Source organism: Coffea arabica, chromosome 2e, assembly GCF_036785885.1.
Source record: "Coffea arabica cultivar ET-39 chromosome 2e, Coffea Arabica ET-39 HiFi, whole genome shotgun sequence".
Lineage (NCBI taxonomy): Eukaryota > Viridiplantae > Streptophyta > Magnoliopsida > Gentianales > Rubiaceae > Coffea > Coffea arabica.
In genome coordinates, this window is record NC_092313.1 from 67021249 (window position 1) to 67165427 (window position 144179).

The window sequence follows — 144179 nt, forward strand, 5'->3', positions numbered from 1 at the left end:
AGAAACTTGTTTCAATTCTGAAATTGTAATTGGTTTCCCCAAATTTGTTGTCCCTGTTCTACATTAAAGGGTACTTCTTTTTTTTTTTTGTCAGCAATGATACATTTGTATAACCTACTCTATCCTAATCTAGAAGGGAGGGGGAGCATAAGGAGGCTGTGGTAAGAGGCTAGTGGGTATATATAGACCCAACTAGACCAAGGGAGTACTCTGACACAACGTTTAAATTTTTTTCGCTACTCAAGGAGGAACTTAAGTCCCTCCCTGGTAGCCACCGAGCCATTGGCCCAGTGGTTTACATTAAAGGGTACTTTTTTTTTTTTTTTTTTCTGACGGAGTGGGTGTCCGGGTCAAGTCCTTAAAGGCGGCCCGACTAATCCCACTTCGGCCCGGCCCAGCGCCCCAACCAGACCTAGCACGTTAGATGCACAGAGAAACTGATGTTGCTGCGGAGATTCGACCCCAGGACATGAGAACCCGAGAGAAGAGGCGCCAACCACCAGCCCATTCACGTGGGGGCCATTAAAGGGTACTTGACTGTGTCTTTATTTTATACCAAGTACAATTGCATGAATTAATGTACAAAAGAAACTGTAGAAGAGAAGAAAACAATATAAGACAGTGAAATGTATGAAAACATGAAAAGTGATTGTACTGAATTCATAGTTTCATATGGTCATGTACTTTCCGATTGAGTAAGAAAATGTCAGAAAAAAAAATGTACTTTCCGATTGAGTTGTGGACCATAGACACACGTGTTTCTCACTTAGCTTGGGACCATAAACAAAAAAAAAAAAAAAACAAAATGTTACTACTATTAGTTAAAATAAAATAGGTCTTAGATACAAGAGTTATCTTCGCATCTTTTATCAGGTCAAAAGAGCCAAAAGTTAATGCACAATTGTAGCAAAGCCAACAATTGTGACAGCAGCTTCTCTTTTCCCTTTGACGTAGATGACCCAGCAACAACATGTATGTGAACGAACATCTTTAATGTTGAAGGAATTTGAACCTTATCTTTAGTTATAGGAAGTGGGTTGTTGCTATATTTCACTTCAGACCTTAACAATCAAAAATAAAAAAAAAAAGGTTAAAACTACAGCATTTCAGCAACACATATTCAACTAGGCATACACTAGTCATGTTAGTTAGTGCTTGTTCACCTTGCTGTCTCTGCTACAAAAACTAGGAACAAACATTGAACTTCAGAATAAAAGAAAATGTAAAAACGAATTGTAAATGCAAATTCCAATTTTGTATTTCTACCCTTTTCCCCGGAGACTTAGTAGCAGGCCTCTTGGTCTTCCTTCTCACCTGTAACTTAAAAGGAAAGCAATAGTTACCTTCATATTTATTTAACCAATTAATATAGATAAATATAGCCAGTAATAAAACAAACTTACTGGTAGTTTGGATGCCTTATCAATGCTAGTCTTGTCAGATACATGTGGGGTAGGTAAAATCTCCAAATCTTCAGTTAATCCCCATCTTTGTTGAACAAATCAGTGTCCTTTTGGACCACATTTATAGGCTAAGAATCAACCACTCCATTATTAAAAAAAAAAAAAAATTCGATCACTGCCCCGCGTGAATGATCCAGCGGTAGCTCCTCCAACCGGTGACCCCTAAGGTCCCAGGTTCGTGTCTCTGCTCTACTGGATTCCTCCGCGCACATATCGTGCTTGGGCCGAGCTGGAGCGCTGGGCCCGGGCCGCAGGGATTAGTCGGGCCCCGTAAGAAATGACCCGGACACCCCTGTGTCGTCAAAAAAAAAAAAAAAAATCAACCACGATATATATATATATGATGATATATATATGGTTAAAACTTAGATTGATTATCATTTAAACCATTTTGTTTGATGTTTAAATTTTAAATTTTTGTAAATTTTATATGTTTAGGAGGATGATAGAGTGTCATAGGCTTTTTTTTAAGTGTTAATAAGCTTTTTTGCCTTAAGTGAATTTAGAATTTGACTCTTAACATCACTCCCAAAATTCAAAATAGGGGCAAATGCATAAAAATACAGCATCAAAATCTAGTCCCGCCATAAACGGGTTTCCAACTGTTTAAAATTTGGGGATAATTTCAGAACTCTCTCTTGAGATTTCTGACTATTTCATTGGATTCCCTTCTAAGTTATGAAAATTACACTAACCTTCCTTGAGGTTAATTATCTTGTAACAATTAGACCCAATCAATAATTCATAAAGTGATATTAGGAGAGAGAAAATAATATAATTTCATCATTGCCCCTAATCTACTATATTATTTAATTAATTTAATACCAACCCACATATTAAAGAAAAACACTAAAATTTGTTGTTTATCATTAGGGATCAAATCACATATAACATCAAAAATATATATCATTTTATTTTTTTTCACTTAATACAAGATCCAAATTATTCTTTTCAATTACATACCCATTGTTAAATATGATTAACAACAAATGATCAAAAAATTTGCAACCAAAATATCATAGAGAAAAAACTTTAGCATCATAAATACTCTTATCAGCATATTAAGGTTAGCTGCTGAAATTTTTATGGTATTAAATTTCGTTCTTTGTAATATTTTGATTACGAATTTTTTTAAATTATTTGTTTGTAATCATGCTTGATAATGGGTTCGAAATTGAAAAGAGTAATTTGAATATTATATTAAGTGAAATATATAGAATGATATACTATTTTTAATGCCATATGAGATTTAATTTCTAACGATAAATAGCAAATTTTAGTATTTTTTTAATGTTTTGGTTGAATAGCCTCCGTTTGGATTAACTATTTTTCGGGATGGTTTTTGAAAAAATTTACGGTAACTGTGTATATGAAAAACTTTTACTATAAATATGTTTTTTGAAATATTTGATATACTGTATGAATAAGATGTTTTTTGAATTATTTTTATTTGTGTATTACTGTAGCATTGTATTTGAAAAACTTGTTTTTTGAAAAATGGCCAATCCAAACGAATAACAATGAATTTAGTAGATGAAAAGTAATGATATACTATTTTTAATAATATATGTGATTTAATCTCTAATGATAAATAATAAATTCTAGTATTTTCTTTAATTTTTAGGCTTGTATTAAATAATTTAGTAGATGAGGGGGCAACGTAAAATCATATTATCTCCTCTCTCCTTATATAACTTTTTAATTGTTTGTTGGATCTAGATGTTACAAGATAATAAAACTAAAAAGAGGTTAGTGTAATTTTCAAAATTTAGAGGGAGACCAGTGAAATTATCCCTAAAATTTGAGTTTGATCATATCATTGCCGAAGTACATAATACGGACAAAGTGTCACGGCACCTGAGTGCAATCCCTCTGTGAAAGGGTCTCCAAAGGTCCCAACGAGTCCCACGTGTGAATATAAATGAACGAGTTCGGAGTATATAATCAATCTTCTCTTCCTTCTCCTCCGACTTCGTTCCTCCGCTTTATACGTCCCCTTTTTCACCTTTCTTTGCTTCAGCGTGCGCATAACTACCAAAAAAACCTACGCATTCAACCTATCCATACATTATTGCCTGGTAGTAGATACTACTATAAAAGTAAGAAAGAGAAAGGTGTCACGGTATTCTTGGACTATTCTGCTCCTTTCCAGAAATTTCAACGTCTTCCCACTTCTTCCCGAGTTAGGTTCACCTTTTTGCTCGCTTTTAAGCTGAATACTCGTTGGATAATCTTGATTACCCTTCCCTTTACTGTTGGTCCAGAATCCAAGAAAAATTGCGTTTTTCTTCCATTTGTGTTTCTCATGGAGAGTCCAGAGACGTGAAAAATTGCGTGTAACCATCTGATTAAATCAGCATTTCGTTTGATTTTCCCGGGATTTTACTGAGGAGACGAATATAACAGAGAAAATGGGTCTGATGGAATTAACTACAACGTCTGATCGCGCGTCAATTGTGTCCATAAATCTGTTTGTGGCATTGCTTTGTGGCTGTATTGTAATTGGCCATTTGCTTGAGGACAACCGATGGATGAATGAATCTATTACAGCCCTGATTATTGTAAGAAATTTACTCTGATTAGTCCTTCTATCTATTGATTGGTTTAGTGGCTTGTGAAGTTTAATGTTGTACTAGCAAAAGTACGATTCTGATGTCATATCTGATAATGGATGTTGATATATGTTGATCATGGATGATGGATTAAGAGTTATGTAACTTACTCGTGTTCAATGTTTGCGTTGTCTTTTTGAGATAAGACTGTTAAATATACTACATTTTGGTTGGCAGGGTTTGTGTACTGGAGTTGTTATTTTGCTGTTAAGTAAGGGAAGAAGCTCGCATCTGCTTGTGTTTAGCGAAGATCTTTTCTTTATATATCTGCTTCCGCCTATCATATTTAATGCTGGGTAGGTCCAAGTCTTTCATTTTGTTCCTATCAGTGATTATTTTTCGTTAATTTCTGTTCACTTGTTGGCATTTAATATATTTACTCATGTGTATACTCATGAAGTTATTCTTCTCTTGATGGTGGAGCTTAATGAGTATACACGTGAGTAAAATATGTTCACTTGTTAGCATTTAATATATTTACTCATGAGTGTACACATGTGTATACTTGTTCACCTGTCCATTGATCTTTTATCTATCTAATCTAATCTAATCTAACTGTAAAATAAATAAGAGCCTCCTTTTGGTGTTTATGGTTTGGTCATTTTATGTTATGCCAAACGTGCCGCTTATAGTTAGTGTTCAAACTGTTCAGTTTGCCGCCTTTTCTCCAGCATGATCTTAAGTACAATAACATCCTTAGATGAAAAAAGGCAATAACTATAGACTTCTGAAATAAGCGCATGCATAAGGTGTACCAAAAACGCTATTATGACATAAATCTATTGTTAAATAAGGCAATCATTCAAGTAACTAGAGGATGAAATTTCAATCCTTGTACAACAGTTTTGAAGAAATGCAGACATTTGCTGTGAAGAGCTAAGATATCAGGACCACCAGCTATTTTGGTTGTATAGAAATTTAGAATATTAGTCCAAATTTCTAAAGTTGATAATGGCTCAATTAAAAGGATAAATAAAGCTAACTATAATTCATGATGAAAACCAATTGTTACCATATATAAAGAGGTGTTTGTTTTGTGATGAATTGAAGTGCATAAAAATCTGTTCTTTGACATTGAGAAGGCTGTGATAATGTGGGCATTTTTACATAACCTGTGATCATGCGGGCATTTTACATACTTATTCTTTTTTGTTGCTGTTAGATCTCTTTGTCAAACTTAGCATGGAGGGACTTTTTCTAATAACATAATGCTTTTGGCACTGACTAGGTGTGCTTTAGTCAGAGAGAATATAAATTATTGCAATTTTTCTTTTCTTTTCCCCTTTCTTTTGAAGAAATAACTACAGTTGAAAGTTGAAAAACATGTGGGTTTCACAAGTACTTTTGGAAGGGCAGCATGACTAACATACAGTTACACTAATGGAGTTACACAAAAGTGGGTGTTTGGTGGCCTACAAGAGAGGAAGATTTGATTTTTGTGGAGCTTATGCTGGCGAAGCGTAACTTTTGGGATAAAATGGTCTAATAATGTATATACATGTTCTCATTGAACAAGTTAGTAGCAAACTTGTCAATTACGGGGGGACAGACCTTCCATCATGGCAATGAGTAAATTGCAGTCTCTTCTGCAGTGGGTAAAATGGTACTTTAAGGTCTGGCTCTTTGATAGTGGAGATAGGTTGCCAAAATTCATGGCTTGAGCACTTTGTGACATAGTATTTCAATTGCACAAGAATCTTTTTCTGGATATATGCATTTTTAGTATACATTTCCTTTCATCTTTATTATCTATCAGGAACCATGAACGAAGTTTTATGCAGCTGCACAACAGTCTTCATTATAGTGGAATCTTTACTGACAAAAGACACGAAGATTGACAGGCAAACAACTTTCATCTCTAGAGAACTAGAGAAACAGTTGAGCAGTTGGAGACTAATTTTACGAAAAAAAGTACTCGGTAAAAAGAGGAAAAAAATGTTAGAAGAATTATACCTCGTATGGGTGGATGATATAGAGTGGAATATGCATGTGGACAATAAAAACTAGGACTGCTGTTTACAGTGACTGATGCTCCAACATTAACCTTGACTCTTGATGCTCTAACATTACCCTCTAGGAGCATTAGATATAAAGCATATTGTACAACTGATCTCCTGCATGTGATTATGGGCATTTAGCTTGATCCTTAGCCATGGCTCATGTATTTAAAGGTATGAACTAAGAATGAATGTAACACACACAAGAAATAAGTGAAAATCCAAGTGATCAATATGAAGACATGGAAAGGAAAGGAATGGCAAATATGAGAAAGTATAGAAGCAAGAAAAGTAAGGAAGCTTAACATTTCTAAATAATATGTATATTTCTCTATCACATTTATAGTGGTAAGAATTGAACAGAGGGTTATAAAAACTGATACTACCTATTTCAACGTAGTTAGGTGCATCACATTTGTTTCTGTTACTGGGATAAGAACCCTATTGGTTAACAGTTCAAGCATTGAACAGTAGGGATATGTATCAATGAGTGAAATGAAACCGGTAGGGTCATTGACAGTTGCCTTGTAGTGCTGCTGCAGTTAGCGGCGGTATCTAGTTAGCTTCTACCTAGAATAGAAATCTGAAAAGCGCCAACTGTAGATATTAAATATATTGCTATTAAAGAAGTTGGAAACCGCCATTTACTTACATAATTGCCGAGTGCTAATTTCTTACTCGTTAAAGAAATTCTTTCTTATATCGAGCTTAAAATGTCATGCTCTAAGGATCTTGTTATTCCTCTAATCTTGCATCACTATTTGTCCAGTTAGTCATAGGGATCCTGCACAGTTTGTTCTGTATTTGAAAATCAGGGTTTGTAGTTGCTGTTCTGTTTAGCACACGAAAATGGCATTCAACTCTCTCTCTCTCTCTCTCTACAGACACACACATATTTGATTTCCATGTGGTCCTTGGATTTTGATCATTTAGCTGCTGCATCGATCCATGTATGTCTTCATAAGGAGTGGATAGATGAAATTAAAGATTTCTTACATTTAGTATCAAAGTCCACCTTTGCCGCACAACACGGGGTTTATTAAATTGTTGTGGTTTACTGACACGTAGTATGTCATGATCTAGCACAATCCTACTTTATTGCACGGGTAGGAAAGTTATTCTCTTTGAGATCATTTTGGGCTCACGCTTATAGCAATTACTTTGCTTTATCTTTTGTTTGATTGGTGTTTTAATGACGTGAAATGTAGTCTTTGCATTTTGCAGAAATTTCTTTTGTTGTGGCTTTTAAGAATTATTTGTGTTAACCCTTTTACTATGACAGGTTTCAGGTGAAAAAGAAGCAATTTTTTCGTAATTTCATCACTATTATGCTTTTTGGAGCTGTGGGTACCCTAGTTTCATGGGCAATAATATCATTAGGTATGTGCGATGCGTTGACATACATTGTATTTATTCCCTAAATGCTCCACTACTGTGAATTTTATATATGACTCAGTAAGATAGAGTTTTTTGGGGCTGGCAACTTTCCTCAGTAGTTGCCAAAAAAAAAAAAAATCCTCAGAACTTTGAAGAAAAAGGAAACTAATGTATTCCAAAAGATGTATTTTCAGTAGCCATTCTCTTTTTCTGTTACTTGTTTTGCTATGCATGCATTTCAGTTAGTTAAGTTTTGTATACTTTACTGTTTTGGAGACTTTACTTGTGATGAGCAAATTACTCGGGTAACCACGAAACTTTTCAAATAGTCGAGTTTTGGCCGCTCAACTATGAATAGTGTGTTTTTACCCACTGAACTATCAAAAGTGTAAATTTTGACCCATTCCTTCTTATTTCACCATTAACATTGCCAAATCTAACTATAATTAATATGCCTCCTGAATCGTGTGGACCTCTAAATCTAATAGAGTTAATGGCGGAATTAGACAGAATGGCCCAAATAATTCAGTGGGTAAAAACATACTATTAATAACTGAGTGACCATATCTTGACTATTCAAAAAGTTCAATGACCACCCTGGTAATTTGCTCTACTTATAATACTTGGTAGAACTTTTGTGTAAGTTTGATATCTCAATGATTCTCACCTAACTTTCTTGTTCCAACAATACTGATTCCTCTTCATCCCTATTTCGCTGCCTTTTGTTTAAGACCTTTGTTTGTATGCATGGGAACCGAAATGTCTCAGATAATGCTTTTCCAAAATTTTGTGGTGCAAAAAATTTGTATAGATGTAACCCTACTGCTTTAGATTATGGCAAATGGCAGAGAGAGCAAAAGATGTTTAATGCAAAAACTGAATAGATATGGTTTCATGGTTAACCACTTTTGGGATACACAACTATTTAAGTTTCTTTGATTTGATACTGGTTCATATTCATGATTCCCTTGCATTTGACCTAGGTGCCACTCAAATCTTTAGTAGAATGGATTTTGGCGATTTTGATATTGGGGATTATCTAGGTATCAACTTGTACTTCAGTCCAACTTCTCTCTCTCTCTCTCTCTCTCTCCTCCCTCGTCCTTGGCCTCTGACATTCTCTTTTGCTGTCTGTTCATCATTTTAGCCATTGGTGCAATATTTGCCGCAACAGATTCTGTATGCACTTTGCAGGTAAAAGAAAACAGTGAAGGTAGTCAATACTTCCCTTTTGTCACACATAGTATGCTCTGAAACTATAACTGTTGATGTTGCAGGTGCTACATCAGGATGAGACACCCCTGCTTTACAGTCTGGTTTTTGGAGAAGGTGTTGTGAATGATGCTACATCAGTGGTGCTTTTCAATGCCATTCAGGGCTTTGATATGTCAAAAATTGATCCTAAAATCGCCCTGCATTTTATTGGAAATTTTCTTTATCTATTCTTTACTAGTACCGTCCTGGGGGTAATCGTAAGTCAGTCTCAATATCAATCTCTCTCTGTTTCTCTCTTTCTTCTCTTTTGTGTGTGTCAAAGTACAGATGGGTTATTCAAGAAAACAGTTCCTTTACTTTCTTTTCTGCAGGCTGGATTGCTTTGTGCTTACATCATCAAGAAACTGTATTTTGGCAGGTATAGGACAAAAAAGTCTTTTGCTGCTGCTGTACTGTTCTCTATAGATATTTGTTTTCTGGTTGTCTTTGACTTGTAAGCTGTAACTGCTGAAAGAGAGGCTTCTGATGCTATCAATACTATCTTCTCTTGTGGGTGCCTGACAGTAAAAATTCCACCAACGTCCACTATGTCTCTATTAAAACTGGACACTGATCTTTTCTCGGCACTCCAGCAAATTTTTTGAAAGAACATGATTGGAAATTGTAAACTGTTTTTCCCCCCTTTTCAGCTCCATAATTTGACTGCATACAGGATATCACATCACTATGCAGATTCAGTAGAGGCTTTTTTTTTTTCCCAAGGGTCTGTGTTGCAATTGTCAATTTCTTAAAAATTATGAAGCTGGAAAATCAGGACCTTTTTAAATCAGCACCCCAAGCCCAAGTGCGTGTGGATTTTGTTTTAGTTTAGATGGATCCATCATGAAAAATATTAGTTAAGTACATGTTTCAAAATAAAATTGGAAAGCTTAATTCTGTGTTTGATGCAGTTCATAGAAGTCTTTTTTGGTTGTGTTATTTGTCTCTGTTGCTTGTTTGTCCATTTATTTGGTAGATATCTAATTTGGTATGTGAAGACTTGGAATACTTCATAGCAAAGGTGCTTGATGTCAGTGAATATACCATGCATGAAATTTACCAGGGATGCAAATAGTCATAGGTTTGACTGGATATATTAGCATCTATTTTTTCAAGAGTTGGGGATTATATTTGGTTGTTGATTTTCCTTGGTTTCTGTTTCTGCAAGTTATTATCTATGCCAGACTAAAATGAATGCTATCATTCAGGCATTCAACTGATCGTGAGGTGGCTCTAATGATGCTTATGGCTTATCTATCCTATATGCTGGCAGAAGTAAGATACTATTTGACTTTTCGTGCTGAGGAGCCTTGATTTCGTTGCTTTCAGATTCTTTTTGTTTAAGCATTTGTTGTTGCTGCTCATTTAACTTAACATAGATCTCCTTTATCTACTATTCAGTTATTAGATTTGAGTGGCATTCTTACGGTGTTCTTTTGTGGGATAGTTATGTCCCACTACACCTGGCACAATGTGACTGAGAGTTCAAGAATTACTACCAAGTATGCTCTCCTGGAATGTCTTTTGCTTTTCTTTACAATTGAATTTGCAGATAACTTCATATCATTAGAATAAGCTATCAACCAATATTTTAAACTCTCTATACATTGAACTGACAGGCATACCTTTGCAACTTTGTCATTTGTTGCCGAGATTTTCATCTTTCTTTATGTCGGTATGGATGCATTGGACATTGAAAAGTGGCGTTTTATCAGTGATAGGTATGCCTTTATTAGATATTTAGCAGTGAGGCCTATCCTTCTTTCGCTATCTTGAAATAGAATCTAGTTCTCAAATGCAGAGAAATATTTTCTAGTACTCTTCATTTTCTAATTTGCTCCTAGTTTCTTGCATATGAAATTGTTACGTAATAACTTGCTAATGATGATTTCTTCTCCTTTGCAGTCCTGGAACCTCAGTTGCCGTGAGTTCAATTTTGCTAGGCCTGGTTTTACTTGGTAGGGCAGCTTTTGTGTTTCCCCTATCCTTTTTATCTAACTTGGCCAAGAAATCTACAAGTGATAAGATTTCCTTCAAACAGCAAGTAAGCATTTCCTGAAACTTGATGTTAGGCATTCTACTAGTTATTTGATCGTGGAGTTGACAAGTTCTGGTGCTTTAGGTCATTATATGTTGGGCTGGCTTGATCAGAGGTGCTGTGTCTATGGCACTTGCATATAATAAGGTAAGTATGTGGATATATTGGGCTGGCTTGATGCATGTTATGCGCCAGCAGAATTATATCTATTGTGTGTGAGTAGATGTGAATTGGAAATTGAAGAAGAGACATCTGCACCCATTTGTCACTCGTCTTTTTGTGGATCTGAGTGGGTGTTTTTCTTAGTTCCTTTATTGTCCTTGAACTGAAAAATTTCTGCATCTGTGTAGTTCACTAGCTTGGGACATACTAACTTGCGAGGAAATGCAATAATGATCACTAGCACCATTACTCTTGTTCTTTTTAGCACAGTGGTAAATAACCCGTCTCCCTGCCTTCATGTATTCTCATTTCTCCATTGCGTTACCTCATCTGTCTCATCAGTTACCCACTGACCAGAAATTTAAAATCTATTTATTTGTTTTGACTTAGGTATTCGGCTTATTGACAAAGCCGCTTATAAGGTTGTTGCTGCCACCTTTGAAACATGCCACCAGTGCTGCATCTTCTGACCCTAATTCTCCCAATTCACTCGGTGTTCCGCTAATCAGCCATTCACAGGACTCTGATAGTTTTTTAAGCGGGCATGACATCCCACGGCCATCTAGTATACGCATGCTTTTGACAACACCAACCCACACCGTGCATCGTCTCTGGCGTAAGTTTGATGACAGATTTATGCGTCCTGTGTTTGGTGGGCGGGGGTTTGTTCCTGTTGTTCCTGGTTCCCCTACAGAAGGTAATCTAAGTTAAATGTCTGCACTGAATGAATTAAAAGCAAAAGATAGAGACTCACGGGAGATGTGCTCTCAACAAGGGTTGGACTTGCTGACCGAGTATTTTGCTGTAATTTCTATGTAAATTACCTTGCCAAGCTAACATCAAGTTTTGTATAGATCAAAAACTACCATGTATACATACTTGTGTCCATATATGCATAGGTAGATGGTTGAATAAGAGTTGTCATATTGGCAGTTGCCCAGCATTCAACCAAGAAAATCCTGCTAGATTGCGGGGATGTGAACTGTCATAAATTAGAAGACAAGTGGAGAAACTTTCCTCTTTCTTTTGACTTGAAAAGAGCAGTTTAACTTTCGTGTTCTTAACTGTTACATTCCCTCCAAAGAAAAAGAGTTTCGTACCGTATCATGCTGTATTCCAAAATAGTTGCAGTTTTACAACTTCAAGCAATGGATGAGACAATTGAACCGGTAACTTTTTTTCTCATATCTGTTCTACATTTAGCGGTGCCTCCACACAGAAACTCCTACATATTTATAAGTGCAGGAGAGAGAGAGAGAGAGAGAGATTGGCGGGGGGGGGGGGGGGGATGTAGCTCGTCCGAGGTGGAAGATTTGTCGTTATAACATCTTAATTGTTTGGATAGTGTTCATTTGCATGGTTTTTTTATTTACTTGCATTATCAACACTTTTTTTCAATCATTTTTTTATCTCAAATACGTCACATCAAAAAAGTATTACAGTATTTTTTTTTTTAAAAAATATTATCCCAAATAATCTCAGTTACTGAGAGTTGCTGCAATTATGCCTAGATTTTGTGCTCAAATCTGTTAGAACCATTTGGAAGGCTATTCAATGGAGTTCTCCATTAGGCAAATGGATTTCAGGCTTGCAGCTGCACATATGCGCACAAAAGTAGCGTCTCAAGTGTTCCATAGTACCGTACGTGTCATGAGGACTTCCTTCTTGAGCGAAATGTGGAAAAATCTTTAGAAATTAGAAGTAGCAGCTGGGGAAAAATCGATTCAAACGAGTCTTGAATATCAGTTACATAAATAAATAGATTAAAAAGTCGTATAGGACATTCTCTGTCTTGCTTGCTTGAAAAATGAACAGTATGGATAATCTTGTTTTGAAATGATTATATCCTCGTACTAATCAATTTATCCCATCAAATTCAGACACTATACCACATGCAGTTAACAGAATTGTGAGAAGGAAACTAGGCATCCCCTGCTCATACTGCTACTGTAGGATACATTTCTCCAGCAGTTAGTATGATGGGTAAAAATGATGATTGCTATATTTTGCTATTCCTTTAACTTATAAAAGCTTTGCAGATTACTAAACTACTTGGATCGTAACTCATAAGAGATCAACCAAACTCACAATAAAAGTTAAAAAATGCAAAGCTTTTTTTTAATTAACTCAACGGTTCTATATTATCAATCTCCAGTTTCTAAGAAAGGAAAACGATCTGAAACGCAAGACCCAAACAATGAACCATCTCTTAAACTATATACAACATTTTGCACACGCAAAAGACAGGTTTCTGAAAATTTATTTATTCAAAGAGATATACATATACTAGTTGGCTGTGGCTATATTGTTAGGTGGCTAACATAACGTAGAAAAAGCTCCCTTGCCCCGTGCGGATGTCTTCTGCGAGGATAGTACCTTTGTGCTAGAAGTTTGTAAAGCACATACATGGTTGCTTCTCTGGTTCTCCTTTATTGACAACGTACAAGATACCCCAAAACAACACTGACAAGCGATACCATACAGACGAACAGGAAAGGAAACCCCACCTGAACTCTTCTAACACCTTTCTTAGTACTCAACAATGCCTGTAAATAGCAAGAAAGAGTTTCTTGGTTAAGTGAGTGGGGATAGACATGATGTTTGGTTTGATTAAAATGCATAAAAGAACGCAGACTTCTGAGGAAAACAAAACAACGTATAACAATTAGGTTTGCAGGAAATCTCCAAGTGATAATGATGGACAATGTAAGTTCAAGCAGCTCTTTTTTTAATTTTTTTTTTAAGTTCAAGTAGCTTAACTAATGCAAACATCAAATTCAGCAAAATGAACATTAGCAAAACTTTGTGGGCTGACGACAAACATCATATGCCTCTATTATGGTTATAGTAAATGAAAATACTGAAATTTGTTAAATTACCAATTCTTGACGTAGACTTTCACTCTCCCGAGCAGTTAATCTCCTCTCCTCTGTAAGCTTTGATATGGTTACTTGAGCCTGCAAAGGACAACAACAAGCATTTGGTTATGCCAACATTCATACTAACAGAAACCACAAATGCAAGGATATCTAACCTCTTCCAATTTTAGCTCTAGCTCACTTATTTTGAACCTCAAATTCTCAACATCCTTAGCCAATTCCAGCTCCTCCACGCCTTTCACTCGTTCAAGATCTCTTGCCTCCACTGTTACTGGTGGCTCGATATTTTCTGATTTTTGCTCCATCATGTTCTCAATCACCTGATCATCATTGAGTATGAGTTACTATATATAAAACTTTTCTTTTGACAAAGTAAGCTTTACTTTGTATCAGACGACTTCATTATTAGGTGACACACAACAGAGCCCTCATCATCATTCCTTTCAAAGCAAACAAAGGAGATAACAGTTTACTAAGAAAGATGAACATTGTTTGTGGACTGACGGGCCATTGACTTACTTAAAAAAAAAAAAACTCATGAACAAAAATTTCTAGCAAACAGAAGTGACTCTTACTTTGAGCTGGGTGCCAACGTTTTCATCACCCTGAAGAACCTGATCTTTCGATGGTGATGTCTCAAAAACAGGAACCTGGTCATGCACTCCATTGATTGGTAATAGTACTGGTGAATGAGGTGGACTGGCAAGGACCACTCTCAGCTTGCTCTCTTCGACATATTTGCCATTCTCTTTGGCAAACTGTGAATAGAAAAGTCTGAATGATAGTAGCAAAACAAAACAAGCAACTTTTAACATAGAACTTTAAACGCTCACCAAGCTGGATGTGATATCATCCTCAGTTGTCCCCTCAGCAACAACTGTACCTTGAACCAAGAACTTGTCCTTGCATGTCATATCAGGAAGAGCAACCTTTTGTGCTTGCATAGTGACTGCATTGAGCCGACATATATAAATATGAAGTGAAAGTCCCGAAAGACAAAATCCATCAAGAGATAATTCTATTTACAATTCATCAAACCTTCAATATATAATCTCCTGAAAACACAGTATGTGTTGTTGTTTTTCCAAAAGAACATTATTAGAAGTAAAATTTTTAAAATGGTGCACCTAAGCTGAGATAGGATGAGTAGCATTCCATAAATGCATGAATAAGTAGCTACATAAGTAATAATACCCCAGCAGCAATCCACTGTAGACTTACCAAAAGATAACTAAGAATGACGAACAGCAACCATTAAGCTGATGCTAAAAGGAACAGCGGTCAAACTTAAACTTCAGTCCATGTCAAAGTGAAGGAAATATGCTTGGGATGGGAAAAGGACTATAATTGACTAGAGTTTCGAATTCTTGGTAGTTATTTTAGTTACTAGTTATTTTAGTTACAATCGTAAAAAAGATGCTCCAAGCTGACTGCTTTTCAGGGTTATTTCTTCCACACCAACCTATTTCTCTATTCATGAGACCTCATAAAAGACACTGGTAACTAACATAAAGCCCAATAAGTTACGGATGCAACAGAACATGTCCATCTTCCAGGATATTAATCAGCTGCAACATACATTATGTAAGGTGAAGCCAATTATGACTATGTTTCATAAGATAATTGGATTTCAACAAACTTTACAATGAAAAATCCATATTAACAACATCTGAGGTACTTAGATATGCAAAACTGTGTTATTTTGTATTATAAGAATATTTAATGAGAATCATTGTTCTTTCTGTCAGAGACAAAACAAATGAAACGGAGTTGGTGCAGTACAATCCATCTGAAGTCAAATTAGCAAGATATTAATTTGAAGTCAAGTCAAATGAGAAAATAAAAATTAGAAGCATTAAGAACTAATCAGAATTAGACACAAAGTTACATATTACAAAAAAAAAGTTGAAAGTTATTGACATGCACCATCTAAGTAATATAGAAGCAAAGCATACGGACAAGATTCCATTTTTAGGAAACTTTAAGTGCAAATGCATTCCTTCACATCAACAACATAACACTTATTGTACTCATGATCTTCATATGACAGACATGGTTAGCAAGACTGTGTCGTTCCAATTTTTCCCGAAGCCAGTGTTCAATACTACCATGGAAGTATCGCATTCTTAACCAAAAAGCTTATAAGAAAATGAAATTTTAGAGCAGTAGCCCAATAACATTATGTGCGATCCATTAATTATAACAATCCACATTCAACTCACAATACAATCTTGAGCATCTAACAGGGCATCAAAAAGTAGCAAGGATTTCAGGAGATTTATCATGTAGTTTTTCAATTAGGCTCCACTAATAAAGGGTATAGTAATCAACAAGGTAAGAGGTACGAAATACCTAAGAAATCGCATGCTGACTTCGGCTCAATAACCCCTGTGTTTGGTCGCACGCAATATTTCTTCGGACTAGTAGTCTTGACCTGAAAAAAAAAAAAAACTCAAAATCAATATCAGCTAAAACGCAAGTTTAAACTCATTAGATTCACAAAGATTCCCACAATCACTATTTCCGCCAAAAAAAAGCAATAATTCCTCTTTCATGTACCTTAAAAGCAACATAATGGTTCGACTTATTGAACAACCGAACAGAGCACGAACTCTGCTTCTTCAGTTCAACTACAAACAGAAACACACCCAAAAAAAAAAACCCCCGTCAACTAACTACTTGTAAATATCACAAAGATGATCAAAAATAGCACAAAGCTGCTACTACTACTACGACTACTGAATTTCGCATTTACTCAGATAAATGCAATAGTGGTAATACAGAGAAAGGAAATGCAGAATATTTTTTACAGCAAAGGAAAAGAAAAGCTGCTAATTAGTAGAAAATATTAGTAATTACCAATGAACTTGAGTTCTCTAGGATGAATATCCAATAGTTCATTACTCATTTCCATTCAAAATTTTGAAAATTAGCGCAACAATATACTCGGATCTCCTCCACCTGCCCAAAAAAAAAAACTCAACAAGTTAAAAAAATTTAATTACCTCAAAATTACCATAAAAAACAAAAAACAATCAAAATACAGAAACTTTTTCTAAACAAGTTCGGTACTCTAAAAAAAAAAAAAGAAATTTTCAACGAAACTAAAGAATCAAAACTTATAGACTTCTGATCAAGTTCAATCAACAACTACGTCGAAATTACTGCCACAGAAACGCTTCAACGGTGAAGGGAAACGACGTCGTCGGAGTCGTCTTGCGTGCTTACCGATGAGGAGAAGAACAAAGAAGAACGGAGACAGTGATGGAGAAAGAATTTTGAGAATTTCAATGCCTTTTTGTTTTGTTCTCACAATGGCGGTGAAATTATTCAATTAATACCGCTATGGACACTGTTTAAAATGTGTACTAAAAAAAAAAGAAATTAAAATTATATAATGTTCGTATTAAATTGTCAACTGCTTTCTTCTTTTGAATTGAAGAATGAAGGGGTGAATTGTACTCTACGCCCTTGGAGTTTAGAGTAAGTCACGTTTTTGGACCTCCTAACTTTCTCTAATGCCCTTGTAGTTTAGAGTAAGTCACCCTTTTGCACCTTCAACTTTTTTTTTTTTGTAGGCACTCAAGGGTTTCGAGTTTTTTGCGAAAGGAAAGTATGAGAGTCGAAAAGAAAATTGTAAAAAATAAAAAATATTTAAAGACAAAAAAAATGGATAGAAAAGGACACGTGTAGGGCACTTTTTTCTTTTTTTTTTATTTGAGATCTATTTTGGAGATGATTGTCATGTTTATATAGTACGTTGATTTAATAGTACCTAATTTAATTTATCTAAAGAATGACAATTTTCTTTACTTAAGTACCCAAAAGGAAAGAAAACCTCTACGATTTCATCTGTAATTCGCAATATTGTTAGACATATGGCACTAAATTTCCTAGACTTTTCTTTTTTTAGCTTCTTGTAATTCTACTTTCGGCAAGTCAATCGACATTGATAATTATGAAATACGTACGGTAAAGAAACGAAAAAAATAAAGTTTTGATGGTATATTTGCAGTTGAAAATGAAATACTAAGCAACTTTTTGACAGGCACAACTGATATGTTGAAATCATATGTCTATTTTTCAAATCAAGTGCAATTTTCCTTCTCTATTGCAGCCATATGACTGAGTTGACTACTTTGTATTTTGGTTATCACCTAGTCTAGCTTATTGTTTGCTATTTTAATCGGTCTTTGTTGAAATTCAGAAACTGCAAACTCCGTTGGGACTATAGTGAAGTGTAGTGTAGGCCAAGTTTGTTTAGTCTGTCTTGGCCGGTGACTCAGGCTGAGTGCTGGTTCTGGTGACTATGGCTAAGGCAGCAGTTGTGTAAAATGGTTGGAGAAATGACTTGGAATCTACTGGTTTTGTTGGTCAGAGGAATGGTTTGAAATCTAGAAAGAATTGTTTCACATTAAACTGCAAAACTTAGAGTCAAATCAAAGTTTGAAGAAGCCCAAAAAAGTAAAAAAAGAAAAAGAAAAAGAAAAAGAAAACTCCCCATCACTCTTTAGAAAATACTTTAAAGTGAAAGAAAGAATTTAACTTTATACATCCAAAGAATGATTAGAAGCCTCTTTTGGGCAGGGCTCAAATGAAAAGGTAGTGATGAACTTATGTAGTAGTAGTACATTTGTCTTTGGTGATTATTGATGCTATGCAGTACTGGCTACCGCTGCCCCAGATTGGAATAGGGTATTATTTGAAATATTATTTGGAATAATTACTGTAACACTTTTTGTGATGTGACATATGTGAGATAAAAATGTGGTTGGGAGGTGGGTTGAAAAATGTGTTGATGATGCAAGCGAAATATTATTTGGTATAAAATCACTATCCAAACAAACCCAAAGTATTTGCAAAAGTTTTGCCCCAATTCCATTCTTTACAATTGGCATGATGTTTTTCCCATAATGCAAAGTTCAAAATAATACTGTACCCCCTCCGTCCAATTAAAAGTGTCATACTTTCTATTTTGAAATGTATCAAAATGTCTGCCATGTTAAAAATGACAAAACACTTTTTAGTGTTTCCTTTCAATACAGTCACTCTTTTTAATCATATGCTTGTTATCATTCAAATTCAAAATTTGAATTTGTAAGGGTACAATTGAAAAAAAAATACAAACATCACAATCAAACCACTATTTTTTTAAAAAATTGGATTTCCAAAACATGATAAAATAATTGGGACGGAGGAGATACTTAAGAAGAATGCAAGTATTGTGCTGGTGGAGCAGGATCAAATGAACCAACAATTATTGACCATGCGCTTACGTAGAGTTGCAAGATTTCAAGGCATCCCTTTTGGGACAATCTGGACATTATTGTTTCATGGTATTGTAACGAGTTGAAGCCGGCCATGATTCCATGAATCTAGTTGACGGTTGACTCGTTCAAGAACCTGCGTCTAATGATGTTACAACATTGTTTAGTCCACAAAGTAACCTCAGATCAGGCAATCATGTGGATTTGGGCAAGTATATTGTCGGCAAGGTTGAGAGGTATGGTTTAACAGCCCATATGCTGCTTTCCACCAGAACCTAAGCAATCTTTCCACATGTAAAAATTTTGCCCCCTTTAGAAAAGGGATTCTACATTGTTCCTGAAAAAAAAAATGTATCTATTTTCATTTTGGTTTACGTAGGAAAAATGGCAAAAAATGGACCATCAATGTAGTCAACTCCTTGGGGGCATGAATATGGGTGTTTTTAATTGTTATAAAATATAGTCTGAAAGCAAGCAATTCGACCTGAAAAGGGTAATTCCAACGCCAAAGTACATTTATTAGCCTAAAATCTGTATATTTATTAGCCTAAGGTCCTGTTTGATAATCAATTCAGCATCTAAATTTAATGGATTCAGATCTTAACATATTCAGACCGTTTGATAACCAAAAATTGAACATCTGAATTAATTGAGTGTCACTGAATTTCTTAAGTCAAAATTAAGTGATAAACTATTTACTTATCACTGAATGTAATATGCGCTTAAATATATTAGATTTAATACTTAACAATTCAATAATTTAATGGATTCAAATTTCAAACTTTAGTTTTATCAAATGCACCCTAAATCTTTCTTGCACAAGCATTTAGTTTATGGAGCTACTTGAGTAACTATTTGTACGAGAATATTCAACTAATGATTCTTATTGATAGCTTGATATATATGAGATAAAATATTTGATTTTGGAGAAGTACGTATTTTCATGTATGATTTAGTGATTTAAAAAAGTAGATTTTTGTAATTATATTTGAACCGTGGTATCTCGCGAAAAAAATTAAATATTCTTGTCTAACAATAAACACAATTAATGAACATAATACAATTCAAATAGAGTTCACCATTTTCGTCTGTCTTTTCTTCTTTTTTTTTTTAAGGGCATAAGTCTATTCAAGCAAGCAATATGTGAGACAGTTGGCCTTCATGAAAATGAAATATCCGTAGGAGTTAGTTGAGAATTTTAAAAGACCCATGAAATTCATAAATGACTAGGCCACCACTTGTTCAAACTTGCAAACACAAGCGAGCACAAAATTTATTAACCCAAAAACGACCTTAGACTACTCACTCAATCCTTGATGCCCACGACTGCAAATGATTTGCAGAATATGTGGCTGTGAAGCATAAAATTGGATTCCATACAAGAAACTAACACACACTTGTTCGGAAAAGCGAAGGGTTGGGTGGTTCGTGGGAGAAAGTATAATTAAGAGGTTTTGAGTTCAATCCCTTCCATTTACATAACACTAGTTCAACTTATTCGAATATTTTTGTTAGTCTAGGCCAAAAACAATCACATAAATATTAATAACTTCTTCAATTGAATCCAATAAGAAAATAAAAAAAAAATCATCTTTCCTTATTATTACTACATGTATCCTATACAAATATAGAAAGCACTTTGCAGCTGACTGTTGGTGATGGGAGATTTTCATCTGTCATATGGAGCGGTAAATTTGGATGCAAATGATGAAGCGCAGAGTACAATATTGTTATGCTTGCTTCCGTAGCTGTTGGCTTTAATACCCTTTCAAGTAGGAGTAAATTGGGCCAGGAAGCGTATGATGGAAATGATTTAGCTATATTTAGTACAAACACTGGTTTGTTTATTCGTTGTGTCTTTTTTATTATTATTATTATTATTATTATTATTTTGTATTCAACTGGTACATTAGATACTAAGGAGTTTTCTCCTGGAATTTTTCTCATTAGCTGTTATATGAATTTAAAATTTTCATTATGAAGTATATGGTACTTGTAAATGTTGAAAATCTGATTTTTCTTCTAACTCAGCTTGGAATATCTGCTTTTCATAGGTAGAGGTGGTTGAATTGTGAGGAAAAGTTATCTGTATACTGGAATTTTGACTTGAAAGTAAGATTTAAATTTTCACTCACAATTGTTATATGTGAATTGTTGATTCTCATTTTGGTATTGGTGGTTGAATCTGTATACTTTGCTTACCGAAAAAGAAAAAATCCATGAGAAACAGCGTCAAGCTTGTCAAGCTTATAATAAGCGTAAAATGGCCAAAAAAAAAACCACTAGATCTGTTTTTCAAACCATCATGAAGAAGAATGGCAAATATGTACTCTCATATTAGAGGTTTAGTTTAGAAAAACAGTTGATATTGATAAAATACCAGCATCATATAATAGCACTCTACTGTTTATAAAAGTATGGTGTCTTTTTCTCATAACTTTTTGTTTTTCTTCGTGAGCTTACTCATTTCACCACACAGGTTACCACTCCCATGCTTAGCGCAGGCTTACCCCCTAGTGATGTAATATATTACCACTTGAAGTATGTTAGCATAGGAGACTAAACCTTCAAATTTTCAAGGTCAACAATCATAAATATAGAAGCAATAAGTAAGAGGTACGTTAGGGTTGAGGCACGTAATAATGCTCTCTTCAAAACCATTCGCATTCCTATTAGGGGTATAAATGAATCGAGTTTAATCGAGTAGTTCATGAGTTTGCTCGGTCAAAACTCGAACTTGAACTCGTATTGACCGAATTCGAACTCGAGTTCAAGTAGTTCGAACTACTTGACGAATCAAACTCGAGCTTAATATGTGAAACTCGAAAGCTTGTCGAGTTCGATCGACTTTCACACAACACACACACACATATATATATATATATTAATTTTTTTATTTATTAGTATGAAATGTCTATTTTGTCCCTTGTTTAAAATTATATAAAATATAAATTTATATTTTTAAAGCTTGATTAGGTTTGATTAAGATTGATTGAATTCGAAATAAGTTCGATTAGACTTGATAAGCACGAGCTCAAGTAGTACAAAATAAAATTGAGCTCCAAATTGAGCTTGACTTTCAAGAGCTCGAGTCTATTCAACTCGATTACACTCCTAATCGCTATAATATTTTTAATTCCGATGCAGGAGGTCCTAGCGTATTACTTCCAGGATACAACAACCAATTCAAAGTCATTGCTTCTGTTTGATCTTCACAATGAAGAGAAGCAGAAGGTTCTTCCAACACCTTATTTTGACCAGAATAACTATTTCCTTCTAACACTAGAATTTAGTAATAGTGGAGAATGTGCTATACATATCCTATGAAAAATAGAGTTTAAAAGACAAGTGTAAGAATGTATGTCTAACATACTTGTTGAATCTCTATTTATAGGTAGAAGAAGGTTAGAGATACAAAGTTAGAATATATGTCTAGATCATTAGTGAATATAAGTTACAAATATAATGGTCAGCTTAATTTTTGTAACGGTGATATTAATATAAATATATAACTATTATAACCTTTACATCTCCAAATATATCGTAAAATGGTTTTTGTAAAATTTAAATGATTCTAATGATATGTAACTCCTCCTTTTTTTTTTCAAAGATATGTAATTCCCAAAATATAACTCCCAAAAACAAATTTCATGGAAGTTGTAACTGTCAACTACTCAACTCTATTTATTTTATTAAAATATACCAAGAATTTCTTCTAGAGTTTAGATGACCCTCAAAGTCAGTTGAGTGAACTTATCACATGACTAAGTATGACGATCTTAATTTCCACAATTACTTTAGAGCTGGTGCAGATTTGAGGATTCTCATTTTGATCCCCCTTTTTTTTTTCTTAAGTGTGACCCTTCAAACAGGAAATACTAGGAAAAAAAATCACTTCTATAATTCTAAGTCCAGGTATATGTGGCATTGCACTAAAAAAAAGGCACAAACACCAACTTGGCCAGAATGCTATTTTAACTGAAATCATTCCCATATTGAGCAACAAGGTCACATTAGTAGCAAGTTATGTTACTCGGACTTGGCTACTAAATTTTGCAGACACGGCTTCTCTAATGTAAAATGAAGGGTCGGACACAGAGATGGAAGGACAAAATAAAGAGTCCGAGTAATATTCGAGGTAACAAGAAGCGTCGGTGAAGCAATTCCATAGAAAGAGTAGCATTTGGAATGACGAGTTTGTTTGGATAGAGTATTATTTGAAATAATTACTGTAGCACTTTTTTGTGATGTGATGTATGTGAGATAAAAAGGTAATTGGGAATATAAAAAGGTGAGTTAGGAAATGCGTTTATGATGCAAGCGAAATATTATTTGAAATATTTGTGATATCCAAAGTTGTTACTCCGAAGACTGGATCTTTGGAGTAACAAAGTATTTCAATTAACTGGTTTGGATATGTATTACTTGAATATGTATACTTCGTTTGTTAAACAAAAATTAAAATAAAATCTTGGTCCTAACTTACTAGTTTTGAAATTGGATTTTTTGTAACGGGTGCTCATTAGGCACTCGTTAACATACTCATAATTCACCTAACCTACCATTATATATACATATTAATAAATATTACCCTCCCCTATTTAATTTTATCTATCCTTTTTTGTATTTATTTATATTCCTTAATTAATCTTATGTTTCAAAAGATATGACATCTGAAATATAGACACATCCTTTGAAGTTTACTAAACATGATAGTTAGTTATGTACATATCAATAAAAGAGGAAGACCTGGTCAAGCCTTGTCTTATATAAGGAGTAAAATAATCTAAGCAATGCCTTCATTATTACCTAATTTAAGGGATGAGAAGATAATTCTTGGGAGGGGGGGGGTGTAAAATTAATTTTAAATCTGAATGGGGTTTCATAAGTGCATAACAAGTAATACCACTGTTCTAGTAGTAATGCCATAGAACCTTTTCAATATTAAAAAACACACAATTTTAGGACCAGTTTGAATCATGTTGTCGTAGACTGTTTACTGATTAAAACAATCACCATTAATTTCTAGTCATGTAAGCAGTAAAAGGTGGTAGAATTTATTGAGGACTACCATAATAAAACCATAATTGAAATTTTGTAATTTGTAGCAATGGCCAAGCCACATATAATTGAGGTCGACCAACTTTGGTAAAATTTCGGGAAATTGGGAAAGTATTTAAACTAAAATCATACTTGCGAACAACCCCCCCCCCCCCCCCCCCGGCCCAAACCCCCGCAAACCAAAAAAACAAAAAAGTGATTTTCCTTTCACTAAACAAATATGTTTTACTATAACGTTAGACCTACGTACTCAAGAGACTTTAAATGGGAAAAAAAAAAGATTTTATACTTCTTTTTTTTTGGTTGGTGAAAGTTTGGAGGATTTGGCTCTAGTCACCACCACTAATCAGGGCAAGCCTCCGGAACTACAAGTCGTTTATAGAGGTACTTACATATTGTACACCAAAGATTTTGTACTGATTTCCTTTTACAAGAATGTTGGAGGTACTCAAGTGATATAAGAATGACATTTTTTTGTAAAAAAAATTGCATGTTCTTATACTGAAATAGATAAATTACCTGGTTGCTAAAATTAATTTGCTATATAATACTATATTTTATGCTACTTCAAACTAGATTTGCAAAATCTGTTTGGTTACCCACATCAATTGAGCTAGTTCAAACTAGATCAGATGCCTCACAAGTTCTAGTTCAAGCCAGTTTAGCCCTGAGGTGTAAATAAGTAGATGTGTAGTATAAATAAATTTAAGCATAGTGTAAACGAGTAGGATTGTGGTATAAAAGTGCAATAGATTTTCTGTCCTAGTTTTTATTATATTGCTATTTCTCCTTCATAAACATTATATTTTAATTCTTTTTTGTTTCCTTAAGATCTAATAACTATTAATTGAGTAATACATAAATACAATAGTTTCAAAAAAAATAATATAAAATAAAAAATACAGCAAAAAATTCATAAAAAATCTCATTTTTTATGCATTTTGATTTTTTGAGTTGTTAAACTTTGTATATTCCTCGATTCATAGTTATTGAATTTTAAGAAAATAAAAAAGAACTAAAATATGACATTTGTAAGAGAAAAATAGTAATATAATAAAAAATAAAACAGAGAATGACATAGAAAATGAGACAAAAGATCCGTTGCGATATACAAGAATTGAAAAAAATATCATTTTACCCTCAATTGGATTGAACCAGAACTCGTGAGGCTCATGATCCATTTCAAACTTTAGTTACGCGTCTAACGTTTGATGGTACGAATTCATATGCATGCCCAAAAGAATAAAAGAACTAGGCTTCCTTCTATAAAGATGAGTGGAGCGCCATGCCCCGCGGTGATATCTTTGCTCGGAGTTTCAAGAACAAATTCGACAAGTTAGAAAGATTGATCAGTGTGATTGAAGTCAGCAAGAAATGTTAAGGATTAGTAGCGGAAGGCCAAGAGCCATGAAAGAAAGCAACTCTTATCATGATCTCATTCACCCTTGTGAACCGTATACATAGAGAAAAAGATCCTCGACCTGATACTTCTTCAAGAAAAAAACATTAACAAAAGCAGTGTTCGAGATCATTCAATGGAGGGATACAATCAGTATTATAGTACATAGTTGGAGAATACAGGCATCCCTTCAAAGGAGAAGCTATAGAGTTAATCAGGATCGATCTAACATGGAATGATAGAATATAAGCATAAACTATGAGTGTCATCAAGCAGCCTGGATGTATATATAAACAGTATGGACCAATAGAATCAACATAGCAGTATTTTCCTTCCAATCCAAAAACACCTATAGTTCAACCCATGCGTTCCTTCACATGGTGGCAGAGCAAGAAATCTCTGAATCATCGGATCTCACCAGCTTGCTAATTAGGTAAATTAACTCTTACCTGGTATGCGCCTTTGTGAGCTTTGAGGAGCCAAAAGATTGGAGTTTACAGTCTGCGATACTGCCATTAAAGAAGGAGATCTTGTTAAGTGCACCACATCATCCACCTTCATAAAGCAGCTAATTAACTCGATTCTTGAAAAGGTTTATATTTTTCTCTCAGAATATATGATGCGTTTTACTTTAATCCTAAACAAATAATGCTTTAACAACTAGCAAAGCCCCGTACTAACGTTATTATAAGTGGTGCACTAGTGGCTAGATTGCAACCACCTGCTGCTGTTTTAATTTCTTCTGCAAAAATGTGCTGTTTTGTGCTTTACTTCACGATTTATGACACATCCCAAAAGCGTCTTTTTTCCACTTTCCAGTTTCTAGCCCATTAGTCCTTGCACAGGCCACGGGAAGCACATATCTTGTGCCTCCCCATGAGGACAGGACAGCCATTTACAAGTGCTAACGGACCCCTTTTTCCACTAACAAATGTACTTAGTTTCAATCCATCAAATAAACACACTAAATTTTTTTTAATGAATCCATCCAACAAACAAACATTAGAAAATAAAATAAAACAAGACTGTACCAACACCCTCTTTGCATGTGCACCTCACACCAAAAAATATGTTCCCTTTGCTGTTTGTTCCCTCCTCTCACCAACTATAACGTCTAAATCTTTCTTTCACACATTAGCCACAACAATCTCTCACAAGGGTTACGTGCCCCTTTCGATTTTTCTTATACTTAAGCACCAATTGCTTTACCGCCTAATCCATCTTCCAATTAGATCATAGCCCTCTTCATTAACTTTGGCCATCAAACAAAAATTCTTATCCCTTTCCCCATGAATGATCAATCAAAAAGTGATCAGGGCATGTTGGACAGTGGAAGGCGGAAGGGTTCGAGCGAAAAGCGTGCTAGCAGTCTCATTGAGGCCACAGAAGACGCGGTTTTGAATGTAGGGGTGTCCCCTCCCCCTAGTGCTCCATGTGGTGCATGCAAGTTTTTGAGGAGGAAATGCATTAGTGGATGCATTTTTGCTCCCCATTTTGGCTCTGATCAAGGTGCAGCAAGATTTGCAGCGGTGCATAAAGTGTTTGGAGCAAGTAATGTATCAAAACTCTTGTTGCATCTTCCGGAAAATCGAAGAAATGATGCTGTTGTTACCATATCATATGAGGCTCAAGCAAGACTTTCTGATCCTGTTTATGGTTGCGTCTCAACAATTCTTGCGTTACAGCAACAGGTTTTTGTTTGCTTCAGCACATATACATGCTCTGGGATGAGCCTATTGGTTTCCAAATTAATTTTTCTTCAAGTTATAATTTTGCTAAGAATTATTTAATTGTTTTCTATTTCGGGCTACTTTTTTTTTTTTCAGGGATAAAACCCAAGAAAATTAAAGAAATGGACAAATGTAGCATTCATGGTAACTCCCCTGTAGGAATATTCTCTTAGATGGATCACTTTAACCGACCAATAATTTCTTATTCATATTCCAAGACTTTTTTGTTCTTTAATTATATCCTTAGACTCATTTGAGTTTATCTTATCCATGTGGGCGAATGCTGTCGCTACTCATCATATCTTTCAAGAAAAAAGTACATTTTCTTCCATTTCTTTTTGGTAGCCAATTAATTTGAGATGTAAAAGATTATGATTGAAAGTGGAATGCTGAAAATAACCATTGGAAAGTTTCCTACGGCAGTTTTCTAAGTCTTTTTTCCTTTCTTCTTTAGGTTAACTCTTTTCAAATATTATCCTTTGTCCCATTAATGTTTCCTCTTTCCCTTTGATCAGCATAGGTAAAATGGAAAAAAAAAATTCTAACATAATAACTGAAATAAATCCATTACATATGTTAGTATTCACACAATGTCATCTCTTACCACAAAAAAGAAAAAAACACACACACACTCACACAGTGTCATCAATTTTTTCACTATTGTCTTTTCCTTTTTTTTTTTTATATATATATATATTTTAATGTTGATAGTATATGTTTGCCATCCATATGCAGGTAGCATCTCTTCAAGCAGAGTTGGCAGTGGTGCAAACACAGCTGATGAACAGCAGATTGGCAATGGCAAATGCCCTTCGAGATTCACAAGCAATACAGCAGCAGCAAATTGTAGCCTTACAACCAGCTTACTCCAACACATCTGCAGCTTCAAATACTCTGATGAATATAAACAGCTTCAACTCTAACTTTGATCTTGTTGGTGAAGCTGAAGCTGCCCCCTCCAACAGTTTTGATCCCGTTCATCTCTCCCAAGTCCCTCAAGAAGTAGAAGAAGAAGATGAGGAAGAGAGTCAGAACCACCTTGATTTCACCAGTCAGATATTCCACCAAGATAATAAAACCTTTTTTTAACCCAAACAAAAAAAAAAAGTGGTTAATACCTTTGCAAAGAATAATAGTATGTATGAGAATTATGTTCTTCTTCCATGTTTGCTTGAGCACCGATCAAGACACCTATAACCCTTTTTTTGGGCAACCTTTTTTTTTTTTTTTTTGGTTTTTTGTATAGATGAATGTTCATTCAAATTTTATAATAAGATAGATAGAAAACTCAATACTCAACGGTAAGTAAATTGGAAGGAGGAATCAGTTCATGAAGTCATCAAGATAGTATTGCCATTTGATATGATTGGTAGTCCTTTCAAACCAAATATTTTGATCAACTGATCCTTAGAAATCATTTAGCTAACTTAAGTGTTTTCATAAAAATTAAATTGATTATTGCGGAAATTGAGAGATACCAATACAGAAGTCACAAAGTAATTCAAAAAAAGTTGTAGTGTACAGAATTTTATGTGTATATTATTTTCCTTTGACAACTCTATGGACGTTGTTTGTTTGAAGAGACCAATTCTTGAATATACATCCTGGAAAATTAAAAGAACTAAAAATACTTGGAAGCTCTAAAACTTTTCCAAATTGTGTTTAAATTGAGAAAGAAAGTTCGAATAACACGAATCGAATGATTATCCAAGTATTCCATTTCCTCAAAGGAATATTTGGTTTACTTGTATTTCACATTTCTCAATAACGTGTTACAACTCAAGTTTGGCTCATTAATTTGTGATGTAAACCTCTGCATGTAAATGAATTTTAGGAAGAACCAAATATGGAAATTTAGGAGTGGAATTTCATTTATATTAAGTCCGTTAATGTACTTAGATCCTGTCTGATTTGATTTTATTCGAATTTCTTTTAAAGAAACATGAAAGAATGGAAGCTGCAATGCCAATAAGCCACTTCAATAAGTTAGTTTTCAATTAGTATGTCTAATTACATTAGTTTAGCACAAATAAGTTGCATACACAAATTTTTTGTCAGTCATAGAGCTCGAAGTCATCCATGCACCATGGTAGATAAAGTGTTAATACATGTCACCTTTAACTGATCACAAGCAAATTATACACAAAGGAATCACAAATATGTCATCCACTCAATATACATAATGATTAATTATGCGAGACAGTGCGATGAGGGGTAAAAGCAATAAATCATGTAAGTGAACAACTATTAATGTTGAGTCTCTTTACCTAGCTAGTGTAAAGTTACTATGACAATGGTTAAATTTATCTCAATTTGGGCGTGAAACAAGTTATAGAGTTTGTGGACAATTTGCATTTGTTGTTAGTTTCCAATGTGTCATATGGATTAGGTGTTTTTTTTTGGGGTGTTTTGAAAAATTTCATTGTAGCATTGTACTTCAAAAGCTTTCTACTGTTCCATATGCATTAAGTGTTTTTTGGAATGTATTATGAGATATTGTTAAAATTTAAAATTTTATTGAGATATTTTTAAAAATCTGCACACCACCACCGGCTACAGCAACTACCGTTCCTGAGGAGGCAAAAGAAAGGGAAGGGGAGGAGAGAAAGGAAAAGGATGGAGGGGAAGGAAGAGAAAGCAGGAGAGAGGAGGGACAAGGGCGGTGGCGTCAGCAGATGAGAGAGGAAGGGATAGGCGGCGGCAGTAGTCGGCAGTGCTTTTTGTTGGGTGGAGGAAGAGGAAGTGGTAGGAATTATTTATTTATTTATTCATTGTATTTTTGCATATTTGGAGATTTTATGAGATGTTTTTGAAGTTGTTACTATAGATTTCAAAAACAAAAATTTGTATTTCAAATACTGAGTAATATTTATTTATTTATTTATTTTTGGGTTGGCATTGAAGGCATTTATTTATTTATTTCAAAAGACTGTGCCGTACCCTCCTGATAAGGTTGGAACTTATCACAGCGCTCCCCTGATGCTTCAGGACAATGTTCTGCAGATGGCATTTCTAGCTCTATAGTTTGTAACTGGTAGTGGCAGCTATTGTGTATTGGTGTCTTTTTTTTTTCAGTTCTGGATTATCTAGTAGCCTGATTGACTTAGCTTTGTATTAATTTAGGGAGTCCCCCCAACTTTGTAAGCTCCAGTGTTGATCCTAATAAAAATCGATACTTGGGATAATATAAAAAAAAAAAAAAAAAAAAGGCCTTCATTCCTAGACAAGTCCAAGGCCCCGTTTGGGATCATGATACTTCTAATAAAGAAGTACTTTTACGTACTAAAATTACTAAAAATATGTTTAAAATATTCGGTAAAAAATCATCCTAGGAGTAGAGTTTTTAATGTTAAAAACACTTTTGTTAAAAGCTCAAATTTGATGCTTTTAGAGTAACTTTTGCGATTTAAAAAATAAAACATCAAATTTAATCATTTTATCCTGTATTATAAACCAAATAAAGAGATAGAACACTTATAAAAAATTTTAAATTACACATTATCCAATACAAGAAGTAGCATTCCCAGTCCCAGCAGTTCGGCACTTTTGCAAGTCCAAATTAGTTAAAAGGAAACTACAATTTCAATTTCAAAGCATACTGCCTCATAGTAGTGCTTTGACTTTATTCCTTTCCAATTTCAATTAGAAAAGAGATGGTTCATACTATTTACACATATACACTAACTAGATCACCTTGTGATGTACAATTCGGTGCCAATCACTCCCAATCAGCATCAAAGAAACCAGCATCTTTCATCTCGGAATAGTAGACGTTTTCTAGGTTCAAATCATCCTCCTAATCAAACAAAATTGATGATCTACTGAGCATAAAAATAAAGAAAAATAAAATTTCAAGACAGAAAATGATTACCTGAAAAAAGTCTGCAAGAAATGTTACATAGAGTAGCGGAAGATACAAGGCATGATAGCAAACAGTGGTGATCTCATTCAGCCTGCAAATGCATTAGAAGATGACCTTCAGGTATTCCTAAAGAAAGAGGCTTTGAAGCTTAAACTTATTTGACAACATCAACTTATGAATGCGTACCAGAGGCCAAAGGCAGCCCCATTTGCTGCAAGTGCACATGCAAACAACGCCAAGCCATTCAAGAAGAACATGATGGTTATATAGTTGTAGAATGCGGGTCTTGCTGCAAAGAGAAGCAATCAATCAATCAACCAAATCAAAATATCACACCAATAACTTAAACAGCAGTATACGCAAGAATAGCTGTACTTACCAGGCAACCTCTCCCTCCATCTAGACCGATAGACACAGAATATGAACCCATACACTCCAGTAAGCAGTAGCCTGTGAACAACCCATAAGCCCCATTTCACCCTATGGGACTCCTCATTGTTATCAATAAACAGTGGAATTCCAAACCCAAATGTGTAAAGGCCCTAGGAAAAGCAGAAGAGATCAGTCTCTGACTGTACAGTAAAATAAAAAGGAGATGTTGATAAATTAATCAAAAGCACATGGAAGTTACATCATAGGCAGACACATGAGACAGACAATAAGATGCTCAAAAAATCAGAGGCTTAAATGATGTCAATTACTCAAGTGCTCAAATTAATAGCAGTTAAGACATGTAATAAAATGATGTACCACACTTTTAAAAGGATTCAAGGTGAAAGAAAACAACAGACTCATTTTGGTAGGAGATACAGTTTTTGATGTTCGAGTAACTTAAAAAAGGTGAAAGAAACTTTAGCCCAACAAAACTCCAAAGTTTCAATTAATCCACACATTGAAAAGAAGAGTGCGATACATACCAAAAGGACACCAAGAAGAATATACTATAACAGCGTACATAAGTACACCAAAAAAGAATTATCAATCTCCTTTTCAAGTTATTGGAAAACATAAATGAAATATCTTACACCAATTAAAAAAAATTACCAAAATGCATTCAGATCGAAAATTCACTGTCAATTGAGTTACTCATAATTAACATCCTTTCGACTTTGGCAACAAAAAAGTTTCCTGGATAAGGAAGAATACAGTGTAAAACCAAAGGTAAAATATTACTGAAATGCATTCAAGAAGAAAGTTCAGGGCCAACTGAGTGATTTATGTATCAGTAAATTGTCGGTACCCTTTCAACTTTGGCAACAAAAACCTTCCTTGGATAAGGAAGAATACATCATAATACCAATATATAGAAAGTGTTCCCATTTCTCTAGTTAATTGCACTTCTATGTGTCCTTGAAGAAAAGGAGCTGTAGCTTGTTAGCCTTTTACTTTTTGACAGCAATATTAAGCAACATCGAGAATATCTTCCATAAAGCCATTTCCCTATCTTTATCTAATATTCCTGCAAAACAAGCACAACCAAGAGATAATGAATTTAACATAGCATGAGTGTATGACTTGATTTAGTACCTTGAGAAATATGTCTACACCAACAATGATGCCTGAGATACCAAATGTCCGCGTTAAAGCTTCCTGTCCACTAGCATAATTTCCTTGAAGTAAAAAGGCCATTAAGCTTACTTCAAGAAAAAGCATCCCTGATGTTGTAAACAAAGATAAGATGCTCCAAGCTACTTCTTTTCCTGATGTACACTCCCATGCCTGAAGCATGGAAATTTTCAGCAAAGTCATACACTATAAAATAATCCCACACGGCATAGCATAGTTAAAAAAAAAAAATTATAACAGAAGAAAACTTTAAAAATATACTTAGCAAGTTGTCATTTGATTGTTGACCTCATTATGAAAGTGGAAATAGAAAGCTCACTCTCAAATCATTAACCTAATCAACATCTGGAAAGGAAGCCATCAGAATGACTGAAACTGAGAACATGATGAGTTTTTGGCTTCTTCAGGTCCATGTGAAGCTTAATTTGCCATAGCAGCCATAATACCTTGGGTGCTGCTTTCTAACATGAAAGTTTGTTACATGTATAACCCTCGACTTGTTAATTTTCCAGGGGCCGGGGTGCAGAGGGACATCTAGGCACAAGTTTTCACCAACATGCAGTACAATATAATATCCGATATGAATCCAAGAATTTGAGCCACGTTTCCAAACTTAAATGCGAGGAAACTGTTAAGAAAAGAGTTTGCCAAGGCCTCAAATGATACAAGCAGATACAGCTGATAGAGTTATAAACCAACAAAAGTACAGAATATTCTTAGTTAGATATCAACAGCAGCAAGTCAATTCTTGTGAAACTTGTAACCCAAATTTTCCAGCTAAACGTTTATACATAAGCTTCCATTGCAAAAGAACTTCAAAGGTTAACAAGAAATGAACTATTAAACAAACTCCAACTATTTAAGCATGAAGTACAACATTTCAAAGCAGCCCCACATATTTCCACTTTCATTTCCAAACACCTCGTAAAACCCAGGAACCTAATCTTGAACAAGAATTCCCAAATTGACAAAAAGAACTAAAATAAACAGAAAATTGTAATTTGTATCGAGAAACCATCAATAACAACGTGAAATAAGAATCCCAAAATTCACAAAAACAGTGAAATGAGCAGACCCAAAAACAAAATAGACACCTGAACAAGAAATGTCAAATTGACAAAACCCACAAAAATTAACACAATAGAAAGAAATTACAATGCCGAAACCATAAAAAAACAAGAACTTGAACAAGAAATCCCAAATTGGAAACAACAACTAGAATAATCAGAAGGGATCAAAATAGCAAACCTGAAGAGAACACCAGAGCAAATTGAGCAATGTAACAACCCAGAGAAAGATATAGTACGCGATGATAATATGAGATCGGCCATTAAAGAGTTTTGAAACACTTTTCTTAGCCTGAAAAGCTAAATAGAGTAAGAACAAAGCAGTTGGGATTATCAGAAAAAGACTGTGCCATATTCCATGGCATTCCCATAGCCATCCCTCATATTTGCCGCCTCCTATAGCCTCCGCCGCCGCTGCTGACGATGATTCTTTTGAGGATGACGGAAAGGTAACCTCTGTTGCCTCTGCTACTACTTGAAGGGCTTCTTTTAGACCCCTCATTCTTCCATCAAAAATTCAAGATCAATTCAGGCAGTTAATTCTCAGAGAAAATGCTTTACTAGAGAAGTATTGATTACTAGATTATGCAGCTGGGCGTCATGGAATTTCAGAAGATTAGCTTTCCCATAGGGGTTTCTAATTTGGAATTTTGGTCTCGGGGGATTGGGGTTGTTTTGGTTGACTTTCTTGGGAATTGGGTCATGTGCATCACCAGTCCAACCGCTGTTTGGATTGTGATATTTTGGAGAAAATTTGTATGTTTTTCATGAATTTTTTTTATATAATTTTTTATATTTTTATTTTAAAGTGTTATACTAATTTTTTCCTCAAAATTTTCCAAAAAAACATGCAACCAAATGGGCTTTTTTCCATTTTTTGGGAGATGGACCAAAAAAAGAGGGTCTTTGGAAAAAGGGACAATTTCAGAGGTTTCTGACAATAATATATTATTTAGCACCGTTGAGATTTAATAATTTAACATAACTCCCTTATTAGTTTTAGTGAAATATTTTTTTTATACAATTTCTTATTTTTTTATTTCATATATATCATATGTTAAAGAAGTGCTACACTAATTTTTTTCCTAAATTTTTCTAAAAAAGCAATCCAAACGGCTTTTTTTCCCCACTTTTGGGTGATAGAGGAAAGAAAGTGTCTTAGAAAAAAAAAACAATTTCAAGGTTTCTACAATATTACTTAGGACATTTGAGATCTAAGAATGTGACATAGTTCCCTTATTAGTATTAGTGGAGTATAGAGGTGGCAAAATGGGCTGGATGGGCGGGATTTGTTTGGATTCGAAATGGAACTGAATCATATGGATTTGGACCTAACATTACCCATATGTGTTTTGGGAATAACTTGGGCGGGATCACTTTGGGATGGGTTTAGATTGATCCCGCTCAATACCCAAATCTATTTTCTATATTTTTTTCCTTTAATTCTTTTTTATTTTTTATATAACTTTAATATTTTTATTTATTAAATTTATTTTGATCTTATCGTGAATTTATATTTTCCTGAATTCACTTATACTCTAGAACGATCAACAGTTACTTTAAAAATACATAACATTTTGGTAAGAATGAACATATCTTCTCACTGGATTAAACCAAAAATTGGATTAACAAATAAAGGAAAAGATAGATATATAGTCATATTCCAACCTTACCCATAATGTTGTCTGACACAATGACTAGAAACAGGATTTTTTAACACCAAATTCATTCTTACTGACATTCTTAAAATTTTCAAAATTTGATACAAAAGAAATTCACATTAAATGCTGAATAAAGCTAGAACAGAAACGCAGAAGCTGATTAAAAATTGATAACATGGTTGCATATAGAAATCTATGTAGATAGTTCAACAATTAGCATAAAATCAACATAAAGGGTACCAACAGTTGTTAGTAAAGCATTGATTCTTGTAGACACCAAAATTTTACCAATTCATTTTATTTTTATTGTTATCTTTATTTTTTTTAAGTTGTTTAAATGATATCATTTTCATTTAATTGGTTTTCTTTTGTAGAAAAGTGAAGAAAGGAAAAGAAAGAAAATGGAAGTGAAAAAAAATCAGATTTTCGCAAAAAAAAAAAAAAAAATCAGAGATGAATTTTTTTGGGAAGATATTTGGGCCTAATGAGTACCCAAGTATTTCCCAACATTTCTCATCAAATAATGGGTACAATTGGGATGCATTCCATTTTAAACCTAATATCAAATTACAATACGCATCCCGCCTAAAGTCCTTTTAGGTATGGGTAGCCCATTGGGACTTGGAACAAATTACAACCTCTACTGGAGTAGGACCAAAAAACACAGCCAAAAATCAGGCAACAATTTGACAAAACCTTTATTGCTACAACAATCTTTTAACCAAAAAATTATGGATGCTAGCTGTTAAAAAAAGGGTTAATTGCACTTTATCCCCTTTACGTATAGGCTATTTCTCAATTTACCCCTCCCCACCAACGTTTGTTTTTCCACAATTTACCCCAAAAACTAACGATCAACCCTAATGGAGATAAACAGAATAATGAAAAGACAATTACGTAATATCCTTAAGAAAATAATGAACAACCCAAAATACCCATATATCTAGGTTTATGAAAGGGATAAAGAAAAGTTTCTAAAATTACTCTGGAATAATGAAGGAGGGAAATTTCCCTCCATCTCGCACGTGGGACAAAAAGAAAAAAGAAATTTGGAAGATAAAAAGTAGGGAACCTTTTGTCATTGTCGATCATCTTTTCTCTCTCCTCTATCAGCCATTTTTCCCTCCATCTTTTCTCTCTTCTCTATCTACCCATGAAAAGTGCCCACATGCATGCAATAAAAAGAAAATATAACTGTCCAAAACTCTTTTTGATTTATTCATGTATAGAGCAAAATTAAAGACAATAATAATAGATTATTAATGAAAAATTCTTACACTGTAATTTGAGTAGCAGTAAAATCTTCTTCTCGGATTTTCAAGTGTCCAAAAGGTGCATAATGATGTCTCTTTATCACATTCACACACTTTTTGGGGCGATCTTTCAATATTATTTGAAGCACTTGTGACATTTTTATGATACTTTTGGTTGACAAAGAAAAATTTTAGAAGCTGTTAGATCTGTTGAAATGAAAGGAAAAAAATAGGCTGCAACTAGATGGAAACATGAAAGAGAAAAAAATAGACTAAAAAGCATCAAACACCTCTTTTTATAAGTCATTAAGGGACATTTTAGTCAACCAAAACAAACGGCTCTATTCCAATGGCAATTTCGGCATCTTGAAGTTTTTAACGGTGCAATTACTTAGTTGGACTGACGGAGGGGGTAAACTGTGGAGAAACAATCATTGGGGGGTAAATTGAGAAATGGCCCATGCTTAAAGGAGATAAAGTGCGATTAACCCTTAAAAACATGATGTAAGAGAATGGTGCCACTGGGCATCATGTACCTACAGAAAGCGCGCGATTCTTGACAAAATTTACTTATCATATGAAAAGGAAAAATTGTTCAAAACATCCTTCACATTTTGTAAAATAATTTTTTTCATCTTTTACTTTTAAAAGTGTAATTTTCCGTCTCATACAAATTTACATTAGTCAAATTTGGTCCCTATTTAGGTTTTTGATTAGTATTTGGCCGAAATCCACTACATTCCTTACATTTTTTAGGGGTGAAAAAATTTATTTTGTGAAATGTGAGAGACGAAAAATTCATTTTTTGAAATGTAATGGATGAAAAAATTCATTTTTGTAAAATGTGAGAGACAAAAAAATTGAATTATGTGAAATTTGATGACAATTTTGCCCATAAAAAATGATCATGTGCAAGCCACGTGATGGATTCCGACAAAAAACTAGTCAAAGACTTAGGTCAGGACCAAACTTGACCAATGTGAATTTGTAAGGGACGTAAAATTACACTTTTAAAAGTGAATGACGAAAAAAGTTATTTTGCAAAATATGAGAACGTTTTGAATGATTTTCCCATATGAAAAAGCTAATCTTTTATTCAAAATCTGTAGATTGCTCTTATTTTTTGAATAAAGAGAAGGAATAATTTCAAAAACATATCTTGAGGTTTCTGACAATTATATTGCCCTTCTCCGAAGTTCTAAAAATATCACTAACCTTCCTTAAAACCAATTTTCTTCTAACGATTTAGTCCAATTAAAAAAAAACAACAACAATAAAAAAATAATTTTAGGTGTGAGAAGATTTATTTATGTCAACAGTGCCTCTCAACTATTATACTGGTTAGATTAAATATTTAATCTAACTTGTTAATTTATTCCATACCTTTTTTTCCATACCTTAAAACAACTTTAAAAATTCAACAAAACAATTTTTTCCATACCTTAAGATTCTTGTTACCACCACAATTATAAGAAAAATTAGCCTAACCGAAATCTCTTTATATTTTATTCCTTTAATTTGTCAAGGACATAATTATTTTGAAAAAGGATGCCTAATATTGGATATCTTTTTAGATGCCAAAATTAGATTCTCCATTTTACATTTCAAATTATGGTTAATTTAGTTTGTAAATGGTTTAATTGTTTCTCATGTCTAAGTGCTTTAATTTATCAATTGCATTACGTTTGATTTCTTTTGTTTGTCAAGAATATAAACATTTAAAAAATGCACCTAATATTGTCTCTATTTTTAGATGGCAAATTAATTAACTTTTTACAATCCAAATTGTGGTTATATATACTTAGCAAATGTTTAACTCTTTTTCTTCACATATATGTGTAATTATCCTAAATTATAAGGGTAATATAGTCATTTAGCCATTAGTGATGTAAGCAGTGGGTCCCAAAAGATTGACGTCAGATAAGTGAAAATTTTAAAACCTCAGAGGAGGACAGTGAAATTGTCAAAGCCCTCAAGGGAGGATTCTGAAATTATACCTAAATAGTAAGAGTTTAACTAAAAGAGTGGAAATCCTTCACATGGTTGAGTCTGTTTGCATTGGAGTTTTAGGATTTTTTTTTTGTAGAAAAATTCATTATAATAGTGTGATGTATGAGGAATAAAAAGGTAATTGAAAAATATATTAATATTTTAAAAACTTTTCTTGAAAAACTTGCAATTCAAAGTTTTTATTATATATTTTGTTGCGACTCAAACTTTGTTCTACAAGTAAAACGAACCCTTGGTGAATGTAAAATTGTAAGTAGATTTGATGCTTGCATTGTAAAACATGATTACATTAAACTTTCATGATATTTTTCATATTAATGGCTTCATGGACAAAAAGTAAATCGAAAAATTTCATGTTTCGCTTGACAGATCAGTGTTCGCTACGAGATTTGGAGATAGGGAGGGATTAAGTGGGAGGGGGTAAAATAGTGTCTTTGACGTGTTGGAGAGGGGCACCAAGATTGCATCCAAGTACAAAATAAAGCGTTACTTTTGCCCATTAAAAATTTTAATAAATAGTTGTATCTTCTAAATTCTAATCTCTTATTGTATAGTATTAGTACAAGCAAATTTAGTCATTGTAATTAGAAAAAAGTGTATAAATATAATAAACAGAAGTTATTATTAGTGTATGCATTTATAAAGTAAGTTGTGTGTAATTTAACTGTATTAACCAGTATCCAATAGAGACTTGTTAGAAAAACTATTTATTAAATATGTATAAGTGGACTGATTCAATTATGCCTACTACCCAATTATAATCCACATTCATTCATTTTGACACCTTTATTTATATTACAATGGGTTGTCACATTCATTCATTCATTTATATTACAATCGGTTGTCACATATTAAAAAATGATTAGAGTGTAGCTTGATTCTTTCTAGGTAGTGTTATATTTATAAGAAAAAGTATCTGAAAGCAAGTTTTTTTTTGTTTGCTTTTGCATGCATTTATTAACAAGAAAGTTAGTCAATTTCTCAATATTATCACTCACTTTCTTGCATTTTGTGTCTTACAAAAATTTGCATTATTTATACAAAGTATCCAAAGGCCATAAGTGTTTTGTAAGTCAGGAGATTATTATGCAGATAAAGTAAATATTGTTGTTCTTTTTTTTTTTTTCAAATTAGAGGGAATATTATTGGGTTTAGCCATGGTTCAAAGTCGCGGTCGCGGTTGCGGTCGTGGCCCGGACCGTTCTACATCAGTTTCGACATATTGGTCACGGTATTGGCAAGACGCAAAATTTTGAAATATTTAATATTCTAAAAATTGTAAAAAAAATGATAATTAAAAATAATTAAAAAATTAGCAAAAATAATAAAAATTCGAGTTAACTCGAGATGACTCGGGGCGACTCGGCTGTTTCTATCCAATTCGAAGACGTCTCGGCCGAGTTCTCGGTGATTCATTATCTCAGAATTATCTCGTCTCGATATCGGATCGGAAAATCCCGTTCCGACGACTCGGCCTAGCTATCTCGGTCTGTCAGGATAGAAGATAGGAATGAACATTAGTGGAACGGCACCGTTTAAGGAATTGGGAGAAATTAGTTAGCTGAACGGCACCGTCTAGCAGATTGGGGCAATTGCTAAGTGGAACGGCACCGTTTGGCCAATTGTTTAGTTAGTTGCGGTTGTTAGTTACAACAATAAATGGGGCCCACCCTCTGTAAGCATCAAACAGTTAATACCAGAATTTGTTTTCCTTTTCCCTCCTTCCTCTCGTGCTTTTCTCTCATCTCTCTCTCTCTACTATCCTCTCACTCTTTCCCTAATTTTTCCCTTAATCTTTAAAGATTTCCCCAAATCGATAGTTCAGGCCATAACACGGTCTCGGCCGAGTCTTTGAACCATGGGTTTAGTGGACTGGCGCCTAAGTGCTTGCTAGGTAATCGTCAAGAGTGTTTATTTTTTGCACAATAGTTAGTTTGGAAAAGAGTGTGTACAATCATGTAATAAATTATGTATAATGAGTGAGCACTCGTACTAATAAGTGAGCACTCGCTAAAGAAGCCCAATATGATTTTAAGATTTGCTGAAAGCTGCAAGCTGAAAGAGACATGCAACTTAGAACCGAGAAGTTAGCATTTTATACTATCAATGTATAGTTAGATTTTAGCTCCTAAAAATTTGCTAATTAGATAATTCTTAACCTTACATTGATGCATTCTTTTTACATGCCTATTTTAGTTCCTAAAAGTTAGCCAGTTTTCGACCTAATTCCCTTTCAATTTTCCACGTTCCTATCCTACCCCTTAATATAATCCTTAATCTTTATTTTTTTTAAAGTTTTTTTTCCCAAAAACGTTATAACTTGTCCGGCCCCCTTGATTCCCGCTCCCTCCTCAAAAAGATAATACTTCCTTTATCAATCACTTTCCCACATTCAAATCAGAAGTCAGAACTCAAATTTTCCCAAATAAAGCTGATAACTCTCATTATTAGAGGTACGAAATCCCACTTCATAGTTTGTCATCATACATGCCTTATGTTGCATCTCTTTTCTTGAATTTTCATTTTCAGAAATGTGAAAATCAATTTTCTTTTTGCAGTACATTGTCGTTTTTTAATCTCAAGTGGGAAATGTTTCGTATGTAGTGATGCTTTTCATTGCTTATAGAGAATGTTAATGAAGAAACCACCAACCTGATCACATTCCTCGCCAAAGAATTCTCGGTACTCATGTATGCGTGTGTCAAAAGTTTGTTTAGAGAATGTTTCTGTTGATTCATGGAGGTTAAAAGGTTGTTGTAGCATCATTTCGTGTGAAGGACAGTGTTGATAGGCTAGACCTGTACATTGGAAAGAAATGTAATAGGACACAAACAGTTTTAAGCAATGTCTGGAGATTCCCATTGGAGTACAAAGTAAACGTAGAACCTCCTTTTTTTTTTTTTTTCTCTTTTCGTGCTCAATGAGCCTACTAGCCTGTGCAGCCTGAGCCACTGTGCGATAGCTTGACTTAGAACTGTAATCTTTCTACGTTTAATGAGCTCAATGAGCCCGCTAGACTGTGCAGCTTGAGCCACTGCACACTAGCATAACATATGAAGTTTTCATCCACCCTGAACAAAACAGATTTCTCAATGTTTCTGTATTCCTGATGGACACGGAGAACTCACACCTTCAGCATAGGAGTAGGGAAATGGGCAGGGATTGGGGGATATGTTGTAGTTTTATCTCCTTTTGCTGTTAATGCTCTTCTGCATTCAAATATATATATCCTTCAATTTGTAATGCTAGGAGGGAAGTTGTACATTCTAATCAACTGTTTTCTTGAGCTGTTTGAGCAAATGAACTAATTTATCAGAAGTTTGAAGTTCACATGTTTGATCCTGTCGGCATTTGCTTATCTTTCTTAATCTATTGGAAGTTTCTTAAAGCCCGAATACACCAATCTTATGAGGATATTATCTACGATGACTTAATAGCATGATTTAGATGCATGCATTTGAGCAACGTGCTTCAGTAGCTCTGCTTTAATAGCATTAGGAAATTTGAGAGAATTCCTTGGTTTATTAAAATGAAGAAAGCAACTCTAGGTTAGCAAAGATTGTCATTTGGAGGACTCATGTCATTCACAACAATTTAGTTTATCATAAATTAGTTATGCAGAGCCTCAATAATTTGATGCGTTCATTTGGTAATCATGAAAAAGCAAGGCATGATTCTCGTCTATCTTAAACTATTGATCCAAATTTTGCTTCTAATGAAGTTATTGCCACAATGGATCGAATGAGGCCCGTGCATGTGAGGCAGGCAAGTGGATCAACCACGCCTACTTCAAATACACCTTCCTTACAAATGAATTCACCATTGAACCGTCACATGCATTCGGGTTCAACTGGCAACTTGAAGAAACCACAACATACAAAAGCTGCAGCTCAGAGGCTTGCTCAGGTCATGGCACACCAGATGGCTGATGATGAAGATGATGAGGATGATCTTCTGTATGAGTACAATCCTTCAAGTCTCTCAGCAGGTATTGGGCTTGCAAGTTCAAGGCCAACAAGAGCTCGCTCTCCGATGGTAATGTTCTGATTTTGTTTTTGGTTTTATCTGGAGAAAATGTTATACTGTCTACACATTTACACTTTATCTGCATCAAGCAATAGCAACAAATGTATCTGAAGACTTAAATTCATGACAAATTGCAGCTGAGTGTCAGCTAAGTATTTGGAACTATCAGATTCAGTTATGGTTAGGTGCAAAGGCTAGAAGATACTTTTTCTTGTTTTGCTAAAGCATTCCTCTTCGAAATTACCTCAACATTTGATAGCAGAAATTTTCTTTTATGTTACGCTGCTTTTAATACTTTAAACTTGTAGATATGTTAGTTTTGTAGCATGTAAGTAATGTTGTCATCTGAATCCCTTTTACAGCAGTTGTCCATTTCTTCTCTTAATCTCCTATTGCTCAAACTTGTTTTAGCATGTATACCACCTAAATAATTTGAAAGCACATGTGCAGGGTGAATATGTATTGTCAATATTGGTGTGCCTTTTTTAGTTTAAACAGCTGTACTTGTTTATTCATTAACATGTACTTCTCACTTGTTTAAACATCTTTCTGTAATGGCCATTTTTAGGATCATAAATTTTCCCATGATTTTAGGCCTAAAACTTTTCTGTCAACTGTTCTTAGTCAATTCGCAACCCCGTGGAACAGTCTTCATCCCTGCGATCCGCATCAGGTTTGCGGGCATCTCCAGCTGTCAACTCAGTGGAAAAGCAACCTTCATCAGTTCGTTCAACGGGAAACATCCGATCATCTCATTCCAATTCCTTGGAACAGATTCCCTCCAGTCATTCTCTTGTAGCAGGTCGATCAACTCAGTCGAATTCCTTGGAACAAATCCCCTCTAATTATTCTGTTGTAGCTGGTCGTGCATCTCAATCAGCAAGCTCGGTGGATGAAGCGCAACCTCCATCTGCGAGTAATAATTCAGCAGTCAGTCGAACATCTCTATCCAATGGTGTTGAACAACCTCTCTCCGCTCGTTCACATAGCCGTCCAAATCTTGGTGTCAAGACAGTTCCCATGGTACCCCCCGCTGTACCACTATCACTTAGGTCCAATGTATCCACTATTCCAGCTGAGGTTCAACCAGATAGTCATAAGGATAAAAGGTATTCCTTCTACAGCTTTAAGTGTTGTACATTGGGAGTTACATCTACATTGTTTCTAATGTCTTCAATAGGCAATAGCAGAATTCTTATTTCTCCCCAAGTCTTATCTACTTTTAGAACTTTTTTCGACTCAAAAACATGTCTTTGCTAATAAGTGGGAAAAAAAAGTAACTACCAATTGGTTTATCCCTTTTGACTTTGCTTAAGAATTAGAAAAGTTTAGCTTAAGTACATGTCTACTTGGTTTTCATTCTTCTTAGTTCAGTTGATCATAAATTCTTCAAATAAGCATATGTCCTACAGCTGTGGTTCTTACTGAATGATGTCCATGAATTGCTTCAAGCCCTTATAGTATGTCTTGTAATTTCTAGCAATTGTTACATATCATGGTTTAAGTAAGACTAAACTCTTTCTATTTTACTAATGCTTATGCAAACTGTAGCTCTCATTCTCTGAATTTCGGTGGACAACCAGGTTATCTTTGGATTTTGGAACTTTCAAATACAAAGAAGCTGGCCAACAATTGTCCTCCTCTTCTGACCTACAAGATCAGGTCTGTTGATCTATCCATATATTAAATCTGCCTTTGACAAATAATGTGTTTTTCTCCTGTATAGAGATGAATCATTCTTGATCCTACAATTCTTGTGTAAAACAGTTCCCCGTGCACATTTATGACATCATAATCACATGGTCTTGATCTCCATAATGGACTTCTAGTAACTGCTTAGGAAAGTTATAACTAATGATCATTGGTAGAGTAGTAACTTTCAAAAGATAATATGTAGGTGTAGTAATGTACGTATTTTAATTGATGTTTACAACATTAGTTCATAGCTTTTGAAGATACTAATGAGGTTCAATTCAAATTGCAGATTGACATGCTCCAAGAAGAAAATGAAAGTTTAAGTGAAAAGGTGAGTCTGGTTGATTTCATGCTTCAGCCCTTGTTCTCTTATATTGGTTATTTCAAATGCCTGGTTAGGAGGATGTTTTGCCACTGGATGTACAATATTTTATCCTACTTCCATCTTAATATTTTCTTTTTCAGGTTCGACTTGCAGAGGAAAGATGTGATGAAGCAGAAGCTAGAGTTAAGCAGCTTGAGAAACAGGTAATCCTGCAAAGGGATCAGCCAACATATTGTTGCAATTCCATCTGCATTTTATAATACTGGTAGTTTTTCCAGTTGAGTCAAAGTTGATTGTTTTGAGTGCTTATCATGCTTGATTTTGTAATCTTCCTTTTTTATTGACAAAGTGTGAAAAAAGGCAAACAGGTTATAAAGCTATGTGAAGAATTTGTATAAAAGGAGAGTTAACATCTTACAATAAGTTCTAATAGGATTTGAAAAGTTGCATATAGCTTTGTCATCAGTTGGGCCCTTTCTCTACCTTTCATGCATACTCTTTGAACAGAAATTACTGAATAGATTTAGTAGTTTCTATCCATTGTAAAAATAGTTTTTCTTCCCTTCCACGCTGTGCCAGTGGAGCCGAATTGTCCCTCTCTGGCATGTGTCTTGCAATGCCTCCAGAAAGCTCTGTCCAAGTGATGGATTTTTATTGGATTCAAAATAAGGTAGATAAATCTGGCTGTTTCAGAAAAAACCACACAATGAAATGTAGATTGCCTACATTTCTTGACTCCCAAATCATGTGCATCAATTATTTACCTAGCAATATTACTATAGTGCAATCTACAGTTGCAAATAATTTGTAAGGATATTCTCTGGGTCTTTCCAGAAGATAAGATGCCCCTCTTTTGCATAGTAATGCTTTCCCCAGATTGACTCTATGTACTATAGCAACTACTTTTAGAAGAATGTTCTATAGCATTTAGTTTCAGAGGCTGCTCTTGCCTTTCAGGCTCCAATGCTTCTCCTAAATCTGATGCTTTTTCTGACTTCACTGTGATAGATCCAATTAATCTGTTCCTAGTAATTGAAAGTTAAGTGAAACTGTCACGATGGTGTCTATTTACTATTCATCTTCCTAAGCTATACCACCTTCAGCCTCACATGGATGTGTTTCCCTCGCTGATTTTCATCCCACTTGATGCTATACCAAAACTGCAAACATGATTATTACCTGCCTGTTCCTAAGTATGCCCTTCTTGTGAGACCATATTTCAAATAGAATTGTTAGTTATAAGTTTTGTTAGTGGGAACCTCTGAGACTTTGCTCTTGTGATAGTGCCCAGTGCTGTCTAAACAAAATGGTTCTTCTCAACAATCATCTATGATGATGTCATTTATCTTTCGTCCTACATATGTTCTTACTGGCACCAATGATTAGCAACTTTCTAGAATGATGTTGTTTGGCTACTATGTTTGAAATGCTAAGTTGTTCATGACAAGAAGTTTGTGTTGTTAGATTGCAAATCTCGGAGAAGGGACATCATTAGAAGCTCGTCTCTTGAGCAGGCAAGATTTTAAACTCTTAACATATCTATCTTCACAATTGCCTTCTCAATAATGAAATTTCTTTGATTTTGCATCACAGGAAAGAAGCAGCTCTACAACAAAGGGAGGTATGTACAATGAGAAAGCTGTTATGATTCGATGAAAGTAACTGCCATTTTTGGTTTATATCTGTTGCATAAGGTGCATTGTTATAGTTTTATCAAATGCACATTGCTTACATTCTGTTTTCATGTGAGTCTTTGTGGCTGCATCTTCAGCTCTCATTAGGCCTAATTATTTACTTGTACCAAGTTGCAGATGCTTTTTACAGTGTGCAAAGGATGTTGCTTCGATTATGCAATATTTCTCCTTTCCATCCTGGACATTATCTTTATCTAAAGTGGATAGTGGAGTTGGAATGACATGTGATTTGATTGTGTAGAGAATAAAACTGAGTTTCATTCATTTCTTTAAGCACTCAATCTTTTAGCTTTCATGATAAGAAGCTCTCATTCATCGCAAACCCTTGACCTGCTAGAAGGCATAGTGTGATCTGAAGATGAACCCTCCCTGAGGAAAGAGTTACTGTGCCTGGTATCATCTTATTTGCAGCAGGATACTTTTGTTGATCCTTGTAGATGCTTCACTTTTTACTTGCTCCAAATGAACCTTGGGATGTTGAGCTTATTTATTGTGAAATTAATGAAATTTGGCAGTTTGATGCAACGAACAAAATAAGTTACTCCAGAACACAATTTTTTCTGTTGTTAAAGGTCCAGCATTTTTAACTGAATCCAGTTTTCTTAATAATTTGAGTTGGTCATCTAGTTGTCTTAGATCATAGGATCCTTGCAAGATACGTTTCTGATAACTCTTGGTAGTATGTAGACTGAGGAAATATTCATTTACTTGAGAATATTTGATAGAACAATCAATAGTAAGTGTATTCATTTCCCCCTTCTAAGCCTACGGCTATATTAAGATGGAATAATTTTTGAAAACATTGTTTGAGAAAAACTTCAGGCACATTCTCCAACAACCATCTTATGTCAGATACCATACATCCAAAAAGAAATTACAGTACTACTTTTATGACAACATTTAGAACATTGGATAACTATTTTTAGGTGATTGTTTAGTAGAAGCCGTTTACCGGGTTGTCAGCGCTTTAAATGCTAGTTTAGGTTGTTTACAAATTTTTTTAGTATTTCTACCAAGATGAAAGATCTTCTGTCTAAATTAGAAGCACTAGCTTGCCAGGTCAATGTGGCTTTGAAAAGGTTTTCTTTTGATAGTTATAAGTAGTGCTAGTAAATGGTTGCAGACATTCTACAGTCTCACAAGGAGGATTTGCTGAAGGTTTAGTTCATGGGAAAAATTACAATTGGCTTCTGTATTGAAATCTTTTGTAGGTTTCATGGTAAACTGACTGCACTTGAATATTCCATCAGCACTATTCTTGATAGCAAACAAAGCCTTTGCTAATTCCCTGACAGATTCAGATATTTTACTGGAGAGTCCTATTATTTTGCTTTGATAATTATAGAAGTTTGAGTTATGTTGTCCAATGATATTGCCTCAGACCTAATCTTGGTTTATCCTCTTTAACTCTTATAACAATAAAAAATTCTTGATTTACTGGTTAAGAGAGTCTTACTTACGTTTATCTCCACATGCAAATGGGTACATGTATGAAAGTCCATTTTGAAGACATTGGCGTATTGGACCAAAAGCTAAGTGAAATCTACAAGTTAAAGCACAATGACAGATATCGTGGGACTATTTGATTGAAATAGAAACGCCAATGCAATTGAATTTGCAATTTCAAAATATTATGGGGAGAATATCGAATCAAAAGTAAAAAGAAAAGCTTTGCAAGCGTGTTATATCACATGCGGTGCACTTAGTTTTCAATTGTGCTCAAAGCGGAGAAAGATTGTTGGAACTTAGCTGTAAAGTTTCAAGATAAGCATATGTTTTGATCTTTGTTAGTCACTTTATTAAAGCTTTCTGTATGAAATGTACGTATGAACTTATGGTCTTATGTTTCTATTGAGGTGCTCCTATGTTATTGTTGTCCAATATGACAAATCTGTGAAAGGTGATATTATCATGACAAAGATGCGAAGATGAGAGTATTAGATTTTAGGGCGTAGCAGTTCTCTAGAGCTATAACATAATAGGAGTGTACTAATTACGTAAGTGGATCCATACTGGCGGTTTTTTCTTGTTTCTTCAAGTTGATCATGGCTTTCTTCAAAGATAGAAGCTGTTTGTCAAGTGATAACAATGCTAGTTTGCATCACCTTCCAATTTGCGAAGTTGTATCCCTTCTCTCAACCTACAGGGTTTCTGATCTGCAAGAAGTAGTATTATGCAGTTTTGTTACCTATTCAATTGGTCCTGGAGTTTATTATTAACATCCATATTTTTTAAATGATCTGTACTCTTGACCATCAGAAATAAGCCAAAGTTATCTCTGGTCATTACTGTTCATCTAGTTATCAAATTGTTTTTTGACCAGGGCCTGTTTCGTTCTTCCACTCTGTGGCATCATTATTGGAAATCTCTTTCAGTGTCAGGATTCCTCTTCTATAGTTCTGCACTTAAATCTGATGTCTTCTGAACAGAGTCTGAATCCAGTGTTAGCCACTTGACACCTTCATGATCTAGACTGAAACAACTAAGCCTCCAAAAAGTACTCATTTGTATCCTTACGAATTGATGTTGGATTCAATTTAAGTGATAGTCATTTGTAAGGAAAAGGATTTTTCCTTGAACTAATGTAAGTTGAATGCAGTACTATTCTTATCCATTTATTTGTGGTCCTTTTGGCTACATGAAAAGGTATTGCATTGAAATGTTTTCAAGGGTCTTTGACTTATTTGACGAATAATGCAAAGAAAGACATTGCACTGCAATGTTTTCTAGGTTCTTCATTTCCACGGTGAGGACATTAGCCTACGAGTATAATTGACATGAAATGAATATTAGTTATCTCTTCTTAATGGCTTTTCATAACTAGATGATGACAGAATCTTTCTCTAGTTCTAATGGTTTCAAAGCTTAATTTGATTACTTTATTTTTTTCTTTTCCTATTTTAACCTGTATTTGGTTTTGAATTTGTAAAGCATTTAATCTTCTTGCATGATATGACTAGATTGTTTCAAGAAATCACTTAATTTTACTTGTTTGGCGCCTAATCAGATTACTGAAATAGTTGGAGAAGTGAGCATCTTTTCCTCCAAGGAGTTGACTATTTAATTGGTTGAAGCTGATACTGATAGGCGTATATTAGGGCTGAAAACTACAGTTGATGTATTAGAGAAGCTGTATAACAGGATTAGTGACACAGAAATGCTGATCAACTGAGGTGAAGGAACATCACTCTTGTTCTTCCTGGATGAATTGTTTGTACATGTCACAGTTATACGTGCAACAGAGTGATCGAACATCGTGCTTTCTACAGAACAAGGGTTAGCTCTCAAGCAGCAAACACAGAAAATAATTTGTCATGGACAACAAGCGCAGCTTTCCATACACCAAACACGGCAAAAGATCTTTATAACTATATTTGGGCCCTAATCAGTAGTTTTCATTTGCAGTAGATCTTTTTTTTTATATTTAATTTTCTTTAGGAAGATTTCGCCACGGTGAATGTTCTTTTGTAAAACTTGTTGGGCATGTAATGTAGATGCATAAGTACTTATTTTAGACACTTAAGTTCAACCTTGAATATCTGCAAACTATGCATTTTACCTGCAGGCTGCTCTGAAAGCTGCAGCACAATATGCTGGACAAGGTGAGATTGAAGCATTGCGTACAGAAGCTGAGGTATCAAAACTTCTATCTTGTACATTTTGCTAATGGCATTTTCTGAGTCTTTTATGTTCTCAAGTAATATAAGATACATGGTGGCATGTTTTTAATTCTGTAACTTCGAAATAGACTGCTAGAGATGAAGCAAATTCTGCTCTGGAGCAGCTACATGAGGCTGAAAGAGAAGTTAAGTTACTCAGAACAATGACACACAGAATGATACTGACTCAGGAAGAGATGGTATGTTGTTTGTGCCATTGTTCATTGGATGTTTATTGATTTGTTTATGTATCATATGATTTACTGTCTTACACCTTAGGAAGAGGTTGTTCTAAAGAGGTGTTGGCTCGCTCGGTATTGGAGTTTATGTGTCCAATATGGTAAGTTCATTTAGCAAATAGTTTAAAATCATAAGAAGCTGATTCATTATTGTGTTCAGTTCAATTAATGTCATGGATGGCTTGATTAAATGGAAACTGAATGGAGAATTCTTTCCATCCTTGATTACAAGTTCTATGTGTTTACTCAGATTAAGTTATCCATTAAATCTATTTCATATCAATATCAATACATGTGTTTCCTCTGTGAAAACTAAAATCTGCTTTGTGACAGAAAGAAAGGCATTGAACAATTGAACTAGACATATAAAATCCCTGAAATTACAAATACAAAAGCTTTCCACCTGAAACCATTTGAGGAAAAGAGGGAAAAGAAAATTAAAGTACTGTTTAATGCAGACGGTTTAGAGAAATTTTCCAACTCTTATGTAATTGTGAAAGAATCGTCAAGGAGCAGATTCGGCTCACATGAATCCGTGGCCTTCTACAGCTAAAAAATCCACTCTTTATCCAGTTGCTTTTGGCATCTCTCTTCAACTATTTAATTGATTGCAGTCATCTGAGTTATCTTTTGCACTCACTTATAAGATCTTTCCACTATAATAATGCTGAATCCAAGACAAGTAAGCAAAATTTTCCATATTATAGATAAAAAAACCAGTCCATTTTGCCTCAAAAAAAGAGTGGAGTGAATAACATTGTCGGACTGCAAACTTTTGCTCATCAAGATTAGAAAAATACTTGTAACTAGTTTCTGAGTGAGTCTGAAAAGTCTAAATACCATGTGCAACTTGCAATATTACTTTGTAGAGTTGGTAAAGGTCTCGTGTCATGTCAGATGGTAGCTGACTTTGCAAAACTAACATACATCCTGTGTATTGGTTTAGATCTATGGCAACATTTGAATAACCTATTTGCTATCACGAGTTCCCTTTTGAGTACCATCTATGCTAAGGAAGAGAAACTTGGGACTCTGGGATACCATCTTACCATTTAGTGTCTTCTCAAATCCATTAGATGCAGGAGCATATAGACCTTCTTGTTATTCAATCCTACAACTGGTTGATTATGTGGTTCGTTCAGAGATTATTCCTGTAGTTATCAGATCTATTATCCATGTGCAGCATATTTCTTATGATAGGAAACTGTATGTCTTGCAGCCCTATTATTATTCTTTTTATAGCTGCAGCAACAGTTATTTCTTCTAGTTAGCATAGAATCTCAATTCTCTTGCGGTTTTCTGAACCCTTAAAAAGATACAATATAGTACTTTCTCTTCAACAATCTACTTTCTGAACCCTTAAAACTACACAATATAGTACTTTCTCTTCAACAATATACATTGATCGTCTGTAATTCTCCCACCACATTTCTACAACACATGGCCTTAGTCCACTACTTGTATTGGCCAAATCAACTTTAGGTCTTATTTGTCCTTAGGCGTAATACATATACTACCTTGGTTACCCCATTTGGTCAATGAGTTAGACGGCTGATTACCATATGGATTCTGCAATTTGGAATAGAAGTGAAGACTTTTCAAATGCTATTCTCTTCTTCACCGTATTTAATGTTTAGATAACAATGTCTAAACCACATTCACTTCTGGTCTTTCCTTAGGCAAGGGGATTATATGTCAAGGAACACCCAAAAACAGAATCAATTTTCTGTTTCTCTTCTGTGAGAGGTTGGTGATTCAAACTTGTTTTTATAGGTATTCACGCAGAGCTAGCTCCAGCTAGACATAAATATTGGTCCTCTTTTGCCCCACTTCCCAATGAAGTCGTCTTAGCTACTGGCGAGAGAGCAAAAAATGAAAATGCCTCAGGTAAAGTCTCTTACTCTGCTTGACAGAATGAAAGAAGAAAACAAGTTTCATGTTTTTTGCTTTAAATAATTATCAACTGGATCGTTTATGTTCTTAGATTTGCCTTTGTTGCCTTCTCATATCTCTTCTATCATCTCCAGTAAATAATGATGTAGAGGAGAGAGACAAAGTTATAAAGGATAATCATGAACTTTCATCAGAAGGAAGTGTGGAAAGCATGCTTTTTGTGGAGAAAGGTCTGCGAGAACTGACATCACTCAAGGTTTTGACAAATACTTCTTGCCATGCTGTATGCTAGGTTTCTCATTTGCTGAAACTAATGCCTGTGGTACCTGTCACGTTCCTTAAAAGCTTAAATTTGTCTGAAAAGCTTTCAAGATACGTAGGTTATAATCTCTTTCATTAGTTTGTTTTAGTACAAAAATGTGATAAACTGAAAATTGACATGCAAATGTCCTCATGCTTTGGAAACCCTACAACTAACGAGGACTTTACATGATCTAAAACATATGGGAATTGGTACATCATATTTTCACAGAATAATCAGCAAATATCAACTTTTATATGGTGGAAAATGTTTTGTAACCACAATTACATTGAGCAGCGCTAAATTATCATTGTAGCACTGAGCTTGCCACACTACTAGAACATATCTGCTTCAATCGTCCATTCTTGATTTCTTAAGTATCTTTCAAACCTTTTTATGAGTCAGACATTGACTAAATATTTGTAGAAAAATGCAGACTCAGAAAATGATCTACATCTGGTAGTTTCTCACTTAAATACTAATGTCTTTGCTGTAAACGTTGTCCAGATGTTCAAGACAATAATGGAACTAAAGTTCCTTTACTAGGTTAAACGGTGAAAAAAGCACTTTTGGTGTTGGGCTTAAATGAGAACCAACTATTGTGATTAATCACGAAGCCAGTCTGCCGTTGAACTGTTTTTATGTGGTTATTTGTGGCATAACCTTCCTTATGCTTATCCCCGTATGGATTACTTGTTTGATTTTAATTCACTGTTTAACTTTGACATATGTTCGATCATATCAAGTGGCTGGTCCAAATATTAGTTCCACCTTCTTTAGATTGCATTATACTTTTAAACCTCTCTTGACTGAAGTTGACTAAAGAGAACAAATATCTACACATCTACTGGCAATTATGAAATGCTTCTACCATCATTTTCTGTTACTTTATGCGCACTTCATATCACTTGCCTTCTTATTTGGAGGTTTGCTTGAGGATTTATTGTAAATCTTGGCGTAGTTATTTGAATTCATTTCCCTGTCAAAGGTAGAAGAGGCAATAGCTGTTGCAATGGCCAAAAAGAGACGTCCAAGTCCAATAAAAGGTATTAATCTAGATTGTTTTTAGCCAAAGTATATCTAATAGTCAGTATATGATTCCTGCATCCCAGCATATGATGTATAGAAAAAGTTTCATACAGGCAGGTCATGTGCAAAGCTGAAGGACTTAGGTTAGAAAGATGTAGAAACCATAGAGAAAGAGTGCCAGACATGGGAAATAGTACATAAAAAATTAAAAAGAGATAGGAAATACCATCACATAATGCGATTCATTGAACTATTTCTTTTGCCTCAATCTATAGCTTTTTTTTTTTTTTCCCATGAGTCATCATATAAGTATCCCATCTGGTATTTTTTCAATGAAATGATCTGCTTTCGTTTCAGTTATTATTTCATTTATCAATCCCATTTGTCAGTAATTTTCCTCTTCTCTTGATATGCCTGTAGATGAGTTGAGACTACCAATTGAAGGGCAGCATTTTGCAGAAGCATTTGGTAAGTGACATCAATAGCACCGATTGAGTACCATTAGTACCTGATCTTCTGCTTTAGTTCATCCAACTTTCCTGATGACGGTTCTCTATCAAGGGACACATAAACATGAGCCTTGGCCAACTGATATGTCAACTTTTGCAGATTGCTTAATCAATGTCATTCTATGCTCTTTGTCCCAGTTATTATGATCCATAGAGGAGTTTTGAAGGCCAGAAACAAAGTTTTTGATTTTACTCTTTAAATTGAGAAGCCTGGCAAAATGAGTACTTTTAAGCAGCAATAAGTCAATCAACAAGAATATCCTTGGACGGTTAGCTAAACATGCATGGACTAATGAATCAACTATTGCAGTTTCATAGTTATTGTTGTCAATAGCTGTTACGTAGGACTTACTTTTGACTCTACGTTGTGGATACTTATAAATACATTGTTACATTATGCGAAGGGATTCTAAATGAAACGGCACTGTTCTTGTTATGTATGACTGAGATTTGGCACGAGGGAGATCACATATGACGGCCGTTTGTACCTAATGTAGACATGAAATGCATCAATCCAGATACTTCTATTAATATCGAATTCATTTTGGAAGGAACTTTGAACCTAATTATGCAATCTATTCTTGTTGCTTATATTTCAGAACTAAGCCCAGAGGAGTCTGAAGATGTACGTTTCAAGGAGGTATATTCATAAAGCTCTTTGTTTTCTTATTTTGTATTGAGTTTCTTGGTTGGTTATGTATTAGCCATATAGATTTTTGTGAGACGATTAGACATAAAGCTAACAATTTAATGAGACTCTCTCTTTCTCTCTCTCTCGAACAGACAACAAGTGTCAAGGTCTTTACATATCTGTTTGTACGTGTGTATTTCCACTTAAATATGGCAGGGATGCAGACAAATCAATGTAGTCATATAATAGGTCCTGAAATTGGTTGCCTGTTAATTTTGGAAGAATGAAGTCAGGACCTTGTAGTATTGTTTATAGTAATACTCAAAACTCCTCAAATTGTCTTCAATAAACTGCAGAAGACTATTGTTTATAGTAAAAGGAGTCCAGTAGCAAACGAATGAAAAATTTTGTACTTCAGTACTTTGCACATTTGAAATTGATCCACGGGTAACAATATTATCAATAGGCTTGAATAGAGCTTAAAGTGGAATTTCTCAATTCTATTAGTAAAATCTTTGAATCACATTCACATGATGCATCAGAAGCTTGGATGGATTTGTAACCCTTGCAGGCTTGGCTCGCTTATTTCTGGAGAAGGGCAAAGAATCATGGAGTGGAGCCAGACATTGCAGAGGAGCGATTGCAATTTTGGATCAGCCAGGGAAATGGAGTTCCAAACTCAAACACTGCAGTTGATGGTACACATAGATGCATCCCTGATTGCACTTGTTTGCTAATGAAAGCATGAATTTTAGTATGAGATCCAAATATAAGTGGGGAAACATTTTCTTTGTAGTTCTATTCAGTCTCTTATTGTTATTCCATGCCAATGAGCATATATCTAGCTGTCATTTCTTTACTATCAACCTTATTGATGTTTTCTTTCTATATCTGATAGAGTTCCAGAGCTTACTTTCATATTAGGCTTAGAAGTTTGCTTTCATACCAATGGCTTACATGCTTTAATACAGTTTCAATTGCCATCTTTGAAGCTTCAGCTATGAGAGATAAGGGTACTTGGTTTGTTTAGGCATCAATGAGAGAATTGAAAATATGCAGGCAAAATGTTGTCAAATTTTTCATTTTGTATGTTCTACCAAATGCCCATTTGATGTCCTAAAATATCAGCCCGTGATTATTTAGGTAGACTTGATTTACAGGTTCATTTATAAACCATGTAATAATTTATGTGTTTTTTTACATTATCATATATCACTCAATACCACTTTTCTTACATCATCATTCACTATTATAAGCGTGTTGCTATTTCATATATCGTATACTTTTTACAAAATGAGCTCGTAGACCAAATCTATCCAAGTTTTTTCTAGTTAGCTCAATTATTTTTAACAGTGTGTCACGATAGACATTCCCTCTCAAGTAGCTACTTTCTTGCATTCAATTGCTACTTATTGTTTAAAATGTCATGGTTATTATCTTGTTTTTAGTAATTACCGGTCTTCTCTTTTAACATTACCATTGGTAGCCATTTATTTTGTTTTCTCTTCTAGACCAAGCATTGCAATGATATAAACCTTAACGTACTTTTTGCCCTCATTTTGTAGCTGAACGTGGGCTCATTGAGCTCAAGAAGTTGGGAATTGAAATTCAATTGTGGGAAGAATCTCGAAAGATGATTGATCCTTACTCCAACCATAAGACACAGATGGACTACGAGCTTCAACATTAAGCAAATCTTTCTTTTTCTTTTTTTCTTTTCCTCAAGTATTTTAACTATTGAAATTTTGCGAGTCATTTCCCTTGAAAAGTGCCCAAGTCCTTAGATGAATGCTTTGTCCTCGTTCATTTGTGTTTATTTGAATGTTGTATACATCATTTAATAACATATTTATGTAATGAAAATACAAATTTTGAGTCAATGTGAGAGTCATTTAATAAAAATATAGGATCAGACTATTATTCTATTGGTATAACGTCAGATATGGCAGAGCCATTACGATGCTTAAAAGAGTGGGATCGAGAAGGGTTGAGTTGGGTTTGATAGTAAAATAGGAGGAATTATAAGTAGAATGTTCGGAATTTAAGATCTTCAACTAATAAAAAAAAAAGTGGAATCACCAAAATTTGATGGATGTATTTGTATTTGTCCATGCTATTGGTTATTTACAAAGAGCTAATTCCTTACTTCCTCATCATGCAATTGCATATACACTTCAATTTTTTTTTTCAAACTTTGTCCACTTCTTACAATTCTCCATTCAAATCTGTCCAGCTTTATAGTCAAATAAAAAAGTATGATTGTCTACATCTATTATGATTTCAGATAGTCTCTTTTTCTTTTCCCCATAGATATGAACTTCATCCACGAAAATTTTGATGCAACAGTTATGCCAAAATTGACCATAACGAAATGGGGCCGGTTTAGTGCAATTGTACCATTCTGACGGCAACTTATTTTTCTTTTCTTTTTTTTTTTGGAAAGTTAAAGTCTCCAAAAAAATAAATAAAGTATTCGACGGTGATATATATAATTCTAACACCAAATTTATGTGATTTAAATAAAGTATAACACCAAACTTATGTGATTTAATCATAACGTGGCTACGTATATAATAATTGCGATAGTCAAAATTTTAGCGACAAAAAAACTTTAGTTTTAATGGTCAAAATCACCATTTAAGTTATATTATTAATTTTGAGTTAAAATTGATCCCAACGCACCGATGTATAACAACTCATCTGAATTTAAATTTGAAATTCAAATTTTGTTCATGTGTCATGCATTCAATCATGATAGCATATATAAGATACACTGTCAGTGTCAATATATATAAAATTTTTTCTAAAATAATGGATTGTATAAAATTTACTCTAAAACAATTGATTAATCTTTTATACACTAATAAAGTATATACAATCACTATTTTTTAATACACTAACAATGTATATATCATCACTATTAGATGGATGCATGACAATGCATCTGAATTTAAATTTGAAATTCAAATTTTACTTATATATCATGTATCTAATTTTAATAGTGTGTACACTGTCAGTGTATATAAAATTTATTCTAAAACAATTTACTCACTTGTTTAAACTAAAACATGGTGAGATATATTAAACTCAAATGCTTTTTCCTGTATTAAAAAATTTATCCCTAAGAAAAAAAAAACTTCATAGTCATACTGGAGAGCCGTTTAGACAGCAAGATTTTGGATTTCTTTTTAATATAGTTGCGATATAATGTATATAAGTTAAAAAAGTGATTGAAATATGTATCGAGAAAATTTTTCTATGAAAGCTCACAATTTCTTTTCTTATTTCAAAAAATTTACAAAAAAGCAAACAAAATTTGCAGTAACACAATGAGGTCAGGTCAGCAAATGCAGCAGTTTTGAATTGGGTAGCTGAGGTGTGATGATGACTAGGTGATTTGAGTAGAATGGATAAAGATCCCCTTGAATATTTGATCTGAAACAACCCCCACCCCACCAACAACTTCCCTCATTTGCTCTTCACCCATTACTCTATAAAATCTGTCAGACCCTTCTAGAATAGAATAGTCTCTTACCCTGAATCCTGACAAGTGACCCCCTTTACTTGTATATACTTGTGGCTGTAGTGGTTGTAGTTCATATCCTAGCTCACCACTTTGTTCTTTCTCTGCATTCTTTTCTCTTATTCTACAACATTCATCTATCATCTCCCTCCCTCTCTCTTTCCCTTGGGGTGCTCTGAGGTTATTTCAAGCTGTCTTTCTCATTGTGTCTGTATATATTTCTTGCTGTTAATGTTCTTGATTAGTTGTAGTATGATCTCATAAGAACTTGCATTGAATGGTTTTCTGTATGGTAATCCTAATATGTGTTGGGATTTGATTTCTTGATCTTTTGATGGTGTCTAAATAATTTGTTTCTTGTATGGTAATGAATCAGTAGTAGTAAAGATGCCCACCAGTTATTTTCTTTTAAATTGGAATTGGGTTTTGGATTAAAAGTTGAGTAGTGGTAAAGAATCTCAATTTGTGGGATTTTCTATTAGTTTGCTCCTACTGAGTCCTTTTAGGGGTGTTAGAGTTCTTATATGTCGTTGGTTTGGTATTCTTTCGCAGTTTAATTTGTTAATTGCTGGGAGCCACATAAGAAAAGAAAAGAAAAGAAGAAAAAAAGATCTGCAGATTTATAATATTTTTGTAACTTCTCATACCTGATGTTATTTCTTTAATTATGCTGGAAATTTTGTGGTATATTATAAATCTTGTAACTTCTCATACCTGATGTTTTCTTTGGTCTTGCTAAATGCTTCGTGGTATATGACAAATTTTTGTGTTTTAGAAATGAAAACTATCGTTTGTGTGTCATGTCGAGGTAGCTCAATCATACTTGTGTGTCCATCTTGAGTTGGTTGTATTTACTTTTCTGATGGGCTATGTTGACAGGATAATTAATATGTATTAGCGAGTTTGCTTGTCTCCTGGTTTGGCTATGTTTTGGTGGATTTAAGGAATTTGTTGGTTTTGGAGCTTGTGTAGAAAAAATAAATGTGTGTCCCTTTGTTTGATTTATTGTATCTGCCAATTCACTATGCTCGGATTTCCTTGTTTGATATATTTCTAACTGTTTTGTTGTGTTGCAGATCACGGAAGACAATGGTGAAGGCTGTTGCAGTTCTTAGTGGCAATGAGTGTGTGAGTGGCACCATCTGTTTGACCCAAGAAGGAGATGGTAAAAAATGCCTCGTGTCGTTACTTTGCAGTGTCATGTAATATATGTTCCGTTAGCAATTTAATTGCAAATGCTCTCTTCGTTGATTCCAGGCCCTACAACTGTTACTGGAACAATCACCGGTCTGAAACCAGGGCTCCATGGCTTTCATGTCCATGCCCTTGGAGACACAACGAATGGCTGCATGTCAACTGGTATTGTCCATGATATATTCTACAAAGTTTACATATTTATGAAATACCACTATGTCTACAAAAGAAACCATATATTTCTATTTAGGTTTGTGCATAACTTAAGTATGATGTATTTGAAATATCATTCTATTCTCCAGTTCCTTCCTACTTGTACCTTCTAGTCTTTGTCTTTTCTGGACTTCATTTTAGATAATACTTAACAAGAAAGAAGGCAATGTAGCAATATTTCTGTTTTCCAAAGTACATTCACATAAGATGTTCATTACAGCTCCTCCCCTCCCCCCCCCCCCCCCCAAAAAAAGAAAAAGAAAAAAGAAAAAGATGTTCATTACAAGGTTGACCCGAAAAAGGTGTAGTTTCTAGAATCTGGGCTGTGATGCATTAGATTTTTATCTTTGTGGCTGCCATTAATTATGCAAAACCTTCTAATTCTAGTTTTGCGTGACTACATTCCATAACCCTTTATTTAGGTCCTCATTGTCGCCCATATCCAATATGGCAGCCCTTTGAACTGCTAAGACCTTCCAACCGCTGTCATCTGCGACCTATTATTGTCGATACTACAATCCAAAAACAAGCAACCAGTACAGATTATAGGCCCTCCAGAATAGAACATTTCCTTTGTGTGTGTATGTGTGGGGTAAGAAATGGTGTTGCTTGCACATCCCAAGATCATGTCCTTCTGTGCCTTTAATGTGTTTGTGTGTGAGAAAGGAATTCTTGCTGTACGAAGAGAGGGTGAGGCTGAATCATGCTGAGTGCTCCTTCAAGAGGGAGATCAAAAAGAAAATAACAAATTGCAGGAGATCCTTTTTTAGGGATTCATATTTGAGGAAATGAAAATCTTTGAATAGATTATTTGAGGGAATCCTAAGATGCATTGACTGAACATCCACCTATCTTACGATGAACTAAAGTTTATCTTAACTTGTTGGCCCATTTTACCAAGTACTTGTTTTTGTCCTTGGCTTTAGATATCTTTAACTATTCATATGCAGGACCACATTTCAATCCAAAAGGCAAAGAGCATGGTGCTCCTTGCGATGAGAACCGTCATGCTGGTGATCTTGGAAATGTTACTGCTGGTCAAGATGGTATGCAGTTTGTGTTTCCATGGTATTTAGATTTAATATGTGCCATAACCATGTGGCTATTCTTATTTTCTATATTTTTATCAATCTTTTTTTGCTTCCCGGTGTTTTCACTCTTTAGTTTCCCAAATAGATGGTTTTTTTTTTTGAGAAATTTTAACTGGAAATCTTCTGCTAGAAATTTTGATGAAGGCTAGATTATCCTCTTGCTGATTTGTCGGTCTTTCCTGTAGGTACTGCCAATGTGTTAGTTGTTGACAATCAGGTACTCTCATTTAGTTTCCTGGTTTCTATTTTGCCATCAATGTCTCCCTACTTGATACTGACACTTAGCTCTCTTCAACATTCTTTGTTATTCTTTTTGGGGTAACATAAAACTTCTCAAATTTTCAGATTCCACTCACTGGACCACATTCTGTTGTTGGAAGGGCAGTCGTTGTCCATGCAGATCCAGATGATCTTGGGAGAGGTAATGTAATTATCACAAGGCTTTATTATGTTCTGTGTGGCTTTGCTGAATCTATTTCTGATGATGACCAAGGAAGACCCTTGGTTGCTTGCTTCATACATTGGACAACAGTGTGGTTGGTCATTCTAAATCGTTGTTGTATCTGTCACACTATCAGAGAATGAAACTTGTCAATCCTCTTAATTAGCAGCATTTGGATGTTTTACTTAATTCACATATTATTAGTTTTAGGTGGTATTGTTGTGACAGCTTTAGATTTAGGGTATCAATTATTGTATAGATTATTCCTAATGATTTCAAGTTTGAATTTCAGTAGTGAATGCACTTTACCTACTCTTTACAATACGCACCATGTTTGCTTTTCAGTCTACTCTGAATGTTTACATGCTGGTATGTGATTTTTTTTCAGTTGTTGACTGAATCACGAGAATGAACTTCTGCAGTTTACCATTCAAAATGACGAGAAACCATTGCTTCATTGACTTTACAGTGACTAGCATCACCCCTTTGTTCCCCTTGGTCAACAATATCCCCTCCTTTAAATGTAAATTACAAAAAAAAAAAAAAAAGGAGCAGACACATACTCACACATGGATGGAACGATTAAAAAAAGGACCAAGATAGCAACAGTTGGCTTTTGTGCATGAATCCATCCTTCATGCATCTTTGCCCCTTCATGCATCTCACTTTCACACTGTGTCCTTAGGTTGACTTATCTGCGTTTTTTTTTAAAATCTATCAACAAGAAGGTTATGACACATTAGCTTCAACAAGAAGGCTATGACACATTAGCTTTTTGTCTATAAACAAGAAAAAGGCCATAATATAGGTTTACAAAAAATGTCTGGTGACTTTGTTGTTCATGCTTCATTATTCATCTATGTCATTTAGAACCATAATATTCTCCTGGATCTGTTTTTAAACTTAAACATGCCTTGCCATCTTAAATTTTTGGGAACTCCCTAATCATCATGCAAATAGTGGTGCACCCAAAGTGTCATTAGTGGAGCACTTCTATCATTCCTTTGATTCGTTTTATGTGTCTAATCATTACAGCCAACCATGTAAGCAGCAGATATGACTAAACTTCCCAAAATATTTAACCAAAAGCCATTTTAGTTCCTTGTATTGAAACATAGTTATGTTTGATGTGCACACAAGGAAATTTATGATTGAAATGACATCATCTTTTCCTTGTAGCCCTGCATATGTGATGAAAAGCATCATATACGCATAAATGCATACTTGGCCTAACATCCTAAACGCAAAACGTATCTACATTCTTCATGGGAAGAAAGCCAGGCAATGTTAATTGCAGAATGTTGGTATTTTTGTGATTTTCCCAAGTGGCACTTGTGGTTTAGTGTGGTTGACACGTTCGTAGAATGAGAAAGAACTTCCATTTTGAGAAAAGTGCTCAATGGGAGTAAATTATAGGATGTGGTATTGTCTTGCCGATTGATGTTTTCATACAAATTAACTTATGAAGCTAATCTAAAGTAAACTTGCTTCTTGTAGGGGAGTTGGCACCAGATCTTTTGCTTTGTTATTCAAATAGCACCAAATATAAGTTTGTAAGCTTGCATTTCCTTTGGCCACATTATAATTTCTGTTTAATTTTTTTTATTTATTTCTTATCCAGGAGGACATGAACTCAGCAAAACCACTGGCAATGCTGGTGGTAGGGTTGCCTGTGGTAAGTATATCATGTTGCCCCTGCCCTTTTCTTTAGTCCCCAATAGTTCCCCAGTCGTCCTGCTTTTTTTGTCCTATTTCCCTCCCTCCCTCCCTCTCACTTTCTGCTTCTCTTTTGTTTATCTATTGTTTTGTCAAATATTAATTTACAGTAGAGACTGCTCTAGCTTTTAAGCGTCGATAGGATAAGTCTGAAAGAAAGAAATTGAAGGAAATCATGCTTGATGGCTGAAAAAAGAAACAGCTTTCACTCTCAAATCTTCAATTCTAGATGTTAAATTCCAGACTGACCCCGGTTCAGTCGGTTTTCATGTATGTACTCATTACGTGCATGCCCATGTCTTATTTTCTTTTATGGTTCTAGTGTTAGAAATACCTATAAAGTCAACATTACAACTTAATTTACAGCTTAAGAGCATTGAATTTAAATGTGATGTGTGATTGTTTCTTCGCCTATGATGATGTTTTACTTATCTCTGTGCAGGTGTCATTGGTCTGCAAGGCTAAGATTGACTGTTGCTTGTGATCAATAGTAGTCGAAATGGGGGAAGAACTGTTTTCCGAAATAAATATGATTCTGCTTCTTGTAGCAGTTGAATGTATTCTCAGACTAATGTTCTTCTTACCATTATGTTTGAGTCATAACACTTTTTTGTCCCAATTTTCCTTTGTCCCAATGTAGGAGTGAAACTGCTGGTATTGGGACTGCCCCTACTAAGTTGCAGGTTTACATGCACTGAAAATGGCAGCTAGAATAATCACAAGTACAAGTGATGTGAAAAATGCCCATTTTCCTTTTTTTTTTTTTTAATGAGAAATCAGTGCAAGTTTGATCTTATTTCACTCTGCATGTGGCCGTAAATCATAGTACCAAAAGGGAAAAAAGCAGTACTGTTCTTATAGCAATTCAAGGAGAGTTGAGAAAAAATGGAGTGTGGGAAATGAAAATCAAATAGCCTCCCTCGTTCCCTTTCCTCCAAAAAATCTTGTCCCACATCGCTTTGAGAGGTGTGCGTGTGTCTGGATTTAAGGTCCGTGAGTTTACCCAAAAGTCAGCAATTGCCTTTTGGGTAAACTGGTGGAATCACCTTAGATTCGGGTGTGTGTGTGTGTTTCTTAAAGTTGTTGAAAGACAAGAGAAAACCGGAGAAGAGTGTTAGTGTGTGGTGGGTTCTTAGTTAAGGCCCTTAAGCCTCCTTCGTTCCCTTTCCCCCAAAAAATCTTGTCCCACATCGCTGTGAGAGGTGTGCGTGTGTTTGGATTTAAGGTCAGATTCGGGTGTGCGTGTGTTTCTTACAGTTGTTGTTGAAAGGGAAATGAAAATCAAATTCTAGCCACCAGATTGGACCCCCAATTCAATATCGTGTTGGCCATCCGCAGACATCCCATCAGAGCCTGATAAGAACAGAACATCATACCACTATCCCTTATTATCCAGAAAAAGAAAATGAAAAAAAAGAAGAACATGCTATCTCTTTGCCAGAAAGCTGACAATGGTATAAATGAGCCAAATATCACAAAGCTAGTCATAGTAGTGTTTATCAGATATAATAGTATGTTACAACAAATATGTTTCAGAATTAAAATGTAGCATTACTCTAGTACTTAAATCTAATCTAATTATATTGCATTCATTGGGGTTGTTATGTGGCCTAAAGGTGCATTTGTTAGACCTAGAGGGAGTTGGAGGGACGGTACTACTAGCAACACAAAACCCCTACTTTACTTGCTTTTCTGAACAATTAATATCATTCATCCCCCACCACCCCTGAAAATTTTAAATAGAAAAGAAGAAGAAAGAAAATTCTATTACTTGCCTAGGATACCTTCCACATGTTATGGGAAATGCAGAACTTATGATGATTATGGATTTGTAGCAGGGATAATTTCAGAAACCTCCCCCCAGGGTTCTGACTATTTCACTAGTCTCCCTCTAAGTTTTAAAAATTACGTTAACCTCTCTTAAGGTTAATAATCTTATAACATTTAGATCTAATCAATAATTAAAAAGTGATATTATGAGAGAGAAAATAACACAATTTCATCATTACCCCTCATCTACTACATTATTGAATTAATTTAATACCAACCCACATATTAAAGAAAAACACTATCATTAGGGATCAAATCACGTATAACATCAGTATATCATTCTATATTTTTCACTTAATACAAGATCCAATTATTCTTTTCAGTTACATACCCATTGTCAAACATGATTAATAATAAATAATCAAAAAATTTGTAACCAAAATATTATAGAGAATAAACTTTAATATTACAAATATTCTTGTCAAAATATTAAGGTTAGTTGTTGAAGTTTTTATGGTATTAAAGTTCATTTTTTGCAATATTTTGGTTAGAGGTTTTTTTTATTATTTATTGTTGATCACGTTTGACAATAGGTTTATAACTGAAAAAAGTAGTTTGGATCTTACACTAAATAAAAATTATATAATGATATACTATTTTTGATGACATATGTGATTTAATCTCTGATGATAGATAATAAATTCTAGTATTTTATTTAATATTTGGGCTAATTTAGATTAATTAACTAATTTAGTAGATGAGGGACAATGATGGAATTATATTATCTTTTTTCCTAGTATCACTTTTTAATTATTGGTTGGACCTAGATGTTATAAATAATAAACCTCAAGGGAGGTTAGTATAATTTTCAAAACCTGAATGAAGGCCAGTAAAATAGTCAGAAACCTCAATGGAAGTTTCTAAAATTATCCCTATGTAGCAAGCATCTTATTTTTGTAGTCCAAGATTAAAAACTTGGGCTATGGAAGTCAATTATTTCAAGGGATAATTTCGAAAACACCTTGAGGTTTATCACAATATCATTTAGTTTTTTTGAGGTTTTTAAAATTTCACTTACCTCCCTTGTCAGATTGACAAGACCAAATGTCTCTATCAAAGTTCAAAAATTGACAACATTACTCTCGCACTTTTAATAACTATTTAACCAAAAAAATCAAAACAAAAAGATAATTTTTAATTTAATTAAAAAAAGCCAAATCGCAATCCAATATTGGTCCATATTTCTGTGAATCGAGGTAGTGGTGGGACGGCAAAGGACGTAGGTAAATTAAATCTAATTAAAGTCAACCACTTAAAAGGATTTTGGCAAGTACTTAACACCTTAAACAATTTTGTGGGAGGGATATAAGGAAGTTAAGAATTTTTTTTTGGAGGGTTGGGTTGCATGGTATGGGGGGGGAGAGTATAAGTAAGAGGTCATAGGTTCAAAATCTCCCCACTTACCAAAAAAAAAAAGTCAAGAAATTTTTTTAGGAAATATGTTTTTATATGTGATGGAATTTAAGTTGTATTGAAAACTAAAATGATCCTTTCATACATGTGATTTGTAATAGGGCAAAAAACCTTAGCGGCCACTAAACTATTTGTAGATCATGTTTTGGCCATCAAACTATTTTTCGTCAGTAATTGGCCACTAAACAACTTAATCAGTAAATTCGTGACCATTTAGTCGATAATTGCTCTTAATCTGTGAAATTAGCAGTACACGTGGCAAAATACGAGGGTAATTTTATTTAACAACTATGCGACCGTATTCTTCTTTTAATTTCTTTCCTCAAACAATCACCGAATGGAAAATTATATGGAGGAAAAAATAGGGACTCAATTGGGAGCCCCAAATCTTCAGCCACAAATCCAAGAAGCCGAAGAAGAAGACAAGAATGTCGAGGCGCTCTGCTAAACCTAGATGCTTCTGCAAATTAACAGCAACGATGAAGACCTCATGGACAAATTGGAACCCAGCAAGAAGATATGTGGTCTGCCCAGGAGAGGTAAGATTTTTTCTGGAAATGATGCCTTTACCAGAAGAAGAGTGAGCTCTGAAAGCCATCTTGCGGAGAAGCTCCCAGCCTTCGTGTGGGTTAAGAAATCTCATCCGGTGAATGAATCCTTTGTCGTCGGCTGATGAAGAAGCAATCTTGTCTGCAACTCCGACATCCCGAGTGGTGAGCAGCACTCTGCTGGCAGTTGGTTTTTGAGACAAAAGTGCAATGCGGAGGCACTCCCAAGCATCGGCAGAGCAGACATCATCCAAAACAATCAAGAATCTCTTGGACTGCAGGAACTGGTAAAGCTTCTGAGCCAAGTCCAAATCTGAAAATGGGGCCATATCATCCTTGGCTCGGCAGACATGTTGCAGCAGCAAATCTTCCAAAATTTTTCTGGTGCGGAAGTCCTTCCCCACCATAGCCCAAGCAAAGCAATCAAAATGGCGGCCACTTAAAACCTCCCATCTTGCTTTACTGTCTAATCCACTAAAAATTACCCGGCACTTTTGCCACGTGTACTGCTAATTTCACAGATTAAGAGCAATTATCGACTAAATGGTCACGGATTTACTGATTAAGTTGTTTAGTGGCCAATTACTGACGAAAAATAGTTTGATGGCCAAAACATGATCTGACAAATAGTTTAATGGGCGCTGAGGTTTTTTGCCCTTTGTAATATAAATCCTACTTCTAGAAAAAAATTATAAATAATTCATAATTAAAAAATTAATAAAAAATGTTCTAATGACCAAATATAGAACTTGATGTGTGCACGGATGGCGGCCTTGACTCCAGGCTTTCAGAGAGACATTGAAGGCTTGAAGGGATCAAGCAAGTTGGCTACACATGGGCCCAAGCCCATGAAGCACCAAAGGCGGGGGCGTGAAGGTCCCTTGCTGAGCTGTTCGGGTTTCGTTAGTTTGCCTATATAAAGGCTTGCTTCGTAAGCATTAAGGGGAGACGTTTTATGAATAAAAGTTTGTTATTTTCGATTCTTCTTCTTGAGAGAGAATTCGAGCCTTTCACTTGCTTGGCAAGGGTTTTTTGAGCAATCTTGCGTCTTGTCCTTGATTGTTCTACCGACCTATTCCCCTGAAGTATTCACCTTCATTGGAGTTGTCTTTCTACCGCATTTAATCAAATCGTGTCGTCCGTTTGATTCTAAATTCCGTAATCCAAGCGTTGGACAACCTCGCTAGATCCTTGGGCAACGTGCTACGTGTCTCGAAACGTGTTGGTCGAGGAACGTATCAAAACTAGAACTATCCTATGTTATTTTCTTTGTTAAAACATCATTCTTTATACCAGGTAATAGTTGTTGTTTATCTATAAAATTATTCACTATTGTATTTATAACCAATCATATTTTCATCTTTTTACTTTGTAACCTTATTTTATTTTTTATTATTGTTATAAGCTTCATAAGTAGGATAACATAAATGTAATATTGGAACAAGAATTTTATCTTCCTTGCATTTTCTTCAAAGGGGCTAAAATGCTATAAAAAATGTCAATCTAAGGAAGGTATGTGAGATTTTGTAAACCTAAAAGGTGCTAAGTGATATTATAACAAACGTCAGGGGAGGTTTTTGAAATTATCCCTTATTTCAAATTGGGAATCCTCAAAAAATCTTTTCAGAATAAACCAATTCTGTGGACTTTCGGATTTCTAAATCAACAACATACAATGCAAAAGACATTCACATACTTTTTTTACCATAGCAACTTTTTGTTAAAATGACAACAAAACTATCACTTTTAAGTCCAAGATTGCATTTGGACTTGAGAAAGGGCAATTTTGGCTTTTTCTTTTTTCTTTTTTTTTTGCAAAGATTGATCTGTAAATAAAATTTGAACTGTGGTGTTAACAGTAGCCTAAATAAAAAGCCATTTGTTTGAATTCCATTTTTTTTCTGTGTTAACCTGCTGACGGTGCAAGTTTCCTGAATGTACTTGTAAAAAAAAAAAGCAGCTCATTAAAGCCTGTCCAAATCAGAAGTGACTAAACGTTGAAATAGGCTGACTTCACATCAAGTCTGGACCCAAGAATAAGACAGCAAATTATCATGAATTTTGAGTAGTTCTCAAAATCCCAAGTAGATGATGTATAATCACTGCTGAAAGATTTCTTACCATGTATGAAGATTGTATAAAGACTAACCAGCATGAATCTTTATCCTAACAGCTTTAAGCTATTATTTATCTCAAAAGAGGAACTGAAAAAAACACTAAACGGACCAATGGAACGGATTAATATGCAAGAATGAAGACACAGAATTCATAACATGCTGATTTGATAGCCAAAGATAAACAAGAGTTTACAAAGTTCTGAATCAAGAAACTTACAAAAGTGAGAACATAATTAATATGCCACCTTGGGAAGGGAATAGATAGAAGTAGAAGATAAATCATGATTGATACAATAGGGCTTCAAAGATTTGTGAACATTATTGTTGCTCTTCAATGGGGTAGGAGTAACCTGCAAGAACAAATAATTCCCAGCAAAAAGATCACCAAAATGAGACTGACTTTCCTTCAATCTCTTCACAACTTTTGTCCAAGCCAGCTTAACCGATCTTGCTTTTCTTCTCAAGAACCTTCTCAAGCTTGGAATCTTCACCCTCAGTCTTCTTCTCACGTGCACTCTTCTCAAACTAAATGTGGAGCTATGTCTTAGCCTTCCAATATGTTCATCAAAATCATCATCAAACCATCCTTCTTCCTTTAGCCTTTGGTATGAAAATCTTGAAGTAAAAGTGGAACCCATGACTGACTTCAATTTTCTTCTTCTTTCACTAGAGAGATCAAAATGAATAATTGTGGGATCCTATGTTCTTTTCTTGATCAACTTCTTGTGGTACTAGGGCTTGTATGATTTATTGGCGATATATGTATGGGGCCGTTTGGCTGGCCATGTAGTTGTTAGTTGTCACTTGTGTCATAGGAGTAGTTGGTTAGGCATTGAATGCCAAGAAAGAGTGTGGCTGGCTGGTGAGTGGTGATGTCGTCCACCAAATAATGTGGCCTTGTATTAATTTAGAGTAGTCATTTGTTGGTATTGGTTTGAAGTTTAGCGTTTGGGTTTCTTTCCATATCAATTTCCAATTGGTGATGATATTGGCAATTTCAAATACATTAATGGCACTTATTCTTCCTTTTTTTCTCCATTTTTGGGAATTTGAAAGTAACCCTATATTTGAAGGAATTGAAATATAGGACAAAATGGGGTGCTTGTAATTGAAAAAAAAAGTAAGAATATCTATATTAATTATTGTAATAAATATCAAGATTGTAATAAATATCAAGAAAAACAAAAAAAAATGGACTTCTTGTTACTATTATGATCTTGGTAGGTTTGAATACTCTAAAAACTTCAATGTGGGAGTTCTAGGTGAATAATCTATTCTCCAATTGCACTTTTTTTTTTTTTCCACTTGCGCGAAGATAATGATTCAATTTTGTGTTAAGGTTATTATTTTGTTGTGTCTATAATTTCAGGGATGATTATTATGCTTACGAATTGAAAACGTAAAATACAAAGTTGAATGAAAATATATTTTTGTATTTTATTGAGTTTCTCTAGGGCACAGTCTTATCAGCATACAAACTGCTAACTCCATACGACCGACAACAAGGCGCCCATGAGAAATTAAAGTCTGGTTTCTTTTTCTATTATTGGAAAAGTAAAAAATTTGACAAGCTACATATGTGCTGTATTTCAGGCCCTGCACTTTTTCCCCCCTTTTTCTTAAAGGGTATTTCATGAACAACATTAAACATGAAATTTCGAGAATTGCTAGAAAAAGTATTAAATGGTCAGAGTATATTGCATTGAATTGCCTTTTTCTAGTACGGGGAGAGTTGGATTTAAGAAGTAGAAAGAAAATTCTCAAAAAAAAAAAAAGAAGCAGAAAGAAAAAAAAAAGGAAATTTTAAACGTTTCAATATTAACTATTAGACCAAGTCTCGTCGGCTAGCTTATTTTGGGTTGTAAATTCTAAACTTATAATTCAACCACTTTAACTATATGAATAAAAAATATATTGCGTTTAAGTCCTAAAACACTAGAATTTTTTTTTATTTTATTATACTTTTTTGGATAATGGAATTCACATCTTTGTATTCCATTTAGCTCTCAATCATACATTGACTTCAAAGTTGAAATGCACATGTTTTTGTATTTTGTCATTGCGCAAAGCCTTCTAAATCTGGCAATATGGGATAATAATTGATTTTGATCGGCTTGCTGGCCCTGATTAAAATAGCTCATCAGCCCAAAGTCGCAAGTTCTCTTTTCAAAGCTCAGAATATTGAGGCCCAAACTCAGCACTTGGACTACAATGGTTTCCTGTCTTGCTTTAGGTTGGCCCACAGTATAATGGATTGTGGCTCCCTTTTCCGGCAACAATGAAAAGTCTCCGGAATTTTACATGGCAGATAGAGACTGGTAAAGTACTTTTGCTTTCACTATACTTTTATAAGGTTCGAAGTCTCCGTAAACAAAAATGACAAAAAGAAAAAAAAAATATAAGCGAACAAGAACTTGAATTAAAAATGCTTTATTATTTTTTCAACTACCACTTAATCAATCAAATCTCAAATTAATTTCCATAGTGTTGGCTCAAGTCAAGCATGAAATGTAGTTGGCTTATATGCTTATTATTCGGGTGTTTGACAACTTCATTAAGTACTTAAAATTAATAAATTATGTGCATTTTACATTAAGTTTTTTTTGGTCAATTATTACAATCTACTATATTCTTACTCCTACTCTAACTTATTTTATGAGGAGGTCCAATTGGATCAAAGAAAAAATCGATTAACCATCGGACTAGACAGATATATTGTACACTCGTATGGATTTGGTAAAATTACATAGTAGCAAAGTTATGAGAAACAAGATTTGAACCCTTGACCTCCCACTCGACCAAGACTTTATTTCCGAAGCTCATAACAGAAAGTGCAAAGTAATATTACTTTTCGATATTGACAAACTCAAATATTTGAAAAGTACTATTTGAAAAGCTAATTTAATATTACTATTAATAGTAAAATAAGACTTTTGGTAGTTAAATACATAACATACATAAAATTAAATATTTCAGTTCGGTGCTCAAATTTAGCAAATTATTAAACAAAATTGACTTCATGAATTCAACAAATTCAACTCATGTATATGCTAAAAAAAGGGTTAATCGCACTTTATCCCCTTTAAGTATAGGTCGTTTCTCACTTTACCCCCCAACGTTTGTTTTTTCTCAATTTACCCCAAAAACTAACAGTCAACTCTAATGGACATAAACGGAATATTGAAAAGACAATAACATCCTTATGAAAATATTGAACAACCCAAAATACCCATATATGCTGGTTTATGAAATGCAAGTTTCCAAAATTACCCAGGAATAATGGAGGGAAATTTCCCTCCATCTGGCACGGGACAGAAAAAAAAAAATTAGGGAACACAAAAGGGAACAGACAAAAGGTTCCCTTTTGTTATTGTCGGGTCACTTTCTCTTCCCTTTTGCCATTGTCGGGTCGCTTTCTCTTCACTTGTGGCCGAATCCTTAGCAAAACCTCCATTAAAAAACTTGAAAATTCACCAACATCTTGAATGGAAAAACGGGCAATCGATGCAATCGATGAAGTTGTTAGCAGACGGCATAATTGAATTTGAAGTTTGTGAAAGGAGATTATGAGAGCTTGGGCAGCCCTTAAGGTTCGATTTTGCAATTTTTTCTCGATTTTAGAAATTTCTAATTTTTAATCAATTGTATTGCACAAAAACAATGGTATGGGTTTTTTTAATGGTTGCATGGGCTTTAATGTGTAGACAATTATTTGTTTGAATCATCTGTTGGTGTGGTCTCTTGAAGATATGCTATGTCATTGTTGAGTTAGGATGAAAATGATGGGTTTTTAGCAACTATTGTCTTTTTTAATTATTAATTTGCTGGATTCTTTGTTTACTTTGGTTGGTTATATGTCCTGTTAGATAGACAAACTAGGATTTTTTATTTTTGTGGGACAATAAAAGATGTCTGCTCTGTATTACCTATGCATGCACTAAAAAAGTTGCCTTTGTGTGATTACAGAAGAATGGATTTTAAAACCTATGTTTCAGAGGTTCACTACAGAGGTCATTTTGCCCATGTCCCAAATTTACAGTATGTGGGGGGAGAAGTTGCTAATTTTTATGATGTTGACCCTGATTTGATGTCAATTTTTGAGTTAAGAGATGTTTTTAAAGACGCTGGAATTTCACATGAAACATCATTGTACTATAGGGTTAGAAATCTTGACCTTCAAGTTGGTCTTAAACTGTTAAACAATAACCAGATATAGTTTTAGAAATGTTTGAGGCAAATAGAACTCAAAGCATCATACAACTTTATGTTGGTGAAATCCCTGAAGAAGATATGCATGCTGATCGAACTGTTGTAGAGGATAATATTGAGGTTGATGGTGAACAAAATCTAAATCCTAATGCTGAACAACCCCAAAATGATGAGGCCAAAAGTGATGCTTCAGATGCTTCACAGGAAGGTAATAGGGATGGTCGTAGGAAAGTTGAATATGACTCTGATTTTGATTTTTTCCTAGATGGGGATGATTTAAATGATGCATGTGATCCTATAGATGATGAAGAGAGGGATGGTGGTGAAGTAGATTGTCACCCAAAATTCTAGGTGGCTGTCTAGGATGTTTACGGAGGAGATTGCTGACCATCCGAATATGAAAGTAAAAGGGTTCAAGAAGAGCATAAAAAGGAAGTATAACATGAACTGTACAAACTCTCAAATGTATAGAGCAAGAGAGAAAGCAGAGGAAGTAGTGAAAGGGTTATGTGCAAAGCAGTATGCAAGATTAAGAGACATTGTGCAACACTTCTACAAAGAAATCCAGGTTCAATGGCATTTATTGTAACTGAACAACCCCAACTTTGTAAAAGTCCAATCTTCAAGAGAATATTTGTGATGTTTACTGCACAAAAGGAAGGTTTTGTAAATGCATGTAGGCCTATAATAGGGCTGGATGCATGTCATCTTAAGGGGATCATAGGAGGGCAGCTTATGTCTGCAATTGGTAGGGATGCTCATAACCAGATGTTCCCAATTGCTATGGCTCTTGTTGAGTCTGAGTGCAAAGATAGTTGGGGGTGGTTTTTGGACAGCTTTACCGATGCTATTGGGACTCCAATTGAAAGGGGTTGGGTATTTCTATCAGATAGACAAAAGGTCAGCACCACTACAATCTGATTTACTTTCCTTTATTCTTCACTCACTCCTGTCACTAATTGCTGTGATTTATGTTTTTATGTCAGGGATTAATTGATTGCATTGAGAATAAGTATCCTAGAGTGGAGCATCGATTCTGTGTTAGACACATGTATGCTAACTTCAAGCTGAAATTCAAGGATAAGCACCTAAGAGATTTAATGTGGGGGGCAGCTAGGGCTTATTCACCCAGTCACTATGAAAGCAAAATGAGAGAGTTGCAATTAGTAGCCCCAGAAGCACATGCATGGCTTAGTTCCATACCAGCTAACCTATGGGCTAGACACACCTTTTCCCCAAGGACAAAATGTGACCTTTTAAGTAATAATATATGTGAGAGCTTTAATCAATACATTAAAGATGCTAGGGAGGAGCCTCTTTTAACTATGTTTGAAGCCATTCGAAGGCAGATAATGTGTAGATTTCAAGAAAAAAGAGACTGGATTCAAAAGATGAAGTCTCATATTTGTTCTAGGATTTGTCAGAAAAATGAAGAGAGGAAAAAACAGGTAGCTCAGTTTGATGCACTTGTGTCTACAAGAGAGATGTATGAGGTGACTGGTATAGTAGGAACTTTTGCTGTTAATGCAGTTCAAAGGTCTTGCACATGTAATGAGTGGGATATGACAGGAATTCCATGTGTCCATGCATGTGCTGGACTTGTGCAAGACAACAAAAGCCCATATGTTTTGGTTAGGTTCTACTAAAATGGCCTTTGTTTGGGTGGCCATGCAGACACATGCTAAGATGTAATCTGATGTGCAAAATGCTTTTAACTTAATATAATTTTCTTTCATATATATTTGCTTACAACTATGGTAGATAAAACAGATTTTTGTTACCTTTTGGTTCTGAAATAGAGTACATATACATAATGCTAGCAATCAGAAATGTAATGGCTAGTGTTTTTCTCCATGATGAAGATCGAGTAGCTTTGACCATCATGTATTGTTGCTGTAGCTGTTGGTTTTCAACTTGTAAGACATAGACTTCTGTTTCTAGGTAAATTCTGTAGTGTATTCAACTAATATAAGACATGTGTGAAAAGATAAAGAATATGGCAAAGAAGCAGACACGTTGCAAGCTGACATGTACGGAGGATGAAGGGAATATTTGTAAAAAAGCAAGTGTCACCTATAATAGGAGTAGGCAGTTTAAAAATTTATTTATCGAATAAAATAAATTTAAACCCATTGTTGAATAAAAGACCAGCTCTTTATGGCTTTCGTCCATTATACTTACAGAGTACCCATTTTCCTTAAATACTAATTTATTTGTCGGATAACATAAAAATAAATCCGTTGTTGAATAAAAGAGCCTCACTTTTCAAAGCTTTCATTCATTATAAGAACAGAGTACCCATTTTTCTTAAACAAAAATTTAGTTATCGGATATAATAAAAATTAACTCGTTGTTGAATAAAAATCAGCTCTTTATGGCTTTCCTCCATTACAACAACATAGTACCCAAGGTGCCTTAAATAGAAATTTATTTATCGGATAAAATAAAAATAAATCCGTTGTTGAAGAAAAGATCAGCTCTTTATACCTTTCGTCCATTATACTCACAGAATACCCAAGGTGCCTTAAATATAAATTTATTTATCGGATAAAATAAATTTAAACCCATTGTTGAATAAAAGACCAGCTCTTTATGCCTTTCGTCCATTATACTCACGGAGTACCCATTTTTCTTAAATACTAATTTATTTGTTGGATAACATAAAAATAAACCCGTTGTTGAATAAAAGAGTCCCACTTTTCAAAGTTTTCGTCCATTATAAGAATAGAGTACCCATTTTTCTTAAACAAAAATTTAGTTATCGGATATAATAAAAATTAGGGTTAATCACATTTTATCCCCTTAAAAAATACCCCATTTCTCAGTTTACCCCCTAACCTTCAATTTTGCTCACTTAACCCCCTTTAGGACAAAATTGCCCTTGCATTATTTTGACTTTTCATTTACCTTGTTTTTCTTTCTTTTATTTCTTTTTCTCTTTTTTCTTTATTTAATTCTTCCTCTTTCCCACAAAAATCTTCACCTTAATGATTGAAATTAAAAAAGAGGAATTGCAGCGATCTATCTTCTCCTTAAAATGATTAAAAAAAATTCAAATCACTTTCCTAAAATACAATTTTTTTAGCCTTTCAATTCTTTTAATTTTGGGGTTTTCTCTTTCCTTTCTAGTTTCTCATTTTATTCTCAAGAAAATATCATAAGATGAAATGGTTTCCCTTTCTTTTATTTCTTTTTCTCTTTCTTCTCTCTTCATCCTTCCCAATAGAAATTCCATTTCAACGAATTTTTTTTTTTTTTAGTTTGTAATTGCATATTTTTGGGTGAAGGTTTAAAAGGCATCAAAAACTAATTTTGATTTTTTGTATGATGCCACGTGTCACAAATTTCAATTGATGATTATTAATCAGGTCACAATTTCATCTTAAGATATTTTCTTGGAAATAAAATGAGAAACTAGAAAGGAAAGAGAAAAATCCAAAATTAAAAGAATTGAAAGGCTAAAAAAATTTAGAAAAGTGATTTGAATATTTTTTTAATCATTTAAGGAGAAGATAGATCTCTGCAATTCTTCTTTTCTAATTTCAATAATTAAGGTGAAGATTTTTGTGGGAAAGAAGAAGAATTAAATAAAGAAGAAAGAGAAAAAGAAATAAAAGAAAAACAAGGTAAATGAAAAGTCAAAATAATGCAAGGGCAATTTTGTCCTAAAGGGGGTTAAATGAGCAAAATTAAAGGTTAGGGGGCAAACTGAGAAATGGGGTATTCTTTAAGGGGATAAAATGTGATTAACCCTAAAAATTAACTTGTTGTTGAACAAAAAACAAGTTCATTATGGCTTCCCTCCATTACAACAACATAGTACCGAAGGTGCATTAAATAGAAATTTATTTATCGGATAAAATAAAAATAAACTCGTTGTTAAATAAAAGACCAACTCTTTATGTCTTTCGTCCATTATACTCACACAGTACCCAAGGTGCCTTAAATAGAAATTTACTTGTCCGTTAAAAATAAATTTAAACCCGTTGTTGAATAAAATACCAGCTCTTTATGACTTTCGTTCATTATACTCACACAGTGCCCATTTTCCTTAAATTCTAATTTATTTATCGGATAACATAAAAATAAACCCGTTGTTGAATAAAAGAGCCCCACATTTCACATTTACGGTTGGAATCCCCTCAACTTTTCCTATCCCCTTTCTGCTTAACTGCAACGCCCAACAAGTCTTCAGGTTCCAGGTCACAAAAGACCTTTACACGTGCCCATCCAACACATTTTCCCTACCGTTTGTGGCTACAATCACTTACACCTCCTGTTTCCCCACCTTTCCACACCTCTTTTTTGACTAATAAACATATCGCAGCAACATCCTTCCTGTTTCTAAGGCTTCATATCTGCTTTTCAATTTTTCATGCTTATTTGCCAATTTTTCATGCTCCCTTTGCAAGTACATTAGTTTCTCCTTTTGCTCCACCAGTCTAGATTGCAGCACTGCACTTACTTCTTTTGTTTTGTTACAAACTTCAGGATCTACCCATGAAAAGGCCCACATGCATGTCGGTTCTAAATAAAAAAAAAAATTAGTTGTTTAACCTCTTTCTAACTTATTCAGGTATAGAGCCAAATTAAAGACAATATTAAAAATTATTAATGAAAAATTCTTACATTGTAATTTGAGCAGCCGTAAAATCTTCTTCCCGGATTTTCAAGTGTCCAAGAGGTGCACAATGGTGCCTCTTTACCACATCCACACATTTTTGGGGGTGATTTTTCAACATTATTTGAAGCACTTTGTGACATTTTATGATGCTTTTGATTGACAAAGAGAAATTTTAGGAACTTTGGAGAGAAATTTTAGGAACTTTGGAATCTGCTAAAATGTATGAGAAAAATTGGCTGCAAAATACCACTTTTTATAGAACCCAACCAACGGCTCTTTGAGGGAAAAAGTAGGCTAAAAGCATCATACACCATTGAGGGGCATTTTTGTCAGCTAAAACCAACAACCCTTTTCGTATGGCAATTTCGAAATCTTGAAGTTTTTAACGGTGCAATTGCTACGGAGGGTGTAAACTGAGGAAAAATAAACGTTGGGGGGTAAAGTGTGAAACGGCCTATACTTAAAGGGGATAAAGTGCGATTAACCCTTAAACTTATATATAAGCTACAAAATCACCCTGTATGGGTAGTCGGGTTGGATTTTGCCCAAAAATTTCCAATCCGAAAAAGCATAACGGGTTTTATTTTAAAAAAAGAAAAGAAAAAAGGAACTCGGATTCGGGTCGAATACACCACACCTCCAAACCAAGTCTCTCTCTCTCTCTCTGTCTCTCTCTTCTCCGTTTCACGCACCCAAAAAAACACAGTAAAACAAAGACGAAATGGTGAGAGAGGTAGCAGAGAGCTGCGTCGAAAGTCTGCTAACAGAGATAGTCTCTTCATACTGCAATGGATTCTACGCCAGCAAGCCAGAGCTTGCCGCCCGTCGGATCGAAGCCATCGGCTTCCAAGTCGGCCACCAGCTCTCCGAGAGGTTACTTCTCACTACAATTTTCTTTACCCACTACTACTTGTTCTTGTAGAGCTTGTTCAAAGTTTATATGATATCTCCTGAGATTTTTTTATCCAATTGTGTATGCAAGTGTTGATCCCATGTGGGCAATTGATATTGTAATTGTTGAGGATATTAAGGTGAGAGTTTCAAAATGGTGATTTGAAGATCAACTGTTTGAATTAGGGTTTTACTGTTGTTGTAATTCATTGTGTATCGTTCTAGAATTTAAGTTTTGTTTAGTTCATTGGTTTCTTTGATAGATTGAATTGCGTATAGACCTTTTTGATGCGATACTGTTTAAAGGTTTCTCTTCTGTTTTGATTGAAAAAAATTGCGGCATGAATTGAAGGTTCCCATAGCTTGCGACTAAGTAATTTGCTTGTATGACCAAATAATTGGGTCATATCCATGCTATAATGTCTTTTGTTTACCTAATTTTCGTGGGTATCGATGCTTCTTGTTTCGCTAAATTGTCATGGGTTTATCTTGAGTATGGTGGAAATATTCTGTTTTCTGTGGTTGACTACTATGACTAGGATCGAAGATGCATTTTCTAATTGTGGAGTTCAGCAATGTTATATTTGTTTTTAGCACTTGTATATACTACTGTGGATTTAGGATCTGACATTGCAACAAACTCTGGCGCTCACTTTGAGAAAGAATGCATCTGGATCTTTGCATTTGTAATGGGGTGATAGTGGTGCAATATCTAAGCCATGTGGTCATACTATCTGAAACATATGCTGACACAATTTTTAATTTTTTTTCCCAAATCAATGTAGCCCCTAATCTGTTGTCTGCTACTGCATTGGAATTCCTTTCTGTGCTGCAAATGCTTGGATCACCTTAAGTATGACATCATAGAATCTTATTAAGTCTCATCAAAAGACCAAGCTTGGCTATTTAAGCAATCTATAGCTGGCTGTTTCAGCAATATATCTGGGTTATCCTGTTAACCTGTTTAAATTATGGGTGGAAGAAAAAATAGTGTCGGATTTTTTAACAGCACAAATTATGAGAGGCTGCTTGCCTATGAGTTGATCTCTTACTGACACTTAAGAATCATTTGACTTGAATTTTTTGGTAGTCCTTCCTACAAGTGTGAAAAAAGGACAACTAATGCAATGAATACATGGGTTTGCTCAGATTAGTCAAAAACTTAAAGAAGATATAGCATTGGTTTTCTTCTCTTCATGCAGAATTAACTTGAATTTACTTTGTGCAATGTCAAAATTCAATTCTGTTATACCTATTGAAGGCTGCTGGAAAAATGTACTTTGCACAAGGAGCAGGTAAATATAAAAACTGATGCTTCCTGTTGAAGGTGGAGGTTTTACAACGGATGGGAATCAGTAGATTTCCATGTTTTGACGCAAAAAACCTAACCTGGTGCTCAAGTAATTTTTTTTTTCAAATTTGCAAATAGATATGTTTTCAGATTTTCTCCTGTTAAATTTCTGATTCAGCTTCCACCTGCACAAGAAAGTGCTGAAAAATAGAACTGTATAAAACCTCCATGTTATGTTGTATGCAAGTGCATATATTGCATCACACATATCTTGTTTTCTGATGAGAAGCTGAGAAAAAAGAAATGGAGAACTGTGGCATGATATCATTTCCTTTGTACAAGTTCTTGTCTTTACTTCTCTATCATAGGGCATAGAGTTCTCAGATAGTGCTTCTGTCCACTTTCAGTAATTTATGATACCTCTTCCCTTGATCGTTTTCACCCTGGCCAAATGAAACTTATATGAAATTGTTAACTTTGTCGACTTTTGAATAAGTTTTGAATTGAATAAAAAGTTCTACTTAGAATTAGTGTTTAGAAACTTGAATACCTTCAAACCAAAAAAGGCCAAAATCACGTAAAGAATTTGCTTCTAAAATTTGCAGTTTGGCCAGAAGTTACATTCTTTGAGCAACAAATATGAAACTGCAAATTGCTGTTATTAAGCATGAGATTCATCAATGTTGTGGCCTAATTCTTCAACGGCAAATTCTCATAAGAACTTTACCTATACAAGTTGTGACTCAAGGAAATAAACAAAAAATCGAATGAAGAACTTCCTATACAAGTTGTGACTTAAGGAAATAAACAAAAAATCGAATGAAGAACCAACGGGTCCTAGTGGAAAGTGATGGAAAATTATGGAAGTTTTGTCTGATGAACTATAATATCCTGTTTAAACTTGGAATGTGCTCTAACTTCTTTATGGTCGAGATACTACATTTTTCTTTGTTCTCTGCTCCAAATTGTAACTTGCATTACAGTGTGTACGTATTGGTTTATTAATTGTTCTCTACCATGATAAGCGCGGTCCTTTTGTTGTAATCTCATCTACCATGTTAAGAGTGATTAGTTTGTTGTAACAGCACTTTGGAAATTACTATTGAAGTTTAGTTATTGTGATATGACATGCTAATGGCAGTACCTTTGTCAGCAATGCATGTAGTTGTCTTGTAACTGTTGTTATTCTATTTGTCGGCCTTGTTGTCAGTTAAATCTAACAAGAAATCAGGTAACTTTCCTTCAACCTGCTAGTTTTAAGTTTATTTCTGGTCAAATCTAATAACAAGAAATCAGGCAACTTTCCTTCTATTTGCTAGTTTCAAGTTAATTTGCCATAATTTATTAGGCTTGGAACATAATATTTTAGAGATATGAATCGATCCCTGCTCCTATTGTAGTAACCATTGTTGTTATCTTCTGGATTTCCGTTTCATTTTTTTAATTTTAATTCTCATTTAGTTTTTTTTTTCTATTTTTAATTTTTAACTTGATGAATTAGTGTACCTACAAATATGTAATTTGGAAGTTCACCTCTCTCTGGCTATAGCAAGGCATTCTGGATGATAACATATTGATTACTAATTAGAAAATTATGATATCTAATACTCTAAACCCAAAGAATTTGGTTGCCAGTGCTGACATGATTATATTTGGTAGGTATACCATGGATAGACCAAGGTTTAGCGATCATCTGGAGGCAATCAAGTTTATCTGCAAGGACTTCTGGTCTGAGCTGTTTAAGAAACAGATAGACAATTTGAAGACAAATCATAGAGTAAGTCGGGAGAAATTTGAGTGTATCAAATCATGGAGTAAGTTGGGAGAATTTTATGTCGACACATTTGGAGAGAAATGCTGAAGTATGTTGTTCTTTTCTTCTAGGGTACCTTTGTATTGCAAGATAATAAGTTCCGCTGGCTTGCTCGTATGTCCCTGGATCCATCACTGGAAACTCCTGGTTCTATTCAAGATCCTGTTGCTATGGCTGAGAATAAAGTAGCCCAAGCTATAGGAATGCATCTTTACTTCCCGTGTGGAATCATAAGGGGAGCGCTTTCAAACTTGGGAATTCCATGTGCAGTTTCTGCAGATATATCCAATCTTCCCACATGTGAGTTACTTCTGCTTACTGCATCCCATTTTTCTTCCATTCCTTTTTCATTGATGCAGGAGTGTGATGAAAGTGGAAGGCGTTGAATAGACAGATAACTCTCTGACTAGCTGCCTTGTTTGTGATGTAACAGGTTCCTTTGTGATTCGTATAAAGGCTTGATGAGTTTTTTCCCAAATGATGAGGTTGACCTCCATTTTGAACTTTGAGTTTACAAACTTGAACAGGTTGAATTGTAAGGGACGTGTGACATGTGATATGTATTTATTCATTTACTGCTGCAAAAAGATGTGAAAGGAGTGCACTATTTCAGTGGTCTTGTCTTCAACCGGTTTAACTCTGTTTCCCATTCTTTTTCTGCTCCCTTTACGCTTTATAGATCCGTCAAGCCTGCATTGGATCATTGTTGACTTCAATTTTCAAGATGTCGTGGTTGAACTTCAATTGGTTCTCTAACAAGAGCAACTGCGTGAGTGCACAAAGCAATCGTCTGATAGATCCTTGGACAGTTCCATCTTTACAGATGCCGAGGCAAAAAGTTTTCTAAACTAGAGGCAGCATGGCCACATCATATATTTGCAGCAAGAATTGGTCCTTTTAGATTTTGTAACAATTTACTGGAATCAAAGATATCCTTTTTTCACTTACAGCTCGACTCTTTTATATGTGATTTTGAAACATTTGACTGAATGATTACTTGGGATCAGTTCCTTAAAACATTGCTTGAAATTCATTTCATCAGTTGCTCGACTCTTGAATAGGTGATTACTTAGGAGCGGCGTACTCATGTTCTTATTCTGGGTTCTGGAAAGCTTTAGAAGCAGTCAAGCATTTCTAACGAAATCTCGTGTTTCAATTCTTGCCTTGGCATGTGCGAGTTCTGCAATTTTGGCGAGGAACCTGCCAAGCACTTGTTTTCATGTCTCTGTTTCAGCACTCTCCTCTGTATATATATCTAACATGTATTGTTGGTCTGCTGAATTCCGATAAATAATAGCAATTTCAAGCATTCACCACCAACTGGGGATGATGTTGTTAGGGGAAAACGGGGTTTGTTTGGATAGTGCTTTTATCCCAAATAATATTTCGCTTGCATCATAAACACATTTTTCAATTCACCTCTTTATATTCCCAATTATCTTTTTATCTCATATACATTACATCACAAAAAGTGCTACAGTAATTATTCTAAATAATATTTCACATCACAAAGTAGTGCTTTTATCTCACTATTCTATATTGAATATTAGAGGGAGAATTAAAGAACAGAACGGTCACTAGAATGCAAGTTTCTGGAGCCAAAATTTGGTATCAATTGTTAAAGTTTCAGCTTTGTTTGCATGCCTGATGATCTACCACTGAAACTCGACTTTTAACCTTAAGAAAGGATAGGGGTGGGATCTAAAAGAAAGTTGTGCAATATTGGCTATTGGAGAATGAGAAATCAACTTAACTCTTTAATATATATCTTAGTTTTATCGAACTTCAGGTTTAATTTTTCATTGCGTCAAGAATAAATAGGAGCACAATGTCAAATTTTAGTTTATGTTTTAGGATTAAAATATTTTTACCATGCAATCACATTTGTCTTGAACATAATATGTAAATGACCCCCTTCGCAAACATATTCAATGACCATTTTTTTTTTTGTGATCAACTATCATATTCAATAACTAAAGAATAAGAGAACAGCAAACATATTAAATTTTTTAACTTCACAATAGTTAGTCAAGGAAGGGGAGTTTTTCGATTTTCCCTAAACAAATTTCTTGTCTCTAGATAAAACATTTTAGCTTAAGTAGTTAACTGTTGAAGCATTTGAAATATTACAAACTACTTGGCTTGATCAAAGTAATTATTCAACTGGTTAAAGGACCAGGAAATTTTTGTAATTAGTTATTCTTCTTTATCTTAATTTACTTCACCAATGCTTTTCTAAGCTTTTGCTAAATTCTAAATCATTCAGAACATACTACAATGGTAGTTTACAGGTGTTGGGAGGAATAAGGAGGAAACAAAGAAATAATTTTTTTGAATAAAAAAAAAAGAATATCATCGGTGGTAGGTCAGAAATCAAATTTCCATTTTAGTTAAAAGTGTAAAGTGGTAATGTGAGATTTTTAAAGAATAAGTTTTGTGTGATGACCCAGAAAATTATTTTCTCACCTCCCAACTATTTATATTTATATTTAAATTATATTTTTATAAAGATTGCATTCATTTAGTGAATTTACTTGTTAAGTGGTAAACGAGTTTCTCTTACTTACTTATTTTAACCTTTGAGCGATTAATTTCTTCAAAATTGTTATTTTCGTGACTTATTAATGAATTTGGCCAAAACCCTAAAAGAAAATAAGTTAAGATATTAGTGAAGTTAAGAAAGATTTTGAGAGTTAAAAGAAAGGTTAGAAAAGCTAAAGGTTGATAATAAGAAACCTTAAGTGGAGGACACTATTTGATCACTATTCAAAGTTGACTTGACAACCTTTCTTGTGTTTTGTATTTTAACTCCAAAAACAACTAAAAGCCAATATAGAGAGAGGAAGAGAGAGTGGGAGACTTCAAATTTTTTTGAAATTCTTGAAGTTCCAAGGTATCCTTTCATCAATCTACTTGAAACCCAGAATTTGAGTGTGATTTGTAGATATCAAATTTTTATCAATTTTTAATATTTTCTTGAATTTTTTCTATTTAATGAATTATTTATTTTCTTGCATTTTAATGCGTATTTTACTCATTTTTACAGATTTATTTTAGGAAAAGAAAAAACAAAACACAGAAAAAACAAAAAAAAAAGAACAAAAAGAAAACCAGGAAATAAAAAATCATCATAATTATTTTGTTTCGCCAAATGCAGTATTAATCCATTTTTACACTCAACCTCTGTTCACCTTTCTTTTCATTTGGGTCAAAATTCATCATTTGACAAAAAACTACTCACTCATTTCTTTTTGCCTTTTGACAAGAACCAAGACTCCAACTCTCAACTCTTCTCTCGGCTCTCTCTCATTTTCTTAACAAAAAAAAAAAAAAAAACAACTCCAGCCCTAACTCTCATTCTCACCCTCGGCCCTCCTCTCTCCCAATATTTTCCCAACACACTCGCACACAACTAAAAGGGTGGCAGCAACCGGTTGGAGAATTGGAGCTTGGGAATTTGCATCAAAAACTTCAACCAAGGATTGCCCCTACATTGAGGTAAATTTTTTAGTTTTGTTTAGCACGTTAAATTCATGCTTCATTGTTTAATTTTCTTTTGCTTTTGCTGGCTTCCTTGGTTGTTGGGTTGCTGAATTTTGAGATAGGTCATGAACAAAATTAGGAAAAGAAGAATGGTTTTTGTATATTCATGTTAACTGTTTGAAAAAATGCCAAGATGGAAAACCGAATAAAAATGTTAATTTTGTACATATATTGTTGTTAAAATGAATAATCATGACTAGTTAATGGTTTGGAGAGGTTATTTAATTAAGTTTTGTCAATTTGGTAGTCTAAAAGGCAACAAAAAAATGGATTTTTAGGGGCTGTTTTTGCTTTATTTTAGCCCTTTTATGTTGTTTTCTTGTCAAATTAAAATCATAGTTGTATTGTAGAAGTTGTAAGGAGTGTTGTAGTATAAATTTTATGATTTTTGGTGAAGGTTTGAGTGTTTTAAAAAAAATAAAAACTTGGCTGACTTTTGCTATTTTCGCCACTTTCGGTTCATTTTTTGTAAAAACTAACTTCAAAAACGGATTCTACGCGAAAAATCGAGTGAGAGGGTGTATTTTAGTGAAATTTGGTGACCGGAAAATTTGCCGGTGACGGCGGTGGCGGCCATGGCAGCTGGTGGTTGGAGCTCCAGTTGGCCGGAGCAGAAGAAGAAGATGCAACGGATGGGAAGGAGAAGGAAAAAAGAAGAAAAGAAAAGAAAATGGATTGGGCTAATTTTTTTTTCTGGTGGGCTGGTCTCTTTATTTTTCGGTTGGGCTAGAGTTTTATTTTTCCGGGCTTTCATCTGGGTTTGGGTTTGGGGTTCAAGTCCAATCCCTTTTCACCAGGCTTATCTTAGTAAACTTATTGGCTGATCCATTCCTTTTCAATTTTGTTTTGCTTCGGGCCAAAGAGAATTTTTGCCCAATAAATCATAAAGTGGCCCAATGGTCTTTACTCTTAAGAAATCAGAAGCCGTTTTTTGCAATTTTGTCCTTGGTCTTTTGAGAAATTTCACTGTGGCCCAAAAAATTTAAATTTCTTTCACTTAGGTTCTTAAATTAATTACATTTTGGTCCCTAACATTATCTTTTATTCAATTTTGACCCCTAAACTTTGAAAATTATAATTTTGACCTAAAATTTTTTCAATTTTTACAATTCAGTCCCTAGTGAATTTTGACTCCCTTTGTTATAATTGTTTCTTTTCTTTAATAGCTAATTATGTTACTTTTGAACATATTTAAATTGTGATTTTTAAGATGTTCTTAAATTCCTTTATGTTTGACGTGTTAATGTGAATTTAGTATTTTATCATTAGTATTATTTTCAATTAAATTGGTGTCATGATTCTTTTGAGTATAAATAGGACAATTTGACTTTCATTTAGTCACCACTTCAAAAGGGAGGTACCCATATTATTATTTAAATGTTAATTACGTGTTCTTATGTACTCCTATGTGTTTATATATTTTTATATGCTTTGTTATTTATTTGATTCAAATGATCATTCAAATTTTCTTATGTTTGTTTAATTAATTTTATAATTATTTGAGAGGTGTTTAAATACTTCAAAATGTAATAGATAGGTAATATTTTCTTTTTAAAAAATTGTAATTAGATAGACCAATATAATAGATAAGATAAATAAGTTTATTTTATCATGTTTTCTTACTTTAGATTGTAATTAGGTCTCCTATTATAATAGATAGAATGGATAGGTTTTATTTTTTATATTTCCCTATTTTAGATTGTAGTTAGATTCCCTGTTATAATAGGTAGGTTTTGTGTGTTTATGTGGTTTATGTGTTATATGCTTTACCCGTTTTCTTTAAGATTTTTGCATCTAGATATTATGCTTACGTGTTACGTGCTATGTGTTCTTAGTTGTTTATTTATTTTAATTTATGCCTTATTTGTTTTACTATGTATTATTAATGCATGATATCACCACACTAGTCCAACATTAGTTGTGGCTTCTCCCTCCGCTTACATGTTAGTCCAACGCTAGTAAGGATTTTTAGAAATGGGTTAGTCCAATGCTAGATCCTTAGATCGTTCATGCGTTAGATTCATCTCTTGCGTGACATTTATTACATTTTCATGCATATTTTTTAGGAATTTTTTTCATTTGCATGATATTTCCTATTATATTATCCTCTATTCCCTACCCTCTATATGTGTTAATCATATAATTTAGAATTGCATTTGATTTAAGCGAGTTCATTTGCTTGTATATATTAGGAGAATTATTTTTCAAACAAGGAAAATGAGTGATTATAACTTTTTAGTTTAAATACCCCATTCATCCTTATGCATTGAATACCCCATTCATCCTTATATAAGAAAATTATGCCACGATTTTTTGTCTCCTGTACCCATTATGTTGCATTCCTATTATTTGGCCACTTATATCTAGATATATAATTTAAATTTTTTTCTTCTTTTCTTTGAATTTCGTTTATGCATACTTGTGACCCCTTTTAAGGGATTTGTTTGGATTTCACAATTAATGCGATTAGTGTCAATTAAACCGTTGAATGGATATTTTGTCTCTTTCGATATTTTCTATAAATTTATATTTGCATCCATGTAGGAAACACCCAAACGTGATAAATTTAGGAGTTAGATTAAAGAAATTTTGACTAAATCTCGCAACTAATTTCGATTAGGTTGAAAGAGTGCCTTAGATTTGAGTCAATCGAATCTTTGCCTTTTCTTTCTTCAATTGTGACTCCCGAATTCATTTTCTCTTATCTTTAAAGACCTGGAGTTGTGAAAAAAAGGGTTTTATTTTATTTTTGTTAAAAACATTTTTAGGTGACTTGGTATACCAAAATTCAATGCCACGTGGCGACTCCTATTTTTCTTAAAAAACTCTTTTTAGACTAAATTTTAGGACCCAAATCGTCGCTTTTTTTTTAAATTTCATTTTAGGTCCTTTTTCACTTATTTTAAAATAAAATTACATCTTTTGTAAATACGATTTCAAATATATCTTTTCATCGTAAAAAATGGAGTGCGGCATGATTTATGGTGGATTTTTGCGTCTTGATATCTTAGGATTAATGATTGATGAAACTGTGAGGATTTGAGTGTGATTTATGGTGATTGTTGGTGAAAATTGAAGAGTATGTATGTTGAAATTTTTGGTTTAGATGGCCAATTATCATGGGCAAAAATTTCAACTTTGTCTTTTTTGAATTTGAGGCTTGTTTGTGCACTTGAGTTGGAATTTTTTTTAGGAAATTGATGCTACTTGATTCTATGTATGTTGGTTGAGGTATGTTGAAAAATTTGTAAGAAAATAAAGTGGTAAGGTGGATTATCTTGTTGGAAAAGTGGACTTGTGCAAGCTGGAAAAATGGCCTAAGATTAATCGAAATAGTGAGCTAAAACCCCAACTTTAATTTTGTTATTTTAAAAACTATTTTGGATGAATTTTAGCTCAAAAGGTTCTATTAGAACTTGATCTTGGTATATATAATGATTTTGGATTAAATTTTTGAAGTTAAAAAGAGGAAAAAGTAAGATTTCCTCCAAAGTAATGGATTGATTTGATTTGGCTCATTGTTTTAATGAAATTTTGGTCGGTTTAGTTCAAGAAATCCTATAAAACTGTGATTCTTATTTATAAGATGATTTTGGGACAAAAGCTACGAATGAAGTAATTGAAAAGTGAACTTTTGCTATGAATTGCATGCTAGAAAACTGTAGGAATGGAAAGCTTTGTTTGAACTTTCGAAATGCAATTGCTCTATTGAAAAGTTGTATTTTCACTTAAATTGTCGATTTTTAAAGTCTAAATGGGTTGAAGTATCTAGGACACTAAAGTCGACTAATTTGAAAACAAAGTTTTCGTGTTTAAGTGAATTGATTTGGTGAACACTAAGGGTTCACTTATATGTTGTAATTGTTTGCCAAGGTTGCAATCTGAGGGTGCAGGAGATTCTTTTGTAGACGCTTAAGTGCTACTTGGTGAGTGTTCTATGTACATGGTAGCACTATATATATGCTTGATATGTCAATAAGTTTGAGAAAATGACATGATTGTGAACTTGTTTATAATCGGGCAAGTGTGTATTTTATCGCACTCGATCCTACTAAATTATTATTGTTATAAGTGAATGTGACATGGTATTCTTGATATGTGGGGGCCCCAAAATCCAATGGCTAGTTATTCGAGGTTGGGCCGACAAGTGCTTGGTCAATTCGATTAACGAACCTTAGGTAATATATATGTGTTGGATCCATACTGTTCTCGATATACTAGAGTAATACCAATTCTTGAAATTTTGTTGGCGTGCGGGCCCGGTAAGGGGTGAAAGATGAATGGAGTGACATGAAGTGGTGATTCAACATAGGCATGAAAGTTGACGGAGTGTCAATTACTTGAATTACTGATTGATCAAGTATTTGCCAGTGCTTCGTATCCTTCATGATTGATATATGGATTTTAATGATATGCTTACATGATACCTCTTATTATGCTTCTTGTTGACTTATATATGTGAAATAATTGATTTATTAAATTGCATGTCTTTCTTAGATTTCACTGGGCGCAAGCTCATACCCTTCCTTTTGTTTTTCTTAGCATGATTGGATCGTGATTCGGAGAATTAACACTTAGCTTTTGTTTTAGTTAGACTAAGTGTTTAGGGTATTATATTGTTTTGATTGGGAATTGTAAGTTTAAATTTTCTTTTGTATTTTAAGTTGCTTTGGCAAACAATTATATGTATGAGTTGTATTTTGTGTATTTTGTGGCAAGGTTGTATATTAGATTTGATTCTGTGGTTTGTTATCGAGTCTTGGCGAGAATTGTGCAGGCGACCTGCTGATACCTTAGGGTACGCTCTTGGCAGAGACGGGGTCATCGCAGTTGATATCAGAGCTTAAGTTTCGGAGTAATCTAGGCCGAATAGGAAGTCTTGTAGATATAAAGTACTAGGAGTGCTAGAATGACTTGTTAAGTTAGGAATTGTTTAAGTATTGACAAGTGTTAGGGTTTAAACTTGGTAAGTAAATCTAAATTTCTTCTTCTGTTGTTATGTAGGATATGGAAGGAGGGAACAATGGTAATGAGGATCCAGCGATGCCACATCAAGTTATCACTTATCAAGAGGGACCTGGAGGACCTTTCCGGCGTTGGGAACCTGGACATCAGATTCGACCCTGTGACTGTTGGAGGACCTACTTGTATCCTGATCGAGTGGTCCTAGCCATAGATGATGAGAGGAGGAGGTTAGCTGGAGCCAACCGTAGGGCTCGGATTGAGATTCAGAGGATGAGAGGCATCGTGAGGATGCAGGCTGATAGGATTCAGGAGCTCCAAGAGGACATATTGATGGAGCAAGAGAGGACAAATGCTTATAGAGAGCAGCTGCAGGCAGTTAATGGCCGCCTCACTAGGGTGGTTAGAGAGGTCAATGACCGAGCTAGGAGTATTATCGACGAGTGTGGAGCGCTACTCCATGAGGTGATCGATACTAATGTACCTGTGGGAGGCCAGGGCGATGGAGCCCGTAGAGAGGGAGATGCAGCTAGTTCTGCTCATGAGAACGAGTCTACTGGCTCTGTTGTGGACTAGGATAGTGCACGTCAAAAGTCCTTCCTTTTTATGTAAGGGGATAGTTGATAGATGGGGTTTCTTTTGAGATTTTATGTTTTTGATGAAACTTGGGATGTTGTATTTTGTGTATCTGACCCATCTCCCCTAATTTGGAAAATCTTATGAACTCTTTTGGTCGGATGTACATGTCTATGACTTGTTATCATGAATAAAATGTTTATTTTACTTTTAATTGGTGTTATAGCTTGTACATGTAGTTAAATTCTGCTTATGCATGTTTAGACTTGCATTAAAATCATGGATGATCGAAGTCGAGGTCGAGATTGTGGTCGGGGACGTAAGCAACCCCAAGAGCAAGGGGTGACCAAGGATCAACAATCGATCAAAATCGAGGGCGAATGGCTGAAGTAGATGACCAAGTGGCTACGATCATTAACCGAATGACTAGCCTCTTGGAGAGGATAGTGGATAGGCAAGGTCAAAAACCCGTGTTTCAACCTGGGGTCTTGAGGGAGGAGTTGACAGAGTTTTAGAACGATTCCAAAAATTCTTTCCACCTAAGTTCTTGTGAGGACCTGATCTTGAGATAGCTGATGGTTGGATCGAAAGGATGATCGATATCTTTACTGCCCTAAATTACATCGAAGAGCGGCAAGTGACCTTTGCCGTTTTCCAATTTGAGGGAGCGGCTTGATCTTGGTGGAATGTAGTGAGAATTAAGTGGGAGAGAAACTAGACCCCTTGAATTTAGACAAATTTCGTGAGAGAGTTTAACGAGAAGTACCTTCCTCCTTTGATTCAAGAGAAAAGAGAGGACGACTTCATAAGATTTCGGCAAGGCAATTTAAGTGTGGCAGAGCATGAGACTCAATTTACTAGACTTTCAAAAGTTGCTCCAGAATTGGTCATGATTGAGCGGAAAAGGATAAGGAGATTTATACAAGGGTTAAATGTAGAGATTCAAGAGGCTTTAGCAGTAACTCGGATTGATACTTTTGTCGAGGCATTAGAAAAGGCTCAAAGGGTCGAGAGTGTAAGGATTCAAATCAAATGCTTTCAAACGAGAAAAAGAAATGTGCCAAGTGGCACATTAGGGCAAACCAATAAGAGCATGGCACCTTCTAAGGCTGGCAGAGGGACCGGTGGAGTTAGAATGTTAAAGCTACCTAGAGTGATTCCAGCGAGAAGAGGCCAAGGTGGTTTGGGACGATCAAAGAATACCTCACAAGGAGGCCAGAGAGTAACCTCTCATACACCTTGTGGTTATTGTGAAAAATCGGGTCATATTGAAAACAATTGTTGGAGGAAAGGGAAAAAGTGTCTATGCTGCGAAAATGCCGAGTATCAAATTTCTACTTGCTCGCTCATGTTTTCAGAAGGAAGCAACGCTCAACGATCGGATAAGCCTACTACTAAGTCAACGAGTTTAGGATGGGGTAGATCTAAAGTGCCGGTTAGGGTTTATGCCTTGGATCATCAACAAATTCCTTACTCGACTGAGATTATAGAAGGTACGATCTTTGTATTCCATCGCTTAGTTAAGGTTTTAATAAATCCTGGTGCGATTCATTCATTTGTGAAACCTAATTTCATGAGTGGGGTAGATGTAAAACCTGTTAAATTGCCTTATGATTCTGAAGTTAGAACATCCATGGAGGATCATTGCTCGACCTCTAACTTGATGTATGAAAATTGCGAGATTTGGATTGAAGAGTGTAAGTTGTTGGCTGACCTAATAAGTTTACCAATTAAGAGATATGACGTCATTTTGGAGATGGATTGGCTAGCTCAATATCATGTTCGGTTGGATTGTAAGATGAAAGTTGTGAAACTGTGCATTCCAGGGGAAGCAACACTAAGGATGGATGTGAGAGGAAAGTTAGTCTCATCAGCTTTTATTTCAAGAATTCGAGTTAAGAAATTGTTATGTAAAGGAGCTCGAGGGTACTTAGCCTTCTTAATTAATACCTCAGGGAAACAAGTAAAATTGGAAGATGTACCAATAGTGAAAGATTTTTTCGACATTTTTCCTAAGGAGTTGGTCTCGTTATCACCTGAGAGAGAGATGGAGTTGAAGATCGACTTGCTACCAGGGACTACTCCAATTGAGTTGAAAGAATTGAAGTTGCAACTACAAGATTTACTGGAGCGAGAATTTATACGGGAGAGTGATTCACCTTGGGGAGTTCTAGTCCTATTTGTTAAGAAAAAAGATGGGATTTTGAAACTGTGCATCGACTATCGAGAGTTGAATGATGTTACTATTAAGAATAATGGGAGTTTGAATGATGTTTCTATTAAGAATAAGTATCATTTGTCTCACATAGATGAATTGTTTGATCAATTACAAGGAATTGTGGTGTTTTTTAATTTGGATCTCAGACAAAGGTACTATCAATTATGGATCAAAGAAGAGGATGTACCTAAAATTACTTTTAATTCTAGATACGGGCATTTCGAATTTTTAGTGATGCCTTGTGGATTGACTAATGCCTCAACAGCTTTTATGGATCTAATATATCGAATTTTTAAATCTTATCTGGATCAGTTTGTAGTGATCTTTATCGATGATATTTTGGTATACTCGAAAACAAAGGAAGACCATGAATACCATTTGAGGATAGTAATGAAAACCCTAAAGGAACATCAATTGTTGCTAAATTTAGCAAGTGCGAGTTTTGGTTGGATGATATATACTTCCTTGGCCATGTAATTTCTAAGGATGGAATGACTGTGAACTTAGTGAAGGCGAATGCGGTATCTAAGTGAAAGCAACCAAAAAATTCCACTGAAGTTCGTAGTTTCTTGGGTTTAGTAGGTTACTACCGTCGATTTATCCCAAATTTTTTCAAGATTGCTAGGCCATTGTCTGAGTTAACCAAAAAAAAATAACAAATTTATTTGGGGTGCCAAGTGTGAGGCTAGTTTTCATGAGTTGAAAAAGCAGTTGACTAGCGTATCGATTTTGACTTTGCCAAGTGGAAGAGATGGTTTTACAGTGTATACTGATGCATCAAAAGAAGAGTTAGGAGGTGTATTGATACAAAAAGGAAAAGTAATAGCTTATGTATTTAGGAAATTGAAACCTCACCAGCAGAATTATCCGACTTATAATTTGGAGTTAGCCGCCCTAAAGAAGTGGAGGCATTACTTATATGGAGTGACTTTTGAGGTGTATACAGACCATAAAAGCCTTAAGTATTTATTCTCTAAAAAAGAGTTGAATTTGAGGCAACGTCGGTGGATGAAATTTTTGGAAGATTATGATTGCATCATTAATTATCATTCGGAAAAGGCTAATGTAGTAGTTGATGCACTAGTCAAAAAATTCAGATAGTTAGACTTATGATTAAGGAATGGCAATTATTATAAACGATTAGTGAGTGGAATCCTCGAATTGAGTATCAAAAGGTGATTTGTGGGAATATAGTTATAAGGTTTACTATATTGGAACGCATTAAGGAAGCTCAAAAGGGAGACCCTGTGGTTTACAAGTGGAGCGAGAAAGTGCAAAGAGGAGAACTTTTAGAATTTTACTTAGGATCCGATGGAATTTTAAGGTTTAGAAATCGAGTAGTGGTGCCAAAGGATGATGAAATAAAAAAAAAGATTTTAGAAAAAACTCACCGCTCAAAGTATTCAATACATCCGGGAAGTAATAAAATATATAGAGATTTGAAACAATTATATTGGTGGGATAATATGAATAGGAAAATAGCACGGTTTGTTCAGGCCTGCCTTGTTTGTCAACCGGTGAAAGCAGAACACAAAAAACCTCAGGATTACTGCAGCTGTTAGAAATATCTGAATGAAAATGGGAGCACATTACCATGGATTTCGTGTCGGGGTTACCAAGGACTCAAAAGGGTTATGATACAATTTGGGTGATAGTCGACAGTTGAACTAAGACTGCTCATTTCTTGTCGATTAACATGAAGTATCCCTTGGAGAAATTAGCTAAACTCTACTTGGATGAGATTATGAGATTACATGGGGTGTCAGTAAATATAGTGTCAGACAGAGATTCCAAGTTTGTGTCTAGGTTTTGGCAGAAAGTACAAGAAGTTTTGGGTACTAAGTTGAATTTTAGCATTACTTACCGCCCTTAGACGGATGAATAATCGGAAAAGACTATTCAGACCCTTGAAGATATGTTGAGGACTTGCGTTTTGGATTTTAGAGAAAGTTGGGGCCAATACCTAACCTTGGTGGAGTTGCCCTATAATAATAACTATTACTCGACTATCCAAATGGCTCAATATGAAGCTCTTTATGGGAGAAAATGCCGCTCCCCAATTTATTGGGAAGAAATAGGGGAAAGAAAAATAGTGGATCCAACCACATTATCGTGGATTGAAGATGCTTATGAAAAGGTAAAAATTATACGACAAAGGATTCAATCAGTTCAGAGTCGGCAGAAAAGCTACGTAGACAATCGGAAAAAAGACTTAGAGTTTGAAATTGGGGATAGGGTTTTACCTTAAGATTACACCATTGAAAGCTAGTATCATGACAGGAAAAGGGAAGAAACTCAAACCGAGGTATGTGGGACCATTTAAGATTTTACAACGAGTGGGAAGCGTAGCATATCGCTTGGAGTTGCCTTTAAATCTTTCTAAAATCTATGGCTCCGTTTGGATTAGCTGTTTTTGGGGTTGTTTTTCAAAAACAGTACTGTAGCATTTCGTTTTTGAAATACAAGTCCGTTTGGATTAGTTGTTTTTTAGATTATTTTTCAAAAACTATATGAAAAGCTTTTACTGTAGATATTTTTTGGATTATTTTTAGAGATATTTTTAAAACATATTTTTCTGTATTTTTATAATTTATAATTTTTATAATTTTATTTTTATATACATTTATGCGTTTATAATACATTTATAAATAAATATATTTACATATTCGCTAAAAAATATATAAATGTGTTATATTAAATATAATACATAATATAAATATATTTATAAATGTATAAATTATAAATGAATATTATATAAATGTATAAATGTATAATTTATAATTTATAATTTTTATATTTTATATAAATATACATTTATGCATTTATAATACATTTATAAATATTTATAAAAATATATTTATATATTTATATAAAAATTTATTATAAATTTATTATATTATATATAATACATAATATAAATATATTTATAAATGTATAAGTGTATATTATTGTAAATTTATAAATTATAAATGAATATTATATAGATGTATAAATGTATAAATGTATAAATTATAATTTTTATATTTTTATATAAATATACATTTGTGCATTTATAATACATTTATAAATAAATATATTCATGTATTTATATAAAATTATATAAATGTACTATAAATGTATTATATTACATATAATACATAATATAAATATATTTATAAATGTATAAGTGTATATTATTATAAATGTATAAATTACAAATGAATATTATATAAATGTATAAATTATAATTTTATTAATATATGTTAATATTATGTATAAATGTATTAATATAATTAATATAAATGTACAAATGTTTTAATATTATGTATAAATGTAAAATTAATATTATGTATATTAATATTAATTTTTAAATGTATTATATTATATATTATATATAATACATAATATAAATGTATATTATAAATATACATTAATATATATATTATGTATAAATGTACATATATATAAATTTATAATATATATGATATATAATATATATTATATTATATAGAATTTATATAATATATAATATTCACATAAATATATTATAAATATATAAAAATATTTTTTAAGTAAAATAAAATATTTATAATATGTATAAATAAATATATAAATATTTAATATATATAATATACATTAATATTAATAATAAATATTATAATATTATAAATATGGTGTTTATATAATATTTCAATTTGTAATATTTATTGTATATTTCATTATATAAATATTCATATAATATATAATATATAAATATATTATATATAATTTTCAATTTGTATAATATACATAATATTGTATATATATAATATAATATAATATACATAATATAATATATTATACATAATATACATTATTACATTATTACATATTATGTATATTATATATTATACCTAACATTATTATACATTATTATACACAATAATGTACATAATAATATTATACATTAATAATGTATATATTATAATATAATGTACATAATATATTATGTATAAATATTTACACATTTATGTATACAATATTACATATTATGTATATTATATTATGTATAATATACAATATTATGTATAATATTAATGTATATAAATATTTATATAATATATACTATATATATAATTTTCAATTTGTATATTTCAATTTATATTAATATAATATATGTATAATGTACATAATTGAAATATACATATGTAGTTGTTTTTTATAATGTTTGGATATGATATTTTTAGAGTTGTTTTGGAAATACACATTTTTAAATCAATAGAAAGACAAAAATGAGAAGAACAAGAAAAATATAAAAATAAAAAGAATTTTTAAAGTTTGTAGAATAGTTGATTAATCACGAAAGTCTTTAATTGGAACCTTGAAAGTCCAACATAGTGTAGTCCAACATAGTTTCACATAGGTCTTTAATTGGAGCCTTGAAAGTCCAAACACTAGTGAGTTTGTTTGGATAAAGAGTTTATTTGGATGATTTATTTGAGATATTTACTGTAGCACTTTTTGTGATGTGATGTATATGAGATAAAAAGGTGATTGGGAAGATAAAAAGCTGATTGGGATTTGTGAAAACAAATTTTGCAAACCAAATTTGGCTTGTCCAAACAAACTCAGTGTGTTTGGTATCAGAGCTTGCCTTCTTGGTGAGCCTGATTCCTTAAAGTCAAAGATAGATAAAAGATTAGAATACTTAGATCTAGAAATAAAAAATAAATCTAGAAACATAATAACTTTGGATAATCATAAGCATATTTGTTATTTTCAAAACACCTATAAACATATTTTACACAGCAAAGAAGATAAAAATTATAATAGCCTTATTGATCTAGTAATATCTTTAGGGGAGTCTTTAGAGAAACATAAAGAAAATAATTCTCGGATAATAGAAAATTTATTAGAATCAATAAAGAATAAAAATAAAGTAATAAAGACGCTAGTAGAAAATCAGGATTACTTAAAGGAACAAAATAATAAAATAATAAAAAGAATAAAATATTTAGAAGAACTAAAACAATTAAAAATAGAACAAAAAATTAATACAGAAAAAATAACTAAAGAAGTATTAGAAGAGATAAGACAAAAATCTATAGAATTAAAACAATCTTACAATCAAGTAGAAGTACTATTACATAAAATAGAAAAAATCATTTTAAGTTGATATATGAGTAGTAATAGTAATAAGCCACTTCCCTCACATTATGTCTTTTATCCAGATTATCTAAAAATATTAGAAGAATTAAAATATTATCATCAAGACTCGTTGGGATTAACAGATTATTCAGGAGCTAGTGCATCAGATAAAATATATCCTAAACAAAATAACGCTATAATAGCATTATTAATATCCTTACATAAAAAAGTAGATACAATAACAGAAAAGGTCAGAGTCCTACAAATAGATAAGTTTGAAAAAGATTTGGAAGAAATAACGGACCAATTTAAAAGATTACCTGTAATAAAGAAAGAAAGTAAACCACATCTTAGTAATATATTTTCAGTAAATCCTAAACCACAAAAATTTTAAGATGGCTAGTAGAACATCATTTTCAGGACCTAGTAGAACCGTCAACGAAAACACACAAGTAGGAACTAGTGTATTAAATATAGGGAGACAATTAAGAAGGAGTAGGAGCATGCATTTAGAAGAAGCAATAGACGTAGATAGAGACTTGGAAATATACAGGAATAATGAAATAAGTTTATTAAACCCAAGAACCTTGTACTCAGTAGGATTTCTTAGAAGTAATACAAGATTATTTAGACAAAACAGAGAAGAACCAGTGAGCGCATTAAGTAACCCCGTAAATCTTAGAATGATAACACAACAAAGCATAAACCAAATTAGAAGACAGTATACATATATGCATATAGGATTAATAGTTATAGGAATTAAAGGACTAACAAGAAAAGGATTGGGGAAAAAAGTATTATTAGCAGTATTAGACAAGAGACATAAAAAAGTAGAAGATGCATTAATAGCCAGTATAGAAGTAGACATGAATCAGAATGGAGGAATATTTTATTGTAGCCCAGATTTTATGATAACCTTAGAAGATATAAAAAATTTAGAAATAGGAATACAAACTAAAGGATATGAAAATTTTCAAGGAGATAATTTAACAATAAGTATCGGATTTATAGGAAGATTAACAAATAGTAGTAAAACCAGATATAAGGTAGAAATAAAGCCAATAGTAGAGGCTATGGCAAGTAAAGGAATAAAATTAATAAAACCAATAGAAGTAAGTTCAGAAAACTTGGCAGGAGAAGAATGGGAGATTAGTAAATTTGTAGAAGAAAATAATCCAATAATACCAAAAGATAGTATAATATATAAAAATAGTCAAGGAAGAACAAGCCTTAGATTTTTCAATTATGAACCAACAGCTTTAGGAACAGATAATGAAGAAATAGACAAATCCGACGTAGAATCAGATCTAATAGAAATAAATTTATTAGAAAAAGAATTAATAGAAATAAATCATAGGATTCTTTATCCAAAAGAATTAAAAATGGACTTAACAGAGAAAGAACTATTTGATTTAGAAAGAAAATTAGAAGCAAATGGACAAATAGCATTAAACGAAGTATTATACTATGATAACGTAGGAAATATTAGAGTTAAAGAAGAAGAAGATAATTCTGAAGAAGATAATTTAGAAGTAGCCAGCATAATGTCATATAGAGAATTAATGGATCAACAACAACAAAGTGGTGAAAGTAGTAACAGACCAACAGATATGCAGACTGATCCTAGTCACACAGGAAATGTTAGAACATATGAACCAGGACAACCACCCAGAATAGTCTATAATGAATATAGAGAACCAGAGGAAAAATATAGTTCTAGGGGAAAAAGAAGACCATTAGAATTAGAAATAAAAGAGCATTCAGTAGATGAAGGAAAAACTTTAATGTTAACATCTTACGATCCACAAATGATAGAAGATGTAATAGGAAGCTGGAAAGCTAGAGTAGTAAGAAATTATATACAAAAAGGATTCGATCATAACGTAATAGAGATGTATACATATTTAGAAACATTTTTAGGAGGAGTAGCAAGAGCAGCATGGGAAGCATTTAAACAAAAATTCCCAGATAGGTTACAATAAGATCAGGCACATGGGGTCAATCCAATGAATTTTGTTAATCGAGTAGAAGAAATTCTATTAGCAACAAGTCCAAATAGAGGAGGAGTAATGACACAGATAGAATCGGTAAGAAAACTAGAACAATTATCAATTAGAAACTGGAAATATATTAAACCTTTTTTACAAGACTTTTTATATTATAGTTGTTTAGCAGGATGTTTTTATGATGAAGGAATTATAGAAAAATTATTTGCAAAATTACCAGACGACTTAGGAAAGAAAATATATACCTTATACAAAGCAACGCCCATGGAACCAACATTAAAAAATGTGAGTACGGCAGTAAGATTTATAATCAATAGACTAGTAGAAGAATGTACTTTTATAAAAATACAAAGACAATTAAAAGGAGAATATAGTTTTTGCTCAGAAATATACACACCACAAAAATATGGAGAAAAAGATAAAGAAAAAAGAAAATATAGAAAGCCTTATAAAAATTATAAAAGATACCCTAAAAAACAATATTATCTTAGGAAAAGCAAAGCTAGAAAACCATTTCTCAAAAAAGAACATCATGTTAGAAGATATAGACCAGAAAGAACTTATGGAAATAGATTATCTTGTTTTATCTATAAACAACCAAACCATTTAGCAACAAATTGTCCACAAAAACATAACTCTTTTAATAGAGAAGCCCACTTAATAGAATTATTTTCGGAAGATTTAATAGAAATAGATGATAATATACTAGAGACAGAAAGTATTTATAGTATAGTATCTGAAGACTTAAATTTAACAGATTTTATAGAACAAGAAGACACAAGTTTTATAGATGAAATTTTAGAAAAATCAGAAAACAAAACTATCATGGATAATATATATTTAGAAGAAATGAAAGAAGATTTTAAAATGTTAGAAGACGTAGAACTAGTTGAAGTAGAGTGTATCCATAAATGGGAACATAGAAAAGGAAATTATAGTAAACCATGTTATAACTGTAATAAATATCCGTCAATAGAATTAAGGTTTCAATGTCAGCTATGTTATATAGAAGGATGCAAATTCTGTTTAGAAAAATTTACACAGGAATATGTTTTAATAGAAAATATTAAAAAAGAAAAAACTGAAGAAAATTTGCCTTTAGAACATTATTTAGAAAGAAGGATAAGAATTTTAGAAAATAAGGTTGAACATTTAGAGCAAAAAATAGAAAAATTAAATAAGGGAAAAATAATAGAAAGCGAAGTGTCTATTGAAAACATAGATCTAGAAATCTTTCCAGAAATAGAAGAAATAAAACATAATTATGATCTAGAATTATTACAAGCAGGAACATCAAATATAACATCCATAGAAGTAAAAACTCGAATAAAAATAGGAGATTTTGAAACACAATTATTAGCAGTAATAGACATAGGAGCTAGTAATATAGTAATCCAACAAGAATTAATTCCAGAAAAATATTATGAAAAAGCATACCATATTAGAACGGCTAGACAAATGGATGGAAGTACATATACATATGATACAGCATTACATAATTCTTTATTGTTTTTTGAAATAGATAGCATACACTGTACACAACCATATCCTGTAACAGAAATATATATTAGAAGTTTTCCTTATCAAATGATATTAGGACTATCATTTATTTTACAGGCATATCATGGCATGATTCTTACTAGAACAGGATTAACATTCCTTAGAGAACATTTTTTACCATATAATACTTTTTTAACAAGCAATAAATTTAAAATAAATAAAGATAATAAATTTACAAGACTCTTAGGACTAGAAGAAAAAGATAATTGTAAATGTGATATAAAAGGTAGCTGTAAGAATGATTCAACCCAAGAATATAGGGGGAAGAATCAGAAAACTAATTCTTTTGACAATATGGAGATGACTGGAGAAAGGCCTTTATATTCGTCACAAAGAATTTAAAACTGTTTCGAAGACAAAGAATTTGAAGAATATTTAGAGATAGAAAATTATGACACAATAGAAACTATTTTAAATAATGAAAAATTATATGATCTGTTAGAAACAGGACATAGAGATATAGACCAACTAATAAGTGAATTAGAAAAATTAGAAATTTTTGGAGAAAATCCAACTATTCATTGGGATAAGGACAAAACAGAATGTAAGTTAGATATTTTAAATCCAAATTTAAAAATTAGCACAGCTAAAATAGAAGCTAGTAATGATGATATAAAAGAATTCGAAATGCATATAGCTGATCTAAATAAGTTAAAAATAATTAGAAGAAGTACTAGTCCACACAGAAGTGCAGCATTTATAGTTAAAAAACATAGTGAAATAGTTAGAGGAAAAAGTAGAATGGTAATAAATTATAAAAGATTAAATGACAATACTAAAGAAGATAGCTATGATATACCAGATAAAAATGAGTTAATAAATAGAATCCAATATAGATATATTTTTAGTAAATTTGATTGTAAGTCAGGATTTTGGCAGGTAAAAATGCATAAAGAAAGTATAGAGTGGACAGCTTTTACATGTCCTTTAGGACACTATGAGTGGTTAGTAATACCTTTTGGGTTAAAAAATGCACCAGCCATATTTCAAAGAAAAATGGAAAATATTTTTAATAAATATAAAGATTTTGTCATAGTATATATAGATGATATATTAGTATTTTCAAAATACAAAGAAGAACATGTAAGCCATCTAAAATTAGTTTTCTCAGAATTTATTAAACACGGAATAATAATCAGTAATAAAAAAAGCACAATTTTTTAGAAAAAATATAGAATTTTTAGGAACAGAAATAGGACAAGGAAAAATAAAGTTACAACCACATATTTGTAAAAAGGTTTTAGAATTTCCAGATAAGATAGAAGAAACAAAGAAACTTCAACAATTCTTAGAATTATTAAATTATGCAAGACCTTTTATTAAAAATTTAAATAACCTAGTAGCACCATTGTATAATAAAACCTCTTTAAAAGGGCAAAAATTCTTTAATAAAGAAGACGTCAAACTAATACAAGAAATTAAACAAACAATAGGCAATTTACATGATCTAAAATTACCATTAGACACAGATTACTTGATAATAGAATGTGATGGCAGTAGTACCGGATGGGGAGCAGTTCTTTTTGCAAAACCAAATAAGTATAGCAGTAAAAATAGTGAACAAATCTGTAGATATGCTAGTGGTAAATATAAGGAAAAAGGCAATAGGAGTAGTATAGATAATGAATTATTAGCAGTAAAATATAGTTTAGATAATTTTAGACTTTTTATAATCAACAAGTCTGAAATAACTATTAGAACAGACTGTGAAGCAATAAAAAAGTTTTTTGATAAACATAATGAAAAAAGAAGTTCTACTAGAAGATGGTTAAATTTTGTAGATAGTATTATTGGTAATGGATATAAAGTAGTTTTTGAACACATTAAAGGTAAAGATAATAATTTAGCAGATTTTTTATCACGACTGTTTAACAATTCTTCTGATCTCTCAGCAGATGGCATATAACTTCCAGAAAGTCAAAATTGGCCAGTGGGAACTTACAAAGTACCCTAAAGGTACAAGTCTACATTTCCATAGCCAAGAGGAAGGTAATTTAGAAGACATCCAGCAGGATATCTTAAATAACCTCTGGAATAGCAGAAATAGCACTGATAAAGTTCGAAATCTTAATATCTTAGCATTTTATTTTAGTAATCTTCCAAAACAAAGTTTTTCATATTATGTAGTGGTAAAAGGAAAAATACCTGGAATCTATTCCAAATGGATTTCCGTTATAGAACAAATAAATCATTTTCATAATCCTTTATGGAAAAACATTTCATAGCATACATGAAGCACTAGAATTCGCTAGGCATAATATAGGAACAACATTTTATGTAGATCCTAAGGCTAGCATGGACAGCATGAGGGCTCCAGTATATCAAAATACAGATGCCCCTAGTAGCAGTAGAAATTATCAATATGCATTAGAAAAAGATAACACAAATAGAATAGAATTTTGTAGACATTGTAAGAGCATGGAGCAAGCTATTAGAAGTTTAAATTTAAAGTGTAGAAATTTTGAAGAAGAAGATCTTTCACAAAAAGAAAAGATAAAATCTTTAACTGAACAACTCAAAGAAATGTATAAGATCTCAGGCTCACAAGGAGATACTATTCTCTCACAAATTTCTGAGATTGGGGAGCTCAAAGGAAGGCTGTCTCATACAGCATCTCAAATGGCCAGTTCTTCATCCGGCCCAATAAAACAGACAATTTTTATAAAAGAAAAGCCCATTTCAGAAAGACCATTTGAATTTCTTAAGCCCAGAATATTCTTTAAACCATATCACCTACTTAGTTTCCTCCCTTTACATATCCAAGAAATTATTAGCCAAAAAGCCCAAGCCCAATATTATTCAAAATTAATGGCAGTCCAACAATACTTTTATGAAATAGCAAAAGACCCAATTAGAAATACAGCAGCCATTAGACTACATCCATCTTTCTTCATCGACCCAGAAAAACATTGCCCAAACAATCCAGAAGCCTGTGACCACCAGAAAATAAATAGCCATTGTATACATACACTCAGTAATTTTTTCCTCAGAGCCACTATTATCTTATCAAAATATTCATCCCCAAAGATACTAAGAGTAAATGGGGAAAGAGTTATTTTAACACCACAATGTCTTATGGATGCCGGATTCCTGGAAAAAATTATTGTTACAAATCCAGAAGATACTCAATGTCTTGGAACTCATCTCGGATACTTCATCAGAAAAATGCTAGACTATGGACAGTGGGCAACTGTACATATCAAATCCGCGCCAGCAGATTGGATAGGACTTTTTGATATAGAACCAGCAATACATAGAATGATGATTACAGTCAGCAATATACCACCAGCAAGGAGAACGACAGAAGAACTAGAGAAAATCAGCAGCAGTCTAGTGGAATGTCCATTAGAATTAAAAGAACAATTGATAAATGCTAAAATGATCCAATTAGCTTACAGACATTTCATAGATCAATGGGAAAATGGAATTAGGTTAGTATATGAAAATAAGATACAAAAGATATATGTCCCATACAGGAAAAAGATTTCACTATAAGTACCAATTATCCAGAAGTCTTTGAAAAATATTTGGAAGGATATTATATGAGCACAGGAGCAAGGCATTTGGATATCGAAGCAGATGAAGAATATAATGATGATCATTATTGGGAAACAATGGGACCAGAAGAAATGAGCAACATCGAAAATATGATGGAAGGATAATTCTTCGGCCATCTTGTCAAAAGCTATAATGTATAGATCGGTCATAAAGCTTTTATTAGTTATCAGGCCACATTGTATAGTTTGGCCAAATTTATTTAGAATCTATGTATAGGTCGGTCATAATGCTTTTATTAGTTGTCGGCCACATTGTATAGTTAGGCAAAATTGATTTGATGTTTTTACGGATTTCAGAAGGTCTTAAGTCCGTAAAGTTAACATGTCATGTCCACGGACTTTGAGTCAAAAATTTTAAGTCCGCACAGTTTGCACGAGAAGTCTATAAAGGCATACGTCCCAAACCAATGTTGGGAACGATGCACTTACATCCTGTAAATTAAAGCATCCAATAAAAACTCCAATTTCATACGTTCTTTAGCAGTTTTTTTTTACAAGTCTTTAGCTCTCTCATATTGCTAGCATAAGGCGAAAGAGAAATAAGAAAGTAGAGATTTAGGCAGCCAACCCTAGATTAGATCCAAACCACCGGAAACTCTGAAAAAGATACCTTGTTTTTAGGATCCTAAAATACCAAAAGACGGTGTAGTACCCATTAAAGCCTTTCAGTTACAAAGCAGGCGCCAGGGGAAGATCCGGTGAGGCAAAACTCCTAATCACAAGATTCCCATTTTCATAGCATCAGAAGGAAAATTTGGATTTAATGCAAGGAAGGTAAAATCTCAGTTATCTTTCTTAAAGTATCTAGTAGTCATTTATTTCTTAAATTCCAGTTAATCATCCTGATATTTTATATGAATTTTGAACCGCCTTTTCAATTTACATGTTCTTCTTTGTTTTTTGAAAATACTAATATATCATCTATATATACTATGACAAAATCTTTATATTTATTAAAAATATTTTCCATTTTTCTTTGAAATATGGCTGGTGCATTTTTTAACCCAAAAGGCATTACTAACCACTCATAGTGTCCTAAAGGACATGTAAAAGCTGTCCACTCCATACTTTCTTTATGCATTTTTACCTGCCAAAATCCTGACTTACAATCAAATTTACTAAAAATATATCTATATTGGATTCTATTTATTAACTCATTTTTATCTGGTATATCATAGCTATCTTCTTTAGTATTGTCATTTAATCTTTTATAATTTATTACCATTCTACTTTTTCCTCTAACTATTTCACTATGTTTTTTAACTATAAATGCTGCACTTTTGTGTGGACTAGTACTTCTTCTAATTATTTTTAACTTATTTAGATCAGCTATATGCATTTCGAATTCTTTTATATCATCATTACTAGCTTCTATTTTTGCTGTGCTAATTTTTAAATTTGGATTTAAAATATCTAACTTACATTCTGTTTTGTCCTTATCCCAATGAATAGTTGGATTTTCTCCAAAAATTTCTAATTTTTCTAATTCACTTATTAGTTGGTCTATATCTCTATGTCCTGTTTCTAACAGATCATATAATTTTTCATTATTTAAAATAGTTTCTATTGTGTCATAATTTTCTATCTCTAAATATTCTTCAATAAATATGAAAAAAATGCAAATTCCTAAAAATCCTACGTACATCTAATATATGCAAATGAATAAAAATTCTATGTGTATCCAATCAGTATATATAAATCAATTATGCTGTTTCGTATTAATACAAATCAATGAAAATCATATGTGCTTAACATGTATCTAATGTATATAAATTTAATTAATTTTCTCCAAAACGTATATATTAGCAAAAATATTAAATATGAAAAAATATGCAAATCGCTAAAAATCCTACGTGCATCTAGTATATGCAAATGAACACAAATTCTATGTGTATCCAGTCAAATATATAAATTGATTATGCTATTTCGTATTAATACAAATGAATGAAAATCATATGTACTTGACATGTATCTAATATATATAAACTTAAAAATAAATCAAATCAATATTTATTGATTCAAAAAACAATTATTCGATCACTAAATACAAATATATGATTAGATCAATTGTTCTTTTAATTCTAATGGACATTCCACTAGACTGCTGCTGATTTTCTCTAGTTCTTCTGTCGTTCTCCTTGCTGGTGGTATATTGCTGACTGTAATCATCATTCTATGTATTGCTGGTTCTATATCAAAAAGTCCTATCCATTCTGGTGGCGCGGATTTGATATATACAGTTGCCCACTGTCTGATTTGATGTTTTTACGGATTTCAGAAGGTCTTAAGTCCGTAAAGTTAACATGTCATGTCCACGGACTTTGAGTCAAAAATTTTAAGTCCGCACAGTTTGCACAAGAAGTCTATAAAGGCATACGTCCCAAACCAATGTTGGGAACGATGCACTTACATCCTGTAAATTAAAGCATCCAATAAAAACTCCAATTTCATACGTTCTTTAGCAGTTTTTAGATCCAAACCACCGGAAACTCTGAAAAAGATACCTTGTTTTTAGGATCCTAAAAGACCAAAAGACTGTGTAGTACCCATTAAAGCCTTTCAGTTACAAAGCAGGCGCCAGGGGAAGATCCGGTGAGGCAAAACTCCTAATCACAAGATTCCCATTTTCATAGCATCAGAAGGAAAATTTGGATTTAAAGCAAGGAAGGTAAAATCTCAGTTATCTTTCTTAAAGTATCTAGTAGTCATTTATTTCTTAAATTCCAGTTAATCATCCTGATATTTTATATGAATTTTGAACCGCCTTTTCAATTTACATGTTCTTCTTTGTTTTTTGAAAATACTAATATATCATCTATATATACTATGACAAAATCTTTATATTTATTAAAAATATTTTCCATTTTTCTTTGAAATATGGCTGGTGCATTTTTTAACCCAAAAGGCATTACTAACCACTCATAGTGTCCTAAAGGACATGTAAAAGCTGTCCACTCCATACTTTCTTTATGCATTTTTACCTGCCAAAATCCTGACTTACAATCAAATTTACTAAAAATATATCTATATTGGATTCTATTTATTAACTCATTTTTATCTGGTATATCATAGCTATCTTCTTTAGTATTGTCATTTAATCTTTTATAATTTATTACCATTCTACTTTTTCCTCTAACTATTTCACTATGTTTTTTAACTATAAATGCTGCACTTCTGTGTGGACTAGTACTTCTTCTAATTATTTTTAACTTATTTAGATCAGCTATATGCATTTCGAATTCTTTTATATCATCATTACTAGCTTCTATTTTTGCTGTGCTAATTTTTAAATTTGGATTTAAAATATCTAACTTACATTCTGTTTTGTCCTTATCCCAATGAATAGTTGGATTTTCTCCAAAAATTTCTAATTTTTCTAATTCACTTATTAGTTGGTCTATATCTCTATGTCCTGTTTCTAACAGATCATATAATTTTTCATTATTTAAAATAGTTTCTATTGTGTCATAATTTTCTATCTCTAAATATTCTTCAAATTCTTTGTCTTCGAAACAGTTTTGAATTCTTTGTGACGAATATAAAGGCCTTTCTCCAGTCATCTCCATATTGTCAAAAGAATTAGTTTTCTGATTCTTCCCCCTATATTCTTGGGTTGAATCATTCTTACAGCTACCTTTTATATCACATTTACAATTATCTTTTTCTTCTAGTCCTAAGAGTCTTGTAAATTTATTATCTTTATTTATTTTAAATTTATTGCTTGTTAAAAAAGTATTATATGGTAAAAAATGTTCTCTAAGGAATGTTAATCCTGTTCTAGTAAGAATCATGCCATGATATGCCTGTAAAATAAATGATAGTCCTAATATCATTTGATAAGGAAAACTTCTAATATATATTTCTGTTACAGGATATGGTTGTGTACAGTGTATGCTATCTATTTCAAAAAACAATAAAGAATTATGTAATGCTGTATCATATGTATATGTACTTCCATCCATTTGTCTAGCCGTTCTAATATGGTATGCTTTTTCATAATATTTTTCTGGAATTAATTCTTGTTGGATTACTATATTACTAGCTCCTGTGTCTATTACTGCTAGGACTAACAAGAAAAGGATTGGGGAAAAAAGTATTATTAGCAGTATTAGACAAGAGACATAAAAAAGTAGAAGATGCATTAATAGCCAGTATAGAAGTAGACATGAATCAGAATGGAGGAATATTTTATTGTAGCCCAGATTTTATGATAACCTTAGAAGATATAAAAAATTTAGAAATAGGAATACAAACTAAAGGATATGAAAATTTTCAACGAGATAATTTAACAATAAGTATCGGATTTATAGGAAGATTAACAAATAGTAGTAAAACCAGATATAAGGTAGAAATAAAGCCAATAGTAGAGGCTATGGCAAGTAAAGGAATTTCATACGTTCTTTAGCAGTTTTTTTTACAAGTCTTTAGCTCTCTCATATTGCTAGCATAAGGCGAAAGAGAAATAAGAAAGTATTTCATAGCATACATGAAGCACTACAACTCTCATATTGTAGCATACTCTTTCTTGTTGTTGACTCCATCGTGTTCACACTCATTTTTGGTGATGCATCAATGTGTCAAAAGCTTTGGTCCTTGAGTTAAAGATCTTACATTACTTCTAATATTGTTATCAATCTGATTTTCTACCACTTTCACACCATAGGAAGCTCAAAAATGATTTGACTGAGTTGTAAAAGAATATTAAAATCTAATCATAAGTTGTATGGTAGGCTGATTATCATGCAAGTGATTTCTTGTGAGTGTCCTGAAAACTTAATGCTTTTCATTTGTGTGACTTTGTGGTTGGTTCCATTTGGGGATGAAGTGAAATTTTTGGATGATCAAGATCTAATTAATGAAGACAAAATGAAATAATTTGTTTGTCATGTATGAAAATTAGAACATGACATGATTCTTCACCTAGCATTTAGAGGAATGAGGATTTCTCCTTTCTGGTTGCTCTTTTTCCCTTCCCTATATTCAAGCTTGTTTATGTACGTATACTACAAGCTGCCTTGTGTGTATATACTTTTATGATGACATCAAGTATATGGACCTACCATGTTTTAGAGTACTCCAACCCAACCTCTGTTCCTTCCCCCAGTCACCATGACAACATTCCCAACATCAAACTTGATGAATTCAGTAATCTTGTTGTTCTCCAGGTCAAGTTTGATGGTGTCATTGGCCTTGATGAGTGGGTCTGGGTAACGAATGGTACGACCATCATAGGTATTCAGGTATGGAATGCCCTTCTGTCCAAACTGTACTGATCGAACCTTACACAGCTTAAACTTTGCCTCCTCATCCCTGAAACTTCTGGTTTGATTAGCTGGCCCTGGCTATGTTGCTAACTAAGCTGATATGGTGATCATTGTCTGTGTGGCCTGGGATACAGTAGTGCTTGCCAAGAAAATCTCACAAGACTCCAGAATTGATTTCAGTCAAGGTTACCATCTTAAATTTGCTTTTGGTTAAAGTTGACCAAAAGCATTGCACACAGTCTTATTCAGCTTGTAGGATGAGTTTATGTCTTGCATTGCACACAGTCTTATTTTAATTCCTATCTGCCTTACATTGTGTTTTGCATTGCACACGTACAGCCTCCTCACATGCTTACATTGTGACATGTTTGAATTTAGTAATAGCTGTGTTGTATTTTGTTTAATTTTTATTATTGTTGTAGGGAAGATTAATTTCCTATATTTATTATATGTGTTGTTGTAATATCATGGTTGCATATTTTTTTGTGTTAGGATCAACTGTGCTTTTGAAAAAACATGGATAGGAGTTGGATGACAATTAAATTTATTATGTTAATATCAATATTATCTCTGCTATGAAGACATTTCGTTGCTTTTTCATTTTCACTGGATCTACTAGAATTTGTTTAATTTGTTTAATTTGTTTAATCTACTAGAATTTTAACTTTATTTCACATGTTTGTTTTCATTTTTATTTTGCTGGAGTTGTCTGAATTGCAATTTTGTGTTTTTCGCCCCCTCGCATGGCAAGAGTTTGAGTAGAACATTCATAAATCATAATTCTCTGTCAATTCTGCAGCCGCATATGTAGCTTGACACGGTTGCATGACTTACTGATGATTTAAAGCTACTGCTTGGACAAATCTAGAAGAACTTTAAACTTATGGAACAATAACGTTGGTATTGATTAATGAATATGATACGGTGTTTAATCCCGGAATTAAATACATTAGCTACAGGCATATTCTCTATTCTGATGTAAATTACTTCCTCGACATCTAAAGAAGCTTAAACTGATATACTAATGTCTTTATTTGCACTGATTCTTGCTTTGCGGCCCAAATGAAGGAGAGGAAGTTTACTAAAACTTTTGAACCAAATTCCCAGAACCACACACGCACATAATATTTAATAACTCATTAGTGTTTTTATGCACTGCTCTTAACTGATCTTAAAAAGCATTTTCTCTTTGTGACCATGAACTTTGTTTTTGTACTGTTAGTCATTTATTTTGTATTCTGTATCCTGTATCCTGTATATTCAGATTTCAAGGTCTTCTATGCACCATTTAAATTTTTCTATCATCTACTAATAACTTTACTACTTTATTGCAGATATATTGCTCATTTTGGAGGTTTCGAAGAAAATTAGCAGTACGACTTACATGTCGACTCAAAAACTGTGGTTATAGTGCTGTCTTAAGTTTAGAAAATGTTTCGGTAGCACAGAAAATGTTTTGGGACTTGGAATATGTTTTTTAGTGCAGCCTTGACTTATGAGTAGTATTTGTTCTACTGAAACTTATGAAAATATTTGTACTATGATGTTGCACTTATTTATGATATTTGAATATTTAATATGTTATTCTGGCATTTTCTATTGTAACGGGTGCCTACGTTTGTTATTTATTAAACATTGCCGATATTTTCATTTTTTAGATATTATTGTAGTAGGAAAATCATGTGTAAGGTGCTGTAAATGAGTAGTATTTTTTCAGGCAGAATAGTCTTTATTGACAATTGTTATTGTCACTCAATCAAAACTGTCCATTGATAAGGGGCTGTAGTCACAGTTGATAAGGGGTTTATTGACAACAAAGTTGTCACTAATTCTCATATACCCTCACTACCGTTCCTTCATGCACCATTGACAAGAAAAGATGTTGTCACTAGATTTATAGCTTTTACTGATGATATAGGTTGTCATAAAAAAGTTTTATTCAATGACGACTTTAGGGTCGTCACTGTATACTTTCTGCCTTTACTGACGACCTATATTGTCATAAAAAACTCTCTATTCACTGACGACTTTAAAGTTGTCACTGTTTACTTTTACCGACGGAGATTCAGTGACGACCCAGCGACAACCGAAATGTTGTCAATAATGGTCATCAGTGACGACTTTTTGATTTTTTGTGGCGAAAGGTAGTTGTCACTGATGACCAAAATTCTTGTAGTGATCGTCATTACTAGCTTCTATCTTTGTTGTGCTAATTTTTAGATTTGGATTTAAAATATCTAACTTACATTCTGTTTTGTCTTTATCCCAATGAATTGTTGGATCTTCTCCAAAAATTTCTAATTTTTCTAATTCACTTATTAGTTGATCTATATCTCTATGTCCTGTATCTAACAGATTATATAATTTTTCATTACTTACAATAGTTTCTATTGTGTCGTAATTTTCTATCTCTAAATATTCTTTAATTTCTTCGTCTTCTAAACAGTTTTGGATTCTTTGTGACGAGTATAAAGGCCTTTCTCCAGTTATCTCCATATTGTCAAAAGAATTAGTTTTCTGATTCTTCCCCCTATATTCTTGGGTTGATATACCAACTTTTTTATCACGAAGTTATAATGGTGCGGACTTTTGATACATGGAGCAGAGGAGAGAATGTGTAGTGAAGCGGTGCTTATTTCTCTCAATCTTGCCTAGTCCGATATACCACAGATCTTGTTACAGGAGATCTTTTTACTATTGTATTTTTCTCGTTCTTCTAATTTTTGTCTTTCTATTGATTTTAATTCAGAGTATCTATGCCAAAGTAAATCTACTTTTGCTTGTCTTAAATTTTTAAGAAATAAAGCGGGATGGTGGTGTGCTACTTTAGATAACCTGAAAGCTTCTATTTGTATATGTGCTAAACACTGGTCTGTTGTTTCTAATTCCTCCAAAAAATTTTCAAAATAATAATATGTACCTGGTTGTCTGAGGGTTTCTAATGCTAGTCTGTATGCGTTTTCTGGAGTGGATGTAAGTTGAAAAGGCGGTTCAAAATTCATATAGGAATTAAAATATCAAAATAACTGAATTTTGATGACTACTAGATACTTTAAGAAAGATAACTGAGATTTTACCTTCCTTGCTTTAAATCCAAATTTCCCTTCCGATGCTATGAAAATGGGAATCTTGGGATTAGAAGTTTTGCCTCACCGGATCTTCCCCTGACGCCTGTTTTTCAACTGAAAGGCTTTAATGGGTATTACACCGTCTTTTGGTCTTTTAAGAATCTAAAACCAAGGTATCTTTTTCAGAGTTTCCGGCAATTTGGATTTAATCTAGGGTTGGTTGCTTAAATCTCTACTTTCTTATTTCTCTTTCGTCTTATGCTAGCAATATGAGAGAACTAAAGACTGTAAGAGCTGCTAAAGATCGTATGAAGAAGTTTGGAGTTTTATTTTGGATGCTTTAATTTACAGGATGAAGGTGCATCGTACCCAACATTGGTTTGGGACGTATGCTTTTATAGACTTCTTGTGCAAACTGTGCGGACTTAAAATTTTTGACTCAAAATCCGTGGATATGACAGGATAACTTTACGGACTTAAGACCTACTGAAATCCGTGACGATAGATTCCAAAAACATTAAATCAATATGGCCAAACTATACAATGTGGCCGACAACTAATAAAAGCTTTATCAACTTTATGACCGATCTATGCATAGATTCTAAAAACATTAAATCAATATAGCCAGACTATACAATGTGGCCGACAACTAATAAAAGCTTTATCAACTTTATGACCGATCTATACAATATAGCTTTAGACAAGATGGCCGAAAAATTATCCTTCCATCATATTTTCGATGTTGCTCATTTCTTCTGGTCCCATTGTTTCCCAATAATGATCATCATTATATTCTTCATCTGCTTCGATATCCAAATGCTTTGCTCCTGTGTTCATATACTATCCTTCCAAATATTTTTAAAGACTTCTGGATAATTGGTACTTATAGTGAAATCTTTTTCTAACTTAAACCTATATGGGACATAAATCTTTTGTATCTTATTTTCATATACTAATCTAATTCCATTTTCCCATTGATCTATGAAATGTCTATAAGCTAATTGGATCATTTTAGCATTTATCAATTGTTCTTTTAATTCTAATGGACATTCCACTAGACTGCTACTGATTTTCTCTAGTTCTTCTGTCGTTCTCTTTGCTGGTGGTATATTGCTGACTGTAATCATCATTCTATGTATTGCTGGTTCTATATCAAAAAGTCCTATCCATTCTGTCGGCGCGGATTTGATATGTACAGTTGCCCACTGTCCATAGTCTAACATTTTTCTGATGAAGTATCCGAGATGAGTTCCAAGACAATGAGTATCTTCTGGATTTGTAACAATAATTTTTTCCAGGAATCCGGCATCCATAAGAAATTGTGGTGTTAAAATAACTCTTTCCCCATTTACTCTCAGTATCTTTGGGGATGAATATTTTGATAAGATAATAGTGGCTCTGAGGAAAAAATTACTGAGTGTATGTATACAATGGTTATTTATTTTCTGGTGATCACAGGCTTCTGGATTGTTTGGGCAATGTTTTTCTGGGTCTATGAAAAAAGATGGATTTAGTCTAATGGCTGCTGTATTTCTAATTGGATCTTTTGCTATGTCACAAAAATATTGTTGAACTGTTATTAATTTTGAATAATATTGGGTTTGGGCTTTTTGGCTAATAATTTCTTGGATATGCAAAGGGAGGAAACCAAGTAGGTGATATGGTTTAAAGAATATTCTGGGCTTAAGAAATTCAAATGGTCTTTCTGAAATGGGCTTTTCTTTTATAAAAATTGGTTGTTTTATTGGGCTGGATGAAGAACTGGCCATATGAGATGCTGTATAAGACAGCCTTCCTTTGAGCTCCCCAATCTCAGAAATTTGTGAGAGAATAGTATCTCCTTGTGAGCCTGAGATCTTATACATTTCTTTAAGCTGTTCAGTTAAGGATTTTATTTTTTCTTTTTGAGAAAAGTCTTCTTCTTCAAAATTTCTACACTTTAAATTTAAACTTCTAAGAGCTTGCTCCATGCTCTTGCAATGTCTACAAAATTCTATTCTATTTGTGTTATCTTTTTCTAATGCATATTGATAATTTCTACTGCTACTAGGGGCATCTGTATTTTGATATACTGGAGCCCTCATGCTGTCCATGCTAGCCTTAGGATCTACATAAAATGTTGTTCCTATATTTTGCCTAGCGAATTCTAGTGCTTCATGTATGCTATGAAATGCTTTCCATAAAGGATTACGAAAATGATTTATTTGTTCTATAACGGAAATCCATTTGGAATATATTCCAGGTGCTTTTTCTTTTTACTACTTCATAATTTGAAAAACTTTGTTTCGAAACATTATTAAAATAAAATGCCAAGATATTAAGATTTCTAACTTTATCAGTGCTATTTCTGCTATTCTAGAGGTTATTTAAGATATCCTGCGGGATGTCTTCTAAATTACCTTCCTCTTGGCTATAGAAATGTAGACCTGTACCTTTAGGGTACTTTGTAAGTTCCCACTGGCCAATTTTGACTTTCTGGAAGTTATATGCCATCTGCTGAGAGATCAGAAGAATTGTTAAACAGTCGTGATAAAAAATCTGCTAAACTATTATCTTTACCTTTAATGTGTTCGAAAAATACTTTATATCCATTACCAACAATACTATCTACAAAATTTAACCATCTCCTAGTAGAACTTCGTTTTTCATTATGTTTATCAAAAAACTTTTTTATTGCTTCACAATCTGTTCTAATAGTTATTTCGGATTTGTTGATTATAAAAAGTCTCAAATTATCTAAACTATATTTTACTGTTAATAATTCATTATCTATACTACTCCTATTGCCTTTTTCCTTATATTTTCCACTAGTATATCTACAGATTTGTTCACTATTTTTACTGCTATACTTATTTGGTTTTGCAAAAAGAACTGCTCCCCATCCGGTACTACTGCCATCACATTCTATTATCAAGTAATCCGTATCTAATGGTAATTTTAGATCATGTAAATTGCTTATTGTTTGTTTAATTTCTTGTATTAGCTTGATGTCTTCTTTGTTAAAGAATTTTTGTCCCTTTAAAGAGGTTTTATTATATAATGGTGCTACCAGATGATTTAAATTTTTAACAAAAGGTCTTGCATAATTTAATAGTCCTAAGAATTGTTGAAGTCTCTTTGTTTCTTCTATTTTGTCTGGAAATTCTAAAACCTTTTTGCAAATATGTGGTTGTAATTTTATTTTTCCTTGTCCTATTTCGGTTCGTAAGAATTCTATATTTTTTCTAAAAAATTGTACTTTTTTATTACTGATTATTATTCCATGTTTAATAAATTCTGAGAAAACCAATTTTAGATGACTTCCATATGAAGAAAGATCAGTCCTCCAGATATTCAATATGAAGAAAGATCAAAATTTAGAACTACTAAATATGATGGAGATTCAATATATGAATGGAATATAGATGGCAAAGCCGAATATGAAGTATTAAATAATTTACAAGAAATGGGAATGGCAAGATTAGCTTATAAAATTAAAAATATTCAAGAAAGAAATATTGCAACATTATTAGTTTCAGGATTTACTGGACAATTAAAGAATTGGTGGGATAATGCTTTAACATTACAAGACAAATTATCAATACTAGAACACACACAAGAAATTGAAGATGATCAAGGAAACATTCAAGTTCAATCAGATGCTGCAGAATTCCTAATAGTAACAATAGTAATGTATTTCATAGGAAATCCAAAAGAAGAATTAAATTCTAATAAAACATTTTTAACAAATTTAAGATGTCCTACCTTATCAGATTTTAGATGGTATAAAGATATGTTTTTAACAAATGTATTAAGACGACCCGATTGTAATGCTTCATTCTGGAAAGAAAGATTCATAACAGGATTACCAAGTTTATTTTCACAAAGAATAATGGATAGTTTACAAAAAGAAATGGGAACAGATGTAATTTCATTTGAAAATATTACTTTTGGACAATTATTTGCATTTGTCAAAAAAGAAGGATTAATGTTATGTTCAGAATTAAGATTACAAATAAAATATAGTTCTAAAACAAAGGAAGTAGGATCATTTTGTGATGCATTTGGAATTAAAAGAATTAAATCACCATCAGCATACAAAAAGAAAATTAAAAAATATTCTAAGAAAATAAGATATAAAAAACCTAAGGAAAATGAACCAACTAAAAGAAAGAAATTCATTAAAAAGAAAATTGTTTGTTATAAATGTGGTAAAATAGGACATAAAGCAAACAAATGTAGATTAAAAGAAAAAATTACAGAAATATGTTCTAACGAAGAAGAAATTAAAAATAAACTAATAAACTTATTAATAAATGAAAAAGAACAAAGTACAGAAGATGATTATTACAATGATATCTCTAGTTCAGATAGTGAAGAAAACTGCAATTGTACTCCAAAATATATAAATGTTATAACTAAAAAAGAAGATAAAGAATTTTTGCTAGATATAATAGAAAAGATTGATGATCCAATAGCTAAAAAAGAATATTTAGAAAGATTAAAAAGTCTAATTATTCAAGAAGATAAAATGCCTAAAATAATAGAACCTTTTAGCATTTCGAAATTAATAGATAAATATCCAAATATTAATATAATGAAAAAAGAAACTACTAAAGACCTTCAAACAGAGATTAATAATCTTAAAATACAAGTAAAACAATTACATACATTACAAACATCTTCGATATATAAAACAATAAACACTATTACCAAAGTACAACAACAAATAAGCTATATTAAAGAAGAAAAATCTTATCTAAAAATTGAAGAACAATTAAATGATATTAAAATACAAAAAAGAATATCAGAATTAGAAAAATTATTACAAAAAGAAGTTTGTGCAGATATTCCTAATGCTTTTTGGGATAGGAAACAACACACAATAGAATTACCTTATGAAAAAGATTTTAATGAAAAAACTATTCCAACAAAAGCTAGACCAATACAAATGAATTCTGAGTTATTAGAATTTTGTAAAAAAGAAATAAAAATATTACTAGATAAAGGATTAATAACTCCTTCAAAATCACCTTGGAGCTGTGCTGCATTTTATGTAATGAATCAAGCTGAAAAAGAACGAGGAGTTCCAAGATTAGTAATAAATTATAAACCTTTAAACAAAGTTTTACAATGGATTAGATATCCTATTCCCAACAAAAAAGATTTGCTTAATAGATTATTTAATGCAAAAATATTCTCAAAATTTGATATGAAATCAGGATATTGGCAAATATTAATAGATCCAAAAGATAGATACAAAACAGCATTTACAACACCTTTTGGACATTATGAATGGAAAGTTATGCCATTTGGATTAAAAAATGCACCATCAGAATTTCAAAATATAATGAATGATATTTTCAATCCTTATAGTTCATTCAGCATAGTCTATATAGATGATGTATTAATATTTTCAGAATCATTAGAACAACATTTTAAACATTTAAGTATATTTCTAAAAATAGTTAAGAAAAATGGATTAGTTATTTCTGCTCCAAAAATGAAATTATTTCAAACAAAAATAAGATTTTTAGGACTTAATATATATCAAGGAACAATAAAGCCAATAAATAGAGCTTTAGAATTCGCTACTAAATTTCCAGATGAGATAAAAGAGAAAAATCAATTACAAAGATTTTTAGGATGCTTAAATTATATAGCAGATTTCTTTCCTAAATTAAGACAAGAATGTTCTATATTATTTAAAAAAGAAATTTGTGCAGACATTCCTAATGCTTTTTGGGATAGAAAACAGAATATGAAGTATTAAATAATTTGCAAGAAATGGGAATGGCGAGATTAGCCTATAAAATTAAAAATATTCAAGAAAGAAATATTGCAACTTTATTAGTCTCAGGATTTACTGGATAATTAAAGAATTGGTGGGATAATGCTTTAACATTACAAGATAAATTATCAATATTAGATCATACACAAGAAATAGAAGATGATCAAGGAAATATTCAAATACAGTCAGATGCTGCAGAATTTTTAATAGTAACAATAGTAATGTATTTTATAGGAAATCCTAAAGAAGAATTAAATTCAAATAAAACATTCTTAACAAATTTAAGATGCCCAACATTATCAGATTTTAGATGGTATAAAGATATGTTTTTAACAAATGTATTAAGAAGACCAGATTGTAATGCTTCATTCTGGAAAGAAAGATTCATAACAGGATTACCAAGTTTATTTTCTCAAAGGATAATGGATAATTTACAAAAGGAAATGGGAACAGATGTAATTTCATTCGAAAATATTACTTTTGGACAATTATTTGCTTTTGTGAAAAAAAAAGGATTAATATTATGTTCAGAATTAAGATTACAAATAAAATATGGATCAAAACAAAAAGAAGTAGGATCATTCTGTGATACATTTGTTTGAATCATAGAAAGTAAAGAAGTTTTATATCTTTTGAGTCTAGTATCTCTTAAGGCTAGATATATGGGAGCATCAACTCCTAGATGGAATAAGGGTTTTACAGCAATTTGTATTAATCCTATATGAATATAACGATATCCTTTACTTAAATATTTTTGAATTGTACTATGATTTAATAATTGTATGGTTTGATATTCTTCTTGCATAGATATTGTTTCTTCATGAGTTTTAACTGATAAAGCTGTTTTGAAATCTAAAGGGCCAATTCTATAAATGTGTTCAATTTTTTCTTCTGGGATTGTCCAATCTGAATTGTTTATAGGCATATGATATTCATGACTTTGAACTACATTATCTTGCTTTGAATTAGATCCTATTTTTAATTGTCTAAGAAATGCAGCCATGCTTAATATTTAATTAAATTTTACTTAGACGGGAACAACCGAGCACTATGCCTGGAACATCCTATCCTGGACTTACCAACGGTCTAACAAGGCATCAAGTCTTACCAACGTTTTCAGTAAAAATTTAATAAAATATGTAATATAAATGCATGAAATAGCCAAGTCAAAATAGAAACGTAATTCAAATAAAGTAAATGTAAATGCAAAGTTTAAATATGCGTATGCTCTTTAAACAGGGGTGTGGCTCTGATACCACTTCTAACCCAGGGTAAAATAAACTTGCATGTAATTGATTGAGACTTGCAATATTCAGAAATTATAAGGACTTACAATGAAAGCTTTGAGTTGCACACGGAAGTCTTGCTCTTGAATCCTTTATTCAAACTTTGACAAAGTTGTACAATGACTTTGAAAACTTAATATGAGTAGGTGAGAGTAGGTAGGAAAGATTGAAAGTAATACAAGGGATTCTTTCTTCTAAGATTGCTAGTGAGGATTTTGCCGATAAACTTTTTTAAAATCTTCTAAATTTATTGAGTTATTTGTACTCGATTCTGCTTCTCTTCCCTTTTTAAAAGGTGAGGCTATAATTTCTCCTTGTCCTATATTAATTTTTACTTCTTGTAATGGAGGGTGTATTGATGTTAGTATTTGATCATCTTTTAATTTCCAAGTTTTATATAAATTAGTTTGAACATTTATTTGTGGGGTATTATAAACATCATTTATCCCTATTTTTGAAATATAAAATGATAACCACGTAAAGAAAGGAAAATCAAATTTTCTTTTTTCTAATTCTTCTTTCCATTCTAATATCAATTTTTCTTTATATTCTGATTCTAGTTGAAAAAACCAAATTCTTTTTTCGGTATTTTCTTCATCTTCAAAATCTTCTTTTAAATATTTATGATTTATTTTATATGGTTTACTTATAACATTTATTTCTCCTTTCATTTGTGAATGAGTTGGGGAATAATCTGATTGATTTTGATTTATAACTTCTGGTATAGGTGTCTTATATTTAAAATTTGAGGTACTTTCCATAGGAAAATTAACTTTAGTTGACTCATAATTTGAACGTCTAGCTGGTAACCATAAATAAGATGATTCTGGTCTTTCTCTTAATGATGAAAATCTTATTAAAGTACTTCCATCTACATAATTTGAAAAACTTTGTTTCGAAAGATTATTAAAATAAAATGCCAAGATATTAAGATTTCTAACTTTATCAGTGCTATTTCTGCTATTCCAGAGGTTATTTAAGATATCCTGCTGGATGTCTTCTAAATTACCTTCCTCTTGGCTATAGAAATGTAGACCTGTACCTTTAGGGTACTTTGTAAGTTCCCACTGGCCAATTTTGACTTTCTGGAAGTTATATGCCATCTGCTGAGAGATCAGAAGAATTGTTAAACAGTCGTGATAAAAAATCTGCTAAACTATTATCTTTACCTTTAATGTGTTCGAAAAATACTTTATATCCATTACCAACAATACTATCTACAAAATTTAACCATCTCCTAGTAGAACTTCGTTTTTCATTATGTTTATCAAAAAACTTTTTTATTGCTTCACAATCTGTTCTAATAGTTATTTCGGATTTGTTGATTATAAAAAGTCTAAAATTATCTAAACTATATTTTACTGTTAATAATTCATTATCTATACTACTCCTATTGCCTTTTTCCTTATATTTTCCACTAGTATATCTACAGATTTGTTCACTATTTTTACTGCTATACTTATTTGGTTTTGCAAAAAGAACTGCTCCCCATCCGGTACTACTGCCATCACATTCTATTATCAAGTAATCCGTATCTAATGGTAATTTTAGATCATGTAAATTGCTTATTGTTTGTTTAATTTCTTGTATTAGCTTGATGTCTTCTTTGTTAAAGAATTTTTGTCCCTTTAAAGAGGTTTTATTATATAATGGTGCTACCAGATGATTTAAATTTTTAACAAAAGGTCTTGCATAATTTAATAGTCCTAAGAATTGTTGGAGTCTCTTTGTTTCTTCTATTTTGTCTGGAAATTCTAAAACCTTTTTGCAAATATGTGGTTGTAATTTTATTTTTCCTTGTCCTATTTCGGTTCGTAAGAATTCTATATTTTTTCTAAAAAATTGTACTTTTTTATTACTGATTATTATTCCATGTTTAATAAATTCTGAGAAAACCAATTTTAGATGACTTATATGTTCTTCTTTGTTTTTTGAGAATACTAATATATCATCTATATATACTATGACAAACTCTTTATATTTATTAAAAATATTATCCATTTTTCTTTGAAATATGGCTGGTGCATTTTTTAACCCAAAAGGCATTACTAACCATTCATAATGTCCTAAAGGACATGTAAAAGCTGTCCATTCTATACTGTCTTTATGCATTTTAACTTGCCAAAATCCTGACTTACAATCAAATTTACTAAAAATATATCTATATTGGATTCTATTTATTAATTCGTTTTTATCTGGGATATCATAGCTATCTTCCTTAGTATTGTCATTTAATCTCTTATAATTTATTACCATTCTACTTTTTCCTCTAATTATTTCACTATGTTTTTTAACTATGAATGCTGCACTTCTATGTGGGCTAGTACTTCTTCTAATTATTTTTAACTTATTTAAATCTGCTATATGCATTTCAAATTCTTTTATATCGTCATTACTAGCTTCTATCTTTGCTGTGCTAATTTTTAGATTTGGATTTAAAATATCTAACTTACATTTTGTTTTGTCTTTATCCCAATGAATTGTTGGGTCTTCTCCAAAAATTTCTAATTTTTCTAATTCACTTATTAGTTGATCTATATCTCTATATCCTGTATCTAACAGATTATATAATTTTTCATTACTTACAATAGTTTCTATTGTGTCGTAATTTTCTATCTCTAAATATTCTTTAATTTCTTCGTCTTCTAAACAGTTTTGGATTCTTTGTGACGAGTATAAAGGCCTTTCTCCAGTCATCTCCATATTGTCAAAAGAATTAGTTTTCTGATTCTTCCCCCTATATTCTTGGGTTGAATCATTCTTACAGCTACCTTTTATATCACATTTACAATTATCTTTTTCTTCTAATCCTAAAAGTCTTATTTGTTTATTTGTAAATTTATCATCTTTATTTATTTTAAATTTGTTGCTTGTCAAAAAAGTATTATATGGTAGAAAATGTTCTCTAAGAAATGTTAATCCTGTTCTGGTAAGGATCATGCCATGATATGCCTGTAAGATAAATGATAGTCCTAATATCATTTGATAAGGAAAACTTCTAATGTATATTTCTGTTACCGGATATGGTTAGAAAAAGATAAAGAAAAAAGAAAATATAGAAAGCCCTATAAAAATTATAAAAGATACCCTAGAAAACAATATTATCTTAGAAAAAGCAAGGCTAGAAAACCATTTCTTAAAAAAGAACATCATGTTAGAAGATATAGACCAGAAAGAACCTATGGAAATAGATTATCTTGTTTTATTTGTAAACAACCAAATCATTTAGCAACAAATTGTCCACAAAAACATAACTCTTTCAATAGGGAAGCTCACTTAATAAAATTATTTTCAGAAGATTTAATAGAAATAGATGATAATATACTAGAAACAGAAAGTATTTATAATATAGTATCTGAAAACTTAGATTTAATAGATTTTATAGAACAAGAAATCACAAGTTTTATAGATGAAATTTTAGAAAAATCAGAAAATAGAACCATCATGGATAATATATATTTAGAAGAGATGAAAGAAGATTTTAAAATATTAGAAGACTTAGAACTAGTTGAAGTAGAATGTATCCATAAATGGGAACATAGAAAAGGAAATTATAGTAAACCATGTTATAACTGTAATAAATATCCGTCAATAGAATTAAGGTTTCAATGTCAGCTATGTTATATAGAAGGATGCAAATTCTGTTTAGAAAAATTTACACAGGAATATGTTTTAATAGAAAATATTAAAAAAGAAAAAACTGAAGAAAATCTGCCTTTAGAACATTATTTAGAAAGAAGGATAAGAATATTAGAAAATAAAGTTGAACATTTAGAGCAAAAAATAGAAAAATTAAACAAGGGAAAAACAATAGAAAGCGAAGTATCTATTGAAAACATAGATCTAGAAATCTTTCCAGAAATAGAAAAAATAAAACATAATTATGATTTAGAATTATTACAAGCAGGAACATCAAATATAACATCCATAGAAGTAAAAACTCGAATAAAAATTGGAGATTTTGAAACACAATTATTAGCAGTAATAGACACAGGAGCTAGTAATATAGTAATCCAACAAGAATTAATTCCAGAAAAATATTATAAAAAAGCATACCATATCAGAACAGCTAGACAAATGGATGGAAGTACATATACATATAACACAGCATTACATAATTCTTTATTGTTTTTTGAAATAGATAGCATACACTGTACACAACCATATCCGGTAACAGAAATATACATTAGAAGTTTTCCTTATCAAATGATATTAGGACTATCATTTATCTTACAGGCATATCATGGCATGATCCTTACCAGAACAGGATTAACATTTCTTAGAGAACATTTTCTACCATATAATACTTTTTTGACAAGCAACAAATTTAAAATAAATAAAGATGATAAATTTACAAATAAACAAATAAGACTTTTAGGATTAGAAGAAAAAGATAATTGTAAATGTGATATAAAAGGTAGCTGTAAGAATGATTCAACCCAAGAATATAGGGGGAAGAATCAGAAAACTAATTCTTTTGACAATATGGAGATGACTGGAGAAAGGCCTTTATACTCGTCACAAAGAATCCAAAACTGTTTAGAAGACGAAGAAATTAAAGAATATTTAGAGATAGAAAATTACGACACAATAGAAACTATTGTAAGTAATGAAAAATTATATAATCTGTTAGATACAGGACATAGAGATATAGATCAACTAGTAAGTGAATTAGAAAAATTAGAAATTTTTGGAGAAGATCCAACAATTCATTGGGATAAAGACAAAACAGAATGTAAGTTAGATATTTTAAATCCAAATCTAAAAGTTAGCACAGCAAAGATAGAAGCTAGTAATGACGATATAAAAGAATTTGAAATGCATATAGCAGATTTAAATAAGTTAAAAATAATTAGAAGAAGTACTAGCCCACATAGAAGTGCAGCATTCATAGTTAAAAAACATAGTGAAATAATTAGAGGAAAAAGTAGAATGGTAATAAATTATAAGAGATTAAATGACAATACTAAGGAAGATAGCTATGATATCCCAGATAAAAACGAATTAATAAATAGAATCCAATATAGATATATTTTTAGTAAATTTGATTGTAAGTCAGGATTTTGGCAAGTTAAAATGCATAAAGACAGTATAGAATGGACAGCTTTTACATGTCCTTTAGGACATTATGAATGGTTAGTAATGCCTTTTGGGTTAAAAAATGCACCAGCCATATTTCAAAGAAAAATGGATAATATTTTTAATAAATATAAAGAGTTTGTCATAGTATATATAGATGATATATTAGTATTCTCAAAAAACAAAGAAGAACATATAAGTCATCTAAAATTGGTTTTCTCAGAATTTATTAAACATGGAATAATAATCAGTAATAAAAAAGTACAATTTTTTAGAAAAAATATAGAATTCTTACGAACCGAAATAGGACAAGGAAAAATAAAATTACAACCACATATTTGCAAAAAGGTTTTAGAATTTCCAGACAAAATAGAAGAAACAAAGAGACTCCAACAATTCTTAGGACTATTAAATTATGCAAGACCTTTTGTTAAAAATTTAAATCATCTGGTAGCACCATTATATAATAAAACCTCTTCAAAGGGACAAAAATTCTTTAACAAAGAAGACATCAAGCTAATACAAGAAATTAAACAAACAATAAGCAATTTACATGATCTAAAATTACCATTAGATACGGATTACTTGATAATAGAATGTGATGGCAGTAGTACCGGATGGGGAGCAGTTCTTTTTGCAAAACCAAATAAGTATAGCAGTAAAAATAGTGAACAAATCTGTAGATATGCTAGTGGAAAATATAAGGAAAAAGGCAATAGGAGTAGTATAGATAATGAATTATTAACAGTAAAATATAGTTTAGATAATTTTAGACTTTTTATAATCAACAAATCCGAAATAACTATTAGAACAGATTGTGAAGCAATAAAAAAGTTTTTTGATAAACATAATGAAAAACGAAGTTCTACTAGGAGATGGTTAAATTTTGTAGATAGTATTGTTGGTAATGGATATAAAGTATTTTTCGAACACATTAAAGGTAAAGATAATAGTTTAGCAGATTTTTTATCACGACTGTTTAACAATTCTTCTGATCTCTCAGCAGATGGCATATAACTTCCAGAAAGTCAAAATTGGCCAGTGGGAACTTACAAAGTACCCTAAAGGTACAAGTCTACATTTCTATAGCCAAGAGGAAGGTAATTTAGAAGACATCCAACAGGATATCTTAAATAACCTCTGGAATAGCAGAAATAGCACTGATAAAGTTAGAAATCTTAATATCTTGGCATTTTATTTTAATAATCTTCCGAAACAAAGTTTTTCATATTATGTAATAGTAAAAGGAAAAGCACCTGGAATCTATTTCAAATGGATTTCCGTTATAGAACAAATAAATCATTTTCGTAATCCTTTATGGAAAGCATTTCATAGCATACATGAAGCACTAGAATTCGCTAGGCAAAATATAGGAACAACATTTTATGTAGATCCTAAAGCTAGCATGGACAGCATGAGGGCTCCAGTATATCAAAATACAGATGCCCCTAGTAGCAGTAGAAATTATCAATATGCATTAGAAAAAGATAACACAAATAGAATAGAATTTTGTAGACATTGCAAGAGCATGGAGCAAGCTCTTAGAAGTTTAAATTTAAAGTGTAGAAATTTTGAAGAAGAAGACTTTTCTCAAAAGAAAAAATAAAATCCTTAACTGAACAGATTAAAGAAATGTATAAGATCTCAGGCTCACAAGGAGATACTATTCTCTCACAAATTTCTGAAATTAGGGAGCTCAAAGGAAGGCTGTCTTATACAGCATCTCATATGGCCAGTTCTTCATCCGGCCCAATAAAACAGCCAATTTTTATAAAAGAAAAGCCCATTTCAGAAAGACCATTTGAATTTCTTAAGCCCAAAATATTCTTTAAACCATATCACCTACTTGGTTTCCTCCCTTTGCATATCCAAGAAATTATTAGCCAAAAAGCCCAAACCCAATATTATTCAAAATTAATAACAGTTCAACAATATTTTTGTGACATAGCAAAAGATCCAATTAGAAATACAGCAGCCATTAGACTAAATCCATCTTTTTTCATAGACCCAGAAAAACATTGCCCAAACAATCTAGAAGCCTGTGATCACCAGAAAATAAATAACCATTGTATACATACACTCAGTAATTTTTTCCTCAGAGCCACTATTATCTTATCAAAATATTCATCCCCAAAGATACTGAGAGTAAATGGGGAAAGAGTTATTTTAACACCACAATTTCTTATGGATGCCGGATTCCTGGAAAAAATTATTGTTACAAATCCAGAAGATACTCATTGTCTTGGAACTCATCTCGGATACTTCATCAGAAAAATGTTAGACTATGGACAGTGGGCAACTGTACATATCAAATCCGCGCCGACAGAATGGATAGGACTTTTTGATATAGAACCAGCAATACATAGAATGATGATTACAGTCAGCAATATACCACCAGCAAAGAGAACGACAGAAGAACTAGAGAAAATCAGTAGCAGTCTAGTGGAATGTCCATTAGAATTAAAAGAACAATTGATAAATGCTAAAATGATCCAATTAGCTTATAGACATTTCATAGATCAATGGGAAAATGGAATTAGATTAGTATATGAAAATAAGATACAAAAGATTTATGTCCCATATAGGTTTAAGTTAGAAAAAGATTTCACTATAAGTACCAATTATCCAGAAGTCTTTAAAAAATATTTGGAAGGATAGTATATGAACACAGGAGCAAAGCATTTGGATATCGAAGCAGATGAAGAATATAATGATGATCATTATTGGGAAACAATGGGACCAGAAGAAATGAGCAACATCGAAAATATGATGGAAGGATAATTTTTCGGCCATCTTGTCTAAAGCTATATTGTATAGATCGGTCATAAAGTTGATAAAGCTTTTATTAGTTGTCGGCCACATTGTATAGTCTGGCTATATTGATTTAATGTTTTTAGAATCTATGCATAGATCGGTCATAAAGTTGATAAAGCTTTTATTAGTTGTCGGCCACATTGTATAGTTTGGCCATATTGATTTAATGTTTTTGGAATCTATCGTCACGGATTTCAGTAGGTCTTAAGTCCGTAAAGTTATCCTGTCATATCCACGGATTTTGAGTCAAAAATTTTAAGTCCGCACAGTTTGCACAAGAAGTCTATAAAAGCATACGTCCCAAACCAATGTTGGGTACGATGCACCTTCATCCTGTAAATTAAAGCATCCAAAATAAAACTCCAAACTTCTTCATACGATCTTTAGCAGCTCTTACAGTCTTTAGTTCTCTCATATTGCTAGCATAAGACGAAAGAGAAATAAGAAAGTAGAGATTTAAGCAACCAACCCTAGATTAAATCCAAATTGCCGGAAACTCTGAAAAAGATACCTTGGTTTTAGATTCTTAAAAGACCAAAAGACGGTGTAATACCCATTAAAGCCTTTCAGTTGAAAAACAGGCGTCAGGGGAAGATCCGGTGAGGCAAAACTTCTAATCCCAAGATTCCCATTTTCATAGCATCGGAAGGGAAATTTGGATTTAAAGCAAGGAAGGTAAAATCTCAGTTATCTTTCTTAAAGTATCTAGTAGTCATCAAAATTCAGTTATTTTGATATTTTAATTCCTATATGAATTTTGAACTGCCTTTTCAACTTACATCCACTCCAGAAAACGCATACAGACTAGCATTAGAAACCCTCAGACAACCAGGTACATATTATTATTTTGAAAATTTTTTGGAGGAATTAGAAACAACAGACCAGTGTTTAGCACATATACAAATAGAAGCTTTCAGGTTATCTAAAGTAGCACACCACCATCCCGCTTTATTTCTTAAAAATTTAAGACAAGCAAAAGTAGATTTACTTTGGCATAGATACTCTGAATTAAAATCAATAGAAAGACAAAAATTAGAAGAACGAGAAAAATACAATAATAAAAAGATCTCCTGTAACAAGATCTGTGGTATATCGGACTAGGCAAGATTGAGAGAAATAAGCACCGCTTCACTACACATTCTCTCCTCTGCTCCATGTATCAAAAGTCCGCACCATTATAACTTCGTGATAAAAAAGTTGGTATATCAACCCAAGAATATAGGGGGAAGAATCAGAAAACTAATTCTTTTGACAATATGGAGATAACTGGAGAAAGGCCTTTATACTCGTCACAAAGAATCCAAAACTGTTTAGAAGACGAAGAAATTAAAGAATATTTAGAGATAGAAAATTACGACACAATAGAAACTATTGTAAGTAATGAAAAATTATATAATCTGTTAGATACAGGACATAGAGATATAGATCAACTAATAAGTGAATTAGAAAAATTAGAAATTTTTGGAGAAGATCCAACAATTCATTGGGATAAAGACAAAACAGAATGTAAGTTAGATATTTTAAATCCAAATCTAAAAATTAGCACAACAAAGATAGAAGCTAGTAATGACGATCACTACAAGAATTTTGGTCATCAGTGACAACTACCTTTCGCCACAAAAAATCAAAAAGTCGTCACTGATGACCATTATTGACAACATTTCGGTTGTCGCTGGGTCGTCACTGAATCTCCGTCGGTAAAAGTAAACAGTGACAACTTTAAAGTCGTCAGTGAATAGAGAGTTTTTTATGACAATATAGGTCGTCAGTAAAGGCAGAAAGTATACAGTGACGACCCTAAAGTCGTCATTGAATAAAACTTTTTTATGACAACCTATATCATCAGTAAAAGCTATAAATCTAGTGACAACATCTTTTCTTGTCAATGGTGCATGAAGGAACGGTAGTGAGGGTATATGAGAATTAGTGACAACTTTGTTGTCAATAAACCCCTTATCAACTGTGACTACAGCCCCTTATCAATGGACAGTTTTGATTGAGTGACAATAACAATTGTCAATAAAGACTATTCTGCCTGAAAAAATACTACTCATTTACAGCACCTGACACATGATTTTCCTACTACAATAATATCTAAAAAATGAAAATATCGGCAATGTTTAATAAATAACAAACGTAGGCACCCGTTACAATAGAAAATGCCAGAATAACATATTAAATATTCAAATATCATAAATAAGTGCAACATCATAGTACAAATATTTTCATAAGTTTCAGTAGAACAAATACTACTCATAAGTCAAGGCTGCACTAAAAAACATATTCCAAGTCCCAAAACATTTTCTGTGCTACCGAAACATTTTCTAAACTTAAGACAGCACTATAACCACAGTTTTTGAGTCGACATGTAAGTCGTACTGCTAATTTTCTTCGAAACCTCCAAAATGAGCAATATATCTGCAATAAAGTAGTAAAGTTATTAGTAGATGATAGAAAAATTTAAATGGTGCATAGAAGACCTTGAAATCTGAATATACAGGATACAGGATACAGAATACAAAATAAATGACTAACAGTACAAAAACAAAGTTCATGGTCACAAAGAGAAAATGCTTTTTAAGATCAGTTAAGAGCAGTGCATAAAAACACTAATGAGTTATTAAATATTATGTGCGTGTGTGGTTCTGGGAATTTGGTTCAAAAGTTTTAGTAAACTTCCTCTCCTTCATTTGGGCCGCAAAGCAGGAATCAGTGCAAATAAAGACATCAGTATATCAGTTTAAGCTTCTTTAGATGTCGAGGAAGTAATTTACATCAGAATAGAGAATATGCCTGTAGCTAATGTATTTAATTCCGGGATTAAACACCGTATCATATTCATTAATCAATACCAACGTTATTGTTCCATAAGTTTAAAGTTCTTCTAGATTTGTCCAAGCAGTAGCTTTAAATCATCAGTAAGTCATGCAACCGTGTCAAGCTACATATGCGGCTGCAGAATTGACAGAGAATTATGATTTATGAATGTTCTACTCAAACTCTTGCCATGCGAGGGGGCGAAAAACACAAAATTGCAATTCAGACAACTCCAGCAAAATAAAAATGAAAACAAACATGTGAAATAAAGTTAAAATTCTAGTAGATTAAACAAATTAAACAAATTAAACAAATTAAACAAATTCTAGTAGATCCAGTGAAAATGAAAAAGCAACGAAATGTCTTCATAGCAGAGATAATATTGATATTAACATAATAAATTTAATTGTCATCCAACTCCTATCCATGTTTTTTCAAAAGCACAGTTGATCCTAACACAAAAAAAATATGCAACCATGATATTACAACAACACATATAATAAATATAGGAAATTAATCTTCCCTACAACAATAATAAAAATTAAACAAAATACAACACAGCTATTACTAAATTCAAACATGTCACAATGTAAGCATGTGAGGAGGCTGTACGTGTGCAATGCAAAACACAATGTAAGGCAGATAGGAATTAAAATAAGACTGTGTGCAATGCAAGACATAAACTCATCCTACAAGCTGAATAAGACTGTGTGCAATGCTTTTGGTCAACTTTAACCAAAAGCAAATTTAAGATGGTAACCTTGACTGAAATCAATTCTGGAGTCTTGTGAGATTTTCTTGGCAAGCACTACTGTATCCCAGGCCACACAGACAATGATCACCATATCAGCTTAGTTAGCAACATAGCCAGGGCCAGCTAATCAAACCAGAAGTTTCAGGGATGAGGAGGCAAAGTTTAAGCTATGTAAGGTTCGATCAATACAGTTTGGACAGAAGGGCATTCCATACCTGAATACCTATGATGGTCGTACCATTTGTTACCCAGACCCACTCATCAAGGCCAATGACACCATCAAACTTGACCTGGAGAACAACAAGATTACTGAATTCATCAAGTTTGATGTTGGGAATGTTGTCATGGTGACTGGGGGAAGGAACAGAGGTTGGGTTGGAGTACTCTAAAACATGGTAGGTCCATATACTTGATGTCATCATAAAAGTATATACACACAAGGCAGCTTGTAGTATACGTACATAAACAAGCTTGAATATAGGGAAGGGAAAAAGAGCAACCAGAAAGGAGAAATCCTCATTCCTCTAAATGCTAGGCGAAGAATCATGTCATGTTCTAATTTTCATACATGACAAACAAATTATTTCATTTTGTCTTCATTAATTAGATCTTGATCATCCAAAAATTTCACTTCATCCCCAAATGGAACCAACCACAAAGTCACACAAATGAAAAGCATTAAGTTTTCAGGACACTCACAAGAAATCACTTGCATGATAATCAGCCTACCATACAACTTATGATTAGATTTTAATATTCTTTTACAACTCAGTCAAATCATTTTTGAGCTTCCTATGGTGTGAAAGTGGTAGAAAATCAGATTGATAACAATATTAGCAGTAATGTAAGATCTTTAACTCAAGGACCAAAGCTTTTGACACATTGATGCATCACCAAAAATGAGTGTGAACACGATGGAGTCAACAACAAGAAAGAGTGATAGGAAAAGGAAGCAATAGAGATGCTAGAAAAAGAAAATGAGAAAGGGAGACAGTGGAAGAATTTTCCTTATTCTATACATATATACATCTCAGCACAGCAGAGCAAAATATTCATGCCATTTGAACATGGGACTCTATAAATCATCCATACAGAAGAAAAAATATGGAGTCGAACACTAAATAGGGATTACCACACTTAGTAGCTAAGGGAAGTTTAAAAAGAAGGAAAGTACATTCTAAGAACAGTGAGATCCTACTTTGGCTCTTCGACACTAAAAGCTTGACTCCATGTGCCTCTAGCTATAAAGTATATGAACTTTAAAATGTGAACTAGTTTTCTTAACATTACCACTCAACAAAATAAACTAAGACTCATATAACAGGCTTTTAATACCATCAAGTACCAATAACACGTTCTTTTAACTTGTAAAGATCCTAATGATCATTGGTCTTAGGTTCCTAAAGATCCTCAAGGGCTATTCCTTCTGGTCATTAAGGGGGTGCCGCATCACACTCTCCAACTAAGTGATGTAACAGAACACAAAGAATTCTCATGATAGCATTGTTTCACAATCAACAATCACAATTTCACAAGGAAATCACTACGTTATCATTTGCATGCAAAGAACTAAAACACGCAGATCCAGAGGTGATTAGTCAAAAGAAAATCAATGCCATGTAGCACAAAATGGAAACTGGAGTTCATGATTGCCAGCAGAGAAGATTGGGTTGCCTTTCAGTGTTAAGTTCTGAAAGCAAACAACAAAGTACATCTTCGAAAAATTAGTTTTCATAAACAGTTACTGTTTAAGGAAAAATAATTTATAAAAAACTAAGGAAGTTATATCTTAAATAAAGTCCACACAAAATAATTACCTAACATGGTACTTCTTTCTTTCTCAAACTTTTTGGTGAGTACGTAAAAAGAAAACAATGCCTCTGACAAGAAGTCAAAAATTTAATAAGGACAACCATAATGGTAAAAAGAATTCAACCAAGAATGAACATTTTTCTAAATTGGTCTTGTACCCTGCTCTACATATTTTATTGTTTTTGCCATTTCCTATCAATACAGTTCATTTCTTTCACAATTTTCCAAGAGCAAGCATCCTTGAACTGTTGGGGAAAACTCAAATTATCACTTAGAGAACACTAGTTTGATTATTGCATCTTTCAAACCTACATTTACACAGGTCCTGGAAACATTGACCTCAAAAACTAAAAGAAAATCAAACTTTTAAACTATCAAAGAAGTTGTGTTCAGATGTTATTCCTTTAGCTTCTCATGTGGGTGGAAACAGCTCCTTCTCATCCATTTGATGACATCATAAAACCAAATAGCAAAGACTTAATTATATTAGCATTCCCCAGCATTCTTTTTCTGCCACAATACCACCAGTATCTCAGACTTTTGAAATTAACCACAACCTATGGCAGAAGATTCAAATGGAGTTAATTTGTTAAATGTATTAGTCACATGCATTGCAAAGAAGAAAAAAAGCAATGAAGCACTTTCTGCTTTGTAGTAAAAGATTTACTCCACTGGCTCCACAAAAAAAAAAGGAAAAGTAAGACTGGAGCATCGACAATTTCTAATATCCTCACCCCCAACCTTCCTATTCTCGTAACCACCTTTCTATCATATTGTATCTTCCAAATTCAGTCACCTATTTGTATGCTTTGAGTGTTTGATGTCTCTATAAGGGATCCCGTGTTCTATTTATGTGTAATGGTGTCTATAAGTGATTGAGTTTTCTATGGGTGTGTGACTGCACATCCATGTCCAAAACCCACAAGCAAGCATATTCCAAAAGGAGGAGATGCCGCCATCCATAAATCAAATGAAACCCAAAAAACTGGACTGAAATTTTTGGCAAAAAAATTAATTAGGGCAAACCATTTGGGGGAAAATTAGGGAGGCAAAAGAGAATCAGCATACCTTTTTTTGTAGAGAGTTGCTGCTAAATGTGGTCTTCTATTTCATCATTTCCAAGCCAAGATCGATTAGCAGATGGCGAGGAGATGTTTCTTGGTTCTCGGCAAGGAGATGTTTCCGGCAGAGATGAGCAGTGTGTTTTTTGGTTCTCGACAGAGATGAGGAGCTGTGTGTTTTTTGGTTCTAAGTGTTGCTTGTTGGCTGTTGGCTCATGGCTGGTAGTAGTGTTTTGTTCGATGAATGACTAAACATGACCGCGAGTTGTTGGTTTCACTAAGTGTTCAAGTCAATTCCGCGCTTCTCCTCAAACTATTGACTTTAAATGAAATTTCAATTCCTTACATTTCCCCCCCTGCTCGTACCAAAATTTCAACCCAAGTTTTTTAGTTTTGAATTAATATTTTACTAATATATTATTACTTGCAACTTTTAAATATTTTTGTAAAAATATTCATAATAGGTAATTTTTTTATGACATCAAACAGTTGATCCCATATTAATATTGATATCACTTTCTCAAAATTGTGAACTAAATTACAACTTACTTATCTTTCTTTTCATTATTTTTGCCCAAAACTCCAGAATTTTTTTTTATTTTATAATAAGGAGAGATGATTTGTTTCAAATGGTTAATTTCACTTCAAATTATTGCACTAATATTAATTTACATGACAAAATTTGAGTTCCTAATAGTTAAAAAAATCATTAGAGAGCAAAAACAGAATAACAATTGGTTGTCACTAATGACCAAATTTCTTGTAATAGATTTGCAAGATATATATTTATGGGTAATTTCTTTTTTCTTTTTTCTGCTTTCACATATTTAATTTATGTTTAATACAAAACCTACCAGTTTCCCTTTCATAAAAATATTAGTGCAACACTTTTTGAATTTTACTTACAAACATTTATGTATTTAACATAAATTAAATGATTCAGAGTGAAATGCCCATAAAGAGCAGAATATTTGTTCATGTAATGGAGAAAACCCACAAAGAGTTGGTACTTTATGGGCCATTTATTTTTTTAAAAAAATTTAATTTATGTTGAAAAGATAACCGACCAATTTTCGTTTTATAAGAAATCAGTTTAACACTTTGTGAATTTTACTTACAAACATTTATAAATTTATCATAAATTATATGTTTGAGAGTAAAATGCCCATAAAAAGTTGGTATTTTGAATAGATAATGTTCATTTGCCCATAAACTACACTCCCTGAAGGCTATTTTGTTAATTACTTTGTAGTACTTTGTTATTCCTTTGATAATACTACTTGGCATGTAGTACAAAGGATAAATCTGGCATAAATTTCTTATTCCATTGATAAAAAGACCTGCCTGCCTTATAACTATTGTAATGAAAGATATATCTTTAGAGTTTATAACAAATTATTACTTAAGTTTGAGAAAATTATAAAATATTTATGCATAGTTTATCAAGATACCATTCGCAATTTCCTAATAAAAAATAGGGGCTAAATTGTAAAAGCTAGGGTGCCATAATAGAAATAATAAAATTGGTGTATTACATATGGGGGTTAAATTGTAAAAGTTAGAGTGCCATAGTAGAATTAATGAAATTGGTGAATTACATATGGGGCTAAATTACAAAAGTTAGAGAGTAATAACAGAATTAAAGAAATCGGTGTACTACATATGGGGCTAAATTGTAAAGTTAAGGTATCATAATGGAATTAATGGAATTTTTTACAACATTTGGGGCTAAATCGTAAAAGTTAGGGTGGCACAGTAGAATTAATGAAAGTGACTTAGAAATAAGTACTTTAAACAGTGATGATTAATTCTTGTCACTAAATCCGAATCGGTAGAGTGACAGTGACGATATTAGAAGTTGTCACTCTATAGATCATTTTAGTGACAACATTTTTCACGGTCGTCACTGAAGACTTAGTTGCTTTGAGCAATTATGACAACTTTCCTTGTCGTCACTAAACAACCACGTTTTATGACGACTTTTGTCGTCACTAAACAATGTTGTCACTAATGACCATATTTCTTACAGTGTAGTTTGTGACGAAAATAACGGTTCGTTACTAAACATTTATTTGCTTTGATGTAATTGTGACAACTTTAGGTGTCGCGACTAAAGAATCACCTTTTATGACGACTTGTTGTCATCACTACAAAATGTTGTCACTAATAACCTTTTTTTTAGTGATCAGTGACGACAACAAAAAGTCGTCCATAAATAGGCCAATCAATAGTGACGATGTTCTTAATGTCGTCACTATTGTGTGTTCTAAACACTCCCGCACTCTTGCTAAATCTTGGCGGGAATTTATTAGTGACGACTTTTCTAAGTCGTCACAAACGAGTTGGCCTCCATTAGAGGTTTGTGACGAGTTAGAAAGTCGTCAATAAAGGATCAACTTTTGTGACAATTTTTTTTCGTCACAGAGAAAAGTTGTCACTGATGACCAATTTTCTTGTAGTGGATATAAAAGAATTTGAAATGCATATAGCAGATTTAAATAAATTAAAAATAATTAGAAGAAGTACTAGCCCACATAGAAGTGCAGCATTCATAGTTAAAAAACATAGTGAAATAATTAGAGGAAAAAGTAGAATGGTAATAAATTATAAGAGATTAAATGACAATACTAAGGAAGATAGCTATGATATCCCAGATAAAAACGAATTAATAAATAGAATCCAATATAGATATATTTTTAGTAAATTTGATTGTAAGTCAGGATTTTGGCAAGTTAAAATGCATAAAGATAGTATAGAATGGACAGCTTTTACATGTCCTTTAGGACATTATGAATGGTTAGTAATGCCTTTTGGGTTAAAAAATACACCAGCCATATTTCAAAGAAAAATGGATAATATTTTTAATAAATATAAAGAGTTTGTCATAGTATATATAGATGATATATTAGTATTCTCAAAAAACAAAGAAGAACATATAAGTCATCTAAAATTGGTTTTCTCAGAATTTATTAAACATGGAATAATAATCAGTAATAAAAAAGTACAATTTTTTAGAAAAAATATAGAATTCTTAGGAACTGAAATAGGACAAGGAAAAATAAAATTACAACCACATATTTGCAAAAAGGTTTTAGAATTTCCAGACAAAATAGAAGAAACAAAGAGACTCCAACAATTCTTAGGACTATTAAATTATGCAAGACCTTTTGTTAAAAATTTAAATCATCTGGTAGCACCATTATATAATAAAACCTCTTTAAAGGGACAAAAATTCTTTAACAAAGAAGACATCAAGCTAATACAAGAAATTAAACAAACAATAAGCAATTTACATGATCTAAAATTACCATTAGATACGGATTACTTGATAATAGAATGTGATGGCAGTAGTACCGGATGGTGGTGTGCTACTTTAGATAACCTGAAAGCTTCTATTTGTATATGTGCTAAACACTGGTCTGTTGTTTCTAATTCCTCCAAAATTTTTTCAAAATAATAATATGTACCTGGTTGTCTGAGGGTTTCTAATGCTAGTCTGTATGCGTTTTCTGGAGTGGATGTAAATTGAAAAGACGGTTCAAAATTCATATAGGAATTAAAATATCAAAATAACTGAATTTTGATGACTACTAGATACTTTAAGAAAGATAACTGAGATTTTACCTTCCTTGCTTTAAATCCAAATTTCCCTTCCGATGCTATGAAAATGGGAATCTTGGGATTAGAAGTTTTGCCTCACCGGATCTTCCCCTGACGCCTGCTTTTCAACTGAAATTCTTTAATGGGTACTACACCGTCTTTTGGTCTTTTAAGAATCTAAAACCAAGGTATCTTTTTTAGAGTTTCCGGCAATTTGGATTTAATCTAGGGTTGGTTGCTTAAATCTCTACTTTCTTATTTCTCTTTCGTCTTATGCTAGCAATATGAGAGAGCTAAAGACTGTAAGAGCTGCTAAAAATCGTATGAAGAAGTTTGGAGTTTTATTTTGGATGCTTTAATTTACAGGATGAAGGTGCATCGTACCCAACATTGGTTTGGGACGTATGCTTTTATAGACTTCTTGTGCAAACTGTGCGGACTTAAAATTTTTGACTCAAAGTCCGTGGATATGACATGTTAACTTTACGGACTTAAGACCTACTGAAATCCGTGACGATAGATTCCAAAAACATTAAATCAATATGGCCAAACTATACAATGTGGCCGACAACTAATAAAAGCTTTATCAACTTTATGACCGATCTATGCATAGATTCTAAAAACATTAAATCAATATGGCCAGACTATACAATGTGGCCGACAACTAATAAAAGCTTTATCAACTTTATGACCGATCTATACAATATAGCTTTCGACAAGAAGGCCGAAAAATTATCCTTCCATCAATTATATAAATGTATAAATGTATAAATTATAAATATTATATTTTTATATAAATATACATTTATGCATTTATAATACATTTATAAATATTTATAAATAAATATATTCATGTATTTATATAAAAATATATAAATGTACTATAAATGTATTATATTACATATAATACATAATATAAATATATTTATAAATGTATAAGTGTATATTATTATAAATGTATAAATTACAAATGAATATTATATAAATGTATAAATTATAATTTTATTAATATATATTAATATTATGTATAAATGTATTAATATAATTAATATAAATGTACAAATGTATTAATATTATGTATAAATGTAAAATTAATATTATGTATATTAATATAAATGTATAAATGTATTATAAATGTATTATATTATATATAATACATAATATAAATGTATATTATAATTATACATTAATATATATATTATGTATAAATGTACATTTATATAAATTTATAATATATATAATATATAATATATATTATATTATATAGAATTTATATAATATATAATATTCACATAAATATATAAAAATATTTTTTAAGTAAAATAAAATATTTATAATATGTATAGATAAATAAATAAATATTTAATATATATAATATACATTAATATTAATTATAAATATTATAATATTATAAATATGGTGTTTATATAATATTTCAATTTGTAATATTTATTGTATATTTCATTATATAAATATTCATATAATATATAATATATAAATATGTTATATATAATTTTCAATTTGTATAATATACATAATATTGTATATATATAATATAATATACATAATATAATATATTATACATAATATACATTATTACTATTACATAGTATGTATATTATATATTATACCTAACATTATTATACATTATTATACACAATAATGTACATAATAATATTATACATTAATAATGTATATATTATAATATAATGTACATAATATATTATGTATAAATATTTACACATTTATGTATACAATATTACATATTATGTATATTATATTATGTATAATATTAATGTATATAAATATTTATATAATATATACTATATATATAATTTTCAATTTGTATATTTCAATTTATATTAATATAATATATGTATAATGTACATAATTGAAATATACAAATTGAAATATACATATGTAGTTGTTTTTTATAATGTTTGGATATGATATTTTTGGAGTTGTTTTGGAAATACACATTTACTGTAGCATTTGGAATGTGAAAAACAGTTTTTCAAAAACAGCCCAAAAAACAAAGGATCCAAACACACCCTATGATATTTTTCATGTCTCCGTGCTTAAGAAGTATCACCCAGATCCGACTCATGTACTCCAACTTGAGGACTTAAAGATTGACAAGTCATTGACTTATAAGGAATAACTAGTACAACTTTTGGATTGGGAAGTGAAAGAGTTAAGAGGGAAGAAAATCCCTTTGGTGAAAGTCCTGTAAAGAAACCATGGAGTTGAAGAAGCAACTTGGGAGAGGGAGGAGGAAATGCAGAAGAACTATCCAGATCTGTTTGCTAGACCAGGTGAGAATTTCAAGGACGAAATTCTTTTAGGGGGGGGGGGAGAGAATGTGATGACCCAGAAAATTATTTTCTCACTTCCCAACTATTTGCATTTTTATTTAAATTATATAAAGTTTGCATTCATTTAGTGAATTTACTTGTTAAGTGGTGAACGAGTTTCTCTTACTTATTTTAACCTTTGAGCGATTAATTTCTTGAAAATTGTTGATTTCGTGACTTATTAATGAATTTAACCATAACCCTAGAAGAAAATAAGTTGAGATATTAGTGAAGTTAAGAAAGATTTTGGGAGTTAGAAAGAAGGTTAGAAAAGTTAAGGGTTGAAATTAAGAAATCTTAAGTAGAGGACAATATTTAATTACTATTCAAAGTTGACTTGGCAACCTTTCTTGTGGCTTGTATTTTAACTCCAAAAACAACTAAAAGCCTTCATTCTTTCTCCCTTGACTGGCCGAACATAGAGAGAGGAAGAGAGAGTGAGAGACTTCAAATTTTCTTGAGATTCTTGAAGTTCCAAGCTATCCTTTCATCAATCTACTTGAAACCCTTGAGGATTTGAGTGTGATTTATGGTGGATTTTTATCTTTGATATCCTAGGGTTAATGATTGATGAAACCTTTGAGAATTTGAGTGTGATTTGTGGTGATTGTTGGTAAAAATTGAAGAATATGTATGCTAAAATTTTTGGTTTAGATGGCCAATTATCATGGGCAAAATTTTCAGCATTACCTTCCTTGAATTTGAGGCTTGTTTGTACACTTGAGCTGAAAATTTTTTTAGGAAATTGATGCTACTTGATTCTATATATGTTGGTTGAGGTATGTTGAAAAATTTGTAAGAAAATGAAGTGATAAGGTGGGTTATCTTGTTGGAAAAGTAGACTTCTAAAAGTTGGAAAAATGGCCTAAGATTAACCGAATTTGTGAGCTAAAATCCCAACTTTAATTTTGTTATTTTAAAAACTGTTTTGGATGAATTTTAGCTAAAAAGGTTCTATTGGAACTTGATCTTGGTATGTATAATGATTTTGGATCAAAATTTTGAAATTAAAAAGAAGGAAAAGTAAGATTTCCTCCAAAGTTTAGTGGTTGACAATTTTATGAATTGATTTGACTTTGGATCTTTGTTTTCATGAAAGTTTGGTCGGTTTAGTTCAAGAAACCCTATAAAACTGTGATTCTTGTTTATAAGATGATTTTGGGACAAAAGCTATGAATAAGGTAATTGAATAGTGAACTTTTGCTATGAATTGCCTACTAGAAAACTGTAGGAGTGGAAAGCCTTGTTTGGAACTTTCGAAATGCAATTGCTCTATTGGAAAGTTGTATTTTCACTTGAATTGTCGATTTTTAAAGTCTAAATGGGTTGAAGTGTCTAGGACACTAAAGTCGACTAATTTGAAAACAAAGTTTTCGTGTTTAAGTGAATTGATTTGGTGAACACTAAGGGTTCACTTATATGTTGTAATTGTTTGCCAAAGTTGCAATCTGAGGGTGCAAGAGATCCTTCTGTAGAGCCTTAAGTGCTACTTGATGAGTGTTCTAAGTGCATGGTAGCACTATATATATGTTTGATATGTCAATGAATTTGAGAAAATGACATGATTGTGAACTTGTTTATGATCTGGCGAGTGTGTATTTTATCACACTCGATCCTACTGAATTGTTATTGATATAAGTGAATGTGACATGATATTCTTGATATGTGGGGATCCCAAAACCCAACGGCTAGTTATTTGAGGTTGGGCGGGCAAGGGCTTGGTCAACTCGATTAATGAACCTTGGGTAATATATATGTGTTAGATCCATATTGTTCTGGGTATATTCGAGTAATACCAATTCTTGAAATTTTGTTGGCGTGTGGGCCCGGTAGGAGGTGAAAGGTGGATGGAGTGGTGTGGAGTGGTGATTCTACATGGGCATGAAAGTTGACGGAGTGTCGACTACTTGAATTACTGATTGATCAAGTGTTTGCCAGTGCTCCGTATCCTTCATGATTGATGTATGGATTTTAATGATGTGCTTGCATGATATCTCTTGTTATGCTTCTTGTCGACTTATATATGTGAAATAATTGATTTCTTAAATTGCATGTCTTTCTTAGACCTCACTGGGTGCAAACTCATATCCTCCCTTTTATTTTCCTTAGTAGGATTGGATCGTGATTCGGGGAATTAACACTTAGCTTTTGTTTTAGTTAGACTAAGTGTTTAGGGTATTATACTGTTTGATTGGGAATTGTAAGTTTAAACTCGCTTTTGTATTTTAAGTTGCTTTGGCAGACAACTATATGTAAGAGTTGTATTTAACGTATTTTGTGGCAATGTTGTATATTGGGTTTGATTCTGTGGCTTGTTATCGAGTCTTGGCGAGAGTTTGATAGGCGACCCGTTGATACCTTAGGGTACGCCCTTGGGAGAGGTGGAGTCGTTACATTTTGTGTCTTTGGATGATACCATAAGGGGACTTCGTGTATTTTACCTGCGACTTGTCTCAAAATATGATTTTCGTGTATGGACATAATAGGTATTGATTAACATAATATATTTTCTCTTATCTAGCTTAATGATTAAGACGTGTTTCATGGTTAATAAGGATAGTTGAATTCTGTTTAAGTTAAGACCATGATTGAAAACCCTATATGTAAATGAAAATTACGTGTTCTTCTTTTCACTTTGTACCTAGCAAAACAGTCTCCAAGGGGACATGGATTCATTTTAGATAATAATATGTCATCTCTGAAAGTCCTATAAAAGTTCTGGTTTTGGGTTTCAATGTTGTAAGAGAAGGGCTATACTTTTGGATTGAAAACATCTTCCCTATCCAAAAATTAGCTTTTGAATAATATATTTTAAAATGAATTGACAATATTACAAAAGTTAGAAGTGGCGGAGGCAAGTGATTTTTTTCAAAGTTAAGGAGTGCTAAGTGAAACTATTAGAATCCTCAAGGGAGATTTGATACTTGCTAGCTTCAAAAAGTTTTGAACTTGAGTAATTTTATATTTGAGAATAATTTGGACACTAAGCTACCTCAGTTTTGGAGCCTTCCTAGATATTGTAACAAATAAAAAAAAAAGTTTCCACTAAAAAATCATGCATGTTAAAGGTTTTTTACTTGTTTCTTGACGTTTTGATTCAGTGTGAATCCATTATTGTTAAAGACAAATGCAATAACATTTTGAGGGGCAACTAATGATTACAAGAAAAGAAAAAACTAGCATTTTTCCTTAGCCATTTGTTCTCGCATGAGCTTCCACTTTAACTTCAAAACTTTTTGATATTATAAAAAGAATGATATTAGCTATTATTTTTTCTATTTCCTCTTGCATTCCCTTTATTTTACCCACAAAAAGTAAGTTATGGAAAAAGAATTCAATAATGAACTAGATGAAATATCCAGTCAACATATTTGACATAAAGATTTTATTTTTTAGAA

The 144179-nt window shown here is 32.7% G+C and overlaps 9 protein-coding genes across 14 annotated transcripts; 7 read left to right on the forward strand and 2 right to left on the reverse strand.

The window, feature by feature from the left end:
- Positions 1–3587: 3587 nt before the first annotated feature.
- LOC113732714 (sodium/hydrogen exchanger 1) lies at positions 3588–11933 on the forward strand. Its single transcript, XM_027258650.2, has 14 exons — positions 3588–4024; positions 4253–4371; positions 7355–7452; positions 8433–8492; positions 8597–8643; positions 8727–8921; positions 9036–9082; positions 9912–9978; positions 10105–10205; positions 10323–10424; positions 10609–10747; positions 10826–10888; positions 11092–11175; positions 11294–11933. Exons 1-14 carry the CDS (start codon positions 3875–3877, stop codon positions 11612–11614), a joined length of 1593 nt encoding a protein of 530 aa, XP_027114451.1. The 5' UTR covers positions 3588–3874; the 3' UTR covers positions 11615–11933.
- Positions 11934–13096: 1163 nt separating this feature from the next.
- On the reverse strand, positions 13097–17148 carry LOC113732715 (vesicle-associated protein 2-2). 4 transcript variants are annotated; one of them, XM_027258652.2, is made up of 9 exons: positions 17011–17093; positions 16642–16743; positions 16342–16412; positions 16135–16216; positions 14616–14731; positions 14358–14540; positions 13938–14102; positions 13783–13860; positions 13097–13449 (listed from the first exon to the last, which is right to left on the reverse strand). In XM_027258652.2, exons 2-9 carry the CDS (start codon positions 16694–16696, stop codon positions 13333–13335), a joined length of 867 nt encoding a protein of 288 aa, XP_027114453.1. In that variant the 5' UTR covers positions 16697–16743; positions 17011–17093; the 3' UTR covers positions 13097–13332. The 4 variants fall into 4 exon arrangements, with proteins under 4 accessions (XP_027114453.1, XP_027114454.1, XP_071936844.1 ...); XM_027258653.2 differs by having other exon boundaries at positions 16937–17092; XM_072080743.1 differs by lacking the exon at positions 16342–16412 and having other exon boundaries at positions 17011–17148.
- Positions 17149–26745: 9597 nt separating this feature from the next.
- On the forward strand, positions 26746–28502 carry LOC113729689 (uncharacterized). Its single transcript, XM_027253942.2, has 2 exons — positions 26746–27200; positions 27975–28502. The coding sequence occupies exons 1-2, from the start codon at positions 26799–26801 to the stop codon at positions 28326–28328; spliced, it is 756 nt and encodes a 251-aa protein (XP_027109743.1). The 5' UTR covers positions 26746–26798; the 3' UTR covers positions 28329–28502.
- Positions 28503–30713: 2211 nt separating this feature from the next.
- Positions 30714–34414, reverse strand: LOC113732716 (protein CANDIDATE G-PROTEIN COUPLED RECEPTOR 2-like). The gene is made up of 6 exons (XM_027258654.2): positions 33916–34414; positions 32629–32820; positions 31481–31643; positions 31288–31390; positions 31111–31192; positions 30714–31035 (listed from the first exon to the last, which is right to left on the reverse strand). The coding sequence occupies exons 1-6, from the start codon at positions 34234–34236 to the stop codon at positions 30958–30960; spliced, it is 939 nt and encodes a 312-aa protein (XP_027114455.1). The 5' UTR covers positions 34237–34414; the 3' UTR covers positions 30714–30957.
- A 5946-nt stretch (positions 34415–40360) lies between these two features.
- Positions 40361–56579, forward strand: LOC113729338 (uncharacterized). Of its 2 annotated transcripts, none has more exons than XM_072080746.1 (18): positions 40361–40552; positions 42380–42693; positions 43309–43793; positions 44268–44346; positions 44669–44710; positions 44845–44907; positions 46169–46218; positions 46298–46325; positions 49964–50032; positions 50147–50257; positions 50337–50397; positions 52070–52183; positions 52324–52445; positions 53479–53536; positions 53940–53987; positions 54628–54668; positions 55202–55357; positions 56225–56579. In XM_072080746.1, exons 2-18 carry the CDS (start codon positions 42391–42393, stop codon positions 56294–56296), a joined length of 1902 nt encoding a protein of 633 aa, XP_071936847.1. In that variant the 5' UTR covers positions 40361–40552; positions 42380–42390; the 3' UTR covers positions 56297–56579. The 2 variants fall into 2 exon arrangements, with proteins under 2 accessions (XP_071936847.1, XP_027109446.2); XM_027253645.2 differs by having other exon boundaries at positions 55231–55357.
- A 1552-nt stretch (positions 56580–58131) lies between these two features.
- On the forward strand, positions 58132–63634 carry LOC113732717 (superoxide dismutase [Cu-Zn] 2). 2 transcript variants are annotated; one of them, XM_027258655.2, is made up of 8 exons: positions 58132–58362; positions 59259–59347; positions 59440–59541; positions 60540–60635; positions 60866–60897; positions 61026–61101; positions 62744–62797; positions 63281–63634. In XM_027258655.2, exons 2-8 carry the CDS (start codon positions 59272–59274, stop codon positions 63301–63303), a joined length of 459 nt encoding a protein of 152 aa, XP_027114456.1. In that variant the 5' UTR covers positions 58132–58362; positions 59259–59271; the 3' UTR covers positions 63304–63634. The 2 variants fall into 2 exon arrangements, with proteins under 2 accessions (XP_027114456.1, XP_071936848.1); XM_072080747.1 differs by having other exon boundaries at positions 58225–58389.
- Positions 63635–72087: 8453 nt separating this feature from the next.
- On the forward strand, positions 72088–74694 carry LOC113729339 (uncharacterized). The gene is made up of 3 exons (XM_072081472.1): positions 72088–72336; positions 72713–73855; positions 73942–74694. The coding sequence occupies exons 2-3, from the start codon at positions 73463–73465 to the stop codon at positions 74599–74601; spliced, it is 1053 nt and encodes a 350-aa protein (XP_071937573.1). The 5' UTR covers positions 72088–72336; positions 72713–73462; the 3' UTR covers positions 74602–74694.
- Positions 74695–78186: 3492 nt separating this feature from the next.
- LOC113732718 (uncharacterized) lies at positions 78187–82615 on the forward strand. Its single transcript, XM_027258657.2, has 5 exons — positions 78187–78452; positions 81421–81538; positions 81646–81874; positions 82008–82059; positions 82254–82615. Exons 1-4 carry the CDS (start codon positions 78301–78303, stop codon positions 82034–82036), a joined length of 528 nt encoding a protein of 175 aa, XP_027114458.1. The 5' UTR covers positions 78187–78300; the 3' UTR covers positions 82037–82059; positions 82254–82615.
- A 2197-nt stretch (positions 82616–84812) lies between these two features.
- LOC113732720 (uncharacterized) lies at positions 84813–90869 on the forward strand. The gene is made up of 2 exons (XM_027258658.2): positions 84813–85072; positions 90122–90869. Exon 2 carries the CDS (start codon positions 90125–90127, stop codon positions 90653–90655), a length of 531 nt encoding a protein of 176 aa, XP_027114459.1. The 5' UTR covers positions 84813–85072; positions 90122–90124; the 3' UTR covers positions 90656–90869.
- Positions 90870–144179: the final 53310 nt, after the last annotated feature.

Coding starts and splice junctions, on each gene's coding strand:
- LOC113732720 (XM_027258658.2), top strand. CDS start 90,125: ATGGAAGGAGGGAACAATGGTAATGAGGATCCAGCGATGCCACATCAA.
- LOC113732717 (XM_027258655.2), top strand. CDS start 59,272: ATGGTGAAGGCTGTTGCAGTTCTTAGTGGCAATGAGTGTGTGAGTGGC. Junction 59,348..59,439: donor TTTGACCCAAGAAGGAGATG/GTAAAAAATGCC, acceptor CGTTGATTCCAG/GCCCTACAACTGTTACTGGA. Junction 62,798..63,280: donor TGGTGGTAGGGTTGCCTGTG/GTAAGTATATCA, acceptor ATCTCTGTGCAG/GTGTCATTGGTCTGCAAGGC.
- LOC113732715 (XM_027258652.2), bottom strand. CDS start 16,696: ATGGAAATGAGTAATGAACTATTGGATATTCATCCTAGAGAACTCAAG. Junction 16,413..16,641: donor TAGAGAACTCAAGTTCATTG/GTAATTACTAAT, acceptor TTCTGTTTGTAG/TTGAACTGAAGAAGCAGAGT. Junction 16,217..16,341: donor ACCATTATGTTGCTTTTAAG/GTACATGAAAGA, acceptor TTTTTTTTTCAG/GTCAAGACTACTAGTCCGAA.
- LOC113729689 (XM_027253942.2), top strand. CDS start 26,799: ATGAATGATCAATCAAAAAGTGATCAGGGCATGTTGGACAGTGGAAGG. Junction 27,201..27,974: donor TTCTTGCGTTACAGCAACAG/GTTTTTGTTTGC, acceptor ATCCATATGCAG/GTAGCATCTCTTCAAGCAGA.
- LOC113732716 (XM_027258654.2), bottom strand. CDS start 34,236: ATGAGGGGTCTAAAAGAAGCCCTTCAAGTAGTAGCAGAGGCAACAGAG. Junction 32,821..33,915: donor TGCTCTGGTGTTCTCTTCAG/GTTTGCTATTTT, acceptor TCCATGCTTCAG/GCATGGGAGTGTACATCAGG. Junction 31,644..32,628: donor GTGTAGACATATTTCTCAAG/GTACTAAATCAA, acceptor TGCTTTTCCTAG/GGCCTTTACACATTTGGGTT.
- LOC113729339 (XM_072081472.1), top strand. CDS start 73,463: ATGTGCAAAGCAGTATGCAAGATTAAGAGACATTGTGCAACACTTCTA. Junction 73,856..73,941: donor TTCTATCAGATAGACAAAAG/GTCAGCACCACT, acceptor TTTTTATGTCAG/GGATTAATTGATTGCATTGA.
- LOC113732718 (XM_027258657.2), top strand. CDS start 78,301: ATGGTGAGAGAGGTAGCAGAGAGCTGCGTCGAAAGTCTGCTAACAGAG. Junction 78,453..81,420: donor GGCCACCAGCTCTCCGAGAG/GTTACTTCTCAC, acceptor TATATTTGGTAG/GTATACCATGGATAGACCAA. Junction 81,539..81,645: donor ATTTGAAGACAAATCATAGA/GTAAGTCGGGAG, acceptor CTTTTCTTCTAG/GGTACCTTTGTATTGCAAGA.
- LOC113732714 (XM_027258650.2), top strand. CDS start 3,875: ATGGGTCTGATGGAATTAACTACAACGTCTGATCGCGCGTCAATTGTG. Junction 8,644..8,726: donor ATTCTGTATGCACTTTGCAG/GTAAAAGAAAAC, acceptor TTGATGTTGCAG/GTGCTACATCAGGATGAGAC. Junction 9,979..10,104: donor TATCCTATATGCTGGCAGAA/GTAAGATACTAT, acceptor TCTACTATTCAG/TTATTAGATTTGAGTGGCAT.
- LOC113729338 (XM_027253645.2), top strand. CDS start 42,391: ATGGATCGAATGAGGCCCGTGCATGTGAGGCAGGCAAGTGGATCAACC. Junction 44,347..44,668: donor CTTCTGACCTACAAGATCAG/GTCTGTTGATCT, acceptor TTCAAATTGCAG/ATTGACATGCTCCAAGAAGA. Junction 46,219..46,297: donor GAAGCTCGTCTCTTGAGCAG/GCAAGATTTTAA, acceptor TTTGCATCACAG/GAAAGAAGCAGCTCTACAAC.